This window comes from Salvia splendens, chromosome 15, assembly GCF_004379255.2.
Source record: "Salvia splendens isolate huo1 chromosome 15, SspV2, whole genome shotgun sequence".
NCBI classification, from domain to species: Eukaryota; Viridiplantae; Streptophyta; class Magnoliopsida; order Lamiales; family Lamiaceae; genus Salvia; species Salvia splendens.
The window spans coordinates 1,115,910-1,254,632 of record NC_056046.1 but is presented as its reverse complement, the minus strand read 5'-3'; the positions used below and the strand labels follow the sequence as shown (position 1 = coordinate 1,254,632).

At 37.1% G+C, this 138,723-nt stretch overlaps 17 protein-coding genes, 2 long non-coding RNA genes and 2 pseudogenes across 34 annotated transcripts; 12 read left to right on the top strand and 9 right to left on the bottom strand.

The window, feature by feature from the left end:
- The window catches only part of LOC121768342, a 36,579-nt pseudogene extending 7,239 nt beyond the window's left edge, over positions 1–29,340 (top strand).
- Positions 29,341–29,974: 634 nt separating this feature from the next.
- On the top strand, positions 29,975–31,728 carry LOC121766907 (solute carrier family 25 member 44-like). The gene has a single exon (XM_042163138.1). It carries the CDS (start codon positions 30,447–30,449, stop codon positions 31,461–31,463), a length of 1,017 nt encoding a protein of 338 aa, XP_042019072.1. The 5' UTR covers positions 29,975–30,446; the 3' UTR covers positions 31,464–31,728.
- A 1,658-nt stretch (positions 31,729–33,386) lies between these two features.
- Positions 33,387–37,493, top strand: LOC121767668 (phospholipid:diacylglycerol acyltransferase 1-like). Of its 2 annotated transcripts, XM_042164000.1 has the most exons (7): positions 33,387–33,556; positions 33,657–34,076; positions 34,577–34,799; positions 34,894–35,174; positions 35,293–35,620; positions 36,164–36,423; positions 36,539–37,493. In XM_042164000.1, the coding sequence occupies exons 2-7, from the start codon at positions 33,667–33,669 to the stop codon at positions 37,020–37,022; spliced, it is 1,986 nt and encodes a 661-aa protein (XP_042019934.1). In that variant the 5' UTR covers positions 33,387–33,556; positions 33,657–33,666; the 3' UTR covers positions 37,023–37,493. The 2 variants fall into 2 exon arrangements, with proteins under 2 accessions (XP_042019934.1, XP_042019933.1); XM_042163999.1 differs by having other exon boundaries at positions 33,387–34,076.
- Positions 37,494–37,845: 352 nt separating this feature from the next.
- LOC121767383 (polyadenylate-binding protein-interacting protein 3-like) lies at positions 37,846–43,241 on the top strand. 5 transcript variants are annotated; one of them, XM_042163641.1, is made up of 13 exons: positions 37,846–38,137; positions 39,031–39,166; positions 39,268–39,411; positions 39,496–39,626; positions 39,831–40,021; positions 40,268–40,445; positions 40,534–40,668; positions 40,764–40,794; positions 41,238–41,545; positions 41,651–41,791; positions 42,334–42,426; positions 42,517–42,567; positions 42,872–43,241. In XM_042163641.1, the coding sequence occupies exons 2-13, from the start codon at positions 39,076–39,078 to the stop codon at positions 42,872–42,874; spliced, it is 1,497 nt and encodes a 498-aa protein (XP_042019575.1). In that variant the 5' UTR covers positions 37,846–38,137; positions 39,031–39,075; the 3' UTR covers positions 42,875–43,241. The 5 variants fall into 5 exon arrangements, with proteins under 5 accessions (XP_042019575.1, XP_042019576.1, XP_042019574.1 ...); XM_042163642.1 differs by having other exon boundaries at positions 37,847–38,137; positions 39,343–39,411; positions 42,505–42,567; XM_042163640.1 differs by having other exon boundaries at positions 37,847–38,137; positions 39,277–39,411; positions 42,505–42,567.
- A 1,219-nt stretch (positions 43,242–44,460) lies between these two features.
- On the top strand, positions 44,461–45,215 carry LOC121768309. The gene is made up of 2 exons (XR_006043344.1): positions 44,461–44,602; positions 44,977–45,215. It is a non-coding gene; the product is annotated as an uncharacterized LOC121768309 (long non-coding RNA).
- A 610-nt stretch (positions 45,216–45,825) lies between these two features.
- LOC121767439 (PHD finger protein ALFIN-LIKE 3-like) lies at positions 45,826–49,339 on the top strand. 2 transcript variants are annotated; one of them, XM_042163702.1, is made up of 5 exons: positions 45,826–46,034; positions 46,194–46,226; positions 48,189–48,417; positions 48,614–48,743; positions 48,858–49,339. In XM_042163702.1, the coding sequence occupies exons 1-5, from the start codon at positions 45,944–45,946 to the stop codon at positions 49,137–49,139; spliced, it is 765 nt and encodes a 254-aa protein (XP_042019636.1). In that variant the 5' UTR covers positions 45,826–45,943; the 3' UTR covers positions 49,140–49,339. The 2 variants fall into 2 exon arrangements, with proteins under 2 accessions (XP_042019636.1, XP_042019637.1); XM_042163703.1 differs by lacking the exons at positions 45,826–46,034; positions 46,194–46,226 and adding an exon at positions 46,276–48,020.
- Positions 49,340–50,395: 1,056 nt separating this feature from the next.
- Positions 50,396–53,091, top strand: LOC121769024 (PHD finger protein ALFIN-LIKE 4-like). 2 transcript variants are annotated; one of them, XM_042165671.1, is made up of 5 exons: positions 50,396–50,656; positions 50,789–50,821; positions 51,735–51,963; positions 52,349–52,505; positions 52,609–53,091. In XM_042165671.1, exons 1-5 carry the CDS (start codon positions 50,563–50,565, stop codon positions 52,882–52,884), a joined length of 789 nt encoding a protein of 262 aa, XP_042021605.1. In that variant the 5' UTR covers positions 50,396–50,562; the 3' UTR covers positions 52,885–53,091. The 2 variants fall into 2 exon arrangements, with proteins under 2 accessions (XP_042021605.1, XP_042021606.1); XM_042165672.1 differs by having other exon boundaries at positions 50,397–50,656; positions 52,349–52,484.
- Positions 53,092–53,769: 678 nt separating this feature from the next.
- On the top strand, positions 53,770–59,302 carry LOC121769295 (GBF-interacting protein 1-like). 2 transcript variants are annotated; one of them, XM_042166054.1, is made up of 10 exons: positions 53,770–54,182; positions 54,945–54,988; positions 55,256–55,394; positions 55,757–55,883; positions 56,051–56,637; positions 56,762–57,065; positions 57,333–57,594; positions 57,681–57,773; positions 58,190–58,660; positions 58,827–59,302. In XM_042166054.1, the coding sequence occupies exons 1-10, from the start codon at positions 54,008–54,010 to the stop codon at positions 59,169–59,171; spliced, it is 2,547 nt and encodes an 848-aa protein (XP_042021988.1). In that variant the 5' UTR covers positions 53,770–54,007; the 3' UTR covers positions 59,172–59,302. The 2 variants fall into 2 exon arrangements, with proteins under 2 accessions (XP_042021988.1, XP_042021987.1); XM_042166053.1 differs by having other exon boundaries at positions 53,771–54,182; positions 56,051–56,646.
- A 3,588-nt stretch (positions 59,303–62,890) lies between these two features.
- Positions 62,891–64,611, top strand: LOC121768938 (protein BIG GRAIN 1-like B). The gene has a single exon (XM_042165553.1). The coding sequence runs from the start codon at positions 63,231–63,233 to the stop codon at positions 64,422–64,424; it is 1,194 nt and encodes a 397-aa protein (XP_042021487.1). The 5' UTR covers positions 62,891–63,230; the 3' UTR covers positions 64,425–64,611.
- A 9,614-nt stretch (positions 64,612–74,225) lies between these two features.
- LOC121769528 (omega-amidase, chloroplastic-like) lies at positions 74,226–76,630 on the bottom strand. 2 transcript variants are annotated; one of them, XM_042166363.1, is made up of 10 exons: positions 76,444–76,630; positions 76,230–76,346; positions 75,930–76,151; positions 75,363–75,456; positions 75,209–75,283; positions 75,015–75,093; positions 74,918–74,933; positions 74,716–74,796; positions 74,539–74,621; positions 74,226–74,448 (listed from the first exon to the last, which is right to left on the bottom strand). In XM_042166363.1, exons 1-10 carry the CDS (start codon positions 76,459–76,461, stop codon positions 74,382–74,384), a joined length of 852 nt encoding a protein of 283 aa, XP_042022297.1. In that variant the 5' UTR covers positions 76,462–76,630; the 3' UTR covers positions 74,226–74,381. The 2 variants fall into 2 exon arrangements, 1 of the variants encoding a protein (XP_042022297.1); XR_006043596.1 differs by lacking the exon at positions 74,918–74,933.
- A 473-nt stretch (positions 76,631–77,103) lies between these two features.
- Positions 77,104–79,481, bottom strand: LOC121769464 (mediator of RNA polymerase II transcription subunit 31-like). The gene is made up of 5 exons (XM_042166268.1): positions 79,174–79,481; positions 79,001–79,098; positions 77,866–77,962; positions 77,611–77,689; positions 77,104–77,532 (listed from the first exon to the last, which is right to left on the bottom strand). Exons 1-5 carry the CDS (start codon positions 79,212–79,214, stop codon positions 77,263–77,265), a joined length of 585 nt encoding a protein of 194 aa, XP_042022202.1. The 5' UTR covers positions 79,215–79,481; the 3' UTR covers positions 77,104–77,262.
- A 709-nt stretch (positions 79,482–80,190) lies between these two features.
- Positions 80,191–84,060, top strand: LOC121768758 (putative late blight resistance protein homolog R1B-8). The gene is made up of 2 exons (XM_042165299.1): positions 80,191–83,629; positions 83,711–84,060. The coding sequence occupies exon 1, from the start codon at positions 82,322–82,324 to the stop codon at positions 83,621–83,623; it is 1,302 nt and encodes a 433-aa protein (XP_042021233.1). The 5' UTR covers positions 80,191–82,321; the 3' UTR covers positions 83,624–83,629; positions 83,711–84,060.
- Positions 83,577–84,935, bottom strand: LOC121768759. The gene is made up of 2 exons (XR_006043411.1): positions 83,987–84,935; positions 83,577–83,901 (listed from the first exon to the last, which is right to left on the bottom strand). It is a non-coding gene; the product is annotated as an uncharacterized LOC121768759 (long non-coding RNA).
- A 4,641-nt stretch (positions 84,936–89,576) lies between these two features.
- Positions 89,577–92,150, top strand: LOC121768592 (putative late blight resistance protein homolog R1C-3). Its single transcript, XM_042165121.1, has one exon. It carries the CDS (start codon positions 89,577–89,579, stop codon positions 92,148–92,150), a length of 2,574 nt encoding a protein of 857 aa, XP_042021055.1.
- Positions 92,151–93,053: 903 nt separating this feature from the next.
- On the top strand, positions 93,054–96,545 carry LOC121768413 (protein NRT1/ PTR FAMILY 5.6-like). The gene is made up of 4 exons (XM_042164912.1): positions 93,054–93,139; positions 93,213–93,433; positions 94,028–94,536; positions 95,411–96,545. Exons 1-4 carry the CDS (start codon positions 93,064–93,066, stop codon positions 96,420–96,422), a joined length of 1,818 nt encoding a protein of 605 aa, XP_042020846.1. The 5' UTR covers positions 93,054–93,063; the 3' UTR covers positions 96,423–96,545.
- A 533-nt stretch (positions 96,546–97,078) lies between these two features.
- LOC121768591 lies at positions 97,079–99,166 on the bottom strand (annotated as a pseudogene).
- Positions 99,167–101,204: 2,038 nt separating this feature from the next.
- Positions 101,205–109,362, bottom strand: LOC121768414 (AP2-like ethylene-responsive transcription factor AIL1). Of its 4 annotated transcripts, none has more exons than XM_042164916.1 (13): positions 109,284–109,362; positions 109,105–109,163; positions 108,161–108,223; positions 105,753–107,788; positions 104,783–104,898; positions 103,928–104,384; positions 103,472–103,554; positions 103,306–103,314; positions 103,090–103,178; positions 102,940–103,013; positions 102,819–102,869; positions 102,496–102,572; positions 101,205–102,052 (listed from the first exon to the last, which is right to left on the bottom strand). In XM_042164916.1, coding segments are annotated over exons 4-13 (1,506 nt in total). In that variant the 5' UTR covers positions 105,755–107,788; positions 108,161–108,223; positions 109,105–109,163; positions 109,284–109,362; the 3' UTR covers positions 101,205–101,504. The 4 variants fall into 4 exon arrangements, with proteins under 4 accessions (XP_042020850.1, XP_042020847.1, XP_042020848.1 ...); XM_042164913.1 differs by having other exon boundaries at positions 107,698–107,788; XM_042164914.1 differs by lacking the exon at positions 108,161–108,223 and having other exon boundaries at positions 107,698–107,788.
- A 500-nt stretch (positions 109,363–109,862) lies between these two features.
- LOC121769002 (transcription initiation factor TFIID subunit 12b-like) lies at positions 109,863–116,206 on the bottom strand. The gene is made up of 10 exons (XM_042165638.1): positions 115,007–116,206; positions 114,196–114,414; positions 112,628–113,143; positions 112,293–112,367; positions 111,696–111,774; positions 111,309–111,373; positions 111,026–111,061; positions 110,764–110,945; positions 110,240–110,284; positions 109,863–110,107 (listed from the first exon to the last, which is right to left on the bottom strand). The coding sequence occupies exons 1-8, from the start codon at positions 116,066–116,068 to the stop codon at positions 110,766–110,768; spliced, it is 2,232 nt and encodes a 743-aa protein (XP_042021572.1). The 5' UTR covers positions 116,069–116,206; the 3' UTR covers positions 109,863–110,107; positions 110,240–110,284; positions 110,764–110,765.
- Positions 116,207–118,500: 2,294 nt separating this feature from the next.
- On the bottom strand, positions 118,501–128,487 carry LOC121768430. Of its 2 annotated transcripts, XM_042164937.1 has the most exons (17): positions 127,998–128,487; positions 127,445–127,814; positions 127,283–127,354; positions 127,081–127,143; positions 126,764–126,979; positions 125,698–126,306; positions 124,863–125,612; positions 124,007–124,288; positions 123,470–123,625; positions 122,697–123,115; positions 122,063–122,477; positions 121,533–121,805; positions 120,399–121,188; positions 120,232–120,290; positions 119,611–120,087; positions 119,409–119,447; positions 118,501–118,900 (listed from the first exon to the last, which is right to left on the bottom strand). In XM_042164937.1, exons 1-17 carry the CDS (start codon positions 128,384–128,386, stop codon positions 118,715–118,717), a joined length of 5,565 nt encoding a protein of 1,854 aa, XP_042020871.1. In that variant the 5' UTR covers positions 128,387–128,487; the 3' UTR covers positions 118,501–118,714. The 2 variants fall into 2 exon arrangements, with proteins under 2 accessions (XP_042020871.1, XP_042020872.1); XM_042164938.1 differs by lacking the exon at positions 127,998–128,487 and having other exon boundaries at positions 127,081–127,132; positions 127,445–127,584.
- Positions 128,488–129,147: 660 nt separating this feature from the next.
- Positions 129,148–130,944, bottom strand: LOC121769518 (protein ELF4-LIKE 4-like). 3 transcript variants are annotated; one of them, XM_042166349.1, is made up of 2 exons: positions 130,723–130,944; positions 129,148–129,764 (listed from the first exon to the last, which is right to left on the bottom strand). In XM_042166349.1, exon 2 carries the CDS (start codon positions 129,731–129,733, stop codon positions 129,386–129,388), a length of 348 nt encoding a protein of 115 aa, XP_042022283.1. In that variant the 5' UTR covers positions 129,734–129,764; positions 130,723–130,944; the 3' UTR covers positions 129,148–129,385. The 3 variants fall into 3 exon arrangements, with proteins under 3 accessions (XP_042022283.1, XP_042022284.1, XP_042022285.1); XM_042166350.1 differs by lacking the exon at positions 130,723–130,944 and adding an exon at positions 130,561–130,716; XM_042166351.1 differs by lacking the exon at positions 130,723–130,944 and adding an exon at positions 130,214–130,554.
- Positions 130,945–134,453: 3,509 nt separating this feature from the next.
- Positions 134,454–137,985, bottom strand: LOC121767936 (protein NRT1/ PTR FAMILY 5.7-like). The gene is made up of 5 exons (XM_042164264.1): positions 137,888–137,985; positions 137,505–137,788; positions 136,456–136,907; positions 135,325–135,829; positions 134,454–134,877 (listed from the first exon to the last, which is right to left on the bottom strand). The coding sequence occupies exons 1-5, from the start codon at positions 137,973–137,975 to the stop codon at positions 134,497–134,499; spliced, it is 1,710 nt and encodes a 569-aa protein (XP_042020198.1). The 5' UTR covers positions 137,976–137,985; the 3' UTR covers positions 134,454–134,496.
- Positions 137,986–138,723: the final 738 nt, after the last annotated feature.

Genomic DNA, 138,723 nt, shown 5'->3' with positions numbered 1-138,723 from the left:
GGTTACTACTTAATGGCAGAAAGGCTGCGTGATGATGCCGAAAAAAGAGTTGTTAAAGAAGTTTTGGAGAAGCTGTTAAAGGTCCAACTTTTTGATGGAAAGTTATACAAGCAGGTACTTATTTTCTCGATTCTGAACCTAATACCATAGTCCATGTTACCATGTGGCAAATCATTCATCATCAGCCTTAAAAGCACTTAAAACCAACTCTAACTCTTCTAAAGTGAGCATATTAGTGAAAAGGTGTTTGTTGCAGATCTACGGTTAGAGTGAACTCATCTATGTCATAGATATATTTGTTTTGATTAGGTTTACGTGCTTGGTTAGTACCTTTACATGGCATCCTGCTCATGGATTTTTTTAAATGTCTGTCTAGGACGATAGAGATCAAATTGGTGTTTTAGGTGGCATGCGAGTATCAGTTTACTTTAAATGTGCTTGTATAATATATGTGCCTTGTCAGATTCTATGATGGCTATCGTCTTTCTCTCCTTTTGTCTTTCCTCTCTTTATTTGTTTTTACTTTTCGGTGGGGTGGTTGTGGTTATGACATGTCATGGACCATTAGAAAATGATGTGCTCATATATATTTTTTTTTTCAGGAAGAAAAAGGCCGAGACTATTTTTTGCAGTCAAATGACTATAAAAATCCTGAAAGTATTGGGCAGTAAGTATCTATAAGGTTACAGAATGTGTGCTCTCTTTCTCAAATTAATTGAGGTCATAAGTTCTCTTATCCTTTTGCTTTACCAGAATCATTTGGACAAAGAGTCTATGGAGAATGTATTTTCTGGTCGAACGGTGTTATCAGATGCGCGAACCTGTCCTCCTTGTGGGTGAAACTGGGGGAGGGAAAACAACTGTATGTCAGCTGCTTAGTATCATGAAGAGGTCCAAGTTACATATACTGAATTGCCATCAATACACAGAGACATCTGATTTTCTTGGGGTATGTCCTTTTACTTCATTAGTTTTTCTATATGTTTGTTTTGTCACCCTTTCAGTTATGGCCTCATCTTTGTCACATTACAATCGTGAAGTCACAGTTGTTTACAATTTTGTCTTTTTTGGTTTAAATATCGACCAGGGATTTTATCCTGTGCGTGAGAGATCAAAAATTAGTTTGGACTATCAGAATCTTTGTGAGAAAGCTGCCCAGTCGAAGGCTTTTATACATTTTTCTGGAGATTCTGTATGTTGATCTCTTAGTTCCGAACACATTTTCCATCTTTGACATCATCATCTTTTTTAATAGATTTTTTTCCTGCAGAAAATTTCTCTGGACATCAACCAGGCTTCTCAGACTCTCAATGTGCTCTCTCTATTTATCAAAAGTTATAAAGAGCTTTCTGTGTTGAATCCTGAAGTCACCATGGATGAGCTTAAAGACATAGAAATTATTAAGGAGGAAATGTGCCAGCTTCTAGAGAAGTGGCGAACAATTTTCACGTGGCAAGATGGCCCACTTGTTGAAGCAATGAAGAGTGGCGACTTGTTTCTTCTTGATGAGATTTCGTTGGCTGATGATAGTGTTCTAGAAAGATTAAACAGCGTCCTGGAGCCAGAAAGGAAATTGGTGAGGAACTTATAGTATGTTGTTGTATTACTTTATCATTTTATTTTTTTGTTGCCAGTGATCTGTATTCCTTAAAACCATGAAGGTTCAGTCAAACTGGACATGCATCGTTATGAGTATCTTGTACTTTGACTTGAATGATCAGAGTGGTAATTGTCATATACAAATTAGAAGATCTGGGAAAAACAAGGCCTAAGTGTGTTTGTTGGGTCTGCCCAAGTGCCCATGACTAATACTCCCTTATTCATTTTCTTATGTCCTGAAATTATAGACTATTTTCTCCAATAGATGTGCATGTAATTTTTGTTTTCCTTAACGTGCTTCTACTTAAAGTTGTTTGCAATCAACAATATTTTATTTTGATAAAGTAAATAAGGATGTTTATTTTTTGTTATTCTACTTTGTTAAAGAAATTAAATGAATATTTTTAATATTTGTGAAAAGGCAAAGGTGGTTATAATAATAGGATGGAGGGGAGTCTTGTTAATGTTGTTTATTGACTCCGGGTAAATTTTACTGAATATATGCAGTACTTGGCTGAGAAAGGAGGCTCTGATCTTGAGAACATATTTGCTCATGAGAACTTCTTTCTTCTGGCTACAATGAATCCTGGTGGAGACTATGGAAAGAAAGAACTGTCACCTGCTCTTCGAAATCGATTCACGGAAATATGGGTTCCCTCTGTTACCGATATTGATGAACTTAAAAGTATTGCTACTGAGAGGTAAGCTTTTCTTTATAAGTAATACGTGATTAAATATAAATCGGGCAGTATATTATATTATGTCTTACGGGCTCGCTTTGAAATGCAGAATATTGGAGCCAAAACTTCCTCACATTGTGGATGCCATGCTAAGCTTTTGGGAGGTTTGTTGTTTCCGATTCATACGTATTGTTATTCATCCATTAGCGATCTTTGCAAATTTATTGGTGATCATGAAATTTTTTGCGATACCCATTTATTATACTTGTAGAAGGATATCTTATTCTCCACCTTGTGCTGTTCCTAAATTAGTTGTTTAATTATATTCCTTCCATATATATATTTCTATATTATCTAGTAAATCCCAAATCAAATATATTCTCCTTTTATCTATTTAAAACCTTGTTAAACTTCCGAAGCAGCTGTAAATCTTACATTTTTCAATTATTTGTGTTTGTTCCCTTTTCAAATGTTTTTAGGTTTGGAAATAAATTTCTTTGTGGTTCATACTGGTCTCTTGGTTTACTTCTTTTCTTATCTATCTCCTGCTTTGCAGTGGTTCAACCTTTTGCAGACAGGAAGAATTCTTACTGTGAGGGATCTGTTATCTTGGGTATCATTTATTAATGTGTCAGCAAGAAATTTAACAGCTGAGTCTGCATTGATACACGGGGCATTCCTCGTTTTACTGGATGGACTTAGCTTGGGTATGTTTGCTAATCTGTCCACCAGAATATTTTATTATTGATTGCAATCACTTTACTACATACATCTGGAAGAGCTTTGTTAAATGATGTTGATGGAAACATGTATTAGTTTGTGGACATGTGACTTGACAGGGTTTGGATGCTTCTTGAGCGTAATTCTTGACTGTAGTCTTGATATCTACAATTTCATTCTACTTAGTCTTGTTCTTGTACTTTTATTTCTATAGCTATTGTGAACCTAGCTCTTGACCTAGGTATATAGGGTGAGTTTCCTACACGTCGTGTAAAGCAAATGGGAACCTTATGTTCTTTTCTCTCCCAGTTACTGTGTTCTCTATAGGCACTGTTTAGAGACTAAGGATCATATCTATCTGTTCATAATTGTTTTTAAATCCTTGAATCAACTTTTTCTTACCTCTATTACTCTATATGTTATTCAGGTTCAAATATATCAAAAGTCGAAGCTGCAGAGTTGAGGGTGAGATGCCTTGCTTTCCTGCTGGAGAAACTCAAGGTGAAGTTTATTTATCTGACCTGAAATATTTTGGTGACGGGGTGTAAGAAATTACATACATGTGATATCCTGCTAGAGAAACTCAAATGCTGAGTAGTCTACTTTTAGATGGTATTAAGATGTATGCTATTAATTTGTTGACATTAATGTGTTATTTAGCCGTAGAATGTTAGGTATATCTGCATTACTTAATGACTTAAAAAAAATGAACGTGTTTCCCTGATACAGGAGAATGCAACAAGTTTTGATCCCTCAGGTCTTGATGGATTGGAGTCTTATGGTTGGGCCGATCCTAAAAGCTCAGATTTTCTTACTCCTGCTGATAACATGGAGTGTGACAATCTCTTTGGCATTCATCCTTTCTACATCGAGAAAGGTATAGGACTTGTGTAATTGCATACATATTTATTGTTATCTCCAAGATTGAATGAAAGTATGAGTCGTATGACAACCTTCAACATTAGTATGAGTCGTATCACAACCTTCAACATTTCTAGAATGGTTTCAAACAGATGGTAGTGCTAACTACGGGGCATCTTCCTCTGGAGTGGGACATTGGAGTTGTTGATCCAGTCATTTGCCTTGAATTTTTGTTGTCTATATATTGCAGGCAGCTTAGTGGTTAACTTGAAATGATGACATGTAAGATAGTGACATGATATATATCAAATGATTAACTTCAAATGTGTAAGAGATTGACTGTGGGCTCAAACCTGAACCTAGGATCTTTGGCCTCTGACATTAGTCACTAGACTAGACCAACAACAGCACTCTCACGCGTACTTTGTAGCTTTTATACTGCATGCTAGCCAGGTCATTTAAGTGTAACTCCTTGTTCATTCAATGATCTCCTGTGAAAGGAAAAGTGTAGTAATTACTACTCCGTATTAATTAACACATGTATCTTTAAAGAGGTAGGATTCAGATGTGTCACTACGTTTGATGTTGGACTGTTGTATTTTAGATAGTTTTAGTTATCTGTGGGTCATTCCTCACACCTTCTACTTGAGGGCTCAAGCTTGCTCATGAATCTTGTTCAGGTAGCGATTGCGTTACTGCAGAGGGTTTTCAATTTTTGGCCCCAACCACTCAGAAGAATACTATGAGAGTGCTGCGTGCTATGCAGCTTAACAAGCCTGGTAAGTTTCATTTTCACATGTTTTTGTGTCTGAGTTATGTGTTTACGTATATTCTGGTCGTATGTTTGTTTCTGATAAATACTGGTTTTTAATTTCATATTTGTGCACATATTCTAACAAACTTTAACAATTAATCAATGGATGGTGAGGTTTCTAATGTTTGATGTTTTCATGTTTGTTAGTCCTTTTGGAAGGAAGCCCAGGTGTTGGGAAAACAAGTTTAGTTGCTGCTCTCGGCAGGTTCTCTGGGCACACTGTTGTTCGAATTAATCTATCTGAGCAGGTCAGCAGAATTAACTTGTTTAAGAAATCAATTTCCACAGATCTATACGTTTTGTGTTTGTTATTTTCATTCTACGTGGAACTTTGAGGTTTGAGCTATGTTAACTGGATTATGTTGCTGCAGACTGACATCATGGATTTATTGGGGTCAGATTTGCCTATTGAAAGTGATGAAGGAATGCAGTTTGCCTGGTCTGATGGTATCCTGCTTCAGGTGGGATGACCTCTTTCTTCATTATTTTCTTTCATAGTAACATAGTGCTGAAAAGTCATGTGCTGATGTATTTTCTGTTTTTGTAGAACTTGTTTTCTTACTAAAAGTATTTGAATGTCACCAACTGTTATGTCAGGCTCTGAAGAATGGATCATGGGTCTGTCTGGATGAACTTAATCTCGCGCCACAGTCTGTTTTGGAGGTACTAAGTTGTTGTAATCAGTAATTGTGACGCCGCCCCCTCCTTTCTATTCTTTTCTTTCACGTGTTTTATCAAACCTTGCAATATTCTTCTTCTTTTTCATTGAATTTGGATCTATCCCCTGGTGCACGAACTCTGGATGTAACTATTATTCCAGTACTCTGGATAATGCTTTTTTCTGTAAGATCTTCACTATTACTGGATCTTGTTCGTGGAGTTAATTATTATTAGTGATGAACGTCAGGGTTTGAATGCAATTTTGGACCATCGGGCTGAAGTTTTTATTCCTGAGCTGGGTCGTTCTTTCAAGTGTCCGTCATCTTTCAGAGTTTTTGCATGTCAAAACCCTTCCTATCAAGGTGGTGGCCGGAAAGGACTTCCAAAGTCTTTCCTTAACAGGTTTACTAAGGTACAGCATGCACTCTTTCACTAAACCTCTCTTGATATATGTGAACCTTATACTTGTAGTGCATGTGGAAGGTTTTGTCTCATCCCATCTATTTTTTTTCAGTTTTATCATAGTACTATTATAAAATGGGGCATCATGTTTTATTCAGTTCTACACATGTTTCCTTCACAATCCTGTGATTTCATATTCCAATACTGTACTACTGCACTTAAAGAATGTATCACCTCTGATCACTGTTATTATCCAAACCCAAATAACAGCAGCACTACTAAATGAAACCACCCTGTACGACTCCCCATGTATTATCCAAGATATAATTTGTTTCTTCACTAATAAACACTACATCCTAAATTGATAAGCAGAAATTATGGAGACAAAACTTTGTAATATGAATTAAATGCCCCTCTACCCCCAAAATGCTGCATGCCAAGTTCATTTCCATGCTACGGCAGTGCCAAGTTTATGTTTCTCAGTTAGTGTCACTTTAACTTGGTGTTGATGCAGGTCTATGTTGATGAGCTGGTTGATGAAGATTATCTTTCAATATGTAGTACACTATTTCCATCTCTCGAAAGATCTCTTCTCTTGAAGTTGATTATGTTTAACAAAAAGTTATACCAAGAGACCATGATGGATCACAAATTTGGTCAAGATGGTTCACCATGGGAATTTAATCTCCGTGATGTGATTCGTTCTTGCCAAATTATTGAAGGTACTTCTTTTTTCTTTCTGTATATTTGGATTTATTATTTGCTCGGCTGCTTTTTAATATTACTGGAACATCTCAGATGCATCTGGGAAGTCGAAAGTTGATAGTTTCTTGAGCGCCATTTACCTACAAAGAATGCGTACATCAGCTGACCGGGTAGAGGTTATGAAATTGTACGAACAGACATTTGGATTGAAGCCATGCATTAATCTGCACCCTAAAGTTATGTTCAGTCCTGATTCTTTGATTGTCGGAGATGTATCCATTGAAAGGTACCAGCTTCAGTCATCTGGAAAATCCAATAGCAACCTTAAGATTTTGCCTGGTTTACGCCATTCCATAGAAGCTATTACCCGCTGTCTAAAGCATCAGTGGTTGTGCACTTTAGTTGGTCCTCCAGCATCTGGTAAAACTTCGCTGGTAAGACTACTTGCTGAGCTGACTGGAAATGTACTTAATGAACTGAATCTTTCTTCTGCAAGTGATATATCTGAGATACTTGGATCCTTTGAGCAATATAATGCCTCCCGTCACTATCATCTTGTTGTTGCTCGAGTGGAAAGGTATATGAATGAGTACTGCAACTTGCGACTGGAATCGTCCTCTGAAGCTTTCATTCAAAGGAAGGATATTAGCGCCCGGTGGCTTGCATTCTTATCTAAGACAAATAGTTTAGCAACCCTCACAGATAATCCAATAACAAGCGATTCTATGGTACCGTTGGTTGAAATTATTGAATGTCTGAAGCTTGATCACGACAAACAAGCATTACCTCTTTCTTGGTCTCAGGAGGATCTGGACAGCACTCTAGACATGATTAGAAAGTTGGAAGATCATCACAGAAGCCAAAAGTCTGTGAAGTTTGAATGGGTCACCGGATCACTGATCAAGGCTATAGAAAATGGGGAATGGATTGTTTTAGAAAATGCCAACCTCTGCAATCCGACGGTATGTAAACACTATTTACATGTTCTTGTGTTCTGAGAGGGGACAATGACCTTCTTATCCTTAGGTTTCAATTTTATGCTTGCTAAAGTTTGCTTTCTGCAGGTTCTTGATAGGATCAACTCATTGGTTGAACAATCTGGGTCTATTACCATTAATGAATGTGGCACTGTAGAAGGAAAGCCAGTAATTCTCCACCCCCATCCTAAATTCAGAATGTTTCTAACTGTTAATCCTAGCTATGGTGAGGTGTCACGAGCAATGAGAAATAGAGGGGTAGAAATATATATGATGCAGCCTGATTGGCTGCCAGACCATATATGTCCTAAAATACATAGTGAGATGGAGCTAAGAGAAATAAAGAGATTTATTGCCCTTTCTGGAATTCCCATGGGTAGGTTGGTTGATATGATGACCAAAGCTCATTTGTTTGCTAAGCATGAAGGGTCCCATTTTAATATAAGCATTACTTATCTGGAACTTTCGCGCTGGGTGCAGTTATTCCAGCGCCTTATTACAAATGGAAACCAGACTGTTTGGAGCATCCAGATTAGTTGGGAGCACACTTATCTTTCTTCTTTTGGTGAGGAAAAAGGAAGAAAAATTGTTTCTGAAGCAACTAGTTCTTATTTGTCCATGTCTGAACTTTACAAGGTCACTTCATCTGAAGATTACTTGCTATGCTTACCCGGAGGATGGCCAAACCCTTTGAAATTGAGTGATTTTGTCTATTACTCAAAATATGCTTGTGTTAGGCAGAATATCATGTATCTGGAATCATTAGGAAATGAAATTGCATCCTCCTCATGTATTGGTAACTTGAAAAGAGTTTCTAAGGTAAAAACTCCTCCTAAAGGAGGCTCAAAGATGATTCACCTGATGGATGCTATGTCATTGCATGGATTTATGTTTCCTAAGGAAACAAATTGCTTTATTGCAAATGATAATGCTGGAAATGAGTTGCAGTTGGTTTTATCACAAAAGAAGCAAAAGTTATACTTTGCTGCTGACTGGGTAATGGAACAGGTTACTGACAGTGACTATTGTGTCTACATTTGGTGGTTTGAGTGGTTTGGTTCTGCATTGCAGTCATCACTTCCATTTTTCAGTTGGTTTTCGGATTTGCTGAAAAAGGAACTTCAGCATTCTATTTGGACAAGAATATTTCAACTGCGTACTGAGCTTTTGTCTCGAAGTGAATTGAATGTCAATTCAATATCCAGCCCTATACTCTCCGTTAACTCTATTGATGTGTTTTCTTCTGGCGATGTGTTGAATCAGCACCATATCCTCCTAAGAAACTTGATAAAGTGTGTAAGATTATTGAGACATAGCCTTCAACAATGGAGCAAAGAGAATGAGTACAATCATGGTCACAAAACTAAGCAATTTGAGCCAATTCTTACTTCATTGCGGAGAATGGAGGAGAAAGTGCTTGATTTTTTTGTCGAGTCTCCCTCTTTTGATATGCTTTTTAGGTCATATACTAATCTCCTTGAACACCACATGCTCTTCTGGAATAGTATCAATCCACCTCAGATTGAGCGACGGGTGATCTCTTGGCAGTTGTTGCTAAAAGATGCAGTGAAACTGAAGGATATTTGTCCTGCAGAATCTGAACAGTTAAAGGATATTCTAATGGTAAAACTTTTTTTCCAGTGCCTCCTGCTATTTTTTTTCTTTGCATCTTTGTAAGCCGTCTTTCAACTTGTTTCATATAGATTGAGATCAGAAAACTTGAGAACAGCTCATCCTTATGCTTGAATTCAAGCAAATCCTTGCTTTGGAAGCATGGTGGACATCCAATTTTGCCTTCATCTGCCGACTTACACCAGAAACAGTGCCAATTTGCTGACCTTTGTGAAGAAATGTGGCCAAGAGTTAACAAGTTTATGGAACCAGGCATGATTATATACCATAGTATAAATTGAAGTCTTTAAAAACCACATATACTATTAACTTATTTTTATTTATTTTATTTGTTTATTCTTTTACTCCACAGTCTTGTTGCCTGACATCAACTCCATAGAAGGGAATCAATTCCATGAAGTTGCGGTAGATGGCATATTGTTTCCTGATGTCGAACTTCGCATTCTTGCAATGCAAGGTAGATTCTCTTATCTCCTCTGCATGATTGCATCTCGATTTCATAATATATTTATGGACGAATGTGTCAGCTCCAACATTGCATGCCTTTGACTTTATTTATTATTTACTTTAATTAAGGGACAAGGTTGAATAACCCTTCTAACTTGTCATAGACTATTGCAAACATTTATTTATTAGACCTTACTTTGATTGGGTTGATCTTCTTAAAGGAGTTTGCATGTCAACATATATTATCGACAAAGTCGATGATATTGGTCCTGAAACTACACAGCAGTTAGATGAAATGCATCAGGTGTGTTCAGATTTTAACTGTAGAACCTTAATGAGAACTTTTTATCGAACTGTTGTGATCTTTCTGGTCCTCAGATGCTTTCAGAAAGGTGGGATTTTGAAAAGCAGAAGTTGAAAGTGAAATTGGAGAGTACTAAACTTTTCCCCGCACTCTGCTCTGCTTGTTGTTCTGTTACACCTGATATATTGCATATAAGGTCCGGCTTGGATTGTTGGATAAGGACACAGCCTATTGTTGATGAGACAAGTCTTTGCCTTGACTTGGAACTACTGAAACACCTAACACAGAGTGTTGTGGTTGATCTAGAAGAACAACACAATGTACGGGGGCTTTAGTTTTAATGAAGTGTACCTGTGATTTCAAGTTCAATTTTGTAGTTGGTTTATCTTAATATGATTATTTCTTTTAACGTTTTTCACTTCGACATGTATGACAGGCTTTGTTAGATTTGTCTGAGCTATTAAAATCATCTTTGGGTTTCTCATTGAATTATTCTGCAAGGCCTCTGATAGACTTTTTGCCTCACCAAAAAATTTTATGGACCCTAGATGCCTGGGAATCAGTCAAAGGAGGTAGGAGTGATCTATAATTTAGTTATTGGGTTATTACTCTTAACTCAAGATTGATGTCTTCTCTTCTCTACTACAGCAAATGAAAAAATCTCTAGTTTCACTCTAGAGATGTGGTTTAGGTGGCATGCAACTCTCTGGGAAGTCAGCCCTATTCTTGCCAAGGTACATACACTTCTTAAATCTTTAATACATTTTCATACAATACATCTTGTTCAATTACTAAGATGACCTGTGGTGCACTCGTCATGCAGGCCCTTCCTCAGAATGAAGAGTGCAATATTGTAATGCCTCAGAAGCTCTTTTGGCCTCTTAAATTGACAATGGTTGACGAGATCCTGTGAGTTGCACTTAGATAGGAAATCACTTATTTTTTCAAGTTTCATTTTCAATCAAATGAATGGTCGACTTGCATCATAATTTGTCCATGAACCAGTTTCATTTACCGAAAAACCGGGAATGGCTATTAAACCCTAGAAGACTACACCAAAATAGGCATATCTATAAATTATATGCATGCAATAACACTCATGCTTAGATGTCATTTAGTTATTTTCATGTTTTTATGTACCTATTGAGTTTAGATTCCAATTTTACAACAATGTTACGTCTTCTCCATGGTAGTTGTTTTCAGTGGGAATGTGATATGTTAAGCAACTTTTTCATTGCAAGTTGTTTTCAGTGAGAAGTTCATATTTTAAGGGCTGCTTTCCTCATTTAAGGGTTATTTTGATCACCACCCTTCTGGGGTATCATGACAGTTCTTGAGGTTGTTATATATAAAACGAACTTATCTTAGAAATGTTGTTTGATCCTGGCTTTTCTGTTTAAACCAGGAAAAATGCAGACCCCATTAGAGATTACCACTTGCATAAGTTCAAGCTTAGAGCCACATGTCGCAGTATTTGGCAGAGTTCTGAAAATTTAATTAGTTCGGGTGGAATGTTTCTCTCTGCCGCGCGCTCTCTCTTCCAGCAGGTATTCACTTTTGGTTGGGGAAAAAAATTAATTATTAATCTAAACTGTTTCTAATTTAACATTTCTTTCTCTACTTGTGCTTGCAGATTATTTGCGCGCACAAAAAGTCATTTGAGGATTCAAGATATGTTAGCATAAAAACCGTTCTTTGTTCTATTCAGGAATTAAGTAACCCGGTACATACATTTACTTGTTCTCATATTTATCCATCATAATCTGGCAGTCTTTTTTTGTGGTATGTATTATCAATTATGTTGTGAATGTCTTAGATTGCTGACTTATATAACGTTCAGTTCTGGAGATTGTGCTTGATTCATGAAGTTTACTTATGGTCAAACATCTTGTACTTAGATTTGCTTACAAATGGCCGAGTTTTCTTCCCTCACACTTTCAATACTTGATTCACAATATTACAGATGGAAAATATAAAGGCCTTGATTTCTCTGTTGGCATCATCAAATCATCGTGTATTCACATCCTTGATCAATTCTTATATTGAGCCACTGCTTACTGAACTCTATGCTGTGAGCCCATCTGATGGTTAGTGCCTGCTGTACTTTTTTCTGGGTTTATGGTTAATTGTATGCTTTTATGCACAACTCTCTTTCTTGTCTGAATACTCAGTTTTTTTATCACTTATTCCCAATTAAATCTATGCAGATATCCTGAGTGCCGGGTTCTCTCTATTACGAATTGGGGGCCTAAGGTATAATCTCTTGGTCCGCTGTGATGACTTGGATCCTACTTTAAAGTACTCAATCAAGTATTCGGAACTAACAGCAAAGATAGCATCGCTTGAACTTGAGATTGAGGTATTTCTCTTGATTTCAAATTAAATATTTTTTTATCTCCAGCCAAGCTTACATATTCTTCCCTTGTCTTTAAGCCTTTTTCTCCTTTTGCTTAGATAATTTATTTACTGGGTTAATTTGTCAGTGTATATTGTGTAAAATAGTTTGTTTCCTTTGTATGATACCGTTTCTCAATATTCCCAAAACTGTGTGGGGTAGTCAGGTTTAACTACCATAGGTTATGCTTTGGTATACAAGACCTCATTGTAAGGCTAAAGCTCTCGTTTGCAATTGAAAGCCCTTTTCCTCCAAATTGGCATGCATAACTTCAACTGATTGCGTGTCTTATAATTATTTTTTCTGAATGCTGATTGACGGTTACTGTGTTCATTAGATAAAGATAATGTGGAATTTTGAATAATACAGTAACTTTTAATATGTGGTATACATCTGAGGGCACTTCTGTAGGAAGAGTTCTAACATCTTATAGAAATTACATAATGCTTAGCTTTTTTTTTATTTATTTTATTGATGCTTAGCAACTCTACTCCTCAGACTGATCGATTGTTTTGTCTTACAGGTTAGACAAGAATGTATCTATTTAGCTGGAAATTCACATCATCAGATGGAAGATGATAGTTACAAAATCAATATGCTAGATAAACTTAAAGCTGAAAGGAGGATGCTCCGGAGAAAGGTACCTGTGCATACTCTCTATAACATAAATTTGGTCTCTTCTTGATATTAATTTTCAGGGTAAAAGTTTTAACACTGTCAGAAGGGTTTTCTTACCCACTGATGGTACTTTCACAAATGAAAATCATCCTACAGATAGTATTGGAAAGAGAAAAAAGTACTAGGAACTCCAATAAATACCTTATGATATAACCTTGGATATCTAAGTCAAATTCAGAATGCTGATTATAGCTGGACAAAATATTTGCACACCAGCATATTGTATCTGTTGGAATTACCATGGCATCCACTGTGATTCCTCCTTTTTCTCTTCCCACCTTTGTTGAAATATACAGCTTGCTATCATGCTATGTGATATCTTACATAACATATGCAGAGGTATAGATGGTTTCTGAAATTGGAATATCTTTGCATCTTCTGTAAAAGTTTTTATCTATATGGACCTATATAAGTAAGTTCTCATCTCACCCAATAACATCTTTCCTGAATCAGATGGTCTTCCGCCCAAATCCTGGAAAATTTAAGGAGCTGAAGTATCTATGCAATGATTTTCTTAAGTCGGTTACAGCAATTGTTGAATGGATCAAGAATGTCAAAAGCTTGAAAGTGGAACAGGTCTCTAACCAAGTGCACAATTGGCAGGTATATTTTACGTTCAAATTCTATTTGTCATCTATACTTATGGATTACGACATGTCCATAATATGGCTTTACCCAATCTAACCTTCCATTGTTGTACTTCTCATTTTCAGGATATGACTTCACATTTCATTTACCAGTTGTCAAAATGCTCCGAATACGTTGATATTACTGAACCTGTCCAAGTTGCAATATATGAAATAAAATTAGGATTGTCATTAATTGTATCTGATGTACTCGGCAGAAGTTATTTGCCTAATGGCGAGCAGAGTATAGAATCTGTTTTGGTGGGTAGAAGATACTTGTTTCATCTAATTAAGTCTCTTTTTGTTTATGGTTTCCTCCTTTGACTTTTGGTGCTACATCAACAGAGCACACTTCACAAGTTTGTTAGGTTCCCCAGAGTGTGTGCATCTAAAAGAGTCTCCATCGATGTTGGAAGGAAAGCCCAACTCTCCATAAATGATATTGATTGGCCAACAATTGTTGAAGAAACAGATCTATATGTACTGCAGAACATGGTTGAGTTAACTGGTGATACTGTTTCAGCCAGAGAATCTCATGCAACGGTTTGTCATTCTTTCATATTCAGAGTTCTTTTTGTGCATCTTCTGAGAAATATCTTACTCCTCTTAACTACATTTCCTAATACTTTCCTCTCTTCTACTAATTATGTTTGCTACATGTCAAACCTTGCAGCCGGCATCGACCTTGCCCTTTAAGGTTTCTGTTTACCACAATATTCTGGATCGACTTAAAGAGTCTATTGCTGGTTCTGGATTTCTTAGCGCTTCTTCCTTTAAGGTAGAGTTGTTACTTTATATTGTCCTATTTTCAGAGTTTTATGAGTTGCACACTATGATTTTCCCACTCGGAAGTCAGAAATATGAATTTTTCCCTCTGATTTATCAGCTTTTGCATGAGATCTTCCATAAAATTGCAAGTCTTTGGATGAAGCATCGGGCAAAGTCAACTGATGATGGTCGATCTGAACTGTTCAAGTTCAGATCTAGAACATTTAAGATGGAGAGTATTCTCGAGATTGATGTTTCCAACTGCGCAATTTTGCTTGCGAATGATAGCTTCTCTGAGTGGCAGGAACTTCTCTCGGAAGAACTAGATGACAAGGTAATGATACTCCTTTTGAGATCCATCCTCTCCAGTCTGCATGCTGGTGGTCATCGAAAATGCCAGTTTGTCACTGAACATCAACTCACAAGTTTATCCCCTTGCAGATCAGAGTCAATGAGGAAGACGAAGGGTTGGAGCAAGAATGGAATGCTCAGGAATCTGATTTGGATGGCATTGTCAACATACACAACCAGTTATTTGGTTCAATTGGCCTTATTCAAAGAGTAAGTTCTCAACCATTTCTTCTATCCCTCATAATTGTAAGCATTTGTAATATAATTCTGTCATATGAGCTCAAAGGGTTTCAGATGGAATGCTTACTTACCAAATCACATCTTTTGGGACTGCTTCTGTAAATACTGGATGTTTTCATATTATATTTCTGTCACTGGCTGAGCTCATTCAGGAGATGATGTGATGTCCATGCAGTTACTGAACTTCTTACTTTGTTTTTTCAACTATGAAACAACAGAAGTGCTTGTAGTTTACAAATATTTTTTGATTTTCAGTACTCTTATAATAGCTAAAGAGTGATAGATATTTGGTGATACCTTATTTTCTGAGAGTGAAAGATAGAGCAATTAACATGCTTATATTTTTGTAATACTAATCATATATACTATCAACTCCACCAGCCTTGCAGTGCTGAAGTGTCGGATGTGGATAGGTTGTCTTCCTTTTGTAACTCTTACATGCTGGGGATGAAGTTGACGCGAGGTGATCAATTATTGCATAATCATACTATAAATAGTTCAAGTATCTCTCAGACTCATCTTTGCACCTACTTCTTGTCCAGATCTGAGAGGTTTATGTTCCTCAAGTTTTGATGCCAAGATTGCACCTGAACACTTGCTCCGCCTCTGTTTGGAGCACGATGACAAGTTCATTCTCCACAAATCAACTTGTGCATACAATTTCTACAAGGCACTTTCTGTTCTGTTGTCAGTAATTGCCTTCTTGTTTATCATGTTATCACTCTGCTCACTGGTGTGTATTCCATGTTTTGTTTCTAACAGGATTCAAATTCACCCATGCTGGCCAAATTGGTGGAACCAGTTACACATCTTAAACAGAGAATTATTTTCCTCCTAAAAGAATGGGATGACCATACTGTTCATCATCTTTCTCTCATGAAAATTGTTGAAGTTGTTGATATGATCCTTGCTCTGCCACTTGACACACCTCTCGCCAAGGTAGAGTATCTCACTTAGAGAGGTTACAATAACCTCTCTAAAGACATACCTTGAGATTTAATAGTATTATCTGGACTCTAAAGTGATATGTTAATTGCCCTTTTCTTTTTTGTTTGTGGCATTTAAGTGCCTGTTGCAATACATGAAACCCTTTATTCATGATTTTCAGGCTCTCTCGGCTTTGGAATTTCTGATTAACAGGATTCGAAATATCCAAGAAACTGTCGCCAAATTTCCAATATCTGGTTAGCCAAATTTTTGCGGTGTTTCTTTTCTCAATGTTCTACATTACTATCCCACAAACTCTTTTGAACATGGTTTACTTTCTGATGCAATATATAAACTTACCGCAATATGTTGTCCTTGTAGATCAATTGGAACCTATTTTTGCACTGGTTTCCGCATGGCATAGATTGGAGTTTGAAGCTTGGCCTTCATTGCTTGATGAAGTTAAGTCTCATTTTGTGAAGAATGCTGGAAAAGTAAGCTTTTAAGTTCCCTCTACAATCAGTCGCTTACAAAACAACCTGGTGGTAGTTAGTGATTGTTGGGATTCAATACGCACAAGACTTTCACACACTCAGGTGAATCACACACACTCACAGTTGTATGATAACTCACAATGCAGAAGAACACACACTCACACTTAGAGTATCGAAGATGGTAATCTTGGAGAGAAAACTTGAAAACTCTTTATTGATTTTCACTACTTACTACGTACATGGTTTTGAGCTATTTAAAGCTCTACAATCAAGTAGCAACTGCTACTAACTAACTACAAGAAGAATCAAGAAAGCAAGAAGAATAACTGCTACATCTCGGCTAACTAACTGCTGCACCAACGGCTAGTTTCTCTAGGCCGAACTTCCTTCTCGGTTTCAGACCGAACTGTAGCTTCTTCCTTTTCGGCTCAAGACGAACTCTATTCTTGACTCAAGACCGAACTTTCTTTTCGGCTCACAACCGAGCACTCTCTTCGGCTCACAACCGAGCTCCCTTCTCGGTTCACAAACCGAACTCCTTTCTCGGTACACAAACCGAACTCCTTTGCTTCTCGGCTCAAGACCAACTGTCTTCTCGGCTCAAAGCCGAACTCAAAGCCGCGCTCAAAGCCGAGCTTCCTTCTTCTTCTGCTAGTTCCAAGCTAGTTCCAGCTCGGTAAGCCGAGCTTACCGAACTCCTTTCTGGCCGAGCTTCTTCCAACTGAAATGAGCACTCCATTATTACAATTCTCCACCTGAGGGCTCATCTCAGTTCTTGCACAAACATTGATCAACTTCTTGCAATGATCAAACTTGTCTCTACTTAGAGATTTAGTTAGCATATCTGCCGGATTGTGCAAGGTGTTAATCTTAACCACCTTCACCCTTCCCCTTTCAATCTCATCTCTAATAAAGTGCAACTTTATGTCTATATGCTTGCTCCTTTCATGGAAACCCGGATGTTTGGCCAAGCATATAGCTGAGCTGCTGTCACAATGAATCACCATTGTTTCTTGGTCAAAACCAAAATCAGAAATTACTCCCTGGATCCAAAAGCTCTCCTGTACAGCTGCAGTGAGAGCTATATACTCTGATTCTGTAGTTGAGAGAGCAACTACACTCTGCAGACCTGATTTCCAACTGATCACAGTTCCAAACATGGTGAACACATAACCTGTTTGAGACTTTCTGGTGTCCAGATTTGCAGCATAGTCTGCATCACAATACCCCTGCACAACCTCCTCAGATCCACCTTCCCAGCCATTGAACACAATCCCCCAGTCCTTAGTTGACTTCATGTACCTCAATATCCATTTAAGAGCATTCCAATGCTCCTTCCCCGGGTCTGCCATGTATCTGCTAGTCACTGAGATAGCATGAGCCAGATCTGGTCTTGTACAAATCATAGTGTACATGATACTCCCAACAACACTAGCATAAGGGATAGCCTCCATCTCATCAGCCTCTTGCTTAGTTTTAGGAGCTTGTTCCTTTGATAATCTGAAACTCTGGGACAAGGGTGTTGAGGCAGGTTTAGCATTCTCCATTCTGAATCTCTGCATAACTTTGTCAATATAATCAGTTTGCAGCATCCACAGCTTCTTGCAGCCTCTATCTCTCTGAATATGTATGCCTAGGATCTTCCTTGACTCTCCTAGATCCTTCATTTCAAAGCTCGACTTCAGATCTTGTTTAACTTTCTGAATTTCTGTCATAGAAGGGCCTGCAAGTAGCATATCATCCACATAGAGTAATAGGTAGGCAATGGGAGTCCTGCCTGCCTTCTTGATGTAAATACAATCATCATATTCTGACTTGGAGAAGCCAATCTTCTTCATCTGTGCATCAAACTTCTTATTCCACTGTCTAGGACTTTGCTTAAGTCCATAAAGACTTTTCTGTAGCAGGCACACCTTACCTTCTTCTCCAGTCTTCACAAAGCCCTCTGGCTGTTCCATAAAGATAGTCTCCTCTAGATCCCCATTGAGGAAGGCTGTCTTCACATCAAGCTGTTGTAGCTCCCAGTCTAGCTGGTTCACAACTGCCAACAAGATCCTAATAGAAGTGTGCTTAACAACTGGAGCAAATACTTCATTGAAATCAATTCCTTCTTGCTGTGTGAAGCCCCTAGCCACCAGCCTTGCCTTGAATCTGATTCTATCTTTATCAGTGGTCTCAATCTTTTTCTTAAACAACCACTTACAACTGATCAGCCTCCTTTCTTTTCCATCTGTAGTCAGTCTGGATTTATCCACCAAGATCCATGTTTTGTTCTTGAGTAAAGATTCCATTTCCTCATTCATGGCTTCAATCCACCTTTCTCTGTCTTTACTCTTCATGGCTTCTTTATATGTGAGAGGATCTGCAATATCAATGCCCTCAGCAGCACAAAGTGCATAGTAGACCACATCAGAGAACCTTTCAGGTGGTCTTGTATTTCTTCTGCCTCTATCTCTTGCTATCTGGTACTCTCTGGCAGAGTCTGCTGTAGGCTCATCAATTTTTCTACCTCGAGCTAGAGCACCATCATCCTCTGGTTCAGACTCACTTTCTGAGTCAGAGGCTCCACCTGCTCCTTGGCAAAGTCCCACTGGCTCCACCTTGAGGAAATCACTCTCAATTTCATTGGAGTCCAGCTTCCTTTTTAAGTATGGCATCTGATCCTCCAAGAACACAACATCCCTACTCACCACCACCTTCTGCCTACCAGGCTCAATGCACCAGAGCCTATACCCCTTAACACCCCTCTGATACCCCAGCAATATGCATTTTAGAGCCCTAGCCTCAAGCTTACCTTGCCTAGCATGAGCATAGGCTGCACACCCAAACACCTTGTATTTTGAGTAGTCACTATGGGCTCCATACCACATGTAATCAGGAGTCTCAGACTTAAGGGCAGTAGATGGACACTTATTTATGAGATAGGCTGCTGTATACACAGCCTCTCCCCAAAATCTGTTGCTCAGACCAGAACTGAGTAACAAGCACCTTACTCTCTCTAGGATAGTCCTATTCATCCTCTCCACAACACCATTTTGCTGGGGGTTACCAGGAACAGTGCGGTGCCTCTTCATACCCTTCTCTTTGCAAAACAGATCAAACTCAGTAGACAAGAATTCCAAGCCATTGTCAGTTCTTAGGCATTTAACACTCCTTCCCTTCTCTAGCTCCACCTCTTTACACCATATCTTGAATTTTGTGAATGTCTCTGATTTTTCTTTCAGTATATACACCCACAGTTTCCTAGTGTAGTCATCAATAATAGCAAGGTAGTATTTCCCACCACCAATTGAGCTTACAGGTGAAGGGCCCCAAAGATCACTATGTATGTAGTCTAATGGGGCTGTAGAAGAGTGAATACCTGTAGGATAGGGTGCCTTCTTTGCTTTTCCAAGTATACACTGCTCACAGGGGTCCATCTTGTTGAAATCTCCAGAGATCAGGCCCTTCTTGATGAGTTCTTTCAAGCTTCCTTCTGCTGGATGGCCCAATCTCTTGTGCCATAGCATTATGGAATCATCTGACACTGCATTGCTTTCTCCATCAACAGCCTTAGCCTTCAGATAATAGAGAATGTGCTCTCTGTCAGCCTCCATCATTACTGCATTCCCAGATTTCACAAGCATCTTTCCCTGACTCATCAATATGGTGAACCCTTTCTCCTCCAGCATTCCCAATGAGATGAGATTTCTTTTCACTTCCGGAATATACCTCACCCCAGTTAGGATCTTTATAGAGCCATCTTGCAAACTTAGCTTCACTTTCCCTATCCCTTTGATCTGACACACATGGTTATTTCCAAGAACTACAGTCCCTGATGCTTCCTGAAGATCATGAAACCAAGATTTGTTGGGGCACATATGGAAGCTGCACCCTGAGTCCATTATCCACCTGTGACTGATCCCATTATCACTTACATTCATGAGTTGAGCAGGGGGATCAGTACTCTCTACACAATCAGAAGTGTTGTGGCCCTCAGAGGCTAGTTTTCTCTTCCAGGCATGGCAGTCCTTCTTCAAGTGCCCTGGTTTCTTGCACCAAAAACATGCTCTGGTTTCCTTCTGAGCATCAGAACTTGAGGGTTTAGAGCCCTCAAACTTTTTCTTGAAGTTCTGCTTTTTGAACTTCTTCACATTCAAGGCCTCTGCAGTTTGAACATTGGAGCTTGCAGAGCTTCTGCTGGTAGTCTTCTGGAGTTCCTTAGCCATCAAGGCCGAGTAGACTTCTGCATAGGTGATAGCCTTATCTCTGCCATAGATAATTGGATCACTCAACTGGTCATACGAGCTAGGCAAGGCATTCAATGTAAGAATGGCCTTGTCTTCATCTGAAATTTTAACATCCACAGAGCCCAGATCATCAATGATCTTATTGAACTCCTCCAACTGCTCTATGATAGATTTTTCACCAGAAAAACTATAGGCATAGAGCCTCTTCTTGAGATACAGCCGGTTAGCCAAAGATTTTGCCAGGTAAACTTCATCTAACCTGTTCAAGATCTCCACCGCAGTCTTGGCTTCTTGAACTTCCCTCAAGACCTTATCTCCAAGGCACAGAATCACTGCAGAATGTGCCTTGAGCTGCATCTCCTCCATCTTTGCCTGAGCTTTATCATCAAGCATTGGAGCCTTTCCTTTCTCTTCTGTATTTGCAAGAACTGCGGCCAAGCCTTGTTGAATCAAGACCGCCTTCATCTTCATCTTCCACAGGCTATAATCATTCTTGCCTGTGAACTTTTCTGCATCAAGCCTTGCTGCCATCTTCCCACAGACGGCGCCACTTGTTGGGATTCAATACGCACAAGACTTTCACACACTCAGGTGAATCACACACACTCACAGTTGTATGATAACTCACAATGCAGAAGAACACACACTCACACTTAGAGTATCGAAGATGGTAATCTTGGAGAGAAAACTTGAAAACTCTTTATTGATTTTCACTACTTACTACGTACATGGTTTTGAGCTATTTAAAGCTCTACAATCAAGTAGCAACTGCTACTAACTAACTACAAGAAGAATCAAGAAAGCAAGAAGAATAACTGCTACATCTCGGCTAACTAACTGCTGCACCAACGGCTAGTTTCTCTAGGCCGAACTTCCTTCTCGGTTTCAGACCGAACTGTAGCTTCTTCCTTTTCGGCTCAAGACGAACTCTATTCTTGACTCAAGACCGAACTTTCTTTTCGGCTCACAACCGAGCACTCTCTTCGGCTCACAACCGAGCTCCCTTCTCGGTTCACAAACCGAACTCCTTTCTCGGTACACAAACCGAACTCCTTTGCTTCTCGGCTCAAGACCAACTGTCTTCTCGGCTCAAAGCCGAACTCAAAGCCGCGCTCAAAGCCGAGCTTCCTTCTTCTTCTGCTAGTTCCAAGCTAGTTCCAGCTCGGTAAGCCGAGCTTACCGAACTCCTTTCTGGCCGAGCTTCTTCCAACTGAAATGAGCACTCCATTATTACAGTGATGATATGTTACGATAAAACTGGATTTGCATTTTACCCGTTTGTTTATAAGCGGTTCTGTGGCATATCATGATACTTCTATAATATAACTCAAGATGCATAGTTCCAGTGTTATTGTACAAGTAGTCGTTTTGCTTAATTATCCTACAATCACTAATTACATATTCTTATACTTATCTGCAGCTATGGTTTCCATTATATTCTGTTTTTCTACGAGGTCCTGATGACAATGTTGATCAATATACGAGCTCAATGATTGAAAGGCAAGCATCTCAAGATAATTGTCTTTCATTCTAACCTTTCTTTGTTTTTATCGGATCCATATCTGAAGCTAAATCACTACAGCCTGGAAGAATTCTTCAAGACATCCACCATTGGAGAATTTAGAAAGCAATTGCAGTTGCTTCTTTCGTTCCATGGACAGCTAAGCAACAATTTGAACTGTAGATCTTATATAAGGTATGTCTATAGTTTGGTTTAATATTTCCATATTGGAAAGTGCCTGAGCAATATTTTTGTATAGAGTGCTCTGTTAGGCTTTAACATAAATAGTCAGCTGCTTGAATAGTTCTTTAGATATCATTTTGATTTCCAAACAAACTTCAGACATGGAGATTCTAATGTATTGTAAACATTGCAGCCATTACCAAGAGGAGAATGTGAAAATACTCTACAATACTTTTGGATTTTATGTGCAATTACTGCCTCGGTAAGTTTATCTGCTTTGAATAATCCTGCCATTTTGATAATCTCATACTAAATGTTTTAAAATTTTATGTTTGTGCTATAAAGGGTTCAGGATCATATAGACGAAAATAGAAAGAGCATTGAGAAAGAGTTGAATGAGCTTTTAAAGTTATGTCGATGGGATCGGGCCGATAATCATTTGGCCATTGAGACCTTCAAAAGAACTAGGCTGAAACTCCGAAAGATAGTAAAGAAGTATATGGTAAGATTATACTCTCCTCTCATGGTCAAATGCAAGTGATTCATAAAACTTGGCCAAATACAGTGCATTACCTAATCTTATACTCCCTCCGTCCCAACTTAAGAGTCTTGTTTTGCCATTTCCGTCCGTCCCAACTCAAGAGTCCTACTTTACTTTTACCATAAATGGTAAGTAGGCCCCACATTCCACCAACTTATTCCACTCACATTTTATTATAAAAGTAATATATATAAGTGGGACCCATACTCCACTAACTTATTCAACCCACTTTTCTTTACATTTCTTAAAACCCGTGCCCTAACTAATTAGGACTCTTAAGTTGGGACGGAGGGAGTACTTTGCTTCCTCGTATGTACTGGATATTAGAAGGAAACTCATTACATAGTTAACATCATTCTTTTGTACATAGGATCTACTCCAACAACCTCTCATGGAATTTATTGGTCAAGAATCCTCTCGAAGTATGATCAGCAACCATCCTAGCCAAAAGTTCATGCTTGACCAATTTGATGTCATTAAGACTATCCTTGATACGGCTTGTAATGAGGCTGAATCTATAGCCAAGAACAGGTAACCTTTCTTTACCTCTTCAATCATCTTTTTTTGCGTTCTGCATTACATTAAAACGACTTCTTTCTTCAAACAGTTCTGCATGGTTTGCTGATTGGTGGAAGAGGCTGGCGAAAGTAGGGGGTTAGTTCACTGAGTTAGCCATAACCTCATATAGTTGGTCCTTCCAGTGTTTGATAATTTAACGGGATCCTAAATATTGCAGAGATATCAGGTAGCGTCAAGGATGATACACCTCCACAGTCTTCATGCTTTTACTCGGAAGCTAAAGAACAGTTGTGGTATACGATTGAAAAATTATGCGCCACTGTAGTACACTGCGGTGAATTTTGGGAAGATAAAGCAAAGAAGTCTGGAAAGAAGAGGGCATTCGCTGAACTTTTAAACCTCCTCGATAGTTGTGGCTTGTCCAAGCATAGAAAACCTATCGAGGTACACTTTTATGCTTTAATTTTATTAATTTATTTTGTTGTTCAAGTTTTCTAATTGCTCTTCTATCAGTAGATTTTATTTCTGCCCCCTCCATGCCCATTTTAATCGTTTCATATTTTTAAAACACAATTCTAGGTTTACTTTCCATTTTAGGTACATTCAAGTAATATTTTCTAAACCTTTAACTAGTCAATTTGAGATTCATGCTTAGTTGGAATGTGAGTACAGTAGGCATGGAGCTTGTCTAGTTTGTTAACAATGTGTACTGTGTTGCAGGGTCAATCCGACAGATCACATTCTTGGCTTCTCCAGCCGTCTTATGAACTGCAACATTTACTTCTGAGACAAAGTGAGGATATTCAAAGCAGCGTTGATATCTTTCACCCTTCTTTTGATACCATATGGCGAATGGTGAATAAGTTCTACTTTAAGAACGTTGCATCATTTAAGATTTTGGAGAAAATATGTTTGAATTTTCATAAAGATCTTCAACTAATTGAGGTATGTATGCCAGGAAAATCCATGCTGTCATTGTATGAAATACAATAATCATATTTATTACATGCAATTGATACAATAACATACTCTCTGCATTGTAGATTGAGAGGTCCAGTTCTTACGTTGATCATCTTATTGAGATACAACAAGAACAAAGAGTTGTAGCATATAAGTTCTCAGACAATCTCAAGAACTTGAGACAATGCATATGGCCTTTGACAAATTTATTCTCAAGCTCTGTCACCTCAGCTCCGGAGACAGTGACTTTAGCAAGAACCAGTGTGCTACTTTCAAATGCATGTGGTCACAAAAGGTACCTTAAAACACCCTACTACTCGATGTCAACCTTATTGAGTCCTCTCTGATGACCACTCTGCCGATTTTGCAGCAACTCATTGATGGTTTCTGCACTTTGCTATACGAGGAACATTTGTTGCTACAAAAAGTTGTAAACAATCACCTGGATACATGTTCTCTTGTGAAGCGCGAAGCAGAAAAGATTCGAGCATTTATTCAGAAAGTCCTTCCCGACTTTCAGAAATCTAAGGTACTCTAGGAAGCATACATTTTTTGTCTTGTACTTTGAATGCTATTTTAATCTTACATTGCTTGTGGTACCGACAGAATAAACTGGATCAACATCTTCTTGGAAGTTGCAAAGACATCACTGTAGGCGGTGTTGCATTGCATTGCTATGGTGTTACAGGAGAAATGGAAGAGCAGGTGAATGATAACTTCAAGTTGATTAACACATTCGAGAAGGATCTCTTGGTTTTCAGTGGGCACGGGGCTGTCAAAATCCTTCTTGGGCATTTTGAGGATCTATTTGCGAAGGTACTGAGATCTTCCATTCGTAGCATATCTTACCTGTTCAGTAAAACAGTATATGGATAATAAAGTCTCATATGGGCCGATGTAAAATGTAATGTTTTGCAGGCTCATGATGCTGAAGAGTTCCATTTATCTTCTCTAACAAGAAAATCATCAGAGAATGCTGATTTTAGTGGTGAAAAAGATATAAATGAACTTGAAACAGATTTCGAAACTTCCCTCAAGCAAACAAATAAGCGCATCCTCAGTATACTTCAGACCACTGGATCTCCTAACTGTGATTCTTCTTCAACTGAACAACCAGAAACAAAGATGATGGAGTGGAAGATTATGGTTGAGAAAGATATCGAACTTCTGCAGTTGGACCTGATATATGAGGATGTAACCAGAACAATTCAGTGTGCTGTAAGTTCATGGACCATCAATTTCCTTGCTTTGTTTTCCATTTAAAATTTTTTAATTGACCTTAATTTCTCTATATTTTTCATGTTTTTCCTTAGGGAGAACTTCTCAACTATTCTGGGGAAAGTGCAAATTTGATTTGCACAAAGTTGAGAAAACTGCATATCCTGTTGGATATGATACTTGCTTTTGGTGATAAAGTTCTGCAGGATTTTCTAGTCGCTCATAGAATGGTAAGCCTTACGTAACATTTATATCACCCGATTATGTTTACTTCTTACTCCATTAAATTGACAGTATTTAAGAAATGTTGTTGCTGTTCCTTGTAGGTATCCAAAGTGACGTATGGACTCACGAATGTACTTGCTTCGCTGTTCATGAAAGGTTTCGGTACCATTGAAGAGCAGGAAAACGACAACTCGAATGAGATGACTCAGGATGCAAGTGGAACTGGTATGAGTGAGGGTGCAGGAGTGAATGATGTCAGTGATCAAATCCAAGATGAAGACCAGCTCCTCGGAGCTTCTGATAAGGTATGCACTATGCAGATTCAGCGTTTGATCTTTCGATGGTATTGGTTTTCACAGTACGGTGTTAATATTAAATTTTGTTTTTTGAAGCCGAATGAGGAGCGTAAAGATGACATGCCCAGTAAAAACGAGAAAGGGATAGAGATGGAGCAGGAGTTCGATGGTGATATGTTCAGTGTGAGTGAGGATTCAGGAGATGACGAGAACAATGAGAATGAAGACGATGAGCAGATAGAATCTGCCATGGGAGAAGTAGGTGATAAGAGTGATGTAGTGGACGAGAAACTCGGTGATACGAACGAGGATGAGGACCGCAGCGCGAATGAGAAGTACGAACAGGGTGCATCTGTGAAAGATCAAGCTCAAGATGAAGAGCTTCGAGCCAAGGAAGATTCTGAAGCTATGAAAGAAGATGCCATTGATCTTGACGCAAAAGAAGCTGACAAACCTAATGAGGAAAACGGAGATGAAGAAGGTGCTGATGGTGAAGAAGATATGAAGGTAGACAAGGATGATGCATATGCAGATCCTACTGGGTTGAATCCCGATGTCGAAGACAAAACACCGGAGGAGGAAGAAGCGCCCGGGAATGAATTGGATGGTAGTGAACCGATGGAGGAGGGAGAAACAGAAGATGTGGATGATTCTGATGCACAAAATGAGGAAAAGGCCGATGAATTCATGGAAGAGGCAGACCCTGAGAACCCTGATGGGGATGGCCCTGGAAACGATAAAGAATCAGATGCTAAGATGCCGGAGCAAGATGTTTTGCAATCTGATCCTAATGATAATGCTGCTCAGTCTGCTGGGAAGTCGACGGATGACTTTGCAGCTATGGCTGAGCAAGGCGACTCAGCTCCAGACGACAAATATTCCGAGAGTGAACTCAAAGACAACCTCGCTCCGACAAATGGTCAGCCTAATGCCTCTGACCTTGAAGTTAGAGTTGCAGACTCTACAAACGGCCAGCAACTGAGCCACGAGCAATCGCAAACTTCCTTAACCCCTTCAGAGTCACGTATTCAGAAAGCTCAGCCGAACCCTTGTAGGAGCATTGGTGATGCTCTTGATAGGTGGAAAGAGCGAGTTAAAGTCTCGGTCGACCTTCCTGACCAAGTTGAGAAATCAGATGATATGGTGGAAGATGCTGATGAGTACGGCTACACTGCCGAGTTCAAGGAGGGAACAGCTCAGGCACTTGGACCTGCAACGGCAGAACAAGTCAAGGGTGATATTGCTCAGAACGAGACGGAAATTGACGTAGGAGGTACTGATGCAAAGGATCATGCCGCTGAAATTGAGATTGAAAAGAGCAACCCCGAGACCTATCCCATTGCAAATTCTGCTGTGTATTCTGCAAATTATGCCAGCAAGCAGCAAGGAACAGCGGATATGGAGCAGGATAGTGGAGATGCCATGGAAGTCGATGATGATTATAGTCAAGACGGGACTACCTTGTCGGACAGTCTTGTATCGGTAAAGAAGTCGTACATCAACGAAGAAATTCGTCATATTAGAACTTCAGCAGTGAGCGATGATGATGATGAGCTTGGTAAAGGTAGTAAGTTTGAGCCCTCCGTTGATACCAGGGATGAAGCTGCCATTCTTTGGCGAAGATATGAATCCCGTACGACGAGATTGTCTCAGGAACTGGCAGAACAGTTGCGTCTCGCGATGGAGCCTACTTTAGCTAGCAAGCTACAGGGTGATTACAGAACTGGTAAAAGGATAAACATCAAGAAGGTATGTTTTCACCATATTATTTTCATTTTTCGATCGATCCATCAAATTCCGATGCTCCAAAGAGTAGTCCGTTGATATCTCTTGGTCCCCAGGTGATTCAATATATCGCCAGCCACTACCGGAAAGACAGGATATGGCTGAGGCGAATGAAGCCGAGCAAGCGCGACTACCAAGTCATGATTGCAGTGGACGACTCTGCCAGTATGTCAGAAGGCAGTTGTGGAAGGTTCGCCATGGAAGCACTCGTGACAGTCTGCCGCGCAATGTCCCAGCTGGAAGTTGGAAATTTGGCTGTTGCTAGCTTCGGGAAGCAGGGAAACATTCGATTACTCCACGATTTCGACCAACCATTCACCCCCGAGGCCGGAATCAAGGTAGCATCTTCATATATGTTCCAAATCTTGTAATTTGAAAAGTCTTATTCATTAGCAAATGTTTAACATATAAATTCCTTGGTTTGGCATTTTACTTGGACCAGATGATGTCGAGCTTCACGTTTAAGCAAGAGAATACGATCGCAGATGAACCAATGGTAGATCTACTGAAGTATGTGAACAACATGCTCGATACCGCTGTGATGCAGGCGCGGTCGCCATCTGGCTGCAATCCTCTAGAGCAGCTTGTACTGATCATAGCCGATGGTCGTTTCAACGAGAAGGTACCATTTTCTCTTCTTCCACCACTCTCCCCTCCCCAAGTAAAACGAAAACACACAACACACAGATCACAATCCTTCTCCTTAACCCTCGATTTTCCTTAAATCAGGAAAAATTGAAACGGCGTGTGAGAGACATCCTGAGCACTAAACGGATGGTTGCATTCCTGCTACTAGACAGCCCTAATGAATCCATCATGGATTTACAGGTATAAATTCTACAACTTAAATCGATTCATTCGTCCGTTCTTAAGCTTTACGTTCATGGAAACATTAACACGATCACACCTTGCAGGAATTCACAGGTAAGGGGACAGAATTTAAGCTCTCCAGGTACATCGACTCTTTCCCATTCCCATACTACGTGGTCCTCAAGAACATTGAAGCACTTCCTCGGACACTCGCGGATCTTTTGAGACAAGTATGTGACGTCCTCGAGTGTGCTCACAGTTATTGCACCGTTCTAAGTTTTCGAAACTGACATTGATTTTTCAACATCTCTCCCTCTTGCAGTGGTTTGAGCTAATGCAGTACTCAAGGGACTAATCTGTCATACGCGAAGATTTCCAGTGTAAACCGGTCGAGAAAATGCTCAAATTCAGGAGCTAGCACGCAGAGTCCACCAAAAGCGGAAACCTCATTGTCAGCTCAGCTCAGCTCGAATCTCAACCATTACTTAAACGGGAATACGAACTCTTTCCCTCGAGCTGCACCATGCTCGAAAGCTATTGACGGGTACTCATTTTCCTCTTGTGGTGTTTTTCGCATTGGGTTTTCGCCATAGAGGTGTTAACGAGGCCCGGCCCAAGTTTGCACTTTTCAGTTCTCTAAGGATATAGGCTCTTGTAATCTTTTTCTTCCTTTGCATTTTATCATAATAGCCTCAATTTCCTTCTAAACAGATAAATGGTAGTATTATTCCAAGTGTATAGGCTCTTGTATTTTTTTGTGTTGACATAATTAATGCAATTATTTTTTTATCAAGAAGATATACTACAAATTTGTCGGCCCAAAAAACAAGGTACAACGGAATCTTTACTTTTACTGGTAGTCAGATTATCTTTTCTGTTTTTTAATGTTATAAAAAAAGGTACCATTGGACAAAGCGCACGTGAGTAGTATTTCCTAGGTGAATATCTGCGGTCTGGATATTGTTTGACATGTCATGATTCCGAATTTTTTAAATTTTCTTTAATTCGAAAATGTCTTATTTTTATTTGATAATAAATTTTAAGAAAAAATAAAAATTAATGGAAAAAGTTAGTCAATTAATTTAAAAAGTTCAGAAACTCGGACGGAGAATTGCACTTAGCAATAGCATTGATGTGTATATGTTACCAAATTTACATGTGAAAGAGACGTTTCGTATTAACTAATCTTTAGATTTTTGCAATTTGCAATTAATTAACCTGATGCTGAATATTCCCCACAATAATGTATAATTAAGGAAAATTTAGAATCTAAATGTAGATAAGATGAATCTACTATAAACATTTTACATTTGCAACATGGAATTAGTTAAAAGGAGTGGTGGGAGGTGGGCCCCATTGTGTGGATTTTTTTACCCATAAAATAACAAGTTCTGTTATTATTTTTCTATTGCATTTCTTGAGCTTGTCAGCATTTTCAATAGCATAAACAATTGCTAAATTTTTCCGGCAAGATCCGATCTTACCGGATTTGAAAGGAGAGGAAATGATCGGTAAGAATTCTTAAAAGATGAAGAGCACATTTATCTTGTTCATTTTCCCGTCCAAAACAATCTTCCACGAGCGCAAAAAGTCGATTTACGTATCAATATGAATCACTAGATTGGATATTGTTTGCTTTTTTCTCTCCTTATTGCGATAATCTGTGCACAAGGCTGCTGAAGATCGGATTTTTGTCGAAATTTCTTCGTTCGCGTGTATAGCCTTTGATTAATTGGATGTATGTATAGTTTGTTCTATGATATTGATATGAATTTGATTAATTGGAGAAAATTAGGGTTTGTATTTTGGTTTTAGGGCGCTTTATATTTTAGATTGAATAGAATTAGGGCTTTTGGATTTTGAGGATAGGGAAAGAATTAGTGAGTAAAACTGGGGAAAATGAGTTTGAGTGCTGCTGAGGAAGAATCAGCAGAGGAAGAAATCCACATTCCAGCAGATATAGAATGGAAAATGTTGGATAAATCCAAGTTCTTCTTTCTCGGGGCAGCCTTATTCTCCGGTGTCTCGGCTGCGTTGTACCCGATGGTGGTGCTGAAAACGCGGCAGCAGGTGTCTCAGTCGCGTGTTTCTTGTTTTAGGACCGGGGTTTGGATCATGAGGTATGAAGGGCTTCGCGGATTGTATAGGGGATTTGGGACTTCCCTGACCGGGACTATCCCTGCTCGAGCTGTATACATGACTGCACTTGAGGTTACTAAGAGTAATGTGGGAACCACCGCGACTAGGCTTGGATTGCCTGAGCCTAGTGTGGCTGCTGTGGCCAATGCGGCTGCTGGATTGAGCGCTGCCATGGCTGCACAGGTGGTGTGGACGCCCGTTGACGTCATCAGCCAGCGGCTGATGACACAGGGAAGCGGTGGTGGTTGTAAATACGCGAGTGGGGTGGATGCGTTTGGGAAGATTTTGAGGACAGATGGGGTCAGAGGGCTGTATAGAGGGTTTGGGATCTCGATCTTGACTTATGCACCGAGCAATGCTGTTTGGTGGGCGTCTTATTCGATGGCGCAGAGGGTGGTTTGGAACGGGGTGGGCTGTATGCTCTGCAGGAACGGGGAGGAGAGGGTCGAGAATGGTGGGCTGAGACCGGACGCCAAGGCTGTGATGGCGGTTCAAGGGGTGAGTGCTGCCATGGCTGGAGGGGTGTCGGCCTTGATCACAATGCCGTTGGACACAATCAAGACGCGCCTGCAGGTCTTGGATGGGGAGGAAAACGGGAGGAAGGGGCCGAGCTTTTGGCAGACGGTGAGGAGTCTGGTGAGGGAGGGTGGATGGACTGCTTGCTACAGAGGACTGGGGCCGAGGTGCGCCTCCATGTCCGTCTCTGCAACGACGATGATCACCACCTACGAGTTCTTGAAACGCCTGTCGGCTAAGAATCAAGGAGCTCTAACATGATGGGAGGAAACACACACACAAGAGAAAGAATAGGGATTCTCTGTTTTCTTTCTCATTCTGATTTTGGTTTTTCAGTTCTAACCTTTTTTTCTTGTTTTTGTCTTGATTTCTGTTGCTTTTTCTGTTTGTAAATATCTACGTCTGTCAGAGTCGTCCCCAAAGATGAGACGAGTAGTGTACGACCTTTTTTTCCTTTGTAAGATGTCACGAACTATAAAGTTCGATTCGTTATAAGTGAAATTCGAACTCATAACCTTTTTATTCACTGGTATATAAGCTTGATAAAGATGTCCCTTTACTCAATAATGTTTGCTTAGAGCATTAGCAATGGGGCGCCCTGAGGGACGCTCTAAAGCCCGCCCTATGCACCGCCACGTCAGCATTTTATCTTCCTACCCTTCCACCTGCCGTGGGCCGCCTTAAGCATTTTCTTTATTTGAATATTTAAATAACTATAAAAATTGGAAAAAAAACCTTCATTTCATTTAAAATGAATACATTACAATACGAATTAAAAAAAATACGCATTCTCAACGACGGTGGTTACGGGCCCAAACTTCTTCAACCATGTCGTTCATGAGCTGAGCATGATCTTGTGTGTATTTAATTCGCATAGCGTTTGTGTCAGAATAACTTGAAATTTGCACAGTGACTTCAAATTTGCACGGTACCATATTTATAAGGCTAAACCTTAATTAGAATGACTTGAAATCCACCGATCGGGAGTAATTTTTTTTATTTTTACAAATTAATAAAAATTAAGTTTAGAAGCCGTTGTTGAATTTGCAATTTCGATTTAATATTTCGATTTTTGGGTGCATCCACCTAATGAGTTTTAGATGTCGGAAGCCCATAATTGTGATTTTATCATAGATTTTTTTAAATTATAATACTCCCTCCGTCCCGGACTATTCGCACATTTCCTTTTCGGCACGGAGATTAAGGAATGAGTGTATAGCAAAGTCAACAATTGCGGCTGTAGATGATAATTTTTACTAAAAATGGAAAGAGTACAAATAACTTGGGACGTCCAAAAAGGAAATAAGTGCAAGTAGTTCGGGACGGAGGGAGTACAATTTATGGGTGCATCCACCTATACTAGCTTATTAGTAGTTGAATATACCAACTCACATGTCCAGCCTGGAATTTCTTCTCAAGTAATGACATAATTGCAATTTACAATGTTTCCAAAATAAATATTATTAATTTAATATGTTCTCTCTGTTTAAAAATATATCCATATATTTTTGTTAATATTATTCCATTATTTTATCACATCTCTTAGAGGGAATGGTCAGTGAACACAAATCCGAATTCAGGCCCACCTAAATTTCAAGCTATTGTATAATTTGGCCCAAATTGTTCAATTATAAATCGGCCTATTAAAATAAGGCCCAGAAAGTTTTAGTGTAAAAAACGTGACCAATCTAAATTAAAAATTAAATCCATTTATTAGATCCAATAATCACAATATGAATAATAATGAATATATAAATTCCATGAATCTCTATAAAGTTAAAGCTTAATGTGACCGTGACGATTTTAAGACTGTTGAACATATAATATTGATCTTTTCTAGTAATAAAATGAAAATAATTTCCAATAAGTTTCATAGGAGTATTTGAAAGAAAAAAAAACTCTGGTTTCTATTTCAAATTATGTGCCTTCCGTGCAATGGACAGAAAATTTGAGGTTGAACTATTAAAAATAATTTCCTAGCAAAATTTGGAAATATTCTACTCCCCATTAAAGTGGAGAGAAAATGACATTTGATTATTCTATATTTTAATGTAGGGAAAAGTAATTGGAAACATAATAAAGCATTAAAATGAATTAATGATAATTTCTTTTAAAATATTAAAATTAACCTCTTTAATAAAAATAGAAATAAAAGTAAGATATCTTTTGAAGAATGTAGGCAATAATTACAATTAATCTATTGTTCTTCGTTAGACCCGACCCGAATCGGCCGTTGTGATACTGAAACGAGATTGGATCATTCATTCAATCGTTAGAACTCAGCCTCGCGCCACCAAATCCTCCGCCGCCGCCGCCAGTTTCATTCTCAGAGCAGTCACACAAGCAGCAGCTAGGTACTAATCGTAGCCTCGATCATCAAAAATCCAAATTAATTCACAGAATTAATTATTAAAAAAAAATTCAATCCGGATCGGTCGATTTTCCCGCCAACAGTCATTCCGTGATGCCATCGCTGCGACGGAGGCGCGCCGCGGCGGAGGAGTCGGTCCGGGCTCCTCATCCGGAGGAGAAAAAGGCGGAGCTCCGGAAACCGAGGAGGCAGCGGAAATGGTCGTGCCTGGACAATTGCTGCTGGTTTATTGGGTGCGTTTGTGTGGCGTGGTGGGCGCTGCTGTTCCTGTTCAACATGATGCCTTCCTCGTTCCCGCAGTACGTGACGGAGGCGATAACGGGGCCAATGCCCGACCCGCCGGGGGTGAAGCTGAAGAAGGAGGGGCTGCAGGCGAAGCATCCGGTGGTGTTCGTGCCGGGAATCGTCACGGGAGGGCTGGAGCTGTGGGAGGGGCATAGCTGTGCTGAAGATTTGTTCAGGAAGAGGCTGTGGGGAGGCACTTTTGGTGATGTTTACAAGAGGTGAAGATATGACTTGACTGTCTCTTTTTGTTGTTGGGATAAGATTGTTTTTTTGTTCGAGTTTATTCCATGTTACACTATTCCTTGATTTTGAGGTAAAATTGGTTGTTTGGTTTATGAAAAGGTAGATAGAGTAGGAAAAATAAAGATAGGAATAATGTTTCAGCTTTTGTACAGTAATTGTGTATCTAAAAGGTTAGATCTCTATCTAGTTAGGAGTTAAGTTGGTATTTGCAGGACTAGTAAATGAACATTTTACTATGTAAAGTAATTAGTGGTGGTATCACACTATCACTCACCACTTATTAGTGGAAGCCTACTGCCTTGTTTGTGTCTGTGTGTGTTTAAGACTCTTGAGTTTCCTGTAAGATGTTTTCATGCTTCTGAGACACAATACATTAGATAAACTTATTGATCAGTTATTCCTCAAAAGTTTCGTATCTATCATTGACCTGCTTCTTATATAAGTTTTCAACCTGTATTTTTATTTTTACTGGTAGGCCACTATGTTGGGTGGAGCATATGTCATTGGATAATGAAACTGGCTTGGATCCTCTTGGTGTGAGAGTCAGGCCTGTCACTGGCCTTGTCGCGGCAGATTACTTTGCTCCAGGATATTTTGTTTGGGCAGTTCTAATAGCAAATCTTGCTCAGATTGGGTATGAAGAGAAATCCATGTACATGGCTGCATATGATTGGAGGCTTTCATTCCAGAACACAGAAGTACGTGTTAACATGTATCAATCCTCTGTTCTTGTTTAATCATGAGATAACTGGATTATTGACGCACTTTTATTATCAAATGCTTACTTTTAAGGTGCGTGATGGAGCACTGAGCAGAATAAAAAGTAATATAGAACTGATGGTTGCTACAAGTGGACACAGGGCAGTAATCATTCCACATTCCATGGGTGTTCTATACTTTCTCCATTTTATGAAATGGGTGGAGGCACCTGCTCCAGTGGGTGGAGGAGGTGGACCAGACTGGTGTGCTAAACATATAAAGGCTGTGATGAACATTGGGGGGCCACTTTTAGGTGTTCCGAAAGCTGTTTCTGGGCTTTTCTCTGCAGAAGCAAGAGATATTGCTGTGGCCAGGTACGAACTTCTTGTTTACTTTAGTGCAAATCTCAATGTTAAGATTGATAGCCAGCCACTTTTTGTATGGTTAGTTCCTGTGCTTACCGGTAGCTGATTTTCGGTCAATTGTATTCAGGACAATTGCTCCTGGTGTCCTGGATAAGGATCTGTTCCGAATCCAAACCTTGCAGCACGTAATGAGGATGACAAGGACATGGGATTCAACAATGTCAATGATACCAAAAGGTGGAGAAACCATTTGGGGTGGACTTGACTGGTCACCTGAGCAGGGTTATGCTGCTAGCAAAAGAAAGCAAAATACCAGACAACCTGATAACTCAACCGGTACTGAAGATGAAAATATTGAACCAAAAGTAAAACATGCCCATTATGGAAGAATAATATCCTTTGGGAAAGATGTAGCCGAGGCAGATTCTTCGGATATTCAGAGAGTTGATTTTAGGGTAACGTTTCTTATTTTCTTCTGTGATATCTATCGCATGTTAATTAGTCCCTACTTTGGGATGTCCCTAATTTAGTTCCACCAGTTTCATATTTGCCATTTCTCTGGTCTGTTTCTTGCGACCGGGGAAAAATAAAGACATCTGGCAAATTAATGATTTCATGATTAAAAAGAACAGTAAATAGCAGCATCAGATTAATATTAATATTAGAAGATTAGCTAAACTAAATTTTGATTTCACCAAAATGAATGTGCTTTACATCCCAAGCTAGAGTACTTTGATTTTAAGAGTTCAAAAAACAAACAAAAATGAAAGTGATTGTTCTCTGTCAGCCTAGTCATGAGAAATCCATGTCACAAGATAATATTGCTCCGATCTCAATCCCTTTCAACTTATTTTACCTGCCTTTGAAATATGTTTCAGTTGAAAACAACTCTAAGAAAAAACATGATGTGCCTGGATGGTGTATAAACATGATGTAGTTGAATGTGTCATGGACTGTTACTAAGCCTTTTATTGATACGATCAAGTTATTTTTTGCAGGATGCTATAAAGGGCAACAATTTTGCAAACGATACTTGTCAAGATGTGTGGACAGAGTATCATGACATGGGTATTAGTGGCATCACATCTGTTACTGAATATAAAGTTTATACTGCTGGAGATATACTGGATCTGCTAAACTACGTTGCCCCCAAAATGATGGAGCGTGGCGGTGCTCATTTTTCTTATGGTATTGCTGATAACTTGGACGACCCCAAGTATTCGCACTATAAATATTGGTCAAATCCATTAGAAACAAGGTTAGACAGTGAGCATCGTGTACTTAACTTTTGATCTCTGTTAACTAATTTTTTTCCGTGATTTTATTAGGTTTGCAGCATTTTGTAATATACATTAACAACACCATTTTTGCAGGTTACCAAATGCCCCAGAGATGGAGATCTTTTCTATGTATGGAATTGGCATTCCTACTGAAAGAGCTTATGTATACAAACAGGTCGCGGCTACAGATTGCTACATTCCTTTTCAAATTGATACATCTGCGGTTGAAGAAAATATACATAGATGCATAAAAGATGGTGTTCTTACCATTGATGGGGACGAAACTGTCCCTGTATTAAGTGCGGGCTACATGAGCGCAAAAGGGTGGCGTGGAAAAACTAGATTCAATCCTTCAGGAATGAAAACTTATATAAGGGAGTGTGATCATGCTCCCCCGTCTAATTTTCTTGAAGGCCGAGGCACGCAGAGTGGTGCTCATGTTGACATCATGGGAAACTTTGCCTTGATCGAGGACATTATGAGGGTTGCTGCCGGTGCTACAGGGGAGGAGCTGGGAGGTGATCGGGTGTACTCGGACATCTTCAACTGGTCTGAAAGGATCCAACTACCTCTATAAGGCAACCTCTATGATAGGCTTTCAAGGCTTCATTCTGTAAATTATACAAATTGTCTTCTTGAAGCAGGACGGTGCATCACAATTACTCTTGACTCGAACAGTGGCATTGGTGCACGATGGCTGAGGCAACGCACGAAGAGAGGCGTTTGCTTCAGCATGACCTAGCTTCTGAAGCGGGAATGTGCTGGTTAAGGTGTTATATCTTTCACCGGTGTGTGTGTCTTTGGGGATTGCTCTTTGAAGCTGACATTTGTATTATATGATCCTACTGTTGTTGTGTGGGATCAAGAAACATGGTAGAGAAAAAAGAAAAAATGTGTATCTATTCTTTGGTTTAGATTTTCATGCCGCAATAGAACTGTTTTCAGAAGTATTTTGAAAGATCAAACTGTATTCACATTCCAACTACTTTTCAGAAATATTCTTCTTTCATTCCATCTTTTTAAAAAATAAATAAATTATAGTAGTAAATTTTTTCTTTTGTCCATGTACATCATTTTTTTGCAATCTATTGGTTTTTGATTGACTTGATATCCCAGAGCCAATCTACAAAATTAAAAGAAACTTGAGTTGGAATCATTTTGAACTAGAAATTTTCTACTACAATCATAATTAAATGTTACTAGTAGTACTATTTTCTACCATTATTCTTTGAAAGTTTTTTTTTTCATTAAATTAAAATACGACTGAAAAGATGAAGCAAAGTACTGTAGAATATTTACTCTAAACAAAATGACGTGTTTGAAAAACAAAATCTTTCCATTAAAATTACAATTTACAAACCTCCTCGAAATTCAACCGTCAACGGCATATCTCATTCGGGTCGGGTCTCCGGGTACGGTATATCAGCAGACAGAGGAAGCCAAATTCAATTTCGCCGAATGCATTTCACAATCACAATTAGCCCCATTTCCTGATCCGGGTCCGGATTTTTCGCGGCTGTAGCCTTCAAAACTACGTCGTTTCATTGTTCGATCAAACCTTCTCCGAGATTGCCTCCCTTTCTCTCTCTACAATCTACATCTCCCATTCTATTTCCCGTGAGTAATTCCGGCATCCTTCATCGCAGGATTCATAGCTTAATGTGATTTGTTCCGTGGAATAAAAAACTCAAGGTTCAAGGAGGATTTTTTTTTCTATGGTGATATAGTTCCCAATTTAGTTGATTTTATCCATTGTAGTTATATTCGTTTGGATTTATTCGGAAAATGATATAGCTGAACACAAACAACGGAAAATAGCTGCAAATATAATTTGTAGTTACTCCATTTTGTTGCTTGGTGATTGCTATACGGGTGCGTTGTAAACAGTTATTATGTTTGTTGATTTTGGTGGTTATTTGTTAATGGTGATCGTTATCAGGAACCTTTATGTTTGTTTGAAGTTGTTGTTTTTTGATTTTGAATGCAATATTTTTCCTATTAGTAAATAAATCTGTTGATGCATGCTAGGCTTGGATTTCTAGCTTCTTGGAATCTTTAGAATTCAAGGTTCTTTCATTTTTTTTGAAGTATTAGTAAAGAACTTATTATGTGTGAACATTAAATAACAACCATTTTCACTACATTATCCTTTTTTGTGAATTTGTAATCTAGTTTTCTGACAACTTTGTTGTTTGGATCCTGCTTCTTAGTAACTTCCAATGGAGACATCTTCTGTTGGTTTAATTTATCCTTTTTTTTTCTTAAATATAAATTTCATGTATCCGGATGCCGTCTACACAATTAGAAGATATGCAACTTTCTATGCTGGTAAAAGAAAATTTCTGGCGAATAATGCGAACCTGTCTTAAACTGGAAATCATGTAATTTTGGCTTGTTCAATGAACATTGTTAATGGCTATGTATATCAACCAGCTATACTAGGCATTTGATCCATGGTCACACCTAAGTGATGGTGTTTTGTTGTTTCCTTTCATATTACCAAGAGAAGTTATCTAGTTCAAAGTCTTGAACTTTATCTTGTGTTTGGTGAAAGATTTTGACTGTACTGTTTGTTTCCTTTGCAGTACGTTTTTACCTGGGTCTAATTTATTTGCTTGCGTCGGTTGAAGATGAATATGCAGCAAGTACTCCCACCTAGATCCTCTTCTAACGGATATGGTCACCATAAAATCGAAGGAGATACCGCAACAAGATTTAACAGTAAGTTTCAGCTGATAGCAGGAGCAGTTTAGTTAAGAATCCATGATTGTGATCACATAGTTTGTGTGTACTCTGCCAAATCTAACTCTGAGTAACTTTAGGTGTAGCAGACTCACATGAATCAAATTCTTGTGATAGACTTATATATTTAACTACATGCCTCATTGGGCATAAAGTGGAAGTACAGGTGCAAGATGGATCACTATTTTCTGGAATTTTTCATGCAATCAGCGGGGAGGATTATGGTACGTTAAGAAAATATAGCTCAATAAGGCTAATGATAAAAGCTACAAAATCTCCCTGACATACTACTTATTTCGTTGGTATAGGAGTTATTCTGAAAATGGCATGTTCAGTTAAGAATGGTTCTCCAGGTCAGAAAAATGTTTCAGATTCTTCCGAGCCTCCTTCTAAGACTTTGATAATACCTGCTACGGATCTTGTGCAAATCATGGCAAAGGTACAACAGTATTCGTACTTGTAAAAATAAATTTCTGATGCCAAATTTGGACTGCTACATTGGCATTTGCATGATAAAGTTACCTGTAACTTATGTAAATTGTTTTATCTTGATTATGATGCAGAGCATTCTACTAACATGGATATTTTGTAATTGGATTTAAAATCCCAAATTAATCTTATTTGTAAATTGTAACCGGAACAGGACGTGCCTGTAATTAGGGATGGTTTCTTGAATGAGCTACAACGTGGAAAGCAGCAAGAGCTTATGACAGATTCCTGCATATCACAATCTCGGAATGTAGAGGCGGGGAGAGAATTGGAGCGATGGGTCCCTGATGAAGATGATCCTGGGTGTCCTGAACTGGAGAATATATTTGATGGTCCTTGGAACAGGTATTTTGCACGTATGAGTTTAGTTAACTCCGAAACCTCTATTCTACTTCAATTTGTGGTTAGATGTTTAAAAAGCTTTCAGCCATGGTTTCGGAGATAGCAACATATTACCTTTTGGAAATTATAGAGTAGGATTTGAATTGTTGAAGTTACTATTTATTCATGAAAAAGTTCCTGTAAATCTCCAATTATTTCAGTACATGTGATGCTATTTTGATTAGTCTGGTACCTTTATATGCACAACAGAGGCTGGGATCAGTTTGAGGTAAATAAAACTTTATTTGGAGTTAAGAGCACCTTTGATGAAGAGCTTTACACTACGAAGCTCGATAGAGGCCCTCAAATGAGAGAATTAGAAAGAGAAGCTCTAAAGATAGCTAGAGAGATTGAGGGGGAACAAACCCTTGATCTTCATCTCGCAGAGGTTGGACTGAGACTTGGCTTCATGTTTTTTTTGAATCTTTCCTTCAGTATGTGTTTTTTTGGTGTATCTCACTTATGTTATTGTGTAGGAAAGAGGTATTCAAATTGATGGGAACATTGAGATAGATGAAGAAACTCGCTTTTCTTCAGTCTACCGGGGAAATCATGAGAGATCATATGAAGATATTGTGAAGACAGTATTGGAGGATGAAGAAATGCAAGATGTGAGAGTCTATTGAGTGCTCTGGAGTTTGATGGCGTTTCTTTGAATTGATGTTGTTGGATCTGACTGTCACTTGTTTTTTCTTTTTATTTGCAGGTACATGATCGGAGAGCATCTAAAGCCGAGGGCGAGTGATCTCTCTTATTTTTCCAGCCACACATATATGTTTGGCTCTTCATTCTTTTTAATTAGACCTAAATTTCTTCTTATTGGATGAGTTTTTCAAAAAGCTTTAGGATTTCCTCCATCCCACTCAAGATGTCCACCTTTCCTTTAGTTTGTCTCACTCAAGATGTCCACTTTCTATATTTGGAAATAAACCTCTCTCCCCTCATTAAAAATATTCAACTACCTTTTTCTCTCTACTTTATCCACCTTTAAACTCCTAAAATCCCGTGCCACTCAAGAATGTGGACATCTTGAGTGGGACGGAGGGATTACAGGTTTTTCTTTAAATTAATTTTCTTTTGCTTTGGCGTATTATGTGTTTTATAGACTATTTCCCCTTGAGCCATGATATTCATCATTGTGTTCATTAAGGCTGATGTGATTACCTTAATACCTTCTCAGGTTCAAACTCATTGAATAAAGAAAGCTGTCTGAAGGTTGGATTATCTGCGAATGCTACTGCATTTGATCCATCACGTTTTTCATCCAAAGTTCAGGATAAGGAAAGCTTCTTCAACGAGTTACCAAAGGGTTCATCATGTCCTGACTCACAAGGGGTAGCAACCTCTCTTGCCCGGACCAGTAGCTCTGCATCGTCCGCATCTGATCGCGGAGGAGGTACCTCAACTTCTGCTGGCCGTGGATTGTCTCCTAGTTCATCTGTTGCTTCGCTGTCTTCAGAGAAGTCAACACTTAATCCACATGCCAAGGTGAACTACATGATTGGAAATTTTGATGCATGCTCATAATTTCTTGTCATTATGTCCCCTGTGCTTGATTTGTCTTTTGCTAACTCTCTTACTCGTCTTTTTTAGGAATTTAAATTTAATGCAAATGCTAAGAGCTTCGTCCCATTTCAGACACCTAGACCGATTTCTCCTATTGCAGATAATTCCTTCTACTATCCACCTATGGCTACTGCAACACATATGCATGGCATGCCATCTGGTGTTGGGGTGAGTGCACATATCTCTGTTGCTACTGCCTTTTAACTTGGTTTAGATGGTCTAGTATATTTCTACGAATCGGGCTTACTTTAGCTGTCAAATAACTAGTGGATGCAAGTTCTTTTCTTTCAATATTTCTCAGCCATTCAGTTGCATGTCACTCAACAGCAAGAATTTAGTACTATCCACAATAATGTCAAAATTAGAAGAATATCGCATAAACTAAAGAAATTCTGTACCTAAAGATTCAATAACTGCGAAATTTTTGAGATTGTAATTCACAAGGATGGCTTTTGAGTGCTTTAAGAGTGTTTTTTAGGAGAAGAAATAGAAAATGAGCTTATTGGACAATGTATGTTTATGTCTGTTTTCATTATTAAAAAGAGTGAAGAAATATCTGTGTGTACAGGAGTATCAATCATAGCCTTGGTATCTTCGGTTTACAGAGAAGGAAACTACTTTTTCCTTGTCATCTTGATCATCATATGCCTGCACTTTCTTAGTAAATTTAACTCACACCGGTCCATTTTGGGCTTATTATGATTGTGTAGGCTGGACCTTTGTTTACTGCACATCCGCCAGTTATGTATAATCCACCGGCTACACCAATGTCTCAACAATTTTACCATCCAAACGGACCTCAGGTTAGTCGTATTTTGCTCTACTCAGGATTCTGCCCACAATTTTGTGGCGCCGAGGAAAATTAATTAGTTTTCTTGCAGTATGGACAACAGATGACAGTAGGACAACACTGGCCAGTTTACTTCATGCCCACATATCCACATGTAAGCAACCATTCCCCCTCTTTTCTTTTCCCAGTTTTCACTTTTGTTGAAGAAGCTCGAGTAGAATTGTTTCGACCTTTAGCACGCGTTTCGACTATAACATGATTTTGCATGTGGACAATCTCCCAATCTTCATGGAGCCCGTCTAATGACACCTCATGTGGACAAACATGATTTTGAATGTTCCATTTATGCTGTCCCATGTCTCTGTCGAGCACCACCTACTTACAATCACAACGTATCTTGTGCTGAAAACTCGTTACTTTTATCGTCCCCATTCATTAAATCCAGTATTCTTATGCAGTAAATGCAGTACAAGTGAAGGGAGAGTTTTGCTAAATGATGGCAAACACCACCTACATGTTGTGTTTTTGGGGATTCGGATTTTTTCAAGGCTGTTTGGGATTTTTTGGTGTGAGGCAAGCAGCCGATGTGTTATTAAGTGGCGGTCGAGCTTGAGTCGACGAGAGTGATGAGACCATGTGACATTAGGGGATTTCCCCCCCTTCCTACTGGTTTTAACAATTTTTCTAAGGCAATGAGTGATTTTCACATCCTTAACTTTGGTGGTGGTCTAACATAGAGTTATGTATTCCTTTTGAATTTTTTGTCTGGGTTTGATATGAATCGATAATTAATATGTTGATTATTAGTTAGTTAAAATTTTTGCTAAATATCTTTGAATTTCCATAAAGAGTTTTCACCTATAAGCGTTAAATAGTTTTTAGACCTCTTGCCTTTTGACTTTGAAAAAAGAATGCAAATATATTTAACATATTCGATCAATTAAAATTTAAAACACACTATCTAACTTTATTGAAATCCATGTCATTACATTATTTTGATCGAAGGAGTATTTATTGCATGAGGATAGTTTATTTTTTATGGAAATTTTATTAAATGCAACTATATTGGCGGAAAATCAAGATTGGTATCTTACTCACTTTTTGAAATATGAGTGGTTGTTTAGTATACAGAGTATAAATATAATGATAAGTGATATGTACTACTATAATAAAAATTAAATAGAGTCACTAGTTTGATGTGATGGAATTCGTTATTCCAAGTCTACATATTCAAATTATAAAGTGAGTCCAACTTACTTATTCGAGCACCTACATAACTTTATAAGTTTTCAATTCGTCACTTTGCATAATTTCCTTCCCTTTTCTCCACCTAGTGATTCCTCAAATATACCTATGGTGGTATAGATAGTATAGATGTTACACTTCGTGGAATACACTACAATAGTGTAGGAAACTAAGTTCATGATTCTTGGAAAACAATTATATAGAGTTAAAAAATAATAAAAAAATTGGTTCAGCACCACTCGAATCTAAGCGTATTACTGATTCTAGAACCATTGTCTTCTGTTACGAATTGATGGTTATAATTCCAAAGGAAATGGAACCAACCGTACCGACGACATATTTGTCTATTTTTATTTTGGATTGGTAACTAGCAGTTCTGATTTTCGATCAAAATCGACATTTTTTTTTTAATTTATGAACCATTTCTTTTACAATTTTCAGTTGTTTCCTAGTTCAAAAAAAATGGTGGCTAAACGCCGATTCTCGGTTCAAAATATTGGAATGGAATCAATAGAACCAATAAACTGTGTAGTTAGGCAAAAGACCGATCACAGTTTGAAAATTAGAATAGCCAGTCCGTTTCTAGTTAAATCAACGGTGCATATTTAACCATTCATCCTTAAAATCCACAAAACCTTAAAATTGTCAAAATTTCAACTGAAATATTTATATGCACAACCAACTATGCTTTTTCCAAAGATGCTTTCTTTTCTTTTAAAAAAAATTCAAAACCGCAAACTTGATCTATCTATATAAATCGAGTGCTACTTGTTCATATTTAGCACAAAAACACAATGATCATCACAAACCCTCTATTTAGAATCTTAGTCCCTTTTGATATTCAAGAATTTGAGCCTATATTTGTCAACGCAAGGCAATATGAAGCGATCTTGCGACGTAGAAGACAAAGAGCAAAGATGCATAAACTCAAGAAGCCCAAAAAGGTTTGTTATTATATGATTATGAATGATTAGATGGTTTTGTTATGATTGAATTATCTTGAATTCGAATCCCATCTATATGTATTATGTGATTATTTGTTTGAAACTTCAGCCATGAGGCAACTCTAGCTCCTTGGGTGGATTTGGTTAACGGATAATGTCATAATGGTGTTGATCATTTGCTTATGTTTTTGTGGGTTGGTCCGCCGTTTTTTTTCTATAATTGTTTTTAATAAACTTTTTTTTCTTCTTGTTGTCTATAAGTTGATTTCATTGTATTGTCGTCTTTTTAATTTTGAGCATTTTAATTATAACACACAAAAAAACATGTACTAAATCGAGTTTAAATTTCTAAATACTGTATTGATTTTGGGCAGCCATATTTGCACGAATCAAGACATCTTCATGCAATGAGAAGAGCTAGAGGAAAGGGTGGAAGATTCCTTAAAATGAGGAAAGTTGGAGACAATCCATTACCTCAACTCAAGTGAAAATATGTACTTTCCTTTTGTCTTTGTATTGTCTACTCATGGTTGTCATGTTTGAGATTCTTGTGATGTCATTAACTAGATGACACGCAATGAAAAACATACAAGAACATGATCTAAATTTATAACTTATAAGCATGTTGAGCGTTTAATTTTACAACTGAAGAAATACTTGATTGTTGTGTAATATCTTTCCGATGTTTGATCGAATCCTATAAATGAATCCATCAAGATAGTATCATCAAGAGTGTCCTCTCTCGAAATCTCCCGTCAAGTGCATAGTAGGCTAAGATTACACGTTGCCAGTTGTCACCACCTTGCTCGCATTCACACCAACCTCCTAACCTACGCTCCGATTAACAACTACCGCAAAAAAACCCCAGAATCAATCTCGAAAAGAAATCTATCGATTCTCTCTCAATCGGTGGTACAGTAGGTGAGATAATTTATTTCAGTGACGATGATTATTATTGAAGCCAAACTGCAGTATTTATTACGAAACAACAAGAATCCTCAATTTATTCGAGAAGGATAAATCACTTTAGAAGAGGATCCGATCCACTCCTAAGTAGTTGGACGTGCAATGATTTACTTCACGAGCGACGTCCATAGTAACTTAAAATTGTATTTTCCAAAAAAATTGAAGAAAACTTAGTAAAATTTTTTATAGAAATAACGTTTAAGAAAAATAAAAAGTCCTAGTGGGCTTACCCATTTCTCAAAAACAGTTAAACCCATTCATTTTCATTAGATTCAAATCTGCTTCTTCTCTCTCTTCCTATTTATTATCCCCTAACCTTAAACCCACAGATAATTCCCGCTGCGTTTCCCCATTGCTTGAGCTCGAGAAACGGAGATGGAGCAGGGCTACAATCCTCGGACTGTTGAAGAAGTGTTTAGGGATTTCAAGGGCAGAAGAACTGGACTCATCAAAGCCCTCACCACAGGTTTCTGTTTTATTCCTCCAAACTTTTCCGAATTTCGAATTTTCATGGTAATATTTTTAAGTGGAGAATTAATTTGCTTTTCGGTGTGTGCATTTTTTAATTTGAATTTCGCTCTCATTGATTTACTTTGTGGTTGACGTTTTTTTATTCCGTTTGCAGATGTTGAAGAATTTTTCCAGCAGTGTGATCCTGGTAGGGTTTCGGTTTTGTATTTATGAATATATGTTTATTTTTCTGGCTTTTTTTTTCAATTGCTGGTTTCATTTCGTGTGTCATATGTTATCCGTAAATTGACTTCAATTTCGTAAAATTTGTGCTGAGAGAATAGTTTGCAAAGTTAACTTGACATAATGACATGAAATTAGTGTTAGCTTGGATTTTGATGCGTAAGGTTTAAGTCGGTCTGAGCATAAAATTTCCGGGGTGAAGATTAATGTATCTGTAAATGTGATTTTGAGCTGACAATTAGAGTGATTTAATTAGGTGGGGGGCCACCACTTGTGGAACCACTGTTTATGCCTCACTGCAAATGGAACCTGTTGGATTTATACTCTTGTTGAGATATGAATGTTGTTGCTACATGGTCATGTGTTTTAGTCTGTGATTTGGAAGTGGTGTGTATTTTTTTGTGTTTTAGATTTTTGGTAGTTTAGCAATTATGTTTCTGATATTCCTAAAAGAATTATTTTGATATGCTGGTTGTATTACATGGGTGTTTGCAGTTTATATGATGCACATCAGGGATGGTAGGGTAAGTGGGTATTTTCGGTCATGTACAGGCGTGGTAATAGGTAAAGATTCTGGATATGTGACATTTAGGGTAGTAGTGTATCACAATTTTGATAGAATCTGTGGAATTACTGCTCGTTCCTACCATTTCTTCCCGTGGAAGAATCGGCCTTGCCATCAAGGCTGAATGTAGGAAATTGGCTTTTGAGATATTCTTCTTCCAACGTTGCATCCTCACCTGGCACTCTGGCATTCCTTTTCCATTACACCCAATGTTGTCAAAAGCACGCCTGTGGCGCATGACTTGGAGGAGGAAGAGAGAAGAACATGGCCTTGAACAAACTGTCTGTTGATGTCGCAGCGGGAAGAGAAACGAGCAGCGACTAGGGTTGAATTTCTGTGATGTTGAATTTGCTAATGGGATATTTATTTCTTTGTAATAGATCTAGTTAAGAAATTGTGGTTTCCGCACACGATTTTCACATAAGGAAAAAATTAAAGGGATCTTCGATATCACGTGCTCTCTGTTGTTGATCACCGGCAATGGGACCCACTAAGCACGTGTATGTATGTAAATAGGCTTCAAATAAGTAATGGACCTGTGGTGTATTCCAATTCTAGAGCCCAATTATTAACCAATAGTTAAAATGAAGATCAATTTGTGGGGTTCGTAGCCTGTGCCCCAAATTTTTACCCAATTGCCCGGGTGCGCCTTCGCTCCGGATATCACTGATTGCACCAGAGCTACTCCACTGTTTTTACCTCTTTTGAGATCTCAAATTGTTAAGATTCTTGCATATCTTTGGGAAGCTCAGCTGTTTACAGTCCCTGCCAAAAGTTACTGATAGATAGATATTTATCACTGTTCCCGAGAAAGATTCTCAGTCAGTCTCCTATTAGTTCTTTAGTTAATCTGAGGGTTTCCTGGTTTGAGAAGAACCTAATTCCTTTAATAGAAGAGTTCTCTTCAACAATTTTTTAAAAATTTTTGTCTGCTTCCTGGAATGCTTTTATTTAGATTGTCAATCATCAAAGGGCTTGAAATTTTTGTCTTCTCGGCTTCTCCACACTTGAAAGAGCTTGAAAATTTTGTCTATCTTCAGGAATTGCCAAGAATTGCTTCATACTTTAACACGCACTGTAATTCTCCTTCTCCAAGCCTTCACTTTCAAAATATGTGACCTGGCAGAAGCATGTACACATGGCTATTGGTTCCCGTCGCTATTGACATTGGAAGTTGTATCGTTGCATTCACAAGTTAGTATCATTGAGTTAGATGCTACATGTGATGTAGTTGTATCATTACACTTGTTTCATATTTGTCATATTCTCAAGGTAGAAATTAATTGTGTGTATGCCATCTTTCGTGTCTTATTGCTTGGCTTATGCAGTTAGTTTTAAATATGTGATGTTTTCCTTTTCCAGAGAAAGAGAATTTGTGCTTGTACGGGTTTCCAAATGAGCAATGGGAGGTCAATTTACCTGCTGAAGAAGTACCTCCGGAACTCCCTGAGCCTGCATTGGGAATCAACTTTGCTAGGGATGGGATGCAAGAAAAGGACTGGCTTTCTCTAGTTGCAGTCCACAGTGACGCATGGCTACTTTCTGTTGCCTTCTACTTTGGTGCTAGATTTGGATTCGATAAAGCTGACAGGTACCCCAATTCTATATCTTCCTTTCTTGATTTTGGGTCGAAGGCAGTTTATCTTTTGCTTTGAGGCAGGGTCGTCTTTTTAATGTGCAGATTCCTTGGTCCATTAGAGGACCAGTGACATGATGTTCATAATTTGCATGATTCTTTTTATCCGAGATCGTACTTATGTGATGGAACTATCCCCTTTTCGTTGCAGGAAGCGGCTTTTTAACATGATCAATGATGTCCCTACTGTGTTCGAAGTTGTGACAGGTGCTGCCAAGAAACACCAGAAAGAAAAAACTCTAAACAATAGCAGCAACAAGTCGAAATCCAACTCCAAACCGGTAGGGAAAAATCTCTCAATCATCGAAGCATGAACTTTGTCTTGACATTGTTCACTTTAGTTTTTTTTTGAGACTTTGAGGGTGGTAATAACAACTTGGCTCTTTCGGTGACAGCGAATGATTGAAAGTACTCAGCCAAAGTTCTCACATCCACAGCCAAAGGACGAAGACCCAAAAGATGACGATGAGGTACTAGACGAGGAAGACGATGATGAGCATGGGGAGACACTATGCGGCGCCTGTGGAGATAACTATGCATCAGACGAATTCTGGATCTGCTGCGACATATGTGAGAAGTGGTTTCATGGCAAATGCGTGAAGATCACCCCTGCCAGAGCCGAGCACATCAAGCAGTACAAGTGTCCTTCGTGCAGCAACAAGAGAGCCCGTCAGTAGCCTTAGCGTAGACTGCGAACCCTTAGAGGTCTGTACCTCTTCCAAGACTAGTCGATTTATCCCATTCCTTGTTCTAAGTTATCAACCTGTGAATGTGCACTTTCTGATTGGGGGATTTTGTTTATTCGTATAATAATTATTTGTATTAGGATTAAGGCTTAACTTTATTTCTCTCTTATAGAATTTCAACTTTTTTCTCATCTCTGTTTCAAATACTGACATGGCTTAACCCATTTCTTTTAGTAAATTTAATGCTACTATTGAGAATATATGCAGATAAATATGCTGGTTTTTGTTGCAAAAGCATCACCAAATGTTAACTAGGAGTTCGGATTTGAAAATTAGGAGTACATTTTTTGTGAGAACGCTACAATAAAAATTAATGAATTCACTATAAAATTGGAGTATTACAATTGATACAAGAAATTACACTATTTTTAACATTTGCTGCTGCGGTTTCTATCCGACACAAACATGTGATTACAAATTTACAATGCAATATAACATACAAAGTCGAGCCAAGAGCACCACCTCATTTTTAGACAAATTGAAAATGATGGTTAAAAAAATTAACTTGTTAGTATTAAAAGAATGTAATTTTGAAAACCGATTCTTTATTTTTTGACCGCCTAAAAAGGAGAAAAGTAAAAGAAAAATCTGATTGTTTCTTCAACAATTTATGATCTCTAGTAGACCTCTATTATAGAAAAAAGAACGAAACGATCTTGTAGACCTAATAAATTTCTGAATTTTTTTCCGAAAACATATGATTAATCATCTACTTCTCATGTTTCATGAACAGTTACTACACAAATTTCACCATTAACAATCTAATGTCTTATTTTGTGGATTCACAAGACTTATGAAATCAATGTCTTAAAACGACAGATCTGATGGGATTCCTCGAGGCAACATATAATCATTGCTGAAAAGCTATTATCTAATTAAATTTGTGTTGAATTAGTACAAATAGTATTTATCCAAATCACTTTCAACTCTTCATAATATTAACTAAATAAGGAGTAATACGGTCAAAGCAAAAGACTACCGAATATATTCTTATTTAACTAAACATAACACTCCAAAAATGAACAATACTTCACTATTTCCAAATTGCGGAAAACCCTAATTATTAATATGGCTAATTATATTTAATGAAAACAAAATAAATCCGTAATAAAAAAAATAGAAAAAGAATCCTTTGTCGGACTCATCATCCAATATTCAAATATAGTTAAACCCGACGATGTTGATTAGATTCAAATCCGCTCCATCAATACAATACCATCTCACTCATTCATTCTTCTCTCTCTGAAATTCTCCTGCTATTTATTATCCCCTCTACCTATAAAACCCACGCAGACATTTTTTTTTGCTGCGTTTTCCATTTGATTTCCGTTGTAAATTTGAGCTCGAGAGATTAATGGATGCAGCAGGCTACAATCCCCGCACTGTTGAGGAAGTTTTTAGGGATTTCAAGGGCAGGAGAGCTGGACTCATCAAAGCTCTCACTACAGGTAGGTTTTCGTGTTGAATTCTTCTGTTTCGGTGCTGAATTGTTCCGTTCCGTAGCTGCATTTGTTGTTTCGTGGTGTTTTTTTGTCGATTTGTTTTCGCGGTGTGGTTAATTTTTTGTTTTTGTTTTGCAGATGTTGAAGAATTTTTCCAGCAGTGTGATCCTGGTATGGTTATTTTTGGTTTGCGTTTGTGTAATTTTTGGTTAGGTTTTCTCTGCTGTTTTATTCGCTGGTTTGATGTTACTGTGTTAGCCGTTTTTCGGGGAATGGCTTCGATTTTGTTGATTCTGTGCGGAGAGAGTGTGTTGTGGAGTGGATTTGAGGTTGATTTGTGTTCGTTAGGGTTTTGATTTGATTTTTGAATCAGTGGTTTTGGGTTTTTGAATGTGTGCTTTTGTTTAAAAGTTGTTAAGGGGTTCTGTTTCTATCAGCTCCTGGTGATTGTTGGTTTAATGTACTTTGGAAATGAGAGTGGATTTGTTTGGATATTTGAGAGTTGAGACGTGTTTTATATTATTGCAGTTTTGTGTGTCACTGCGAATGTAATTTGTGAGTTATATAGTTGTTCACATATAAATTCTCAAGTACCTGGTCTTGAATTGAGCAGCAGTGCACATTTTTCGTTGTTTTTTGTTTTTGTATTCAATAAAAGATTCTAATTTCGGTTTTCTTAAAGATCTATGTGTTCATTGTTATGTAACGGGCACGAGGGATAGTTTGTTAAGCGTGTGCATTGATGACTTCTATTCAGTGCGCTGTCGACATGTGTCGTATGTTTGTTGATATGTGGCATTGGGGTTTTTACGTCTTGCAGTTTTATTTGATCCTTTGACATTATGTTTATGTTCTGCAATAATGGTGCTTAGCGACTTCTTTTGTGTTTATTGTAAATGATAGTGGTACTGTCGCAGTGTCGCATATGGAAGCAGATTCCGTTCTGTGTTAGATTGTAGGTGGTGTTGATTGTCGTATTATTTGGTTCATTTCGTCTTAAGATTGTGGTATAAATGAAAAGTGCTTATGTCATGTTTCTTGTTTCTTGTCGGATGCAGTTAATATTATTTACATTTTCTTTCAGAAAAGGAGAATTTGTGCTTGTACGGGTTTCCTAGTGAGCAATGGGAGGTCAATTTACCTGCTGAAGAAGTTCCACCGGAACTCCCTGAGCCCGCTTTAGGTATCAACTTTGCTAGGGATGGGATGCAAGAAAAGGACTGGTTATCTCTCGTTGCTGTCCACAGCGACGCTTGGTTGCTTGCTGTTTCCTTCTACTTTGGTGCTAGGTTTGGATTCGATAAAGCAGACAGGTACCTCCTATACAGCTATTTTATCTGCGTGGCTCTATGGGCAACTGTATTTCTAACTAGTAATAGTGATTCTGATAGTTTCTTGAATTTCTTCAAGATTTCGTTTCAGATGCGACTCCATTTTTTTTTTGAATTAGGGTCTGCCTGGATGACCAGTTTCTAGGATTATCCATTTTATAGAAAACTTGGGAAAAAGTACTGATTATTGAGCATTTGTTTGTCTGTTTGCAAGCCTCTCCCAAATTCCCAATTAGTGCATGAAGCACTATTGTTTACTTATGATGGGCTCCATAGCATTAAGATATTGAGCATTTCTATCATTAAATGTGCTTAAAGTTTTGTTGGAGTTGATATTTATGTTCGTGGATTAATTTTTTGGGTACAGGAAGCGGCTCTTCAACATGATCAATGATCTACCGACTGTATTTGAAGTTGTGACTGGTGCTGCCAAAAAACAGCAGAAAGAGAAATCTTCAATCTCAAATCACAGTAGCAACAAGTTAAAGTCAAACCCCAAACCGGTAAGCAGTAATCTCAAAGAGGTTCGTGCATCTTCATTGATGTTTAACTGTTGTTCCAGTTGTTCCTCGTGCACTTTATTTATCAACTTCTTGATGGTAATACATTTCACTCTTTTGGTGACAGCGAGCTGAAACTCCTGGAAAGTTTTCAAGGCCACAGCCGCAGTCACAGCCAAAAGACGAAGACGATGGCATTCTAGACGAGGAAGATGAGGATGAGCACGGGGACACATTATGTGGTGCCTGTGGCGATAACTATGCATCCGATGAATTCTGGATTTGCTGCGACATATGCGAGAAGTGGTTTCATGGAAAATGCGTGAAGATCACTCCTGCCAGAGCCGAGCACATCAAGCAGTACAAGTGCCCCTCGTGCAGCAACAAGAGAGCTCGCCAGTAGCCGTAGCCTAGACTGCAAACCCTTAGAGGTCTGTACCTTTTGGAAGACTGGTCCATTTATCCCATTCCTTGTTCTAAATTATCAAGGATTAACCTGTGAATGTTAACTTTCTGATTGGGGATTTTGTTTATTCGTATAGTATTATTATTTGTTGTAGGATTAAGGCTTAACTTTATTTCTCTTTTATAGAATTCAGCTTCTTTCTCATCTCTGTTTCAAGTTGCTTCCATTTCTTTTAGTAAATTTAATGCTACTTTTGAGAATATGCTGATAAATATTCTGGTTTTTGTTGAACAAGCATTACCCAATGTACCCTGATCAACTACTCTATTAATAACACTAACGAATTTTTATTTATTTTTTTCAAAAATTAACTCCTATATAAAAGAGGAAATTACAAATAAACTCCTATACTATAGATAGGAGGAAATTACAACTGATGTCAAGAGGTGGGCTCGAATTCGGCACCTCATGCAATAATGTCTGAGCTCCTTGCCGCTAGGACAAAGGCTCTGGACTTATGAATGGTTATAATGTAAGATAACAAACAAAGTCGAGCCAAGAGCACATCAGACAAATTGGACATAATGGTTAAAATGTGTAATTTTTTAAATTGGTTCTTTATTTTTCGATCGCCAAGAAGCAATAAAGAAAGATCTAGTTGTTTCCTCAATAATTTTTTATCGAGAAAAGATAAATATACATAAATTGTATATAGGATTGTATTAAAATGACAATCTATAAGGGTGAGATAAATAGTCGTATGTGATAAACAATGAATAGCATGCAAATACATTTAATCCAAAATGGACATTTTGGTAATTTCAGGTTCTTAGTCCGCAACTAGTTTCACTTCCATTTCCACTTAAACCATTTCAAATTTCCCCCAAATTTTCACAATTATTGAAAACCTAATTTCCTAAAAACCCTCGCTCCCCTCCCAAACCCCCCACTCTCAGCCGTACTCTTCTTCCTTCAATACAAAACTGAAAACCCCATTCAATCCAAAACCATAGTCTCTTCAAATTAGGGTTCGTTATCGGATAATTTATTCCGATTTTTGTCTCGACGAAGTGACTCTCGCTTTCGGACTGCTGATCCTCTCTTGATTGCTGGACTGGAGATGGTTTCCGGTGCGAAAATCGACGGCGGGGCGCAAGTGTTATCGGCGGGAGTGCGGAGAACTATCCAATCGATTAAAGAGATTGTGGGAAACCATTCTGACGCTGATATTTACGTGGTGCTTAAAGAGACCAACATGGATCCTAACGAAACCACCCAGAAACTGCTCAATCAAGGTTTATTTCGTTTGAAGACTGGTTTTTTTTCCCTTTCATTTCTTGATGATGTATAGATTTTTATCTTTTTCAAATTCGGGTTGGATTCTTGTGTTTTGAATTTTTTTTGTATGGAAAGCTGAGAATTTCAATCAGGGTGAGGTTAACAAGCTAATGTTTGTTTCTAGCTAAGTGCATTTGTTTGTGCATGAAGATATTTGTGGTTTCTCTACAATGCATGTGGAATAAGAGAGGTAATTATGGAAATTGAAATGTTGGTCTCTGACTGGGTGGAGCTCATACGAATCATTTATCTTGACTCCGCAGCAGATATTAATTGTATCTTCGAAACAAGTTTGTAGTATACTGTGTATTTATTTTGAGTAGTTCTGAATTCTTTTCATGTGATTTGTGGTAGTGCATAGGTTGGTGCAAGAAATAGGTGTTGTATTAGGCACTTAAATAACCTTTTAAGGGAATCACTCATAATTCGTTGCTTGCAACAATGGCGAGGACAGAGAGAATATGAAAGCATATTCGTCCACCTAGGAACCAAAATTTCTTGCACTTAGCTAGAAGCCTATCCCTATATTGTTGTAGAAAACCTATCAATCCATTTATTTATTCCATTCATCTAATAGTTCTATAAAAAACCTCACCACTACAACTTCTTCTGGAGTGTTGATTCATTGTCTATTGTAGAGAAGCCAATTTTTTCTTTGCTCTATAGTCTATATTCTCTACTACCAAGTACTTTATGCTACATAGTTGTTTTTTATGCAGATCCATTCCATGAGGTGAAGAGAAGAAGAGATAGGAAGAAAGAGGTATAGATGGCTGTCTTATATTTTTGGATTTCATATTAATATTCATATTATGTTTAGTGGTAAGGTCGATATAAATTGTTAATTGTGTAGTTTTATTCTAAGAATTTCCCTCTGCTTTTATTTTATTTTTTGCATGATCTTAATATGTTAAAGTTGACATATTTCGCGATTTAAGAGGTTGTCATGGCTCAATTTTACTCTAGCTTATTGAAGTTATATACCTAACACGATGCATGAAGTATGAACTTACCAATGTTCTATCTGCAGACCCCGAATCCAGTGCAAAATAGTTACACTGCAGTGGAGCCCAAGAAAAACAATGATGTTGCACGTATGCCTGCCAAGTATAATACTTATCCTGACCATAGTTCTCGAAGAGGGGGAACCTCTCGAAATACTGCATCTGGTAATAAGATCTCCTGAAAAAGTTTTATGTGTTTACAACTTCTTGTGGAATTGGAATTCCTGTAGTAGGTGACATATTCTTGCGATTAAATGCCCTTCCTATGGAAAATGGATGATTCCATGACTGCTGGTATACCCAGGGCTGTTACTGAGCAGATCCATGCCAAGCTCGAGCTCGTTGAGCTGGAGCTTGACTAAATATCATTAAGGGTAAAAATCCTTGTGAAATATTTTTGACGAGTTTAAATGATTTTATTTCTTCAGTAGCCTTAAAAATCAGTAGCAAAAATGGTCTCCATCTTTCTCCATTTCAGTTTGCTGCCTATCTCATTTCAGTAATGGGTGTAGTTTAACTGGATGCAGGGGGCACTCGGGAGTTCCGTGTTGTTCGTGACAATAGAGTCAATCATACTAGCGTCGCAGATTCAAAGCCTGGCCTAAATTCAACTTCAAAAAGTCCAGGGGTGATCTCTAGTGGGTCATTGAAGAGGTACTAATAGTTGGATTGAATTTTACTTGATCTAGTTGTGCTTTCGTTGTCTGTGCCTTATTGAAGATGGTGGTACAGTTCCTTGTCACTTCCACTTTTGGAACTAAACCATTTTTTATGTAATTTGTGTCTTATATGAGTAGCTTTCTAAGATATTCCTTTCACAGTTCTCCCAGCGGTTCTGGACGTCAAGAACCTGCTGTATTTCAGCATTCATCTCAGTCTGTCAAGACCGCTGATTCACAAACAAGGCAAACTAAGGATGCTGCTTCAGTTGGTAATGACAGGAAAGAAATGGCTGTTGATAAGCGCTTTCCAATTCCGAGTGCTACTTCACATGTGCAAACAAAGGCAAATGCTTCCCAGCAACAATCTACAAATTTGTCCAGTAGCTCCGTCGTGGGTGTTTATTCTTCCTCCTCTGATCCTGTTCACGTACCATCACTTCATTCTAGGCCTGCTGCTAATGTTGGGGCCATCAGGCGGGAGGTTGGAGTAGTGGGACCTCGTCGCCAGTCATCTGAAAATTCTCCTAAACCATCATCTTTTCAAGGCACATCTTTGCCAAATGCGCAAAATAGACAAGATGGGCAATCGCAAAAGTCTGTGCAGTCATTTAATGCTAAATCAAAGAATGGCCACTCAAACCAAAATGTGGCATCTGACTCTGCTGTAGCTGGTCCACCTGCTGGGAGATCATTTTCCAGTAATTCCTATGGTAGCCGTTCTCATCAACTCATTGGACACCAAAAAGGCAAGATAGGTATTTTGCATTCCTCAGATTGTATATTAGTGACTAAAGTTGAATACTCCCTATAGTTATTTCCTTATACTACATTTATAGCATCTGGTGAGCTTACTGAATCTTTCTTCTGTAGCTCATCAGCCCAATAAGGAATGGAAGCCAAAAGCAAGTATAAAACCAAGTGCAAAGACAGTCTCTCCTCCCGCAGACAATCCAGAACACACGAAAAAAGAAGCAGCTGGTTTGCAAGATAACATTTCGCAATTGGATCTTTCTGAGAATCAAAATGTGATTATAGCTGCACATATCCGCGTCTCTGAGGCAGACAGATGCCGTCTGACCTTTGGCAGTATAGGCGCTGAATTTGAAATATCTGCTAATTCAGTTGGCATGGCTGCTAATGCCGTAGAAGAATTATCTGCCAATCCTTCTGGAAGGTTGTTTTCATTTAACTTTGTCAGATGCTTATTTATGAATTTCTTTCCCTTCTCTTATTTTGGTGTCTTTTTACCCTTTCTTACTAATTTAATTACTTGTTCTCTTCGTTGGGAAGTTTAGTCAGTTTCATGTTTGCCTTGACATGCATATGGATATTGTTACTTTTATACTTGTACTCTTATGTTTTGTATCTGTTTACCCTTTCCTACTAATTTTTTATTTCTTTACAGTTGTACTAAAAATGACTAAGCAATGTAAATTTGTAGTGTTTCAGTCTCTGCCACTGAAACCTCAGGAGATGAACCTGTTACTACCAAATCCTTAGAGATGATGGATGGCTCTGTCCGAAGTTCAGAATCCAATTCGCCTGCTTCAGATGATCTGTCTGATCGGACTGAGAAGAAAGACTCTTCAAGTTCACAGAACTTTAATGACTATGCTGATGTTGGCTTGATGCGTGGCAACAGCCCATCTTATACTCCCGAATCACTACAGCAGCATGATCTGACTGAACTGCCAAGCTTCTCGGTGAGTGAATACATAACTTTCTTTGAGCCAATTGATGTATTCATAAGAGAAGCTTCAACATGTTTAATTGTTTTTACTGCCCTCAGGGTTATGATCCCCAAATGGCTTATGATATTTCCTACTTCCGCCCGGTTGTTGATGAAAATGTTAGAGGGCCAAGCCTTGCGTCATCTCAAGAGGTTAGGATCGAACTATTGTATGCCATTAATTAAGCATGAATCCTTTTTAGTCGTATGCTGTGCCTGTCACACAGAACCAACCTATATACACTCTTATCTAGTTGTACTTATTACCGGACACATTGTGGTCATATTTATTACCGCTGGTTGCATGCATTCACAGCCACACTGATGCTAACAATACCCGTACTTAGATTTGTTTCATTAACCAAATAATTAAGGGGTCATATGCTCTGCGCTGCATATAAATAACATAGAAGTTGGTTTGGTAGATTTCTTATATATAATCATTTTAAAAACTAGAAATCCTTGGGAGTTTTTCAGTGCCACTAAATATACTACTTATTTCTCAACATAGACTCTTAGTTTTGAACTTTATATTCTGTCTGATGACGTTGAACTTCTTGTGCATACAGGTCCTTGGTTCACATGCAACAAATGTTGTTCCAGCTTCCACAATTGCAATGGTTCAGCAGCAACAGCAACAGCTGCAGCTGCAGCAGCAACAACAGCAGCAGTTCGCCCAGATGTATCCCCAACTTCACTTCTCCCATTTTGCTAACATGATGCCGTATCGTCAATTCTTGCCTCCTGGCTATGTTCCGCCAATGCCTGGTTACTCCAATAGTCCCACATATCCTCATCCTTCAAATGGTAGCAGCTACTTGCTGATGCCCGGAAATAGCTCCCATGGGACTCCAAGTGGTGTCAAGTATGGTATCCAACAGTTCAAGCCTGTGCCTACTGGTACTCCAACTGTTTTTGGAAACTTCACCAGTCCTGCTGGTTATGCCATTAATGCTCCTGGGGTTGTTGCCAGCACCGCAGGTCATGATGATTCATCTCGTATAAAGTATAAAGATAGTCTTTATGTTCCAAACCCTCAGGTAGCTAAAGCAACTCTATATCATGCTTGTTATATTTCAAAGAATTGATATTTGGCTATATGGCACGTTTGACGTTTCTCTTTAGAACAAGTCTTGGAAATCATTTGTCTTGAATTAATATCTACCAATTGTAATTCCCTCCTCTCTTACATGTTCTAAAATACAGGCGGAGACCTCTGAAATTTGGATGAGCGCAAGGGATGCTTCTGGTATGCAGTCGTCCTATTACAACATTCCCGCCCAATCGCCTCATCCTACTGCATATTTGACTTCACACAGCGGTCATGCCTCTTTCAATGCTGCTGCGGCTGCTGCACAGCCCTCCCATATGCAGTTCCAAGGCATGTACCATCCTTCCCTTCAGCCCCCTACTATTGCAAGTCCTCATCATATGGGCCCTGCCATGGGCGGTAACGTGGGAGTTGGTGTGGCTGCTCAGGCTCCCGGAGCACAAGTGGGTGCATACCAGCAACCTCAGTTGGGGCACTTGAATTGGAGTGGTAATTTCTGAATATATTTCACTGGAGCCCTTTCGCTTCCAGAAATTGACATTAGCTATAGTTATTTCCAATCTTGTGGTTAATGGTTATTAAATGTGAAGAATGCTATTATTTCAAATCAATGCAGTAAATTGTGTTGTCATTGTTCATTGTTCTACGGTAGTCGGGTATTTTGTTATATTTCGTTCTCCTAACACCTCATTGCACATGAGAATCATTCTTTAGTCTAGCAGTAGTGAACAAGATTGTGAGTCTTTAGCAGCAACTCTTGTCTCTTTCGTCTTTAAAGCGTGCGTTATAAGGCTAAAGCAGGACACATGGGATGAATAAGTTGGGAAATGCAAAGGTAGAGAGACATGGCTTTTGTCTTAGCTTTAGAAAAAGAAAACCTGCAAAGCACCCGAGCCTCGGATCACTCCCACCTCACCTGCTATATTTGTTTTAAAGTTTTGGTCTTTTGCATCATCATCTTTCATTGGCCTGTCTTTATTTTGCTGCTTCTACTAAAAAAGCTTGTGTTGTTGAACAATGGAATATTTGGCCTTTTGTCAGAGAAAGAAAAGGTAAAGAGGGTCGCTTTTGATTTGTTGTATGGATTTGGATCACTTGGAAGTTCATCAGCTCTTAGGGATTGTGTGTGTGTGTGTGTGTGTGTGAATATATTCTGTTATTGGGATTGGTGAAAAACATCTTTGTTTGATATTCCCATGTTCTTCCTATCCCCCACCTTCTTTATAGCTCTGAAACTAAAGCATTTCACTCTGTGCGTGCGTGTGAGAGGTCTGTCTCGATACTAAAGTAGTGCACTATGTGTGTGTGTGTGTGTGAGAGAGAGAGAGAGGCACAAAATTCTCAAACTTTCATACAGTATTTGGATTCATTGTAAATCTCAACATTGTTAATTTTTCAATAATGTCACGAGGCTTATATTTTGGTTGTTGATGACACAATGTAGTAGTAGTATATTTTATACATTGGGTATGTGTATAGTAGGTTGTATATATATACTCCAAGGCGTGTATAGGTCCAAAGTAGCTCTAGTATAATTGGAATTGGTGAAAATGGAATCTCTAGTGGCCAAGCATCCATATGACAAGAAAGGAATCTATAATAGCTAGTATTCTCAAAATATGATTTTTCCATGTGAATAAATATTGTTTGATGTAGATATAGATATAGATATTACCCACTCATCATGGTTTTATGTTGTCTCTATTATCCTTGGCATGATGCAATACCACTATATGAGTAATGTTCCCCTACACAAACATTTATTTCTATTTTGTTTATTAAATGGTAATTGTCTCATAATATATTTTTTGATGCAAAAGCAAATTTTTGAGGAAAAAATTACTAGCAAACAACATAGTAGTAGTAGTAAATAAACAATAAAATAAAAGCAACACATCCTGACATTATCTGTCAACTTCATTAACTAACGGAATCCGTAAACCAATAGGAAGACACTAAGTACCCGTAGTGGGCTTCTTGTATGATTTTTTTTGAGTAAAAATATGCTAGTTTAGACTCTAGACACATTGCCACGCAATTTGTTCACTCAGTCAAATATTAGTACTTGATTGTTATACACACTACACAGCCATGTATCTAAACCATAAAATGGAGTATGATCTTATCTCTTATATATCAATTGATTTTACACCCTTAACTTTTGGTTGCATTCTTTATTTCAATCAAATCAAATCTTGATTAAAATTCTTTCCGTATAATTTCTTCCAACTTTGCATCACATCCGAACCCCCCATGTTGAAAAAGTGATTTTTGAGAGTCCCACGAATAGGGCTGACAATTTTTGACACGACACGATAACACGACACGAACCGGCACGAAATTAATGGGTTTGGGTCAGAGCTTATTGGGTTTGTGTCCTTATGGGGTCGACCCATTAAGGACACGAAAATTTCGTGTCGTGTTCATGTCGTGTTCGTATCGGGTTCGTGTTATCCGTTAACAATACGTGTTCGTGTCGTGTTCGTGTCGGGTTCGTGTTATCCGTTAATAAATAATATTTTAATATTATTAATTCTTATTATTTTCATTTTTCAATATTTATTAAATTGACTCTCATAGTCTCATATGGTCATATCTCATTTAAATCATTTAAATATTTAATCACTTTCCAATAAGTGTTGTTATCGTGTCGTGTTGATCCGAAGTGGTTCGTGTCGTGTTCGTGTCTGAGGGTAGCGGGTCGTGTTCGTGTTCGTGTTTGGGGTTTTCTTAACAGGTCGTGTTCGTGTTTGTTGTTATCGTGTTCGTGTAGTTATCGTGTCGACACGATAATGACCCGACACACACGATTTGCCACCCCTACCCACGAATGCAATCACCCCAATATTAATTTTGAATAAAACCCTTATAAAATGGGATGATAGAGGGTCACGGGAAAATGATTCGGAAAAATAGAATTTAATAGAAATTCCTCGTTTTCATGGACAACCGATGGTTTGACCGACTCGTACGACACCTCGTCTTTGCTCATACACAAGTCGACCCTATACATTCACGTGCGCACACACATTTTTTATTTTAAGAATAAATGTATGGAAACTCTAAAAGAATTGATTGGTCATTCTTAATATTCTCAAAATTTATAGAACCCATTGAAATTTGCAATTTTAGGGGAAATTAAAGATTGGTTTTGTGCAACAATAGTTATATACACGGGCTATCGATATGATGCAATTTTTTATAACATGTTATGTTATAATTATATCTATGTATGTTAGTATAATGATTGTGCTATTTATATGATGAGCATTTTCACGAACACAAATTGATATAGATATCACACGATCCATTATTTTATGTATATGTTGAAATAATTCCAACAATTATAGCACGACTTGTATGTTTCTCACATGAACTAAGCTATAATTAAGTGGTAGCATGATACCAAATCTAAGGCCAAACTTCATTGCTTTCCCCATTTAAATGGTCACTTATTTAACTCAAATAGTTTGCACTATAAGCTCCATTAAAAAATGTTTACCATTTATCATTGTGTTTATTTTAATTATTTTAATTTAAATGTAATGATTTAGTAATGTAATTTGATTTCATATTGCCACGCGATATGTTAGACAATCACAATTACATAAATATTTTCTCTTCTTTTCTTTTTGATGTTGTGATTGGCTAGACATATACTCTATATATGCCAATGTGATCGTTAACTTGTACATTATTAATTTTTCCACTTACATAAATATGGCCCAATTAATTAGCATTTTCTTCGACTATTTATATCATAATCAACCTCTAATGTATATACGATACATGCAAAAACTAAGATAATTTGAATCACAGTAATATGAGTATTTTAAAAAATAAAAAAAGAAGCGGATCAAAACTAGAAGCATCATTCTCTCAATCTATTTAAATAATGAATAGACATATTACTCAACGTTAACTTGTCCCAGACGTTTCACGAAATTGGACTAACTCGATGACGATATTATTCGAGACTAATTTTATTTCAAGAAAAACTAAGATTCATAAGCCAAAACTAATCTTACATTATTAAATCATGGGATAAATATTAAGCCATATGACCTATTTATAATACTAAATGTTACTATCAAATTGAAACCAACATAACGATAGAATACACCAACTAGAAAAAAATTGAAATAAGAGATACACTTGCCATTCCCCCCCCCCCCCCCCCCCCCCCCTCTATATAAAGCTCTCCCCATAAGATGGAGAAAAAACTACACAAAACAGAACTCTCTCAAATTCTCTCTCTCGCTTCTCATAAGCGTGCTGGCAAGCTTTGAGTAGGCGATGCGCCACTCCATCTCCTTCCCCCACATCAAATGAATGCCATTGTTTCAACTGTTTTGGCTCACCAAAATATTCACTCCAACTGTGTGTTGTGTGTGTAACCATTTCTGTTCCTTCACATGATTGTGTTTCCCTTCTATCGCAGCTCTCTCTCTCTCTCTCTGCAGCTTTTGGCTCTCTCTAAGCAGACAATAAAGTTCTCCTTCCCTAATTTCTCCTTTTTTCTGATTTCTTCGCTTGATTTTGCGCATAATTAACCGATCATGGTGGAGAGGTGCGGTTACGGAAGGGAGAGCGAAATCTCGCATTTCACCTCCTCGAATTCGTCGTTTTCCTCGAGTTTGCTCGACGCGATCTACCGCTCGATCGATCAAGGAGACGAGCAGATGGCGATCTACGGCGGAGGAATGAGGAAGAAGAGCTTCGGCGGCGTAGAAGGCGCTAACGTGCGCCGCGGCGTGTTTGAGCGTGATGAGGAGATGGAGAGTTTCCAGCGCGCTTGCATGATTGAAAAATGGGTGGAGAAGAAGGTGATCGAGAAATCCGTCGGTCGGAGGAGATCCGTCGCCGATTTCCAGGTGAAGAAGCTGCGGAAGGATCGGGAGAGTTCCAGCTGGAGCTCCTCCGATTCGAGCTCGGGCGGCGCCGGTGTATTCTTCTCTTCGTCGGAGGCGGAGTCGTTTCAGGTGCAGCGGCCGAAGCCGATCAGAACGGGGCTCGAGAAGGAGAAAATCGCAGCTAATCGCCGCGAATCGGAGCAGAAACCTAAAATTGAAGGAGGATTCTCGAAGACGAAGCTGCGCGCGCTGAAAATCTACGGCGATTTGAAGAAGGTGAAGCAGCCGATATCCCCCGGCGGAAAACTCGCCGGATTCCTAAACTCGCTCTTCCCCGGAGGAAAAGGCAAAATCGGCGACGAATCGCCGATTTTAAAATCCACAACCGCCTCGACTTGCTCTTCCGCGTCGTCTCTCTCCCGATCCTGCCTCAGCAAAACGCCGTCGTCAAGAGGCAACCACTCCTCCGCCGGCGCGAAGAGATCCGTGAGATTCTCTCCGGTGAGCGTGATCGTCGACTCAGAAATCAACAACAAAAAGCAGACATCATCAAATCGCGACGCGGCAAGGAATCAGAATCAGAGCAGTAAAAACAGCATCAGAAGCGCGATCAACGAAGAGCTTATGGCGCACGTGATGGATCAGAACCGCCGAGTCGAGGATGTGGCGAGGGATTTGCTGAGGAATTACCAGAGGCAAAATCAACAACCACAAGCTAAACACGAGGTTTTCGATCGAGATTTCGACGACGACGAAGATGATGATGCAGCAAGTTGCGCGAGTTCAGATTTGTTCGAGCTCGATAATCTCTCGGCGATTGGGATGAAGATGTACAGAGAGGAACTGCCGGTTTACGAGACGACGCGGCTCGATTCCGCAGGCAACGGATTAATCTATTAAAATATTTAATAATGGTTTAAGTATTAGTAATTAAGAATATTAGTATGTAATTTTAGTTTTTTTTATTATTATTGGTTTGGGGGTTTACGAGTAGTATCTGACTGTAATCAATTTAATTTTGTGCATTGTTTTCTTGGTAGTGTGTGTCTTTGGTGGTGGTGAATAAAAGTATGTGAATTCAAATAAATTTGAAAATGTTGTTAGTAAATTAATAATTTGGGATTAAATGGAAATGTGAAGCATGCAGTGGAAAAGTAAAGGTGAAGGATCTGAGGTGGACAAGATTATGGAGAGAGGTTAAAGCAAATGCTCTGTTTTAGTGTGACTGTGAAATACCCATTCGGAACCTTTTACTTTTATTTTCTTGAATTTGGGGGTCTAAATTAATTTAGTTTTTTTAATAATTTAATTGAATAATATGTTTATGTTTTTGAATTCGAAATATTTGGGCAACAGCATATTTTTATTTAATTATGTTATTTATACATTGCAATGGTAATACCAGTATTTAATTTCTTGAAAGCTGACGACCAATATAGTTTATTAAATATTTCTATAGTTTATTAGTTGTTGTTTATCTTCGTGGTTTCTGGTTCTTGTCTTTGAGGTTATTTATTTATTTGTGTATTTTCGTTATTGTTTTTGTGTGTTTGTCTTTATAATTTTTTTTTCTTTTATTTCGTCTAACTTTCAGGTATTTTGTTATGTGTTGTGTGATTGTAGTTTGAAGCTTTTCCTTTAATTGATTTGGAGATGCTTATAAAGTTTGGCTTGAACATTTTATACCACTAGCTAGACAACTTATAAGAGATGGTTAGTTTTGAAAGCAAAGATGTAGCAAGTGATGAAGATAAAAAAAGATTGAAAATGAAAATTGGATGATGTATGTTTGTCGCCAAAAGATTGGGACATGAGATCTATGGTTAGATCTTTGTTGGTTAGGCAAATTAGTCAGAAATAGAAATGATAATGTTCTAAGATAAATGGAAACCAATTGTACAAATGCAATTGTTAATTTTATTTTTTACAGTTAGTAAGCACTAGCTAAATCATCTATCATTGATTGGGTTGTCACTTTTTTGCTTCATATTTCCACTACTTCACCACCAAACTCATTATATTTAATTGAGTAACAAATTAATACTGTACTTGGTAATTTGGTATACAATGTTGGGGTGAAATAGTGACAATTCATTTTTGGTGGACAAGGTTTACAGATAACTCTCTAATATGCGATTTTTTTTTGTTTTGGATCTGAATAAAATGTTTACTTGTGTTTATATGTTTAATTTATTATTCTTTATATTAATTTAAAATTTAACTGATTCTGTAGTACTCTACTACTCCCTCACCATTTAAAAAGTCATTTAAAATTCATACATGCGCATATGATATGAAACCGAAGCCCACTTCAAGCCCGACTACTCTATATGTGCGCGTGCGAGATCGATAAACAAGATTTTCACCATCATGGTCATTCTTGTTCTTACACAAAGTAACTTGCATTGTTTTCATATTTCACCAACAAAGTTAACCAAAAATGATTAATAATAATTGTAGAAGAAATTCTTGCTATCAGGACCACCTTGAAATCGTGGTCAAGTTATCATAATAAAGTAAGTATATTAATTAACAATACATAAACAAAAACAACATATTAATAACATATTAATGCCAACACCAAGATTCTTTAACTCTTGAACTAAAGAAAAAGAAAAGCCTAACCTACGAACAATTTCCTAATAAAAAGTGTGCTATATAGGCTTTAATTATAATTGTCTAAATTCAACCAACAAAGTTGGATGGATGTAGGTGGCAAAGTACGATGTTTACATTATTCAAGTTCTCATTCATTATTTATTCGCTTATTATTAAAAAAAATACAAAAAAATAGAACCTTTAAAACTAAAATTATGAGTCATTTTCAATCCCTAGATTGTGAAGCTCTATTCAATTCAATCTAATCCCACAAGAAATGAAAATTTTTATTTTTGAATTTGTATATATTCGCAATAAATTAACGCATTTTCTAAAGAGAATTCAGTGTTCGTAAATTCTATTTTAAATGGGATTCGTAGCTTAACTATTCTATGCATAAGTGTGGTATTTAAATTATTGAAATATTAATAAATGGTTGGGCTCTAGACTTTACGCATGCAGCTTCCTTTGGCTCAATTAATTGAGATTTTATGAGGAACCCTACACAAAGCTAATCATTTTTTGATTTTTTAAATTTTTAATCACCAAAAGTAAAAAAGGGTGGGCCAATTGCATGCTAAACTCATTTATGTTCACATTAGGAAGTGAATCATTCTTTTCTTTTCTTTTTTCTTTTTTCTTTTTTCTTTTTTCTAGTGCTATGAATTTAATTTTTAACAGTTGATCTTCGTAAGATTTGATTTTATGACTATAAAAGAAATTATAAAATATTATGCTTTTTTATTAAATTACATTGAAATATTATTGTGAGTAGGGATGTCAATCGGGCTGGCCCGTCGGGTTTCGGGCCAACCCTACTCGGGTTGCGGGTCAATCGGGTGCGGGCTAATCGGGTTGTGATTTATTTCGGGTTATAAAAGCTCAGCCCTAACCCTAAAAGCTCGGGTTTCGGGCTAGCCCAGCGGGTTAATCGGGTTGGTACCGATAATATTAACATGCGATCAATCCAATAAATAATGATTAAAATTACTAATATTCATACAATGTAAAATACTTAATTATGATATATTTGAGATATATGCTTAAACTCAATCATAAACATGATCAAATACTAATATTTGAGATATTTCGTAGAATTTTAATGCATGTTTTAGAAATTTAAATATTTTTTTGTGAATTTGAAGTTTTTAATTTATTTATCAATTATTATATTAATAAAAATTCAATATATAATTTGTATATTTAATGTAAAATTGAAAGTTATTTTTTTAGTTAATATTAATCAATGAAATGTCAAATTAGGAGTAAAAAAATAAAATAATAGAAATTTTATCGGGTTTTCGGGTCTGGCCCTAATGGGTTGCGGGTTAATCGGGTGCGGGCTAATAGGGTTTTGATTTTATCGGGCTAGAAATTTCCAACCCTAACCCTATAAATTTGGCGGGCTATTCGGGCCAGCCCACGGGTTACGGGCTACATTGACATCCCTAATTGTGAGAAAACATTATCCAAAATCTAAGGTACTATGAACTTACTTGAGTTGTATTCCTTTTTGGGTTGTCCCAAGTTACTTGAGTCATTTCTCTTTTTGGCTAAAAACAAAAAATCTAATCACACATACTTTATTCTTTCTTTTACTTTACTCTCTCTTCTTTCTCTTACTTTATTCCCCTCTACTTTATTTAACTCACTAAATACAACTTTCTTAAATCTCGTGTCGAAAAGAAACGTCTCAAGTGGGACGGAGAGAGTACTAAGTACCATTAAGTACCGGAGTACTATATTTTAGAATTATTCAATAGATTTAATTGGTTGAACTCAATATTGATTTTGCTGCAAAATCAATCGTTTTCTAACTATATTAAATCAATATATTTCATCCGAGCTTCACGTGGAAACATTGACCTTTTTTCCCTTTTGCGAAATAGGAGTAATAAATGCAGATTTTTCGAAAATAAAAATTGAATGAGGTGTGCAATTATAAGATGAATTTAAGATGCTATTATCTAATAGTACTAATATTTTGCCAAAATAGCATAATTAAAACACGAAAATAGGCCCAAATTAAGATGATGTGTGCAATTATAGTAGGAGCACATTTTAGGCGTCTTGCACGACTCGAAAAAGCACCCAATTAAATAATATTTGCCCACTAATTCCAAACTAGATTTAAAATTATGAAGAATATATTTCTAATGATTAGAGATAGATACAAGGCAACAATTTAGTCAACAACTAAAAGAGTTGTGGTCTTTTCATTAGTATATAACCTAAACTCCCTATGATCTCATGATCATAATTAAGTTCCCTAATTAGCCACACATACACATAATTAGACTAATGCTTATATAAATAACATACACTAATACAATAGTTCGCCAAAAAGTTTCACTCCATTTTATGTTTTTTTTTTTTTCTTATATAAACTCATTAAATATCTTTTTTACGTCCCCCCCATTCAACTTTTGTATGCCAATAACTCTGTTCTCTTAAATTCAGTGTAAAATTTAAAGTTATATAGTCTATTATCCAAGATAAAAATCACAAGAATTATATATATATACTATTTCGATTGAAATGATACCTAAGGTTTATTGATTTTACAACAAATTTTCCTTAAAAATATCCGAAAATTAATTGTACTTGCATGTCACAAATCCATCAAATTTAATCATGTCCCATAAATGTCGTAAATCAAATATATAAAGTAGCACAAATTTAAATTTATCAATCAGTCTATTTGTGTTTATAAATCAACTTATATCAATAGCTACAATCAAAATCAACTCCATATACATGTCCAATTTGGTTAGTCTATTTCTGAATTGCAGCTATCGTATTTTAATACATGTCTCATCATCCAGATTGAGTTGTTACAATCACTGTTCACAAATTTGAGGGCAAATTTTTCTTTACCAACCATGCATAATTAATGTCACAAAACTTATTAAACTTATTTGTTTAATTGTTCAATTTTGGTGGCTAGATCGTTTTCGATGTGTTACAAAATTCCAAATAACATTCGCAAAACACTTTGACAAAACAACTAGCTGCGAAACGAACTAAAAAGAAGAAAAAACCATGAAAATAAACACACCAAAACAAACAACAATAGTACATGGAAGATGAGAAAACCACAATAAACATAAACATAAAACTTACAAAGGTAAACCATAATACTAAACTATTTCAGTCGTCTGTTTTTTGTAAATATAAATGTGTCATCTGCTGCACTAGTCGGCAGTTTCAAGAATTTAAATGTGTCTTATGTTACACAATATTTCAATAATTTTTGTGGCTACCTTTGAGTTTAATTTCTTATCTCTCTTTATCATTGATATATTCTTCGTTCCTACAATAATTGGAATCGTAACCACTCTTAAAATTTTTGTGTATTCATAAGGGTGCATAAGGGGTCGATGACTACACAATAACCCATTGATACATAGTTTTCTTGTCTCATTTCTTGAATTGCATTTATATCTATATCTCCAATATTGGTCATATATTCCCCACACGTTTGCGTCATGCACGTGTAATTTGTATAATTGTGTAAATACTAGCAAATATTATGTAGATGTGGGATGTGTTTTGGATCGAAAAATATTTTTTAAACTTGCAAATATATTGTGTGTTTTGGATCGTATTTATGCCTTTGAACATTTATCCATGTATAGATGTGGGATGTGTTTCGTTTTGCATCAAATTAAAAACTTATATTTATATGATTAAGTATTAAAATGGGAATAATTTTTTGTGTATGGATGTTCATGGGAAAGCCAAAAAAAGAAAAGGATGGTTGAAGTAGACTATACTTATTCTTGGTTGATGATTTGCCTTCTCTTACAGGGAACTTGATAATGACATGTCTAATTCAATACTTGTTGGGATCTATTTTAAATGGATTCATTACTAAATGTTTCCTTTTTATTTTATATTATTGTAAACAAAAATCAGTTAATTCCAAAATGTGAGATTAGTGGTTTTAACTCAACTTTGGCCATGTTGATAAAGTCATGAATAGTATGATAGTGACTATGATTTATTTTTTATGATAATGGCTATGAATAATTGAATTCTTCGTTGCAATTTTGAATTAATAAATGGAATTCTTATGTGGTGTGAGTTACAAGAATTTGGATATTTAATAAACAAATAATTGTGAGTAGAGAAGCTTTTTATACTTCATCGCAAGAAAATTAAAAAAAAAGCAATTCAATGTGAGTTCCAAATTTAAATGGAAGTTTCCCATTGTTCGTTCACATAATTGAATATCCAAATTCTTGTGACTCACACCACATAACAATTACTCCATATTTATTGATTTTAAATAATGTAAACCTTGTCATGTAGCGTTTAGTGGTTCGTATATACTTCACACAACCACTTATAAAACTAAAACCTATAATATCATTTCTAATTAAAAAAACAAATTAAACTATTTTAGTTTCTTCATGATACTCCTGCCATGCATCCGATATATATTGGCCTATTTCTTTTGGAATTAAATGTTTAAAAGCAATGATATATGATCTATTAATGTTCGAGTAATCAAATAATATTTTAAATGTGTGTAAATAACAAAAAGTATTCCAATAAATAGACAACAATATATTGGGAATAGGGAGTATGACGAGATCTTTCTATTTTTGTTCTAGCCCATTAATGGAATTTCATTTTAATGGACAGTAGATTTATTCAGAATGGGGGAATGACGCACAAGGGTTATGCGTCGTTCAAAGACGCATACGCATTATGCGTCTTACCCTAATGACGCATAACCCTTATGCGTCACGCTGGTAAGTATTCCCGCCTATCACGCGGGTGACCCGGGTTCGATCCCTATAAGAGTAATATCTATTAAAATGGAATTCCATAATAGGCTAGAACAAAAATAGAAATAACTCGGAGTATCACACTAAATAAAACAACAAATAAATTAATTTAAATTTACTAATGTAAGTATTTAACTAATTATATTTGGTATGGGCCCACCTATGAACTGGCAGCCTCAACTGAAAAACTATTTGAAAGCCCACAAGGCTTTTGAGCGCACGTGGTGGGCTGGTCCATATGGGCCCAGACGTGTCGGGCGTGTACACGTGTGCTCGCCATACTAACGCCACGTGGGACCCTTCCGTTTAATTAATCCCAGCCAATGAGAGAGTGGCGCGTGTATCACTCGCACGTGTGTCTTTCTTGGTACCGTAATTATAGGGTGGATTTAATAAAAAAGTATACTCTCTATCACCAAATTTCACTTATATATTTAGCAATTCGATTTAGATCCAAACTAGTTTAGCTAGAAATTATGAATTATTTTATGTGGAGATGAGAGTGTCCTTATAATCACCCCTCCCTTGATAGATGCTTGTTGAGAGAGATTAAGAAATTATTGAACTATGGTCATTCCTTCGGCTTTATATAGACGTTGCTATTCCATTATCAGACATTGTTATTCCATTATCAAACCAATATAATTAAGTATTCATTATTTAGGGGTACAGTTTACCCTTAGTACTACATTGGATCCGCTACTAGATTCAACCGCCGTCATTGACGGACCGATGACATGCCAAAAAGAAAAGTGAAGTCCAAGCCTTCAAGGAGAGCTACCGCACCGGTCATTGGCCCACAACAACTCTAAAAATTGAATTTAATAGAATTTTGCTGCTAATTGGTGGGTCGTTTGACCCCTCTTAATCCGTATTTATATTAAGTCAAACTCATAAATTAGACCAAATACCTCATATGGTTTTCCTCCACTTTCCCTACCTGGATCCTTAGATAACCTCCTTGTAGCCATTGCAAAATTTTATTTTACAAATATGTCCACCCATGCAAAAATTATTTGACAATAATTGAAACTTGTGAGATATTGTAAAAGAGAGAAGAAAAAAGGGGCAGAGAAAGAAGAGACATCGCAGCTTTATGGAGAATTAAAAGTTATATTAGTAGCAAGATGTAAAGAAATTAAAACATTTATGGAGAATTTTCTTTTTTGTTGATCCCAAGAAGATTTTGTACAATTTGATTTGATTTATAACAAGACAAAAGACCTTTTCTTTTCATTGAAGCAAAAGACGATTCCGTCGCCTTGACGGCCCTCACACTCCAATCCGACATCATGTGAGGAGGTGAGAGGGTTAAATCAGGGTACGCAGTAGCCCGTTAAGGGGAGACCTTAATCCACTGACTGTCAGAAACCCATCTTCCAAGGCCTCACACTTGTGCTTGAGAGATGGAAGCAACTACACGACAGCAGTGGAATTTGAACCCAGGCTCATTGCAGCAAGATCTATCCATCTGTTGCCAATTGCGCTACGTCCCTGCGGGCACCTGTTCTTTTCATTGAAGGGGAAAAAGAAGAGTGGTTCTAATAAATCTAATGGCAATTTTGAATTCTTTAACACATGATATTTCCTTCTAATTGTGATTTATTAGTCATGTGAAACATGTTTTCATGCGTCATTAATATTTTTTGCGGGTAGGAATAGGACATTGTCCTTGTCAAGAAATATATAATGGAATTTTAATTAACTTCCCAAAAATAGTAATAATAGCCGACATATCTTTTTATTTTGCCTAAACTCAAATTACAACACACTAAATATATCATTGCACCATTTCTTTAGTATCAAAAAGTTGTCGAGAATAGTTACAACTTACAAGAGATAAATTTTGATAGAGACTTAATAAAATTAATAAAAATTACAACACACTATGCAAATATATCATTGATCGATTTTTCTAGTTTTTGAAAATTTGTCAAGAAAAGTAAGTGATAAATTTTGACAGGGACTTGAAAATTTAAGAAGAGTCGACTTCATGTAAGGCTATTTTCATGGTACCTTCAATTGCCACAATTTTCTTAGTTTTGGACTATTATATCTTTTTTGATCGTGAAAGTCATTTTATTTTATCCACCTATTACTTTCCCTTTTGTAACAAAGAAATATATCGATCCATTCGTTCTTTATTCATACATGTTTGTTGTGATGTGCGTGGAATTTGATTATATGGTAGATAATGAGAAAAAAAAATTGTGTATACTTTTCATGTTTGATTGAGCAAAATGTGGTACCACAAGAATTTGGTAACCATAGTGTGACAAAGCTTAGTGTCATTATCTAATCTTGCCTTTCATTATCTTTAAAATTTTCTTCTTGTAAGCATGCATGTATATGTAAGTGTTTGTAGACACACACCATGCACAAATACAACATATCTAATGCATTGCTTGCCACTAAGTAGTACTAATATACAATGCATAGTGAAATAATTTGCTATGCATTATTTGTGGGTATACCTAACAAGGAATTTTAAAGATTGTTTATTAGATATTTTACATTAAACTTTTAATAAACGGCATGCCTTGATGCTAAGTCCCTTTCATTGGGCATGAGGATTCCAATAATTTATATTATTGTTACAAGATACATGTGTTTAGGTATATATATTGATTAAGTTGGTGTTCAGCTACTCAAGATAAATTGACATGAGATCATTCGAGATTGAATTTATTGCGATTAATTTTATCATAGGATGTCAAGACTGATAAGCCATGACTAATTGTCCCTAGATTAAATATTGGGACGAATTCACACAATCGAAAAATATTTATTAGATTTATTTCTATGTAATCTATTAAACTGAACATTTCTTTCTCATATTACTCGATATATTGATAGTGTGATATTATTATTATTATTATTATTATTATTAAATTATTATTCTTATTATAATATGTTTGGGCATACAGTTAGGCCAAGCCCATTATATTGCTATAAAGCTCCTTTGCTATGATCATGGGCTGGACCATCCACCACAATAATTATATTTACTACTCTCCAAATATAATTATTATTTAAAAATATCTTTTTGTGAAATAAAATAATGTTCATAACACGCATAAGTCACTTTTCCTCATTAACAAACGCAAAAGTTGCATGCTATTTTTCATATCAATAAATTTTGAAATTTGAAGTTAAATGCATATAGCAGATTCTATTATCATTTTGTCATTTTAAGTTAAATGCATATAGAGAACGCTTGAAATTGAGTTGATTTGATATTCCAAGAGTAATTTTATGAAAGGAGAAGTTCAACATTAACCTGAGATTAAGTGGCATGCCCCATCTATACAATCAAACAAATTTCACAATATTCAATCCATAGATTAAGTATTGGACTCTCTTTACATATTTACACAGCCGAACAACACCCATAATACTAAATCTGATCTAATCCATCAAACCGAACATCTGCTAAATGTTACACATGGGAAGACCAAACACATTAGTCATTTATGCCAATGAACTGATAAACATCCTCACGCCTTTGCTTCAGAATAGGAAGGCTCTCCCTAGCAACGTAAAAACGACTTAGTAAATAAGTGTATAAAAGGGGGGAGAGAGAGAGAGAGGAAAAACTAGAATAGTATTCGACCCGTTACCTAGTGATCCGAACCACAGAATAATCAACTTCGGCAACAACAACCGACTCATCATGCCCTACGGTGGCGACAATCTCACCCAACTGATCAAAATTGAAAGCAAACAACAAAATTACTTCTTCTTTCAACAAGCTCTTGATCACTACACAGAAAATAGAGAGTTTTTTGATCTAGTACCGGATTAACAAGAGTAGAATGGCCCCATATCGGGTATGAACCAGCAGAATCACGGGAAGGTGAGCAAGTAGCAACAAAAAGCTGAGACGACACAATCATAGAGGGTTCATTTCAAGCATGAGCGGAAACAATTTTTTAAAACAAAACTGGGAATTCTTAGAAACAAGAATCGATTGGCTGATCAAGGGCTGATCAAGCATACCTGGTTATCTACTGTCCTGAAAGTTCCAAGAATCGATTGGTAAGTGCACGGAAATAAGAAGATGAAACATGATAAAAGAGAACACGGGAATACTTGCCTTGCTCGTTGCTCGAGTTCCCAAAGTGCTTCGCCAGTGCTAATGTTGAAAGCTCCAGGGTAGCAAATTAAATGAGCACCTAATCATATCACACAGATCAAGAATATGGAAACTAAACAAAAAATAGTTAAGAAACAGGTTTAATTTCAGTAATTAGAGAAAAATATATATTGGGAGGGAGATGGAAAACCAACCTCTGTCCCTGTACAGCATAGCAAGCTCAGGGAAACCAATGTCATGGCAAATGCCAATTCCAATACAACCAACATCTACAGAGAGAGAGGTATAGCATTAGTTTTGATTTCATCTAACTATTGTAGCAATATTGATTTGAAATTTCAATCAAACCAGTGTCAACTACTGTAGGATCAGATCCAGCTGCAAATGTATCCGACTCACGGAATGCAATATCCCCTTCGATGTTAATATCAAACAAATGTATCTGCAAGCAATTATCATGCTGCCATCTCAACACTGTGTTTCCAAAGAGTCCTATATTAGATCGTCTAACTGTTAAGGTACTTTTTTTGAGTTCGAGATTTTGATATGGTAGGAGAGGCTTATACACCAAACATACATGATCCTCTTACAAAATTCTAGTTTTGCACATAAACTATATAAAATCCAGTCTATAAATATACGAATTTTCAACTTTTCTCATTTTGCAAAATTTTTAGCAGGATCTTAGAAGAGGTAGTTTGACTAATAGTGACGCGTTTTCGTTTCATCATGTCGTTCTGGCCTCCACATTGGCTTAAATCTACGCGAAGAATGGAAACAATTGAAGCAGAATTTATAGTTTATATGCCAAATCGTGTGAAAGTTCGTGTATTTTGACGCAATTCCCTCTATCAATATAGTCTAAATATGCATCTCAAAGTGTATAATAAGGTTGAGAAATCAAGAGATTCTTACTTTTCTGTGCTTAGCTAACAATTCTCCGTTGCTTGAGAAGACACAACAAGTGTTGTACAACCGATCACCACTCCGTTCAGGAACCGAACCTCCAACAACAATTATCTTCTGTTCACGAGCAACTTGCGACATCGTTTTGAACGAAGAAGCACTTTCTTCGTCCTCAAAATCCTCAGCAAATAGCGCGATGAAATCACTCGAATTAGGGCAGTTCCACAGCTCCTTGAACACAATGGTGGGGATCAGTTTTGAAGGGGAACAAATTAGCATAAAACGAGATGAATCGAGTGTTGAAATTACAGGTAAAACCACTAATTTGGCGCCTTGTTTGGAAGCGTACTCGATCGAGCTTCGTGCTTTCTCGTTGTTGACTTTCTTCTCTGAGGTGACTGATAACTGACACAGCCCGATCTTCAGCTGTGGTTAATCACAGAAAATAAGAAGATCACAATTATGTTAATGGAAGGCGCAATTGCTATTTTTATTTTAACTAGCTACCAATTTTTATGTTTACCTTACTGGTTTCCTGCATCCTCAGTTGATGATGAATCGTGATCTTCGCTTGATGAAGTAACGATCGCCGTCGCTGAGTCGCCGCCGGTGAATACCGCCTGCGTCGTCAATTACAAGGAGGGCAAGCTGCAGAGAGGAAATGGGGATGGGGAAGGGGGGTAGGGCGGTTGACGGTGGGGAGTTTTAAAATTTTAAATTTATTTAGTTTGATGTTTATTTTTTCATTTTAAATATAAGTTATTTATAATAGTTTCTTTCAATTTTAATTTAATACTCCCTCCGTCCCACATAATTTGACCCAGTTTTCCATTTTAGGTCGTCCCACATAATTTGACTCATTTCACTTTTGCCATTTTTTGTAGTGGACCACACATTTCACTAACTCATTCCTACTCGTATTTAATTATAAAACTAATATATAAAAGTAGGACCCACATTCCACTAACTTTTTCAACTCACTTTTCATTACATTTCTTAAAACCCGTGCCCGGTCAAAGTGTCCCAAATTATGTGGGACAGAGGGAGTAATTGGCAGTATATTTTTTTTTATGTTTATTTTAAATCTAAGATGATGCACATAATGAATTTATTTTTATGAAAATACCATTTGCAATTGCAATGATATTGAAGGGAGAAACGAACATACTACTACTATACTATATAAACATAAAACGTGGATTGATAGATGAATAAGAATGTACAATCGCTAAAGTGACAACACGCTTTCTGGGTTCAACTTTAGATTCTCACATTACATTTTATTCTCTACGGAATATTCGCGGACAAAATCTAACTGTTGATATCCCCAAAACAGAGGAAGTTACTTCCTTTTCCTTTTCTCGACCCCGCTATTTCTCGGGTCGTTTCTAACGGAAGTAGATCCATACTGCATTGGCGATGGAGCCTGCGGAGGGGTAGGAGGTATGTTGGAAGCAGCAGCTGGGATGGTAGTTGGTGGCAATGCCGGAGGGGCTGCAGAAGCTGGGGTTGCACTAACGGAAGATTCTGGAAGTGGCTTCGGTAGAATGTGCTTCAACCGGTTGCTTCTGTAGTTTTTCCAGAAGTAAAACTGTTGTCTGTGCGCCAACTCCTACAACCAAGCACAGAACGCGTACAACTTGTTTGAAAAGGCAATATTTTAGCGAAACTAGAGTAAGAAATTCAATACCTTGTTTGCAGGATGCGCCATTGCGTTTCTGAAGTTGGTATTCTGCAGAAGCTCGAGAAAGAAGAGGCAATGAGGATACCTAAAAAAATCATCGAAAAATCATGAGTGCATCTGATATATAAACTGGAATATATAGCGCGAAACTGACAAGTATGTTATGTTTTCTTAGTGCTCATGAAGACAAATACAATGCATACGAAAGTTGAAACGGACATAATATAAGTGGCAACTTGAACTTGGAGAACATATACTTACATAATGAACTTTAAGTACTCGGGCCTTTGCCAATATTGAAGATATTTCAGGTATCCGATAAATGCCTCATCTTCAAAGTACCTGTTTTGAGCTAAATCTGCACTGGAACGAAGGCAGAAATCAAATAACCGAGCCCAGCTATAACTATAACACATAAATCAAACCTAGTGCAACCAACACAAAGAGATAGAGGGCCAGAAAACTCATAAAACGATATCAGATGTAGTGACAATAACTCATTTTTTTCTAAGATACACCAACATCTAAGCAACGAGATAATGGTTAATGCAAAGTAGCATACTACTAGTATGCAGTGTCACTGCCACCAATTAAAAGTTGTGACGGAGAGAGTGAACCAAGCTATGGCAAACTGCAGCATATATGGAAATACGTAGCATATCTAATCAGAGAGGCATATTACTAAGGGCAATGAAATCTTTTTTGCACCAACAACAAGTGAATAACAAAGTCAAATTCCTAGCATAATTTCCAACAAAATCTGAATTTGCACCCAGCAGATACCCTATTGTCAAAAAATTTCCAAGATATCTCTCCATAAATCTATTCAAACAGTGTAGAAAGACACAAAATACTACTAAGATTTTACAACCGCAGTCCAAAGCACTATGGGATCAAAACCATTTCACAATCACCTGACATACATTATCCGTCTATTACATATTCTTGCACACAGCCTCTGTGCAACGCCCCCTTCTGTTGCATTTCTTCGAGCACCTTGTTCGCTTGATAAAACTCTACATTTACTAAAGGCCTCTCAAACTAATCACACCAGTCAACCTAAACCCATCTAATCATCAAAAATCAAGCTTTCTATCAACTATATCTTAACTAACCACAATCAATTCACCCTCTTCCTCGGATATATTCGGTAATAGCTTCGAATATCATACAAAAAGAGCAAAATCAAATAATCACCATTACAGCTCCCAATCACTCCTCACACTACCCAAAATCATCTGCCCCCTCGTTTAATTTTTAGTTATAGCTTCGAATTTCATGTAGGTGGTGCATTCTGCTAACCTTTTCCACACAACAAGAGAATAGATCCAACAACTTCTCAAGCTACAAATTTAGTGCTCCAATAAGAAATGGCAAGCGCGAAGGAATCACGTACAATGTATATAGGTGGGATTAGCAAGGCACTGGACGAATTCGAGCTCAAGCAAGAAGCGCTGGCGGCCATCATCTGGATCCTTGTACACATTTTTGGGCCTGTAATCGAACAAATTTTCATCAAATATGCGCCGGCGGAAAATATTGGAGCAAAAATAAATTAGGGGGGCTTACGGCGACGGAGGATCTGTTGCTTCGATAGAATCGGACGCCATGGCTGAGCTTCTAGTGGATTGTGTTAGGGTTTATAATTCAGATAGCTAGTCTCGTCGATAGTAATTTCCCCCATTTTTTTCCGATTGTTTGTCCCCTTTCTAAGGATTTTCGCGAATAGATTTCTTTTAGAGCATCTAGCGGATTTCCCGGCGTTGGTCAGTCCGGGACGTCCACCATTGCGTCGACAGAGGCGGCAACGGACGTCGACGGCGGACAAGAGATCGTCAGCGGTTGAGCACTGATGTCCGTCGGGTCGTTCGTCGTGATGTCCCTAATATCGATATCTTTTTTTAAAAAAAACTCTATATATATGGCTCGTTGCAAACTTTATATATACAATTTTTTTAAAAACTCTAACGCATGTATTATCGTCGAAAATGAAGGCCTAAAACAAAAAACATATCATACCGTTGGGATGTACCCCGTTCGGCTACCGGCAAACTATACAGATTCAATGCATAACATATAACTTTGTTTGAATCGTTTTTTGGTTTGTGATGGGTTTTTTGGTGAACTATATATTTTTTAATTTAAATATGTATGTTTTTTTAAAAAATTAAATTGTTGCATTTTTTCTGTATTCGTGTCAAACTTTTAATTCTGTAATTGTTAATTAGTGAAATTTTATTATTTTTCTTGTTCACCGGGATGTCCTTGAGGATGTCCGCTATTGTGCAGTGGGATGTCCTTATGACGTGACATGAGGTGTTTTTGGGATGTCCGTGTGCTTGTCTGCCAGGACATCCGTCCCTACTGCGAATGCTCTTAGATATTTCGATTTCGATTTCGATTTCGATTTCGATTTCGATTTCGATTAATTTTTATAAAAACTGAAAAAATAAGAAAATTAAGAAATTACTTTTAGCGAGTTAATTGATATGTGCGCATATTTTTATGATCTGCATATATTTTTATCATTTTATGGGACAACCAGCTCCTATGCCAAATTTCATGTCCGGAAAATGTTTGATGAAATGCTTGGTCAAAGTTTTTTCCTAAATAGCAAAAGAAAATAAGAAAATCTACATGGACATTAAGATGAATCAATTGGAAGCCACGTCGACGTCGATATTAGATTGACTGTCACCAGTTACCATGTTTGTGGAATCAATTTCAGTATAAAAAAATCTGAGAGGCTTCATAAAATCTTCCAAGCAAAAAAATTCATGGTTCAAACTATGGATTTCATTTTGCATATTCTCGATGAGCTGATCCTGTGAAACTCATCATCAACAGCATGTAGAACTGTCCTAATATGCGTCTCTGAGCTGAGAATCAACCATTAGTGTTCTTGTAGTTGATGCTCAGAAGCTGTTCGATACAATGACTCAAAGACTGCATCTTTGTACACAAATTATTTTCCGCAATTGGTATGGTTTCCTCCTTTTTTAGCTTCCGGAATTATGATATGGCTTCCACTTAGATTCATTTCTAGCTCCGTGTAGAATTCCTTATGCTATTTCGTTATCTTTTCACTCAAAATTACTTTTATCAAGCATATCATCAAAACACTTTCTGTGCATAAATTGCAACATGTTTGCCCTTTGTCTTTTTTCCTTGTTGATTTTAAAGTATACCCTTTATCTTTTATACCAACAACTAGTCATGCTTTTTCTTATAAAAATTAATGAATGCCAGCTATGAAAGAAACAATACAGTTTCAATAATTGAGTTAAATTGATAAGAATAGGGAAAATAATTGATCTTTAACAGTTAGAGCACTTTTCTCTCATATTTTATGGCCAAATTTTGAGAATTCAGTAGCATTCTCATTCACACTCTTCTCTCATATTCCACTTTTCTCTGCAACTCCAAAGAAACACACCTACAACCATGGCAGCTTATGCAGCTCTGCTTAATCTGATGCATATCATAGATAACCTCCGTCTTCATCCTCGCCCTCCTCTTCATCTTCACCACAAACAAGCTCATCTCCTCACTGAAAAAGTCACACACCTCCAAGAATTTCTCAGACGCTACAACCCTCGTCTCGGCTACAGCACAGAAGCCGATCCCTTGGAGCTTCGCATTGCAGATGCAGCTTATGCAGCTGAAGACATAATCGAATCTCATATCGTGGATCAGATCACAGGTGATGGCGGAGAGATGAGCTTCGAGGCCTTGTATCAAGCTCTAGACAAGGTGATACAAGACATGAATCTGATCGAAAAAGAAGCCATGGAGATTGAAAGGGGACTCGGAGTTCTAGATCATGTTCAAGAAAACTCGATGTATTCGGATTCAAAGAGATCGTTTTCCATGGTGGGAGTTGAAGATGTCAAAATTCAACTGATGGATAAGCTCACTTCTGATTGCCGCGATCTACTGATCATTCCCATTGTAGGAATGGGCGGAACGGGTAAGACGACTCTTGCTCGAAATATTTATCAGGAGCGTCTTATTACAGAGCATTTTCATACTTGTGCTTGGGCTACCATCTCGCAAGAATATAAAGTTAGACATATTATTGACCAAATTCTTGGACCAAATAATGATAAAAGTTTAAGTGAGGCTAAATTAGGAGAAAAGTTGTATAAAGATCTATGTGGTAGAAAATACCTAATTGTAATGGATGATATGTGGGATATTCATGCATGGGATAGAGTTAGGAGGTGTTTTCCAGACAACAAAATGGTAGTAGAGTAGTCGTAACAACTAGGCTATCAAATTTGGCATCTGAATTTCGGAGAAGTAGTAGTCTTGAGATGGAGCTTTTGGACGAGGCTCATAGTTGGGACCTTCTCTCTAAAACTGTGTTCGCAGAGGAAAGTTGCCCTCTTCATCTCGAAGAAATCGGGAAAAGGATTGCGAAAAGTTGCAAAGGACTTCCTTTATCAATTGTTGTGATTGGAGGACTTCTTTCCAAGTCTGAACATACGAGCGAATTTTGGGAATACATAGAGAAAAACTTAAGTCCGATTGTGAACCTAGAGGATGACGAGCGTTGCTTGAAAATCTTACACTTGAGCTATAAGCAATTGCCGGTTCATTTGAAACCAATCTTCTCCGAAGACGAGGTGATTCATGCCTCTAGGGTTGTTAGGTTATGGATTGCGGAAGGATTTATAAAACCAGTAAGTGGGAAGAGCTCTAAAGAGGTGGGGAAATGTATGTGAAAGAGCTTGCAGATAGAAATCTTGTTTTAGTTCATGCGATAGGGAGTATTGGAGGCATCAAGGAGTGCAAAATGCATGATTTGTTGAGAGACTTCTGCTTGAGAGAAGCTCGGAAGGAGAGGTTTTATAGTATTGTGGATGGAGAGGGCGAAACAAATGCGCGACGCGGCATTGTTTTTCCGACCACATCAATGGAGGAAGTTGCGCATGCCCTGCAGTCCATGCCACAAACCCGTTCTCTGATTTGGGGCCAGAACGTAAAACCACCATCGCTAAGATTGAGATGGCTAAGGATCCTTCAATCTACGAAGCCTTTCGTTTATCAAGAAACGATGCTCCAGTTGGTTAATCTTCGGCACGTTGCTGACGTGTCTCTGAAGGAGGAGAGTGTATTTCCTTCAATGCAACGATTTTGGAATCTTGAGACCTTGATCGTTGTAGGAGGCTTCGACGGCTCAGAATTTTCCTTGCCAGCTGAGATTTGGTGCATACCTCGAATCAGGTATATTCAGGTCGAGTATGTCCATCTCCCCGATCCTCCTGTTGGCGACGCTGCTGCTGATGACAATGGCGACGATGGTGGTGGTGTCTTACGAAACTTGCACACGCTGAAGAAGATAAGAAACTTCAAGTGCTGCGAAGATGTGGTTAAGAGAATTCCCAATATCAAGAAATTGGGAGTGTACTACAAAGAATTCGACGAGACAATGCGTCTTGAGAATCTTTTCTCTTTACATAAACTCGAGTCGTTGGAATTCGGTATATCAATGGATGGACAGAGCCTTAACTTCCCTCATTCGCTCAAGAAGCTGCCTCTAAGATTGCTCAACTCCAAGTTTAGCCAAGAAGTGTTGGGAATGATAGGTGTTTTGCCCCATCTTGAGAAGCTCACACTCGATCGTGGCAGTTTCGAAGAATGGAAGTGGGAAACAGTTGCAGGGCAGTTCAGCCGCCTGAAGTTCTTGGAGATTTCACGGTCGACTATAGTAGAATGGAAGATGGAGAGATCCCACTTTCCGCGCCTTGAGAAGCTTGTTCTTAGAAGGTTATATTACATGGAGGAGATTCCTCTAGAAGTTGGAGAGATTCTGACTCTTGGATCGATTTACTTCGTGTTTGGCCACACTCATGCTCTCAATTCACTTTTAAGAATAGTAGAGACACAGGAACTCTACGGAGTCGTATCCATTCGAATTCTACTAAGGCTTAAATATATAGTGAAATATGCAGATGAATGGAGCGAAGTAATAAAGCAGTGTAGGAACAGTCCCTACATTCGATTTGAAGTTTGAACCATGGTACAAATGGATTTCACTTGATTCTGTTTTCAGTAATTGATTTATGCTACTTTTGGCTAATCTATGAAGCGTGTGAAACAGACAAGGTTGATACAGGCTTAAGAAGTGCAGGCCCACCAACACAAGCCCCGTTCGAGACAGCCGAGCCTTGAACCATTCAGAATTGATATGTGATGGGTGCATCACTCCTATATCTTCATCATCATCATCATCATCATCATCATCATCATCATCATCATCATCAAACTACTATATGAGTTGCGGTGGATGCACTTGCATAATAGTGCAACAATAATAATTTAGTAGGAGTATTGTATATAAAAGTAATGAGAATGTATGATGTAAAAAAAATCATACTCAGTGATGCGAGGAGGCGGCTTGTTGAAGGCACATTTGATGTGGACAATAAACCTACATATTTGACAATGATATATCCAATATTTGAGGGGCAAAATTTTGCTGCACACATCACATTTGTAGCCAAATTTGAAATATTAAAGTGGGATGTATGAAGAGAGAGACAGATAGTGATGATGGTCTTCCCTTTTGAGAGTTTGAGGCAAGGAAGCACATCTCTCATGGATCCAATATTGGCAATCACCCTTGATACATGTGTAGGAGCTTCCCCGGCTTGTGATGCCGCAAGCATCACACTTGAAGGAACATCTTCTCCTCCACAGCTTCAATTCATGCTCGGGGTGATTTGCATCGACCACGCCCTTGTCGTGCGCGCACATAAGGTGCACCTCGAAGCTACATCCCGAGCTTGTACATTTGTAACAAATGCTATAAATAAAATCTTCGCAGATAAGACACCTAAATAATTCTTGACTGTGGCGTTGGCTGAGTATGTGTTGAGTGTGCAATGGATGTCGTATCTCTCTCACCGTTGCTGAACATTCTTCGTGTAATAGGTTCGGATACTCGCATCCCGGGATGCTGCACCCATAAGCTTGCTCTCCGCTACTAAATGAACGTTGACAACCATAACATCTATCGCTTCCAATAGTATCCGCCAGAGTAAGTGGATGCTTGTGGCTCCAATGATCAATCATCTCCTCCTCCTCCTCCATCTCTATCTTTTTTTCTATCTCACTCATTAATTGTGTGTTTTGTTTGTCGTAGTAACTAGTTTTGGAAATAAAATGATATGCTATCCCATCTCTCAAAACATTTTATAACCAACATTTAGCTCAAACCGACAATAAAATCAAACAAAACTTCCAACCACAGCAAAGAATATCCAACCACAGCAAAGAATATCCAACCACTCAACTGTCACATCAGTCAAAGAACATCTCCCTCTTTCTTTGGCATCTTGTCTTTGTCTTTTTCATGTAATCACTCAATCTTCTTTTTTTTGTTGATAAAGAGGAAAAAGAGGAATACTATGACAGTAAGTAAGACTCGATGAATAAAGGTTTTAATGCATAAATTGTTAGTGGAAAATGAGCCATATTTTAAAATTTCATATTTTTCAGGGACGAACGGAAAAAACATAGTTCATGCTTTTCATGGATGTAGGGAGTATCAATTATATCAATCCAATTGTAAAGCGCGGCAGAGAATTTTGTGTTGATTAAGTAAAATTCTAATTTAGTGGATGGATTGAATAGAGTCATGGAGAGTAAAATTATACCCCCTCTGTCATGTCACATAGTAGTAGAGTCATTTTGCCATTTTGATACGTTTCATAGTAGTGGAGTCATTTCCTTTTTTTTAGTAAAAGTCAACACATATCTTCTCAGTTACTTTACTATTTCTTACTTTATTCTCTCTTCATCTCTCTACCTTTTTCCATTTCCTTATTTATTCTTCATTTACTTAACTCACTCAACACAATTTTTCTTAAACCGCGTACCGAAAAGAAATGCATCAACTACTATGGAACGAAGGGGGTACTAATTTTAAAGGCTATTAATTAGTTTAATATATTAAAAGACAATTAATTAGAGTTGTAAATAACATTAAATAGGGGTGCCTGAAAATGCTAATTTTTCTTAAATTGCTAACTTGTCAACTCATCAACGTAGTGTATTAAAAATGTCAACACGATCACATTAAAATGTCAACACATATTTGAATTGACATTTTAATAAACTTTGTTGACATTTAAATATCAATGTCAACATAATGTGTTAACATATCAACTTAAGTTTATATTGTCATTTCAGTATCATTGTATTGACATTTTTTATACATTGTATTAATGGGTTAACAATTTAGCAACTTAAGAAAAGTTAGCAACGGATCACACTCCACATTAAATACATACATTTAATATTTGCTAAATGGAATAGAAGAATCATAGTATTACAAAACTTCGCAACTAATTAATTCTATAACATAATCTCCTTTTATCTCTTGTCTTTTGCTTTTCTAAAAGTTTGTATTTGTCTTTTGTTTTCTCTCTCCTTTTTTTCTTTCCCTTTCTCTTTAATTTATCTTTTGCTTTTCTCACGATTTGAATTTCTCTTTTGCTTTTGCTTTTGCTTTTGGATTCAGCTCAATAATCTTTTGCATATCTTAATGCTATTGAAAGTCATTTTTGCTCATATTTTACAGTACTAATAAATTATGTTACACGGAGTACTACTAATTTAGGCAAAAATTAATCATGTTAAAATATTAGTATAACTTTATAATACTGCTAGTCACTTATTATATCATAACTTTCATAATTTTCTCAATTGTCTCATAATCAAAAAGAATTTGGTGTCCTTTGTCTCTTTATTTTTAGTATATAGTCATATTTGGACATTTTTTGTCTGAGTGTCCAAATATAGACTTACAAGACAAAAAAATTGCTAAAGAAATACTATTAGTGGCCACCCCTCCATTGCAAATGCCCTTATATTTAATCTGCATGAAAAATATTTAATCACTATAAAACTTTTGTAATATTGTCCTACACACCTACAATGAATACTGTATTTGTGGAAAGGAGGTACACCACCATGGGCCCAAATCCAAGCTGGTGATAGTATTGGATGCATGTACGTATTAAAAATGAATCGTTTTTTTTATGAAAGTCTCAATCAAACCCAAACAGGTTGGAGTATCTATATTTAAAAATCAACACCCAATACTTTCATAGCATAAAGTATTATAACCAAATACTATAATTAGGGACGTCAATGTAGCCCGTAACCCGTGGGCTGGCCAGAATAGCCCGCCAAATTTATAGGGTTAGGGTTGGAAATTTCTAGCCCGATAAAATCAAAACCCGATTAGCCCGCACCCGATTAACCCGCAACCCATTAGGGCCAGACCCGAAAACCCGATGGGCTGGCCCGAAAACCCGATAAAATTTCTATTATTCTATTTTTTTTACTCCTAATTCGATATTTCATTGATTAATTTTAACTAAAAAAATAACTTTCAATTTTATATTAGATATACAAATTAAATATTGAATTTTTATTAATATAATAATTGATAAATAAATTAAAAACTTCAAATTCACAAAAAAAATATTTAAATTTCTAAAACATGCATTAAAATTCTACGAAATATCTCAAATATTAGTATTTGATCATGTTTATGATTGAGTTTACGCTTATATCTCAAATATATCATAATTAAATGTTTTACATTGTATGAATATTAGTAATTTTAATCATTATTTATTGGATTGATCGCATGTTAATATTATCGGTAGCAACCCAATTAACCCGCTGGGCTAGCCCGAAACCCGAGCTTTTAGGGTTAGGGCTGAGCTTTTATAACCCGAAAGAAATCACAACCCGATTAGCCCGCACCCGATTGACCCGCAACCCGAGTAGGGTTGGCCCGAAACCCGACGGGCCTGCCCGATTGACATTCCTAACTATAATAAGTTGATCCTCTCAATACAAAGTACTACTTGGTACTCCCACTATATAAGAGATTGTGGGCTTGTATCCATCTTCTTCTCCTAGGCCCAACAAAGCCCACTCCGGTCCATTAGTTCCATAACTTTTTTTTCTGTTTTTACTTAACTTCTTTTTAAATAAATGTTGAGTACTTGGCTTCCAGATTGTTTATTTATTTATTGGAATATTTTCCATGTGACTTTTTCATTTCTTTTGTGGAGAAATTAATCGAAATGTATTTCCCAGTGTTGGAAAATGTTTTTTTAAAGAAATTGATAGTGTGGAAATTGCAGAAAAAGCCAAAAATATTAAATTAGGCACTGTGGAGCATCGGATCAAAGATGATGTGTTGTGAGCGGGAAGTTAAACTAGCAGTGCGTCATGATAGAATAATAAGAGGATGATTAGTGATATAAATTAGAGATAAATACGATTGTTATTGTTAAAAAGTAACATGGTGTTGGAAAAACGCTAGTGGTGTCGTCATAATTACTATCTCCGTCTCAACTAAGTTGAGTCGCATTCTTTTTTGGGACGTCACAAATAAGTTGACCATTTCCTTTTTTAACAAAAACAAAACATTCAATCACTCTTACTTTATTTCATCACTACTTTACTCTCGCTCATCTCTCCTACTTTTTCATTTCTCCAAATCTTTTTTGATTTATATTTAATTTATTCAACATAATTTCTTAAGTACCGTGTCCAAAAATTTTGTACAACTTAGTTGGAATGAACGAGTTATAACACTCGTTGTCCATTACTATTAATGATTTACTCCATAATGTGGACTTTTGATGCTCGTGATCAACAATTTGTCGGCACACTAATCATCCAATTGGGTGATATAATATCATTCATGGCCTCCTCCCTTCCACATAAAGTCAAATTGATTGCTTAGCGATTTTGATTGGTCCAATATATATTTGATTACTCTAGCTAGCCATGAGGGGCCTACTTTAGTTTTTAGTTAGAATAAAAAAATAAATATTACTCCCTCGTTTTAATCGTTTTAAGGAAGATGATCATCTCTTGGACAATACGAGAATTTATATAATTTTTTTTATGTGAATTGAAAAAAGTAAAATAAAAGAAATGAGATAAAATAAATATAAAATATTTCTATTTTTAGTAATATGTCATTTTGACTGGAACAATTCAAAAGGAGAGAGTATTTGCATTTAAAGTCAAATTGATTGGTTAGAGATTTTGATTGGCCCAACATTTGATTACTATAGGCTATAGCTAGTCGTTGAGGGGTCAACTTTCGTTTATAGTCAGAGTAAAATAATTGAATTTGGATTTGAAATCTTATTTTTTATTCAAAAATAGTACTCCCACAACTTTTCTTTTTAGTTTATCCCACAAAGATGTCAAATTTTCTTTTTTGGATAAAGCTACCTCTCATATTCATATAAATATACTATTTTTTCTCTCTACATAACATACAAAACAACATCACCTAAAATCTCGTGTCAATCTTCAATTGTGTCATCATTATGGAACGGAGGGAGTACTACTTAGTAAAATTTAGAGAATAGAGTGAGTCCGAGAGAAGGCAAAGACTGGCGGAGCATGAATTATTTCCATGAAATTTATTATTGTACTAAAAAAAAGTAAACACGAGTTTTAATACATAATTAATAAAGTAAAAAAATAAAGAGAAAGATGGATAAAGAATAAAAATTTGAGAAAAAAAAAGAAAATAATGCAAATAGCATAGTACGATCTGAACTGAAATAGGAGGCAGTTAACTTGGGACAGAATATAAAATATTAGGTTAAATTGAAAAATATATACAAAAAAATGAAATAATGATAATAATTTTTTTTAATCTAAAATAATCAAATAAAAAATTATACCATAATAAAATAATAATGAAACCTTTTATATCTTGATTATCAATATATTGAGAAAAGGTTATGGGCTTCATTCGTGAATTGAAGATGTTACGGGCCTTATGGCTGCTAAGATAGTTGGGCCCCACGCGTGAATTGTATATCACAATATGATATTGATCTTCTTTTATTTTTTTTGTATTTTTTTTTATCATTTTCATTCACACTGACACTGTATTCAGTTTCTGAGCATTCATGGCGGCTTATGCAGCTGTGGTTTCTCTTATGAAAATCATTAACGATATTGAAACTCATCCATCCCCTCCTATTTCTCTTGATAAACAACAAGTTGAATCTCTCACCGAAAAACTTGTGTTTTTGCAGGAATTTCTCGAGAGCTATAACTCTCCTTTTGCATGCAGCAACGAAGCAGATCCACTGGAAATGCGTATTGTAGATGCAGCTCATGCGGCCGAAGATGTGATCGAGTCCTATATTGTTGACACAATCGGTGATGAACAAATCAGTTGCTTCCACTTCTATCAAAATATGCATAGAGTGATAGAAGAAATGGAATTGATCAAGAAAGAGGTTACTGTGATAACGAAGGACAAGGAAGTAAAGGAGGGAGTGGCTCCGGATGGTGTTGGTTTAAGATCCGATCCCACTGAGAAGAACCATGCCATGGTAGGGTTTGACGACGTGTTGGTTGAGCTCCTGGATAGGCTCGAGGGAGGACGCGCTGGTCGCCAAATCATCCCTATCGTAGGGATGGGTGGCATCGGTAAAACCACTCTTGCCAAAGGTGCGTTTGAACACCCGCTTATTAAGGAGCGTTTTGATATTTGCGTGTGGGCTACCATTTCGCAAGATTATAATATAGTAGAAACTCTTAGGCAAGTTCTCTCGAAAGCAAGAGGGGAGTTGAGCAGTGCGAGTGAAGATGACTTGGGGGAAATACTACATAAATATTTAGCTGGTAGGAGATATTTCGTTGTAATGGATGATATGTGGAGTGTAGAGGTATGGGACAAGATGAAGTTTTTCTTTCCTGAAAATAAAAATGGGAGTCGGATAATAATAACAACTAGGATGTCAAACTTGGCTTCATGCTTGACTGATTCCAATAACCTAGTTAAGATGAGATTTCTAGACGAGGTTAGTAGTTGGACTTTGTTCTCCAAAACTGTGTTTGGGGGACAAAGTTTTCCTACTCAACTCGAGAGTATTGGAAAGAAAATTCTGGAAAAGTGTAATGGACTTCCTTTGGCGATTGTTGTGGTAGGGGGTCTAATGGCAAAATCCGAACTTACACTAGGATACTGGGACCACATTGAGAAAAACTTAAGCTCAATAGTGAATTCGGAGAATGGTGATTATTGCTTGAGAATATTGAAATTGAGTTATAATCATATGCCTGTCTATCTAAAGCCTTGTTTTCTGTATATGGGAGTGTTTGAGGAAGACCGTGCAATTAGAGCTTCAACAATCGTTAAGCTATGGATTTCTGAAGGATTTCTTAAACCAGTAGACAATAAAAGCTTGACAACTATTGCCAAAGAGTACTTAAAGGAGCTAGTTGATAGAAATCTTATTATGGTAGTTCATAACTTGGGGATACTTGGGAATGTAAAATACTGCAAAATTCATGATTTACTAAGAGATCTATCTTTGAAAGAAGCTCGAGAACAGAGGTTTTTTTATGACTTGAAGGAACATAGTCCTCCACGAGAAAATAGCCAACAACGCTTTGTTATTCAGAGAAGCACTTCAAAGGAAAATATCCTTGAAGCCTTTGAATCTATGTCACGTGTTCGTTCTTATGTATGTGTTGACAATGAAGTCTCAGAATTGCCAAATTCAAGATTGTTGAGGACACTATATGCATATGATCGAACAGATGGACAGAGAGGCTGCGCTTATTCCCCGGAAAATGTGTTTCATTGCGTGAATTCACGATACCTTGCTTTTAGAGCTAATTGGGAGTGCGTGATTCCTTCAATCAATCTGCTTTGGAATCTACATACACTAATCATAAATTGTAGTAAGAATTTTTTTGCACCAGCTGAAATTTGGAAGATGCATAACCTTAGACATGTCGACTTCTTACAAGGGAAATTGCATCTCCCAGATCCTTCGAGCATCGACAAAGATGTTACTATCATGGAGAATCTAGAGGCGATCAAGGGAGTGAATAATTTCAGTTTAAGTGAAGATGTTGTTAAAAGAATTCGCAATATCAAGAAATTGGATATGAAATATGATGTGAAACTAGTTGAGAGAGTGAACTATCTCAGCTATCTTCAATGTCTTAGTGAACTGGAATCCTTGACGCTGTGGATCCTCTCGTTCGACGATGGGAAGTGTCTGTTGAAGAAGATGAGCTTCCCTCGCTCCCTTAAGAAGTTGACTCTCTTTCTACCAAGTGATTTTGAGTTGGAAGACATACTGCAAATGATAGGTTCGTTACCACTTCTTCACCAGCTCTCGTTGTATGGGGGTCGCTTTGGAACACGCGAGTGGGAAACAATTGAAGGCCAATTCCCGAGTCTCAAGTCACTAACGTTGTATGGATGCCGTGACCTAGAAAACTGGACAGTGTTAGAGAGCTCCCACTTTCCACTTCTTCGGGATCTCTGTCTTTCTTGTTTAAGAGAATTGGAAGAGATCCCTTTAGAAATTGGAGAAATACCAACGCTCAGATTGATTGAATTGAAGCGTTGCAATGAATCAGTGGTGTTGTCAGCTAAACAGATATTAGAGGAGCAAAAGGATTTACATGGAGACCTACTTGACCTTCTTGTTCGTTCCAACTCTCAAGTTTTATGAGTATGAATTTTAGGCTTAGTTTTTAGTAGTAGTAACTCTTTTTTCCTGTGTTTTCCTTGTAAACTTAATCAACTCAACTTACAACTTTTCATTTGATACCATGAAATTTAAAATGTTTAGAATTTGAATTACTACATAAAATTAAATTTTTTGTTATAAAATTCTAACTTAATATTCCGTAAAATATTTTATTTGGTAAAAATTAAATAATTGATAGGAGTATATATTTTAATTTTATTTTTTGGTTTGATATGTAAAAAATCAAAACAAAATTTGATGAATTAATTGTAGACTGGTACAATCTTCTGAACCACTTGTCTGCTGGAGCTCGTGATTTGATTCGAAGGATCCTGTTGGTCGACCCTGCAAGGAGGATTACCATTCATGGCATACGGCAACATTTTTGGTTCCAACCTCGATTAAGCTCTCAATGCAATCCAACATCTAAATATGGTAACAAATTAACCTTTTTGTTTACCATATAAGTTTCCGAAAAATTCATATGCAGCCATCATTGCAGGGTTTTATGATTTGAGAGGGGCCACCTTATTCAATCAGTGCAACCACTAAGAAGAAAATTATGTGCTACGCAAACGTGGCCTCCTTCCTTTCTACATAGTCATTCAAATTGATTGTTTAGTGATTTTGATTGGTCCTAGAATTTGATTACTTGTCAAAATCAAAAACCTAAATATTTGGATTTGAAATAGTACTATCAAGTTTAGAAAATGAAGTGAAGTCTTAAAATGTGAAAACATAAAGTTGGAGAAAACGTTAGTTATTCAACACACAAGTTTGTTGACTTGAACAAGTCAAGATAAAATCCCTCATGAAGTAAAAAAGGATTAAACCACATATGTACCGGCAGTGGTGTATCCAGAATTTTTTTACAATGGATTCTCAGAGTCCAGCAATGAAGCTCGTCCAACTCTTCCGCGAATGGCGTCGCGACTACGTTGTCTTCACCAAGTCCATCGTTTTCATCTTAGGTGAGATTAATCGTCGCAAAATTTATCGACGGAATCTTCTAGAACTAATGTTGATTGTGCTAAACAAGCGCAGGCCTCATATTTAGCTACAAGTTGGTGGAGAAGACGTTTCTGAACATCTTGATCACGCGCCTCACCAACGCGTGGGTGAATTACGACTTCCGGCGAGCTGTTGTGGTCGTGAATTTGCAGGAAGGATCAGCCGCGCTTCTGGTGGTGTTCTTCGCTTGTGTCGCCGACGTTCGCTCCGGCCGCTTCAAAATGGCGGTTTTCTCCACCGCAGTTTGCATCATCGTGAGTATTCTTTTCCATATACCAAAATGAAATTCTAGATGAAATTGGAGGAGGTAGGTTGTAGACAAATAAAAAAAATTGGTAGATGCTTTATTGAGCTCAATTTTCTTATACTCAAATAGATACCAATAATTTTATACTCCTACTGTTTTAAATTAGTAGGCTACGTTAACTTATTTTAGCCTTATACATACATATTTTGACCTTTCTCAATTACTTTTGCTACTCATTTTATATAACATCAATTGTTTGCAATTATTTTTTCATTTTTTTTCTAACCTAATCCTCCATTATTTGACAATTAGTCTTGTCTGCGTCAATTTAGTGAGGGCTAAATATGATTTTGGATGATTTCGACAAAATTAAGAAGAGTTTGCAATATGTCTCATTTAAGTTCGATATGCATTTAAAGAAATGCAAAGGAAAATTGGTGAAAAAGTTAGTAAAACATAGACTCGTTTTAAATAGGTATATTAGTTTTATAATTAAAAGTTAATTGAACGTGTAATATATTTACTAAATATAATAAAAGTGAAATGAGATACGGTGAAAATAGAATGAGAGTTTTAATGACATATGGAGAGAATATTTCAGGGATTGTCGCTCAACGCTCTGGCAGTTGGAAACAACGAGCAACGCCTCAATTTCCGTTTATTCTACCCTGCATTGGGCCTCATGACTCTGGCACAAGCAGCGCAAACTTTCACGCTGCGTGCGTTTCTTGACGATCAGCTGCGGCCGAGGGATGTCATTGTAGCCCCCACAGCCACCCACCTCGCAGATGGGAGACGCAGCATGTTCTGGTGGTACTCTGTCGCGTTCGTTGCTGCCATTTTCGCGCAGTTTGGGCCTTTAGCGGATTACAAGTTTAGGAAACTCGCAATAGTGTTAGCGGCCATGATGGGATCTTGCTTCTTATTGTTCTTGCTGGGTGCCAAATACTATGTCTTCGCCTCCACAGTTCCGAACCCTTTCAGAGGCGTTGGGTTCGTCCTTGTCAAGGCGGTCGCCAAGAGAAAAGTCGAGTACCCGCTAACTCCAGAGGGGTTGTTCCACAACTTTAACAGCGATCTTCATATCCCGCCTCGTGTTCCGTGGTTGAGGTGGGTAAAGAAGTTTTTTGTTGAGATATTCACACGTAAGTTATCTAGTAACGAAAATGTTAATTAATTAAAAAGTTGATTGACTTAAATATCTGTTGAATTACTCGTCCTATCACCAGTTGATTTTAAAATCGACATTCATTAGGGTTTAATGTGAATATGTGATCATACCTACCCCCTAAAAGATTAGGCCGGTTTAGTTGTGTTCATATTTAGTTGTTCATTACAATCTCTCATTCATGTATTTTATGAATTTGTAGCTTGGATTGAAACTTCTCTAGTTACATTCATAGAAAAGGCTAAATTTCTACTTCATTCTTTAATAATTTACCATCTTTCCTTAATTTGGTTAAATTGATTTTCTCTTTAGATTTCTCTCTTCATTTGACACTAATCCACTATTAGAGCATCAGAGGCTGTCCCCGCGGACGTCGGACCGGCATGGCAGACGTCCCGCGCGAGCGCGAGGCGGACGCGGACGCGGACGTCGCTTGCGGGACACTGCAGATCCGCGGCTTTCTGACGACGTCCGTCGGGACATCCGTCGTGATGTGGGATGTCCTTATGACGTGGCAGTGTAGTGTGAGATCCTTATGACGTGGCAGGAGGTGTTTTTGAGAAGTCCGCCGGGACATCCGTCCCGCTGTGGATGCTCTTAGGCTCAGATATAATCTACATCATCACATGATTCACATTCATCACCCTTATAGGGTAATCTAAGTATTGAAATATGAAATATTTTCTAAGTGTGTGAGAGTTGGCCAAGTGATAGAGAGGTTATGTCTGAGGTCTCACGCGGCCTTTAAATTTAAATTCATTATCCATCCAAAAAATGAAAGATTTTCTAACTTGTGCTTCTTTCCAAAATGCCTAGGTGGGTAGACAGAGCGGCGATCGTGCAAGGCGCAATCCAGCCGGGCGAGGCCGTCCCTTCCACCGTCGAACAAGTGAGGAGAGTAAAGCTTCTGTTGAAGATGCTTCCATTATGGTCATGTTTCCTCACCTTGAGCCTGGTTGCCGCTTCTGGCAGCACATTCTTCTTAGAAGAAGCCTTCAGCCTCGGCGGAAACATACGCCACGTCATCTTCTTCGCCAATCTGCAGAAGTTCACAGAGGTCGTAGTCTCGGTAATATCCTACTACACAATCGAGCGCCTAAAGAGCTACAGTGAGCAGAAAATGGAACTCGTGAGAATCGGAATTGGGATGTCGTGCTGCGCCCTATGCTGCATGGCTGCCTGGGCGACGTCGCCCAGGCTGCATGGGACTGGCATGAGCGTATACTGGCTAACTCTGCGCTACTTGTTGTTGGGGATAACGCAGGGACTCGCCGGGGATGGGCTGGAATTGTTCTACAAATCTCAGGTTTTGGAGAGTTTGTTCCGATTCGGGCCGCCGTTTGTCGAGATCATGATGGGTGTTGGCAGATATCTGAGCATCGTTTGTGTCTTTGTGTTCAGCGGAAAATGGTTTCAAAAGGATCTAGAAGATAGTCGCGTCGACAAGTATTATATTTTTTTGGGGTGTTTGAGTGTTGGGAATTTTGTGGCCTACTGTTTGGCAGTGCGGTGGTATGGAGACGACGACTTCCTGGTGGACGAAGACATGGGGATTGTAGAGCAAATGTTGGCCGAGATAGAGGGGCGCCAGCGGGCTCTGTCAGAGCCCGGAGAGAGAAGAATGCGTGGAGAAGACAATAGAGGGGAAAGCTCCGCCTCTGTCTCTGGCTTCAGACAAGAGGCGGAGGTATATGAAGACCCGCTTTTGGGATCTTCGGAATCCAACAAAAATATATCTACATATAATTATGTGTTGATGCGAGCAGTGACGGTGTTTTCGCGTCTGAACTCAAGGGCAGCGCGCAGGCGGCAGTTGAAGGATCAATAGAGTATATATATAGTATTTCATCCGTCCACCCGTAAGAGTCTCACTTTGACTTACCATAAATTTTAAAAAATGTAATGTGATAATATTAGTGGAATATGATGTACATTACCAAAAATAGTGAAATGGGCAACTATACGTAAATAGACTATTCCGAATGCATATATTGATTTTTTTTTTCTACAAAAAATTGTAAATTTTGTATATTTCTATAAGAAAAGGCGTGAAATTGATAAACTTTGGGGAGTGTGAATTTTATAATTATTCTTAATTATAATGAATCTTTTATAGGAATACAAAATATGAACTAATGAATCTTTTATATCACCAAAAGTATAGATTAGAGTTGATAACATCTCAATATTGCCGGAATGTAGAAATAAAACTTCATAAATATTTATTCAAAATGTTTATACCATCGTTAAACAAACATTGAGATTATAGAGAAATTAAAAACGTGGGCATTAAAATACAATCATGTGTTAATAGATAATGATTTTTGGTATTTCCAGCACAAAATAAAATCCTAACAAGTGGTCTACTATAATATCCTTGCCGATAGCAATATCTATCTAAATGGATGTTAGAAGCTATTTGCGACAAAAGTAAATAAACATAGTGATGAACCGAAGCCGCGTCAAGAAGAGGAAGTGGTTGCATTAGGCTCGGGGCCGGTTGTCCAATAGTATATAGTACGCGACGGTAGCCTGCACCATAATTAAGGCCATCATTAATAGTATTATAAGAAATTTTCATTAAAACTGAAATAATTCAGATTAGAGAGTTGTTAGTTTACATACTTTATTTTGTAGGTTGGCATGCAGTGAAAGAATAAGGTAGCCCCTCACAAACCCTAACCTCAACAACTTGCTCAATGATTTCATTATCAAGCTGCAACAATAATCAAACTGCATATGAATTTTTTGGAAACTTGTGGTAAACAAAAGGGTTAATTAATTTGTTACCATAGCTTGGGTTGCATTGAAAGGTAAAAAGGGAGGAAGAATTGGTTAGAACCAAGGATGGTGTCGTATACCATCAATGGTTATCCTCCTCGCAGGGTCCACCACCAGGATCCTTTCAATCAAATCACGAGCTCCTATAGACACGTGGCTCGGACGAGCGTATGTTGCAGTCTAAAATTGATCATAAGTTAGCTAGGTATATAATGATGCATCTCAATTGAAAGCATAGTTTAGTACATAAATATGTATACCGTTATTTTGTTGCATAGTGTGGAAATATTTTGATCATCAAAAAGCAAGAGTCCCACAAGGAAGATAATACAAAATAGCACCACAACTCCAAATATGCCATTTAACATATCTTAATTAGTCCTAACCCTAACCCTAACCCTAACCCTAACCCTAAATAAATACAATTATATTTAAAAGAATTAGTAAAAGCAACCTCAGGTGCAATATAGTTTGTGCTTCCACAAGCGGTTCTTAGTAAATTGTCATCCCTCATAATGTTGCTTAATCCAAAATCAGCAATCTTCACGTTGCCTTGTCCATCTAAAAGCAAATTCTCCGGCTTAAGGTCGCGATGAACGACATTTTTACTATGGCAATGCTCCACTCCTGCAATAATCTGCTGGAAATATTGTCTAGCCTCATCTTCTGGCAGGGACGGGTCAGCATGTATCAAGAAGGGGCAAATGCCCCTCCTCCATTTTCTTCACATATATATAATTTATATAATATAAAATTTATTTAGTTTAATTTCTCATTAATTGCCCCATCTAAAATACTTGAATTTTGCCTATGTATATTTTTGCCCCTCCCAGTATAAATTCCTGGCTCCGTCCCTGTCTTCTGGCAACCTCCCTTTTCGAATATGTGATCGAAGAGCTCACCTTGCACCAAGTACTCCATGATCATATATATAACTGTTGGTGTGTCTATAACCTCATAGATGCGCACCACAGGTGGATGCACACACAATCTCGCTAATTGTATTTCTTGTCTCACTGCATATAACTCACTCACTCTTAGAAACAAAAAAGAAACATTTTTTTTCTACTGTTAGCAATCTAAAAAACAAAGGGTATGCATGTTAGTGGCGAAGTCAGAATTTTTATACTGGCAGGCCCAAATTATTAATAACAGTTGTGGGTATTTTCGGTTTCCAATAGTAGCTCCGATCTAAGGAGCAATGAGAAAAAGATAGATAATGAGAAAGAAATATTTATGTCTTTTTTCCACTTACTAAATCATAAATATTATACTTAATTTCACTTGTTATTTCTCATCATAGATAAAATTCAATACATAATAGTAATAAACAAATGTAATAAATATATAATAAAAGTATAAAAAAAATAGAGATTTCTATGAAACAAAAATGAACATTAAATATAAACAAACTAAACTATCAAATTCATGGGGGTCCCGCCCATACATATGTGGCTTCGCCACTGATACATATGTTATAAATTCATAATTTTTGAAATTCGAATTATCATGTAGATAAACTGAGAAATCATTATTAACAATCTAAATAAAACACATGTGTTATTAATTCATAATCTTTGAGAGTGCAATCTAAATGATTTTACCCCATTCTTCAGCTTATTGGCGATTGATGAATTCGCCATTTTCTTGCATCTCCTGAAGATTAATTATTTTAACAGCTACATAATTTCTCGTCAAAACATGTTGCGCAATTTTGACCTTTGCAAAGGTGTCACGCCCAAGCACCTTCCCGACTCTGTAGTTCCTCCCAAGTGGATTGAAAACCTCCATATATTGATAGAAACACAAAATTCGCGAGTTTGATTTGAAAGTAGAGAGTGAGTTTTAGCAAATTAATAATCATGTCACATACATATTTGTAATGAGTGACATACTATAGCCAAGGAAATAAAATAATATGAAATCAAATTAAATCATAATAAAAGAAATAAATTGTAATAATGGAAATATGGTTCAAAAGGAATTTAAATTCATAAGCTATAGCGTTTCACTCGTCAACCTAAAATCTTATTTTTTGAGCTTGATTAATTTCGACATTTGTTAATTATGGTTGATTGTACCGACGATGATCTTGTCTAATATTTTTTGATTTCTTATTTCCTACTTTAGTTAATAATATAGGTATTAGTTATTACACAAGATTCCAATTTTAATAAAAAAAATATATCATTCCTTATTTATATTATAATTCGTATATAAATTAATACACATAGAACATGAGCTACATATTGTCAGCCCATTTATTTAAAATTTTATTTTGGCATTTGAGGTTTTGAAATTGGTCTTCACAATATAAAAGAAGATTGTGGGCTCGGATCCATCTTTTCTCTCAAGCCCAACAAATCCCATTCCCATCCATTTCTCTCCATTCGATAATAAAAGTTTCGTTTTTCATTTCGGTTGCATGCTCTCGTTTATTTTTACTATAAACGATAAATAGGCTTCACATTCACTTATATATTATATTATAAAATTAATACTCCTATTAAATCTTTTCCTGCTTTGAACTCCTCTTGAAATAAATGTTTTGTATTTGGTTTTCAGTTTGTTTATTTATTGGTACATTATCATTGGAAAAAAAATTCAATTCTTACTGTATGCATGGAGAAACTAGTTGAAATATACATTGTTGGAAAATGGGGGAAAATAAAAAATATAAAATTAATGTAGGAATTGCAGAAATGGAAGTCAAAGCAACACCAAAATAACAAATTAGGCACTGTGGAGCAAAAAATCAAAGATGATTGGTTGGGAGCAGAAATTGCAATATTTTGGTTGGACACCAGAAAAAGAGATGGAAAAAAGCATGTTGAAATTGCAGAGTAGAGGAGGAAAGTTAATGTAGGGGATGGGCCATGGAAATGTACTAGTCTCGTCGCTATTTATTTTTCTTATTTTTTCTTTTCTTTGTCACTGTTATAAATTTAGAATCTCTTCGTATTTTGCCGTTTTTAAAATTTTCACTGTATAATTTTATTTTCATTAGATTATGTATATTCAACATAATTAATAGTAGTACTTCATATAATGTTGTGTTATTTTGTAAACAGAAGATACTGTTAGACAAGGAAACAAAAGGATCCCAAATTGTTAGATAGTATTATTTACCTTGTAGGAATTGCGCTATTTTAATGTGTATATTAGTATTTCCTAACTTAATGTCTTATTTTATAATTTTACTTAAAAATAATGCCGAACTATCAAATTTATACTACAATAATATTACACCTCTTAACATTGATATTCCTCATACTAATTTTGTATTTTTGGAAAAGCTTTAGTAGTACTTTTTTTTTTGTAATTACTAAGGTATTTATCGGCGAGCTAAGCAACTATTTCCAAGCTGATTTGTAAGTATCTTAATGGATGTTAAACATAAAAATTTAAAAGGGTTTCATACCCAAAACAAACATCAGAGAAACTTCATTAATAGTACTTCTATTTCATAAACGAAAAACAATTATTGTGAGAGCTAACCAATCGTCTAGTGTTCATTAAATATTGTCAAAGTCGACAAAAAAAATGATGGCCTTCTGTTGGAATGAGGTTGGGGTTTATGACCAGTCGGCACACATTTTAAGACGGCCCTCTTTTTATCTCTCTTTCACACACACACACACACACACACACTCACACACATTTGATTATATAGATACAATTATTCACAACACAAAAAATTTCATATTCTTAGTAGTAAATTTAGAACTATTAAATTCAAATTCCATATGATTATGAAACTCGATAAAAAAAGATAAAGAAGAAAATTGATTTTTAAAAAAATTAAAAATTGAACATACTAATTAAATCGTAGATACAATTTTCAAATCTTAGTATGATTGAATGTGTGAACATTACCAAGAAAAGGTAGCAATTTCAATTTAAATATACACCAAGTGACAAAGTCCTACTATTGGCCTCTCAATAACCAACAAAAACTTGGTTTCATTTCTCAACTTACACAAAAAACACATCATCCATTGCAATATCTTCTTCCCTTTTGTCCCATCTATATCACTTGAGCCACAATAAGTTTGTATTTCCTACAAAAGTGGACAAAATCCTAACACCAACCCTATCATGCATGATCTAAGTCTTGTCTGAATACCATTCACTCACTCCACAAAGCAAATGTAGGAGCCTCTTGCACCAATCCCACATCAGGCCCGGCCCGGCCCGAACCACCGAGATCGCACCCCACATCCACGTACTTCTGTCCCTCCAAGAAATATCCCCGCGAATATCCACCCCCATCTCCGATCACCTGGTCCATCCGGGGCGGGCTCATGTGTGGGCCCGGCGATTCCCCACTCCCCTGTCCCTGGCCCGGTTGTGTGTCATCCTTGGTGGCCCGATTGTCGTCTGGGTGGGCATTCCACATCATGTCAGCAAGCTCCTCAGCTTCGCCTCTCTCCTCGCCATTGGTTATCAGCAATGGAGCCTGAGGCGAAGCCGACGAAGCACAAGAGTTGTAGTCTTCAACGCCCGCAAGCCCCGGGTGTTTCGGGGAACGCTTGGCTAGGTCGCCCGCAATCAGGGTCGAGCTCGAGCAGATCCTCTTCACGTCGTACCTACTTATGTCAAAATTTGTGACCGCGCTCGTCCCTCTAAACTTGATCGCGGCAATGTCATAGGCTTCCGCGGCTTCCTCCTGCGTGCCTAAGTAGGATTCAAAATTTAGTTCTTTTTCGACGACCATAAGCTAAACACGAGATGTAATATCATACTATTAGTCGGTTCTAAAGTTCGAATTCAAGCCCTACACAACCTGAAGTGAAACACACGAGATGTAATATCATATTAGACGATTCTTGAGGCCGAATTCAAGCCCTACGCAACCATAAGTGACACACGGGGTGTATTATCGTTGTTAGACAATCGAAGATCGTAACAAATAGGCATCAATTTTGACCTCGGGATGCAAATTAAGGAGCATTGTTCAAAGATTCTAGCATTTATGAGACAGGTCGTATATAAAGCAAGTGTATGACTTATGAGAGGAGAGAGCATTTATTTTTCAATGTGGACTTGTGACTTGTGAGGTACAAGCACTGGAAGCTACAGAATGTGAAAATTGAATTAGAAAATAACAGCACACTTACTAAAAGTACCAAGGTACAAGTCCTTATTGCCTGCAACTCTTCCAATTCTGGCTTGCCATCTCCCATGTTGATGATGCCTGCAAACCATAACAAGATTAGACCACACCAAATTGATGTATGCAAGAAACAGACAAAGACCAATCTGGTGGGTGTCTTAAATTCCATACTACTAAATTTATTGAATTTTGAATTATTCAATTATAGTACAATTGTCAATTGTAACTCAACAATGCACATGAATGATTGTTGTTGTTCTTGTTTTTATTCTTGATTGTTACATATGAGCATTGCAACAAAAAATATCAGAAATTCTTGCAAACCACCTTGTTACTCCCCTGTACATCGATGCCCCTCTCGAGAATCCACTGCTTTTCCTGCGAAATCAACGTTAAATCAAAATCGAACCCAAAAACGCAAAAACCATGTCATGGAAATGCATCAAACCTTCTCAAATGGGCTACAAATTCTTGCCGAGTCATGCTCTTCATGTCCTCGAGCTCCCTCTCGTAGTCACTTAGCTGATTCGCGAACAAATTTTGTTACACGATCAATCATAAACACAAACAAAATGTAAGGAGAAAAAACTACACATACTGGGAAATTTATGTGAGTAGTTGGTCCCCAATATTTCAAGGCGGCAAGATCATAAGCCCGAGCAGCTTTCTCCTCTTTATCATATCCCCCTACACAAAAACACGAAAACGAACACGAACACGAACACAAACAAGAACATGAACATCTCCACAAGCACACATTCAACAAAAAGATACTCTAATGCTAAACCAAATTGCAGAGACAGCGTGATCTTACCAAGATACACTGTTTATTTCGCGGAAAGGAAGCCGGAAACAGAACAAAACCCAGAGTTAGTCCAAATCAAAACAAGAAAGCTACAAACATTGTGAAAGTGAACTAGAAATCCATACACACATACATACACACAAAAAAATAAAAAAAATATATCAAAATTTATCACCTTGCCTTCCTTTTCTTGTCTGCCCTTCCTTTCTACAACTATTGTCCCACAAATGAGCTTCATATCTACCTGTCCATCTATGCCTACAACACATTTTTTCCTCCATAAATAACTAAATAAACAATACTCTTAACACCAAAATTTATTAAATTGAGTAAAGATCAAATCTTTCTTTGAACTTAGTTAAAAAATTCTACTCACACACATAAAAATGATTAAAGAATCAATTTGTTTTCTAATTTTTGTTCTGCCAGTCCATCTCCTACAACATATTTTTTCACCATAAATAACAATAAACAATAATTAACCCAAAAAAGTACTAATAAATTGATTAAAGCTCAAATCTTTGTTTTAAATTAGCTAAAAAGCTCAAATAATTAACTAAAAAAACTTAAAATTGATTAAAGATCAAATTATTATTTCTAAATTTTGAATAAAATTAGATAAAACCTCTACCTAGTAACGCCGCGATACTGAGAAGTTCTCTGCCCAAAAGTATCAATCGATTTTCTCGGCACGGCTTCCTTCGCCGCCCCGGACTTCGCCACCGCCCGTTTCTTCCCCTCCGCCACCGCTTGCAGCGGCGCCACCACCTGAGAGCTCGGATGCACGGTCAGAGAAAGAGCCTGACGATCGCCGCCCTCCGCCGCCGGCTTCTCCAGCCATGTCTTGAGCCCTTCACCGCCGCCGAAGTAAGCTCCGGCGGAGGCGTACTGATACGGCGGGTAAAACAGAGGCGGATTGTTGAAGCCTTCTTCCCTCTTTTGATCATCGAAATTTGGCGGCATGTTCATGTTGATCTCTCCCGGTTCATTTTGAGGTGAATTTGAGTAGCAACAGCCCAAGAAATCTTCGAATTTTGGGACTTCTTCATTTGGGTTTGATCCATTCATTTCATTGTCATATCTCCAATCTAAAAATAGCCAAAAAAAATTTTAAAAAGATTAAAAAAAATCATAATATATGTAGCATAAAAATGCAATCTTGAAGTTTCAGAGCAAGGTAACATACAATCTCCAACCTACAAATATCCCAATAATTAATGTACTAGAAAAAGTAAGAACTTCAAAAATCAAGAAATACAATATGAAAGCTTAAAAATGTAGTCTTGAAATTTGAGAAATGTGAAATAAAATCCAATTTCCAATATACAAAAACCAAATTTTAAATAAAGAAGCTTAAAAATGCAATCTTGGAATCAGAGAAAGGTGACATACAATCTCTCCAACATACAAATAGCCCAAGAATGATTTGTTCATAAAAATGCAATCTTGAAATTCAAAATTGAAGAGAAAGGTGACAAATGCATACAATTCTCAGAGCGCAGAGGCACAGATGGAATATGAAGAGGCAAGCAACCGCTTCCACCGCCGCCGCCATTGTTGTCTTCCGCCGCCGCTTCGGCGCCGCCATCTCCGCCGCCGACCCTGAGGTGGGGCGTGAGGGAAAACCCCAACCAATTACTCATACTATTTGAATAAAAAGTTTTTGTTTTTCTCTCAAATCCTCTCTTTCGCAAACTATGTTTGTATGTTTGTGGGGTTTGGAGAAAAGCTCAAACTTCAAAGCTGAAGGAGAGAGAAGATATTTACACACACTAGACATATAGGGATGATTTGTGAATATGTCATCAAGAACAACCCATACACCTCATGCAAAAAAGAAGAGTTTTTTTATTAATTCTTTATTCATTTGTTTATGTAATTAGAATCTATTGAATAATATCATCGGCTATATCTCTCTCTCCTGTTCTGAGCAATTCTGAAACATGAAACCTCGTTTTTCGTTCCTCTCTCTGAGGTTTTTGCAGGTTTTTGTGGTTAAGAGGCGGGACACGATCAGATGGGTCGCGGGTGCATGTGCCTTTTCTTGGACCCGAGTTGTTTTGATTCCAATCACATTCTATTGGTCCGAATTTGCAGCTATATTTACGTTGATATTTTAATGATATTTTTAATGCAATGCACCGATTGGAATAATTAGACTGACTTGTGTTGTCAATTATCCATCAACTTTTTATTTTTATATTTTTAGCATTATTTAGTTTTTTATTTTTTCCCAGAATTTTAGTACAATTTCGGAGACTATATATCACCGTTACACCACACCGTCTCACAATTTATTATAAATTCAATTCAATATATTTTCATAATTAGAGATGTTGGCGTGATTCAGGATTCGGAAACAAAGGGATAGAATATATAGTACTGGCTTAATTTAGGACGGAAATGACTATTTTTTAAAATTCTTTACGATATCAACACAGACAGTAAAGACATACATGACAATTTTACGTTCGGATAGGCCCCCTCCCTCTCCCGATCCGCCACCGATAAGAGGCACATCTCATTAGTGACATAGGTTTAGTAGTTTCAGTTCAAATTGTATTGTGCTCAACATGTAATTTTGAACAACAATATATTATTGATGTTGTGCAATAAAAAGTTAAAGGACTTAGGAGCTTTGAAATCCAAAAATTAAAGGACATAGGAGCTTTGAAATCCAAATAGTCGACAAAAAAGTTAGTAGCTAAACTGTATGAGCTAGTATGTTATATCTATTAGTTTATATCTCATTTTTCCAATTTTTTATATGGATAACAGACTGTTAAGCTTTCAAAGCTCAAATGACAATAATACTTGAAAATAAATTACTAAAATTGGACTTTTTAATTTGATTGAAGCATAATTATAGTATAACACTCCGTTCATTTCTTATTAATTGAATCGTTTGTTTTTGACATAGAGTTTAAGAATAGTGTGAAGTGGCTTGTGAATAAAGTATAGAGAATAAAATAAGAGATTATTACTTTTTGTTGAAAATATAATAACTCAATTAACTTGAAACTTTCCAAAATAGTAAAATAACTCTATTAATATGGAATGGGAAAGACAACAATATTAAGATAGAACTTCTAAAATAATGTTAAATTATAGAATATACTTAAGAAGGAAAATGATCATACAACAAATCTCAATACAAAATCCAGACAGATTTGGCAATCTAAAGGTCAATAATTAAACAAAAACACGAAGGATTATTATAAAGCAGTTTTATGTTATATTATAAAATTTGGGTTTGAGGTCATGTTAAGATCATTTTATGTCATCCTTACTATAATGACATAAAAATAAGCTTGTGATGAACTAAAAGTGACCTCCGTACACTTGGTTCTACATTTTTGTATTAAGAATAAGGTTTACATAGATCAAAATCATTAAGAAATTTTATAAATTAGTTAACAATAATGTCTCATTATTTGATCCACGTGAATATGCAATTGTACTTGACTTGCATAAAATGTCTTTTACTACACAAAAAATATGAAAAGTAATAAAATAGGTCGACAATAGTATGTTTCATTTATTTGTAGATGGTATGTGTGTTTATTATAGCAAAAGAATATGGGTGTGACACGTGGGATCTTATTACTGGTGGCTGGAATAGGCGTTGATTGGGTGTATTCTAGCTTAAATTTTCCATGTTGTGTGAAGACTCTATTGCCCTTGTATTTTTCTACTTGCAACAAAGTTCAAGAACCGAACATACATTTGTCAAATCATAGAGATAGAGTTCTAAATGTAGAATGGTGGAAGCAGCTTTCTCTCACACACACATACAATCTCCACAAAAGAAATGGTTGACTAAAACTAGTATACATTTAACAAAAAAAAATTGCACAATGGGTCGACTGTGAAAGAAAATGTGGAGGTAGAAATTGGCATCATATTTTTATGAGGGAGGGAGTACCATACTATATATCATATTTTTAATGGATATATGCATTTGCTTGAGTTATTTTATTTTTTTGAAAAAAAAAGTCATGTAGATGAAAAGAATCTGAAACTATATTACTCCCTACGTCTCACTCTATGCATGAAACAAACCAGTCATATATTGCACGGTGCGCTCACCTAAACTAGAGCCCACCGATTTCAATTTGGGTTATTAAAGAAAATGGTGTTTAGGGATAGTTTTAAATATTACAATTTTGTAAACTATGATACGCTCAATGCTTTAAGATAGTTTTGAACTCAATTTTGTAGAACCATCTGCAGCTAATACTAATAGAGAAGATGCAAAGAAGCCAAAAGAAAGAGATTCAAAATCCCCATTGCAAGTCCTACACAATCGGTTTCGCCAGCTGAATGCAACACGAACTACAGCGAAACCTTGCACCAATGGGAATTGAATAGCAATCTCCTGGTCCTAAACAGGACACATACCTTATATACAGTAATGTGATCTTGGTCGTAGTCATCCCCATGCCATGGAACACGCATAATTCACCACCAATTTACCATCAAAACCGAAGTTCTGTGATGCAAAAACGCAAAGAAACTCAAACATCTGATGACTTTATGGATAAAATAACTCAGCCTCAATGAGTATAAAGCAAATAGTTTAACAGAGGTTATAAAATGATTTCTCAAGCAAACATGTGCTACAGCCATCAATATAGACTATAGAGAGCTTATATGGTTAGATCAATTCTTCCTAGCATACCTCTAGTTAGAGAAAAACGTTGCGTTTAATGGCTTAAAAGACTGAATATGAGCAACAACACAAGAGTAAGCAAAATCTTTGATAGAAAAATAGAGCTATCAGATATTTCTGTAGTTAATGAAAAGTTCATCAGCCTAAACACAGGAAAAACAAACATCAAAGCACACAGCAACTGCAACTTACGTTATATAGGTCCGTGACTAGTTCATCAGGATTTGATGAGAAGGCGCTGTTGAGATAGACGAACTAAGAGAAAAATATGAAACTTAGTGACATTATGAAAAGGGGAAAATATAAAATGACTAACACAAATACAGTGATTATTGATAACACAAACGTTATTTCAGCCTGGCTTACAAAACGCCCATTACTAAAAGAAAGCCGAACTCCCTCACTTGGATAAGCCATTGAAAAGATTACTTCAATCGAATGATTGTATCGTGTCATGTAATCAGGTTGTTACTTGACTGTGTTATCCATTAACATGATGAATGAGTGATATTAGCAGCTAAGCACGCAACAATACGAACCAGTTTTTGTAAAGCACACAAATATGTTAAGGAAGAAAATAAACGAATAACAGTGACTCAAACCATAAAAATCCAAAAAAAAATTCTTATCCAAATGGCTAAAAAACAACATTTACACCTATTAAGTAACTCACTAATGTCACCCTGTGAAGTTGACGGCGAAGAAATTCGATCACTTTTATGAACTTCTCATCTCCACCAATTTGGATTGGAAAATTCATAACAAAGCAATCAATATCCAAAATTAACAAAATTCAAACAGTTTCCCCTAAGAAGCCCTATCACAAGCATAATCAACATTTAGAGTTTCATTCACATTACATCAATTTAAAGGTATCAGATATTGGGGTATTCAATTTCAGCGACCCCTTTGATGCTTCTAATCACCTCATTGTCAAACAATTGTTAATTAATCAGGAATCCAAATTGAATCGCATATCAACAATGATCCATGATTAGACTAGGTGAACTCTAAAGTCCACTAAAATACTCATCTCTAACAACTTAAAGCAGCTGAATATGCAATTCAGAAACAAATAGATTCAACATATAGGTAAATTTATTAGTGTTATATCACGAAATTAAGAGGTAAATTACCTTGAATTTGGATTGCTTGAGAATCGGTGCGTCGCCGGTGGCTCTTAGATGAACTACTACTGCAAAATATCGAAATTTTAGTATCGATAGATATCTGAAGAGAATATGATCATGATTGGCGGCTTGCACCATCGATTGATTGATTGAATTTCAAGGAAAAAAGGAAAAGGAATACAAACCTTTTTGAGTCTCCGAAGCCATAACCCGTTTACGAAGTAAAGCTTCAAATATTGTTTGAACTTTTAATTTCACTTTTACTCGACGGTGCGTTTGCTGCAGTTTTATGCGGTTTGACTGCGTCTTTATAAAATTCTGTCTTTATAAAGTTCTATCTTAATTAAATTGAACATATAGTATAGTTACTAGAAATAAAACGTATAAACTGATTAAAATAGTAAAATGAATCACTACTTTGAAATAGCCGAGTCTTTTTTTTCTTATTCTTCTCGTCTTTTTCTTTTTCACAAAATATTTAATATGACGAATTTTGTTTTACAAAGGAAGGAATGAGGTTTTTTTAATGAAAGATAATCAAGAACGATTCTCCATCCATCTCTTGGAAGATGAAATTTACCATGGATGTGGACAATTATAAGTTAATTATCCCTAATTAACAAATTGGAAACAGAAAAGGTATAGCATCAGAAACTAAGAAATTTTGACAACAATGGAAGAAATAACTTTAAAGACGATTGGAGTAACGATTTCGATGCACTCTAGTGAACCACAAGAAGGTGATCACAAAATGGCCCAAAAAATTGCACTTGTTAACTGAAATCAATCATATAACTATAGAAACATATGTACATAACAGAATCCTGCAAATACACTACAAGTGTCCAAAGCAAACTTGAATCATGGCAACATTCACCATTTTATTTAAGTTCCAAATAAGATTGTAATTACTTAAATTACTATAATATGCTATATAGATAGATAGATAGATCATCCAAGAAGCTATTTGTTGATTTGGTTATGCTACCAGCACAAGGCAAGCCCACCGCTGCAACAAGATAATGCAGTGTTATAAGATATAGCACATCCACAGAAGTATTTACTTATGTATAGCTTTTTCATGAACATTATCTCATAGGCGTCGCAGCAATTTAAGACTCTTGCAGAGAAATAAACTTACCGAGCCATGAGATTGCAAAGGTGCTGGTGGTGAAGCGAGAGAGCACTGCAGAAAAACGTATCGTTAACAAGAGATGATCAAAAAAATCAAAGACGAAAAAGAACTTTTCCATTTTTCCTTGTATGAACAGCTAGACATGTTGGAAGGACAGGAGAGAAGAGGAAAAGAGAGAGGATGAGAAATATAAAAAAGCTGTAGAGCAAACCAAAAACAATATATGCTACCAAAGAGTCAAGACATAAGTTTTGCGTTCAACTTGTTACAAAATACTCAATCTATCCCACTCAAAGGGACACATTTCTTGTTCCGCATAAGATTTTATGCAGGGTAGTTAAGTGTGTTAAGTGAAGAGAGACTAAGTAGGAGAGAGACTGATGTTTTCTTTTTTTGAAATATGTAACTTCGAGTGGGGCGGGGAAGTATAAAACAGCAATAATTATCAGTAAACATAAAAGGTCACGTATTCAACTTGTAATCAAATATACAATAGAACATCATGCATCTATATATCTGAGAGGAGATACCTTCAGAATCTAGTACTCTGCTGCAGCATTTGGGGCACAGCAGACTGTGAAACTAACTGCTCGGAGCTTGGAGAAGGTTTTATCATATGGTTTTGACCAACTTGATTTCCTGATCCCTGCCTGATCATCTGCTTAGCTCCAATATTTGTCTCAGATTGTACAGGTTCCGTCAAGGTACGAATCTAATGATAAATTTATTGATCAGCTCGACTCGTTGAGGGAGGAAAGGGGAGAAAGTAGATGCATAATAGAGAGAGCTTACCACATCCATACGCTTTTTGTGGGCATCAGTAGGGGGCTGCATGTAATTTCAAGTCGGTTTCAGTATAAAGGATATGAATTTTTCTAATGTACAGTTCATCAAATAACCAGAAAACATTTCTTGGTAACTAATAGATTGTTGCTATTTCCATTATGGCATAGCTTTAAATATTAAACAACAACTAAATTAAAGAATTTTATATACTATTGAATTAAAATAACTAACAATGCATACAAAATTAGAAAATAGTACTACTACTTTATAAAGTCAGAACCAATCTTACATTTTCAGTACTTTGTTTTTTCTCCTCGCTCGAATACCCAGGAATGGTCAGTTTCCAGTTTTTCTCTGCAAATAATTCATTCAGTCAGTACAATATTACTACACAACACAAAATGAGAAAAGTGTGGTCATTCTGTGCTGATAGACATTTTATGGGGTATTTGGTTTATAGACAGTGAATCCTGGATAAGTTTCCTTACTTGCATTTTAATTGGAATGATATTTGGTACCACTCTTGGTTGTAAATATGCAAAAGTCAAAAGGACAGCTCCATCCAACCTTTTACTCGTGTGAGGATAATGTAAAAGTTGGACCAAAAATAGTTGATTTTTTTTTAAATGGAGAAAATTTTATGTTCTGCCTGAAGAAGAGAAATAACAGCACCAACCTAAATGCAGCAAGACATCCTTGGCCTCCAACGTTGAAGATTTGCGATGCTTTGCCAAGGTGCATGCAAATGTAGTAACCTGCTTGTATAAGACATGTTAGACATCAAAAAGGAGAGTGCACATTTACTGGTCAAGAGAAGAAATCATCCATCAGGTATTGCTAAAATATAATCAATAGTCATATACACATTTGGAGTTTCAAGAAATCGGCAACTGGCATAATAATTAGCTTGAAAAGATGATAACAATGTATATCCTCAAGTCGCATCTGCTTAAAGAAATAGCGAGATACAGAGCTGACAATTCCAAATAACCTCTGCCTAACATGGTATAACCTCCTACTACTTAAATTCACATTAGATGTGCAACCAAGATTCAAGATAATCTCGAGGTATCTGCCCAATAGTGCAAAAAAAAGAAAATAAGGAAAGAAATTCAAGTTGGGCACAATACCAAAAAAAACAAACAACGTGGAAACAACTGTACTAAGCACACAATTAAAGCAAAATGCAATATCATCAAAGATTGAGACACACAAAGACGAAGCATAACCGCAAAAATTCACTCATACAGATTGCAGGTTATGGTGAGCCTACCGAATCAATAAAGTTATCAGCAATCTCTAACAGAAGCTCTTCAACTTCAGGGTCCAGTTTCCCATTGAAATCCAACTGCAACAAGTGAACAAACAAAAGTACTATAATCAATCCACACATATTCGTTACCTATTTCTCTTTATAAAGTAAAAAAAGTCAGCAGAAACTGTCTGATATGTATCAAATCCTGCCCTAATCTAATCATAAATCACTAGCAAACAGATTGAAGAAATTTCAAATCATCAAAATAATCTAACACCAAACTGATTCTTGTGATCAGAAAAATCATAATTTGCGAGGGACAGAAGGAGTACTAAAAGAGAAAACTCACAAACCTGTGACACTAAATCTTGTATCTTTCTCTTCCCAAGAAGTTGATTACCAGCTTCTGTGCCATGGCTTGAACTTCCACCTGGTGTAGTTGCTCCTAATCCAGTGGCATCAGGCTGTGATCCAGTCAAACTCACCGATTTCTGCCCTCCTGGTCCAGCGATTCTTGGTGACTGCTGCTGATGGAAAAGCTGCTGTTGTGGAGGCTGCTGCGGCTGCTGCATTGGCGGCTGCAGCTGTTGCTGTTGTTTCTGCTGATGCATCTGTGACTGGGCCTGTGTTTGCTGCTGTACTATTTGAGACAACTGCGGTTGTTGCTGCAACTGGGAAGAAGCTAGTTGTTGTTGCATGAGCACCTGTTGTTGAAGACGATATGAAGAAGTGTTGGGGGAGGATATTGCTGGCATTTGCTTTAACCACTGCTGTTGAGATATAGCATTCTGCATCATACCCGGTTGTCCATTCTGAGCCAGCCCAGCAATTTGCGCGTTCATAAATGACGTCCTTGCAATATTCTGCCCCTGCAATTTATTAGAAATCCTATCATTAAATTCCAACCATAAAAGAAAAGTATAACGACATAAAAGAGAGCAAGCGAAATTCAACTTGTAATTTACTTATTTCAACGGACTGACATCATCAATTTAGGACAACCCCTTAAATTCCTCGGAAAAAGTTCATAAAAAGAAAATAGGCTTGGTAGCAACGCTTATTTAGAGCATATATCATTTATTGCAGGCGCTCATTTATAGAAAGTAGATCAAATTTTCCGTTGACATTAATATTTTATTTCATGAAGAACTAATTGAAATGTATAAATGTGTCTTGAAAGAAGATTTGAGGAGAAGAAATTAAAAGAGTATTGAAAATCTGATGTATTTGGAAAAACGTATATTTATGCTCATCCACTCCTAATCTTTGAGCAATTATTTATGAACCATTTGGTGATAGATTCAAAAAATGTTTCTAATTATGCTCATCTATGTGACCAAATAAGACAATCTTCATATTTGCTTTTAGAGGTGAATATTTTAATGTATTCAATTAGTCAAGCAGGCAAACTAAAATAAATCTTGAGTATTTCTTCACAAGAAAGTAGCAAAATATTTCTAGTTAAGTTAATCTAGTAAGGAATAGAGGTGAATCATACTTTGCAAAATAAGTGAACCGGGAAAACACAATCAGGCACAAAATAAAAGACAATTATAAACACATCAGAGGCGATAAACTTAACCACTCGAGATTCACATAACCAATATTTAATTGTATGCCATAGATCAAAATTTCCGATTACCATCAAGATTATCAAGTACACCAATACCAATTCAACCACATCAATAAGAATACAGACACATTTTTCCCTTTAAAGGAAGTGTTAAGGGCTACCAGTGAAAATTCCATAAAAGTAATCATTATAATTTAGAATGTGTACATTCAGGAAAATTTACATGTCAATTCAAGGTTACATATTACATAATCAATTTTGCCTCAATAGTCGATCAAACTCTTACACACGAGACAGGCACACACATTAAACCTCGAGGATAGATAAGATTGACTTAGTAACTTATACCTGACCAGTAGTAAGTGCATTTTGCTGAGAAAGATGCTGCCTTAGTTGGCTTGCCGTCATTCTCTGCTGGGCGTAAGCAAGTGTGCTATTTGGTCTTAGTTGAGAAGCCAGATTAATTGACCCCATCATTCCCATTGCTTGCATTCCAGGCAATGACTGCCCAGGAGAATTACCCTGGTGGAACTGAGACCCTTGCATGAACCCCGCCTTCTGACGTGGCTGCACTCAAAACACCAGGTTGCTCAAAAACTCATAATAAAATCCCATAAAAGAAAATCGAAAAGGTACTCAAATGGGTTAAATCTCTATGTTAACAAATAAGCTCTTACATAAATAATGCTGATACCAATAAAATATGGTTGGTGGGCACAAACCAAGTTCAGTTATCCACAAGCAATGCGTGAAACAGTATAACTAGAATAAGCCTAAATTGTAAATCGGCAATCATAAAACAAATATCAAAGCCCCTCTAGAAACTTGTAAGTTGATAAAAATCAACAATTCCATTTCTTGTCAAAAGAAAAAAAAAATCCAAAGCACAGATAAAAAAATGTAATTGAGCAATGATTCATATATCCAAGAGATAAATGTACATACATGACTAGATCAAATCCTGATCACATAAATGGTCCCACATCACAGTCAAAAGAAATGGGAGAGCTACATGCACAGATCACCTTTTGAACATGCTAACACATAATCATGCAATCATAAACCTTCAGACAATCAAGAGATCAAAGTTCACAACATACACACAAATATATCATTTCTTTACAGAAAATCATAAATCACTATCTATCTTACTCCGTACCGAATTCAAAAACTGATTTTGCAAATTAAACTGGGCTGCTTGACCAGATAACATTGGCAAATGCCCAGTCTGCCCCATCAGAGCAGACCTCGACAAATTCCCACCAGCCATCTGCCCCATTTGTGATTGCTGCAATTGGCCCTGCCCCATTTGCTGCTGCTGCATCGAGCCCTGTCCTCCTAGTTGCTGCTGCAACTGACTCTGTTGCCCGACTTGCTGCTGCAGTTGACTTTGCTGGCCGATCTGCTGCAACTGATTCTGTTGCCCAATTTGCTGCTGCTGCTGCTGCAACTGGTTTTGCTGCCCCAGCTGCTGTTGCAACTGATTTTGCTGCCCTAACTGCTGCTGCAACTGGTTTTGCCCCATTTGCTGTTGCAATTGGCTCTGTTGCCCCATTTGCTGCTGCAATTGGCTCTGTTGCCCCATTTGCTGCTGCAATTGGCTTTGCTGCCCGATTTGTTGCTGCAATTGGCTTTGTTGCCCCATCTGCTGTTGCTGCTGCTGGCTGCTATTGCCTCCATTGATACCAACACTACTGCTCTGCTGCTGTTGCTGCGTCACGCTCATTCCACCAAAATTCATCTGACCGTAAATTGCCGACGAATTCTGCTGTTGTTGGTGCTGTTGTCTCATCATTCCTAACTGACTATTAATACTACCACTTTGCTGCATCTGATTAAGCCTAGATATCGAAGGATTCCTTTGCATACCCTGAAAATTAGAAACTCCTATCAAATTGCTACCGCCATTGACGCTGCTGTTGTTGCCCTGCTGCTGCATTATCTGCTGCTGTAGCTGCTGCAATTGCTGCTGCTGCGGCTGCTGTTGTACCAACTGCTGCTGCGATTGTACCAATTGCTGCTGCTGCGATTGTACCAATTGCTGCTGCTGCGATTGCATCAATTGCTGCTGCTGCTGCTGCTGTTGATGATCGAGCGACGGAGATGGGGATTGAAGCGGCTGTAATTGTTGCGAATTAGAAGGAGGTTCAATCATGGCGGAGCTCTGCTGCACTGGTAAGGGTTTCGGTGGGGAAGACGATGAAGGCGAATTTTCCGCCATCTTCGCGAAGAATCAATCTGAATTGCTTCTCTGGATTGATCGTAATCAAATTGAACTTTAATTCATGAATTTCGTTGAAGGCATTTTCTTCGCTTTGTTCAATTCGATCAGACGATTAAAAGGAAACATACACTCTACTGTGTGTCTTTTATACATACAGATATTGTAAGTACTAGTAGTATTTGTTAATTTTCTAAAGAGGAAAGGATTTTGGATCCCAAATATTAACTCGCATCATAATTGGAACAAAGTTAACTTTTTTGTTAAATTTTAATGGTCTAACAACTTAATCCCTATTTTAACCAAATTAAGTTGTTAAATATGATTACTAATTCCTTAATTATTTTGTTTTAAATTTCTCATTTTCTTTTTTAATATTTGTTTTGTATTTTAAATGATAACTTATTAAAATAATTAAGGATATAATTAGAGAGTTAGTAATCCTATTTAACAGCTTCATTTGGTCAAAATTGGGATTAAAAAAGTTGACCGTTAAAACTTATCGAAAAAGTTAACTTTGGACCGATTGTGATCCGGGTTGAAATGTTTGAGATCCAAAAATTCAAAAGATAATGTGTATGACCAAAATCGTAAAATATGGCATATGTTCAGTACTAGTTTTGGCATTTACTCTTTTCTAAAATTATTAAATTAGGGATGATAATTTAAATTCTAAAAAGAAACACAAATTTACACAACCGAGTTCATCGAAAAAAGGTGTCATGAATTGACGTAATAGATCGAATAATTTTATCAATTTGTATCTCAATCTTTAAATTTATTTAATTAATGGTACCTATTATTTCGAATTTAACTCCAATAGTAGAATCATAGCATAACATAATGTTTGAAATTTTATCTGAAGCTTTCAAATCTAATTACACTTCATTCATTTTCTAAAAAACTCATTTTTTAATGAATGAAGTGTAATTTAATTTTGATGTATGTGATTCAACACTAAAGTCTATCATTAAACGCTATTAAGGATGTAAGTGATATTTAACTAATATTACTTCAATCATTATCTATTATTCTATTTTAGAGGACAAAATGATTGTACTGATATTTTATACTAGTATTATTAATGATTTGAACAAGTATTTTCTTTTAATTATTGTTTAAATTGTAAAAACGAAAAAATGAAGTGACATTCGAAAAAGTCCAAATATTTCTTTCAAACGTGTCAATAAAATGAGTTGAATTTGTCATTAAACAATAGCTATATGTGTAACTCGTTGTATTAAACAAATACACTCCCCATCCAAATTGAAATCTTTAAATTAATATTTGTTCACAAATTTCTAGAATATTCCACCGCCCGGCCATCCGCAACGCTGTCTATTATCCGTCTCATCTCTTCACTATTCATGGTCCCACTGTACTTTTCACCACATCTCTTAACTAAGAGACAGTACATGCATCCCTTCATCTCTTAACCATCTTATCCCTTAACTATTCATTCAATTTCATTTTTTATTTTTATTTCCAACAAATTCAATTAATAAAAACACACTTCATTAAATAAAATAAAATTACAACTTAAAATTCTAAAAAAATAAAAAACCACATTAATAAAATCCTAAAAAAATAAAAAATACATAATTTAAAATCTTCCGCTCACTCTCTCTAAATTCAAAATCTCAAAACTCAAAGAAGCAGAAGAAGATATCATCAATTGCGACGTCTTATTCCGTGGGATCAAAGCTCGAGGCAACAAAAATTTGCAGCGATAGACTTGGGGAGGTGAAGGATTTTATTTCGAATTTAGGAGAGAGCTCCGGCGAACTTTTAGTCTGTGGATTCCTACGATACTTGAAAATTCAGGGTGTTTGATTTTTTTATTCAACGCATTTGCTCAAATGGATCCATGAATGGATTAAATTTGGGAGAAGAATAATATTTTGAGATGAAGAATGTAGAGTGTTTGAGTGAGAATAGAGAGTTTTTTTATGATGGATTAATTTGTGGGAATGATTTGATATTTATAGAAGTAATAGGGGGCTAAAAAAATAAATAAAAATTTGCAAAAAACGGCTATAAACGGCTAGTATATTTTTTGGGATTTTTTAAAATTTTTTATTTTTTCCTGATTTTTTTTTAAAAAAAATATTTTTTCGGATAAAAACGACGCCCACTCGCGGGCCGGCGAGTGGGCGTCACGGACGAACCAGAGCTCGCCACGTCGCCAACGCGCGTGATGAGTTGTCTCACGAGACTTCCCTCCGCGGCGTGACAAGGGACGGGATGGGGACAGGCTGGGGACGAGACAGAGCCTGTAACGTTGTCTCGATGCGGTCTCGTCTCTCCGGGACAAGATAGAGCCCGCAACGAGACGTGTTGCGAGTGCCCTGGCCAAACTACATGATCACTTTTCGACCAAAATCTAAAGTATTATCCGAAATTTAGGTCTAATAATTATCTGAAATGATTGATTGGATTGAAAATATTATGATGGAATTAGTAAACTGAAAATAACAAGAGTCTACAATTCTACATGGTATATCATTCCTAACTATACAAGAAAACTGTTCAGGATTTTTCTAACTATACAACATGAGGGTTCAAGATTCTCATTGTTTCGACCTTCCATGGCTACAATGCCTCCATCCGGTTCATGTGCTATGCAAATCAGTCACCCCGATCGCTCTAGAGCAAGGTTGTGGTCGAGGGATTTGCATAGAAATGGACTCGACATATCAACTTCGGTTTTTTGCACTTACCACCAAGAAGATTGGCCAGAATGGAGGGAGGCTGAGACGATGTCATCTGCTGCATTTTTCGCGGAGTTATGTGGTTATCCAGAATCATCATCTGTAACAGCTGTCTGCAGCTCTGCAAGGCGTTGAATTATGCCATTAGCAATAAATTACGGAGAAATGAAGTGAATTAATGAAAGTCGACAGTGATTAGAGCAAGCTGCATTCTATAGGAAAGGCAGTTTAGGAATCTGAGCAACTTGATCTTAAACTATTGGTGATTGAAGGCATTAAATTACGAGAAATGCAGCGAATTGAGGAAGTCGAGAATAAATATATGGAAGTTCAGGAATCTGTATCTTGATCGTAGACTATGGGTGACTGGTAAAACCAACATCACATCATGAGGTGAATAGAGTTAGAATTTCCAGCAGGGCTTTTATTTCTCGAAAGCCTTTCAACCGCAGACAAAAACGATCTAGTGCTGTGAAATATGGTGATTGAGATGAAAACTGTATTTTGTAGATGCTAGAGTTGAGAACAAGAATGAATAGTTGAAAGTTCTAGTTTATAAAGCTTTCAAAATCTATTTTCTTGATGTAATGTGCTTTCTTCTTATGCTGAGAGAGAAGAAAGTTGCATACCTGAGGATTTAGACCTTGCATCTGATTTATGATTTCATCCTGTACATAAAGACAGGAAGAATATATAAAATTGCATCTCAAATTACTTCCCAAGGGAACAGAAAAAAAAATCATAAAAAGCTGGTTGATTTGAATGCAACAGATGATTATGAAGCATTGAGAAGATTTAACATAATAAGCTTCAACGAAAAAGATAGCAGACCTCTAATATCCCTGGATTTAGCATGACAATACCAAGAACACGGCGAAGAAGCCTGTGGTATATACGCTCATTTATAGTACCATCTCCATTCACCCATGGCAACAGGGGTCTACTTATGAGATTTGAACGAATACGAAAGCATTCAAGATTTTCTACTCTAGTCACTTTGGTTGAAGCAACTTCAGAATGTTGATGGCCTGTAATCTTAGTCCCTGCTAATATTTCTGAAGGACGATTTGTGAGATCATGAGGACGATTTAAAATTGTGACCCTATGTCCTTCATTGCCATTTGTGTTGATCGTGCCCTCTGAAGGGCCCAAATCTTCCATGGGATCATCAAGATTAAGAGGCGTAGGCCCATCCTTGGTTTTCCTTTCTGATTTGAGATGATGAGCAACGCGATCATCTATATTGGTCAAGAAATATTTGGATCGATATAGAGAATCAACCACGTGAACTGAATTGTAAGCATTGACCTGCATTTGAGATGCAATGCGATTAAGTGTCAAAATCAAGAGTGATGCCCTTCCACTCTCAGATGAATATGAGACAGAAAACCTGCAGAAAGGAGCTTCGAAAGCAAAATCTTTTAGGATAATGAATGGGCAAGAAAAGCAAACCTTTAACGCTCGCCCAAATGCTTCAAGCACCTCAATTGTAACTTCCAATATTTTGTTGTCTGGAAAGGATAATGATGGTTTCAGTTTAATGGAAATTTTACAATAAAGGGTAAAAATGTAAATGAAATACCAATCTCTGGAAAGTATCCAAGAGTAAAAGTACATACCCTTGATGTTCAGAAGTTTGTGGATCTCTTTCATGCTCAAACCATTGTCACCAGACTTCTGAATGGCTGAATAGAGTGTTCTGAATAAGTCGGATTGAAGCAACGAACCATTTACTTCATAAGAACATGAAGAAAGTAGATGCTTCGCATAGCCTGCCATAGCTTCCCATGGAGACTCACTGAGCTGGAACGTGTGATGATTTATCTTCCCGGGATCAATAATATCACTTGCATGATCAGCAATGTCAGAAGGAAACAAACTTGTGGTAACATCCAAACCAGATGAAGTATTGCTTTGATCTTTTCCACCAAGAAATGGGGTGGGATGCATGTTAACCTTTCTGAACGAGTCGATAGTCATTAATCTTGGAACTGTTTCTCGGTGAAAGCACAACTTTAGTCTGGGAAAACCTTTTTCTCTCCGAGAAGTTAACTCACTATCCCCGGGAAACATTTTTCTTAATTTTTTTGGTGATTCGCCATCAGGCTCGGCACTATCGCTTTTATGTTTAGAAGCTCTAATATCTTCTGCCTCTCCAACCCCTTCATTGGGTAGCATTGGAGTAATTGACAGTTCACCTGAAGATAGTAAAGCGCATAAAGAGAAAACTTCACCACACTGGAGATCAGATGGAACTTCAATACCCTCTTCAACTAAATCATTCTCTCTCTCATGAAGCCAGATAGCAAGTTTGGCAGCTCTGCTTCCAGTATCAGTGGGAAATTCAGATGACGTGATACTATGCAGGAAGTTCTGTGATAATTCAAATTGACCATTGCCACCACCAACCTGCATAAGGGAGATAAAAGACCGCTTTATTTCGTAGCCAAATACAGATCAGGATGAAACAGACCAGTGACAGCTAGAGAACCGCTATATAGTTCATTATCAGAGAGCAAACAAGTATTGAGTATTAAAGCCAATGAATATGTCCACAATATAATAGCTTAATGAGCTAGCATAACTAAATATGGGACCCTCTCTCACTCACATTATTGAATTATAGTCACTGAACTTATTCCCACCATTGCCTTCTATGACAATAGAGGCATCACAACTCTAAATCATAACTCATAACATTCATCCATATGGTGCCGGGTAACTACTATGAGAATTACATAAACTCTACTTACCATAATTTTTTTCTCTCTCAAGTAATTAAAAGCAGCACAGAGGTCGTGCTCAGAATAGCGACGTAGTGTTTTGGCCAGCAAAGCTGCTGCTTCTGGAGCTTTCGATTTGCTTAGAAATATCAGCTTAAATAGCTCCACAGCATTTGCAACTGCAACGGATTCATGCATCTGCCTCAAAATTTTTGCACCTTTAATTATATGCAAATGTTTTCTAAGACGTTGGCTGCTTGATAATTGGCCAGAAGCATTACTCTGGCTACAATCCTCAATGTCCTAACCATGAGAAGCAGATCAAAATCAAACAGCAACACAATATTGCACAGGCCAGTAAGGAAAAGTTATGCAAAAGTCAAAACCAGACAATGCTTCCACAACTAAGCTGGACATACAGTGATACAGACAAAGGTTTATCTGCATAATTGTAATATGTAGGACATATGCATCAATTATGTCCACTTGAGTAAATTATTTAGTGTGAAAGCGTATTTTCCAAAAACTATTTCTTAAAGCATGAGAGATATAAAACTTACATCATCCTCGCTCATTTCCTGTTCTGGGAATGTTTCTCGAGAAGCATTCAGCTTAACCAATCTTTTGCATCTTAAGACATCATCCAATGCAACCTTAATAATATCCTCATCAAAATTAGCCCATTTCTCAAGCATGGCAGCTTCTTTGGATGAAGGACCCCGAATCATCTCTTTAGAATCTGAATGTATCAACAACTTGTCCTGGAACTTCTCAAGGTATTTTGCATATTGTTCTGAAAGAGTAGTGCATAGTTTCATAACTGCCTCTCTGAAAGGGATAAAACTATTTAGCAATGCCATTCTTCTTTTGCACGCATCAGGAGGTGCTGGAAGATTTATAATTGACACCCAATCTGTACGGTGAAAATTTGCTCCCCGAGCAGCTCGGTGTGTAGCATATTCAATCACTAATTGCCTGTGAGAAAAATGTCAACAGGCTCCAGACTTAAGAAATTATATTGGATAGGGTGAAGCATGAATCAGCATACTGATAAGCAATTCACATATGGTAGTCACATCTTAATAATTAAATAGAAATTAAACAAAACAGAAATTGAGATACTAACTATCGCTTATTAGTAGCTGCTAGCTGCTATTGATATATAAACTTTACGAACATATATGATAGTATTACCTCTCAGCCTCTTCTGACCAAAAAAACTTTTTATGGCGTGTTGGGTTCAACCTTGATAGTGCTTGCTTGAAAGAATAGATCTCCTTATCTTCTTCACTCAACCCTTCCACCCCCAAACGCTCTCTATCATCACCTTCAGAACTTCTCTTAGACGGGCAATCATCATCTTCAGCAGCAATTGTCGAAGAACATTGTTCTATGGTAGGCTGGTTATTTAGATCTAATAACGAATTAGATGCCTTCAGTCCAGAATGAACATTTGCAAGCTTTAATGAAATTCTATCTGATATACGTCTCCTCTTCCGTGGAGATATTATATGTTTTCCTTTGACTTTCTGAAGCTCTTCACCTTCAGCATCCACAGTACTCGTAGATCTAGTAGCAGACCGCTGCCTCTTGCCCTCATACACACGGAGCACCTGCAATTACATAAGCTGATTATATGTATGTCATAACTAACAAGTGTTACCCGGAGCTGCAGTATTACAGATCTATAAGTTATTATTTTATTCTGAAAATCAGCTTGTGTAAATACCCTGCAATTAGTTCGTGGAGACGCTCAGTTTAATTTGTTTGTGTAAATAATAACCTAAACTTTATCAGAGAGTAATTCCAGTCGAAATAAAAGTGAGCTTAAGAAATTATGGTAGTACTGAACATGAATCTTTTTAAGTCTTCAACTCAGCATACTTACTTTGCTTGGGAACTATCTTTTATATCGCATCAAGTCAAGGAAAAAATCAGAACACTAATGACTTCCCAAATGAACCAACCTGATCCAGTGTCAAATTGAAATCTTCAGCAATCTTCTCACAGTCCTTGAATGAAAGCTTCTTCTTGGCGCTATCTTGAGCTACGCGCTTCAGAAGTTCTGCTCGCTGGGCAGCTGTTATGATCCGGGAAGATGCCCATGATTTCGGATGAAATATCTGAACAAGTTATATAAATATGAAACACAGACGAACTCAGTTAACATGCCCAATATCAAACCACTCAATATCCATGTATTTTGTTCATGTTGAGATAATGGCTCCAGCCATGCCCGTGAAAACTTCAAACAAGGGAATTCATCTTCCGAGGATGAATATGATTCATATTCAACCAATCAAGATGAGAATGAAACTAGTGAAACCTATAGACATCAACATTAACTCCGAAAAGGTAAAGTTATACAAGTTACTGAAGCTTATTTTATACCGTAAGTTGTTTTAAGGAGGTTATAAGCTCAGCCTAACACCCTCTTAAACTGATCATAATTGAAATTGATGAAAAGAAATAATCAAGTAAAATAATTGTTATTGAGAGGACACCTGGCTAACTGCAGATCCTGGAAATGCGAGTAATGCAGCCTTCGATTTAGCTGCAGCATAACAATACTCCAGAGTACCCCAGTACTCATCAACTGCTTTTTTGCTCGAAAGGATAAAATCATGTCTGATTTGAGGGCGCAGATCAGCAAAAGCAAGATCAGATGATGCAACAGTTGATGTTGGCTCTTCAAGGTAAGGCTTAAATTCCAATGCATAAGTAAGAGTAGTTTGCAGTCTGCTGGATCCATCCTCTGCATGTCCCTTACTCATTAGACGAATCAACTGCCCAAAAGTCCCAATTCACACTTCCAATTAATAACTTATATCACAAATGAAGCCATAAAAGATTCCAAGAAAGTTTGTTCCTAATTCCAATGAGTTAGGAAAAGAAACAATAAGTAATAGGATTGTCTAAAAGAATAGAGCACTGAAGATAGGAATTACAAAATTTCTCTGAACTCTTTAGTCTCTTCTTTTTAGCTAGAGATATAAAATCCATGTACAAAAGTATTTAACTGAACAGAGGCAAGAGTTTGGGAAGGCGTTAAATAAACAAAGACACATTCCATCTGCATGAGCTCAAAGCTGACTCGGGGTTCTCCCCTGCTCAATCATTAACTAGAATACACCACGTCCTTATTAAAACTTCATTAATTTTCTTAAAAAGATGAAAAACTGAATAATAAACTGGGACAGATGAACACGCCCCACATATCGATCTATCATTTATTTTAAAAAACTATCTCTATTCTCAGGAAACCCATCACTTACAAAGGTTAATATAAAGGTACACAAACATAAGAATCGGATGATTGACATCTAACAAACATTGTTTGAAAGAGATAGTGCATCCTACCTTCAAACGCCGCAATATTTCAACTAGATACGACAAGCGATTAGATGCTCGAGTATCCATCAGGCAATTTTGCTTTCCAATAGGAAGATCACAAAGTAGCAAGCCGCTTTTGCACTCCTCGAGCACATCCTCTAGCTTTTCAGCAGATCCAACTACTTGGAAGAACAGTTCAAGTGGCATTGACCTAATTGATAGATTTAAATCGAATAACTTACAAGATCTGTGTGGAATTTCTAAGTCATGAGAATGGTCACTAAAGAATAAAGCTTGATCCCAACCAGGGGAGCTACAGACCGAACTCCAAAGAAAGGTGTGAAGAAGCCTTGTCCTAACCATTTTTGCCAGAACAAATCCATTAGCACGCATCAGCCCTGCATTCTCTGATTGACCCTGCATGCTACAGGGGATTCTCTGCACATTGTCCAATATGGGAACTGATTGGAATTTCTTCTGCCGTATATTTGCTTGCTTACGCACTTGGAGTTCGAAACGCCTCATCTTATCATGAATTTGAGTCAATAACTCAGATGTGACATTAAACACTGATGGATGGAGGACAACTTCTGTTGTCCTGCTACGACCACAGTTTGTCACGCCAGGGACGCTCACATGGATGCATTTACAATTACCTTCTCGCTGAATTTTGTTAAGAATACGTTGTAAGGTCTTCCTATCCATCATTGTGTTCTTTTCTGTCTCAAGACTCTCAAGATGCCTGTGGAGCTCAGGTTTTAATAGGAACTTTTCCTCCTTCACACATAAAAGTTTCAAAGATTAGGCAATTAAAACAACTACTCATAACAGGAATGTAAGTTTGACAGATTAGGGAATAGACCTCCAAAATCTTGAGTATATGCTGCTCCCTCCCTGAGCCGGATGCACGAAATGCAGGACTGGAAGACCTTGGATGTGATCGACGCCTTGGAGACTTTACAAGAGCAAGATGGTCTGTTTCTGGCATATTGTAGTTACTAGGTACCGATATAATTCCCTGCAATGGTTCCTCGGCAAGGACCCCAGTGCATTGATCCACCTCAGAACTCTGTGTGTTGCATAGAACAAGCAGACCAGTGGAACATTCATCTACAGTCGTACAGTTGGAAGCTTCTGTTTTGCGAGCTGCATCATTCCCACTTTCATTATTTCCACTATTATTCCCCACAGAGATAGAAGTATCTAGCATCTGCACAGGCTGAGATGAGTCCTTAAGAATGTCCTGGTCCACGACAAGTGATTTAGATTCATTAACCCGCTGACGAACTGTTTCTCCTTCAATGGGGGTCATGTTCGATGCTTCTGGTTTGAAGTTACCAGCTGTCCAAAGTCGGTAGACCTCGCTTTTTTTGTGGCTTTCCTTTAAGGAATGTACGCCAAACATAGAAATCAATGGTTTAAAATATCGCTTGTGGTACTCCTTACAGCATAGTCCAAGCCTTCCACATACCTGTCACATAATTTGTTGTGAAGTGAACACTTGAACAATTCTATTGATGTTACAAACTATTCTCAAGTTTAGTTACACCTTCTACGCAGTGTTCAGTGAATTTTAAGTACACCCAGAATATGAAGGATAGCAGCACATGACAATCCCTGTCTGTGTCAATAGTCTAGATATTATGTGTGATCTAAATAAGATGCGGAAGAAACTCTGCATATTGAAGTCATCTCAACCATGTAAATTATGTTTTATTGAATACAATAGTTAAATTAGTAGAGTGAACAATTAAGCTGTGGGAAGTAGAAAGTTAAACCACAGGATGAATAAAGGCATACTAAGTCAAGCAAATATGGAAATAAGATCAAGGAAATTTAAGAAAGAACCTGATTAAGATGTAAAAACAAAGTTTGTAAACGAAAGGTAAATTGCATTGTTTATGTTTCACTACGATAGTTGCACTTACTTCTGTAGTGGTCAATCCTTTTAATCCTGCAGCATCAATCATGTCATAGATCTGACGCAAGATGGGAAGCTCTACAAGTTCTTCAGTAACTAGTCCTCTTTTTGCCAAATTTTGTGATTGTTGTTCTGTGTCCGTATTTTTAGGTCCGTGTCCATGGGACTTTGGCTCAAAAAGTGATGTTGAGAAACTTCGAAGTAGACGTAAACAATCCACCTCCTAAATGAATATTATAAGTAGTTAAATGGATGTAAAAATTAGAAGCCAGCAGTCCTTCACTTATTCAGAATGTGCACACATCAAAAGTCCATGTCACGCACCTTATTATTGATTAGTGTGCAACACTCTTCTACAACTCGAGCATCTTTCAACCTGTGACATATCTAACCATAAATTGTAGATAAATCAAGTCTGACAGTAAGATATAGGAGCACTCAAAATGATATGATCATAAGATTTATTACTAAAAAAAATAAAATAAATAAAGACACAAATGAAAAGTGAAAACAGTTTACAACTTACATTTCTCCAGCTTCTGTGACCATGAATACCCCGATAACCAAGGCCTTTTTTTATATCTGAGACTACCAGGACCTGCCAGCAGCACAACAGTAATAAAATGTAATAAGCATGAGATTATGCAGAGAAGTAGGTTTGTGCATTTAGACGCTATATATTGCAGACCTTGCCCTCAGCTTTCTCAAGTTTATCGCAGATGGTTTTCAATGCTGGTATAAAATCTTTGACAGATACATCCTCGGCCACAATTCCGTTAACCACTCCATCATTAGTTCCAGTATGGCCATCTGCACCCTCCCCATCCATAAACATCCGATCTGTCCTAGTGATTTCAAGCCTCTGCTGAGAACCGAAATGCCTAGCATAACGGGCAAGATAGAGCATATTCGTGGACGCAATATTACCATTCTTCCTAATAACAGACGGCTGCTTTGCCATCAATCCTCTGGTTTCAAGTGTCTTAAATTGGTAGGATAAGTTGTTAGCAGCAATATTTAATTCCTTGGTGAGATCATTCTGAGCAATCCCATTGTTCCTGTGCATAATAATAATGGATATTAACATCTTTAGCTATTTCAAACTAATCAAAAAACACAAAACTAAAATATAGTAGAATTCAATATCTCCGACTCATAGTTATGCTGCTCAGCAAACCAGCAAAATCAAAACAAACTACATGATCAAAAGCATTATCCAATTTCGATAAACTGAAGCTCACCGAGCTACAGCAAGGCGTTCGAGAATTAAGCGTTGAATATCAGCCGATGACGACGATGAAGATTCCGGCATCCCAACGTCGTATAGTCCGAGAAAGCTTCGCCTCATAGCTTCAGGCGCCACGATTTTGACATCCATCGCCTCACACTCTTCAACCGTGTATTGAATTAAGGCCTCCGCAAGCATGGACGAAGCGCCGTCGCGCGCCACAAGCTTCAGCTCCGGTATCTCCGCCAGATTCTCCAACACTACCCGCTTCACTTTCGGGCAGATTGGGAGACCCCGGGCAGCGAGAGTTGGGCCGATTTCTGCCCACAGGTCGCTGAGATGGAGCCCCTCCGCCGCTCCGCAGCATATCTCTTCTAGTGCTGAGTTGACGACGGCGTCCATGCGGCGGCTGTTGATCAGTCACATTCACCTTTTAAATTTTACTGCTTGTATTTACTTTTCTCTTTTGGCGGGGAATTGGGATTTTGCCGGCGTTCATTTCTGTGTTAATCAATCAGGATTAGGGTTCGATTCTATTTGGGGGAAAATAATGGATTATTTGAATCCGGATCGGGTCGGGCGGGTCGGTTCGAAGCCTAACCCGAAGCGTTGTTAAATTTGCTAGAACTTTTTGTAAGATGAAAAGTAATTAGTTCATTATTTTATTATTATTTTATTCAATTAATGCCAAAAAAATATATATTCACGATACAATATAAATAATCTACTGTATGATTCTGCTTTTCTAATTCCAGAAAATTACAGGTGGAGCTCGTTTGGCACGAGGTATTAGGGTAATGCTATATCTATGACACTCGAATATCTTATTTGGCGGAAAATATATGATCTTTTATAAATTGAAATCCTACAAATATATATATATATATATATATCAATTTGCTCTTATTAATTATTTTTTCGCTCTAATTCTGCTGCATCAACTCTTGACTCAGTTATTCGATTGTCAACCCTTATCTAAACATATACGTACTAGTATAGTTTGGTACGTTTGAATGGAGATGCTACTAATATATTCTTGCTTTCTTTTGGTAATAGAAAAATATCAAAATTTCATTTCATTTGGTTATAATGTGTGTGTTTCATTGTGTGTAGATGAACAACATTTCCACCAAATAGCAAAAAGTTCCAAAGATGGAAAAAGATTGTGAAAGATTTTTGCTTTGGAAATGTATAATCTGCTAATGTTCATGATGATATTACAATTGCAAGATTTACACCAACTACCATGATAGATAGGTAGCTATATGTATCCAGTCCTTTTATCCCAAGAAAAATGCCCATTCTAGCTAAAGATCAAGAATTCCCAAGAAATAAAGTTACACTAACCAGATTATATTCGTATCACCTCAAGAATTAGATATAAAAAAATCCCAGACATTCTCAATTACCAGACCTTACTCTCTTCTGCCCACCTCTTCCATCAGATTTCGTCACCCCGGCCGACTCGCTCTCCGAGGAGGCCTCCGTGGATTTGGCGAAGGAATTGGACAGATCGTTGTACAGATCGACCACCCTCCTGATGTTGTTGTTGAGCTCCCGGATCAGCCCCACGTTCCGCGACAGGTTATCCGGGATCTTCGACTCGTGATTCTGGTTGATCTCACTGATCAACACCCTGTTCTGGTCCAGAATGTTCTGCACTTGCACAAAACCTTTCTGGAACGTTTGAACGACCTTGCTCTCGATCTGTTGGCCGTTGGCAAGGCCAGAAAATACGTCGTCTTCCATAGCCCTTCGCCCTCGAAACGTATAACAGCCACTGCAATTTTTCCAAGATCATATCAATGCTACATTAGAAGGGAAATTCTTGAACTTTGCATTACCACACTAATTGTTCAACGTCTTCACTTATTCCTTTTTTTTTCAAACACACAAATCCAAAGTAAGAGGAGAATCTATAGATCAAACATAGAGCAATAGTAGCTTCGATTTTCAGAAAAATCGTCTCTTTTCCTTCACTCAAGTTTCATCCGAGCATACAAATTCGACACAAAAGGAAACTATAGATCAAATACAGAGCAAGAATCCTAATAAACAGTAGCTTCAATCACCATAAAATTCATCTTTCCTTTAACACAAGTTCTACCAAAAGCTCATATATCAAGTACTGCTACAAAATTCCTTGTCTTCACAAATCCATGTACAAAAAGGTGAATTCAACAAGAACAAAAAGAGAAACTGAGGAAAGAGAATAAAAAGAAAGCTGACTTCTTTCTCTTGATGAAATGAACTTTTCACAAAGTGCTTCTCTTCCACAAACAAAGCATTGACTCCTACAAGTCCTAAAACTCATAAATTCTACTCATCTAAAATTCTGGTATTAATAGCATTAAATGTGTACCAGTTGATGAACAATGAAAGGTCTCTCTCAATATTAATTCGCCACTTTGGGTTTAAAAGGGACCATTTGCAGAAAGTGCAAAAATATGTGAATTCAGCATTAAATATGGTGCAAAATTCCCTTACTGAGGTTGCTAACACAATAAATAGAATTCAAAACCACAAAGAGATCCAAAATTCCTCAACAATCAAAGAGAAAAACCATACAATTTTACCTTAATTGCAGTGAATTGCATCCAAACGGTCAAACAGAGATACACAGCAAAAGCTTAAAACCACAGAAATGAGAAACCCCACATTTGATTAAATTAAGGGCAGAAAAAATTAAACAGAAGAAACAAAATTTCGCAGCAATTTCCAGCTGGTTTTACTTTTACCTAGAAATTGTGGACCATTATTGGAGAAGGAGGAGAATCAAGAGCAGCAAAAGGCACAGGGATTGGGAAAAGACCCTGAAATCATGAAGCGGATTGAAAAGAGGAAAGAGAGTAGTATTATTCAGTTACTTTGAGATTTGACAATTCACACACAGAAACACAAAGGGCCCCTCTTTGGTAGTTTTGTGGGGTTTGAGTTTGAGCTTTTTTATTCAAGGATTCATGGCAGATTAGTAAGGTTTTATTGTGTAATAATTAGCGATCTAATTATTTCATTGTTTCCTTTATAATTGGTGATTGATGAAAATAGTATATTTTTTTATTATAAGATGTTTGGTAGACTAGATAAATTAATCCTTATTATTATTATTATTATTATGAATTTACAGCACAAATATTTCTGGCAAACTTTTCTTTGAATAGTTCATCCCATTTAAATTAGTATATTCGAATTAGCAACTTCTTAAACTGATGTGAGCCGAATTGACTAGGGTTTAATATTCTTCTTTGCTTTTGAGTGGATAACGTCCAAATCAATAATGACAATGAGAAAACTATGAAATCAATTAGTCTCTAATTAATTTCGGTGATCTTAGTCCTAACATTTTTGAATTCCGATATACTAATTTTTTGGCTGACCAATAATAATTTTATAATTGTAGTATCTCAAATTTATAAACTCTACTAACTATATTACACAATCTCCCAATAGGACACTGGCCAATCTGTGTGGGGTTGGTTAGGTTGTCTGATAACTCTATTCCAACTCAAATGATTGAGGTTTAGTTATATTCTTTGTTTAAATGGACTATCATAGACTTTTAACGGTAGTAACAATTTATGTTAATGTATCCAATCTCTACAAGTTTTGTTTCTTTAGTCATGTGCCCAAATTACTATTCTTTTTAATTCACACTTTACTAATCTATTTATTTTACAAGTACAAGGAATAGTCAAATAGAAAGTGGAATTATTAAAACCAAACAAGTGACATGTGACATCCACATATTTAAATGGATGCTTTGCTATACGCCATTGCATTGCAAAGTCTTAGATTATCATGCCAAAAATAAAATATTTATTTGATTTCTATTTTTGTCCCGAATTGTAGTGGTATTACATTTGTCCTTTCAAAGACAACATTATAATGTTTTATAAAAGCTTCAATGTCGGATAAACATCATAATTATGAATCCAAGTTCATTCACACTACTATTCTTCTTTTCCCAACTTTCGACCACTCACAAAAGTAACCATGCTCCACACAAAGAAATAAATATAACATTAAAATTCAATATAATAACAATCTCTCTTAAAGTTTCGAAATCCAATTATAAAGCTGCGAATAGTATATGAAACATCAGTTTCCTTTCTTCTCGTATTTTTCTTTATTTTTCTATCATCTCAATTATCACCTCTCTCTTTCTATTTCTTCAAATACATACGAAGTAAAAATGAGGTTTCTTTATTATTTTAGGACTACACAATTAACCATATAATAAACCAAATTAACTGACTTGTAGTTATTTTTCCATAAAATGAAAAGAGCTAAGCATTGGGCCTGTTTACTATGTAAGTTAGCATATCTATGCCTAAAGCTCCATTTAAATGGGCCTAATTCAAGCCCAATAAAGCGGGCCTGTTTTTGCAGAAGTTGAATAAAAGATTGAGATTTTGCATGCACTTACTATGACTGCGGTAGAGAAATGATCAGAAATGGATATATGAAGGCCATCGGTGGAGAGAAATTATCTGTTTACCTCTTAAACATTCCTCTTGCTGATGCATGTGATAGTGGACGGCTTGTGCTTTTCTGGTTAAACATTAGTTGAAATGAATATTTATTTTATCAAATCCAGGAGTATTAATATACATTATATAGCAAGTACTCCATAATACAAGCTATTCATATGATTGTTTGCCTAAAAAATACTCCCTCCGTCCCACATAGTTTGTCCCATTTTTCCATTTCGGTCATTCACACATAGTTTGTCCCATTTCACTTTTTTACCATTTTTTGTAGTGGACCTCATATTCCACTAACTCATTTTTACTCAAATTTTATTATAAAATTAATATATAAAAGTAGGATCCACATTTCACTAACTTTTTCAACTCTTTTCCATTACATTTCTTAAAATCCGTGCCCGGTCAATCTGGGACGGAGGGAGTATACCACAATTTATTCCTCCCTCCATTTTCAAAAAATAGAAATTCTTTCTTTTTTAATCTGTTACCTAAAAATAGAAACTCCATATTTTAGGAAATGGACCTCACAATCCAGTAAAATCTAACACTAATTCACTATTTTTTCTCTTCATCTCTCTTGCTTTACTAATTTTTTCACTTCCTTTCTTTTACTTTACCAATTTTATATTAAAATCCAAAATTCCTATTTTTAGGAAATGGAGGGAGTGTAAAAAATATGAGCAATGATGCCTTATCCAACACCTAGGACTTTTCATTGAAGTAAGAAATGCCAAACAATCTTTGAGCCGAATCCAAAGAGAAGAGCAAAAGACAATACAGACTGTGAGAATAACTAATTAAAGAGAGAAACAAAAGACAAAGATGTTAGAAAAGCAAAAGGCAAAACAAAGTTATAGAGAAAAACAAAAGACAAAGATGCTAGAAAAGCAAAGTGATTGTTTGATTACGTTGTGATTGTTTTACATTCTTTTTCCATACTGTATTAGATATAACAGCTATATACTCAAAAATAATATGTTAATTGAGAATATAATTAGACTCATCACTAAAAGATAATTACATGAAAAAGAGAGAGACAGTAGCAAAGAAAAAGAAGATTCTTTGAGTGAAATGCTTTGTGTGTTATAAAATGTTTGAAAGATGGGATAGTTTGTCAGTAAAAATTTTCCGGAGTTAGTTAATACTAACATATAATGAGTGAGAGAGAGAAAAATATAGAGATGGAAGAGGACGAGAGAGATATGATTGATCATTGGAGCCACGAGCATCCACTTACTTTGGTGTGATCGATGCAGCAACCCGTGACGTTGATGAGCAAAGGCGTGCCATCATACGCCATCGAAGTCACCCCAGCCATGACAAGTACCTCATTCATCCCATTACACTTGATCTTTACCCATGAGATGTCCTAATCCATAAAACATTAGTATAAAAATTGCCCTAGTAAAGTAAAAGAAGACTATTGCACTGTCAAAGTGATTCAATTCCATAAAAAATTAAAGGGTAAATAGCCGATTAAGTCATCAAGCTTGGTCAAAATCTGGTTTATCTCATAGGTTGAATTTTAGGTGGATTTTTTTGCATCTCTACATTGATATCCATCTTGAAATCCTAATCCAACTTTAAGATCAAACTCCTTGTGATTACACTTTGGATTATACACGCATCTTTTCGTGATTTAAATCTCAATCCACGTCAATAAAAATTCCACCTAAAATTCGACTCGTGGATAAACTAGAAAAATTAAAACTTCATGATTTAATTAGCAGATTTCAAACTTTGTGGGATAGACCAGATTTTGACCAAACTTAGTGATTTAAATGACTATTTACCCTAAATTAAAAGAGGACAAAATATGTAAAAGTTGTGTAAGAAGGTGGTACATTTATAACATGCAACTCATAAGATAGTACTACAACATGTCTATTTTACATCATTTTACACTATATTAATATCCATCAACTACATATCTTTAGTACTAAGTAGTAGTACTACAATCTTATGCTTTAAATAAATGCCCCCTCAAATTTTCCACACACATATAACTTATAAAATTTATTTCTTTTAATTTGCTATTCCTTCCTTCAAAATCTCTGCCCAAGTTTTCATATGATCTCCATATGCTCCGCCCCCCTCGATATTTCCTGGCTCTGCCTCCTCTGGGTGAGTCCGAGTATCCGCGGGCTGCCCCTTACTAACCTGATCCGCCTTTTCGTCTCCGACTCCGTACGAATATGCAACCCAGCAGTACACCATAAGGTTCACAACACTCAAAACTGCTAAGAAGATATAATACCTATTGAGGTTACTGTAATATAGCCCTTTGTGGAACCATTCGAAAGGCGGACTTCTGAAGACGAGAATGCAAAGTACGCTCACAAATATGCCAACTCCATTCGCAAGTTCCACGAACGCCACTCCATATTTCGACAAGTTTTCAGAAACCTGAGACGATGAAGTGAGAACCATTATTGATCATCTTTTTAAAGAAAAAATTATTAAAGAATACTACAATTTTAACTTTAGTTGACTTCTGGTCAACTTTACTACCGTCCACAAATGTCCCACGAAACTAATTTTTTGGGGAAATCGACGGTACATTGAAGCAAATTGGGGTCTAGTTTAAGTTGTCGTCTCATTAAATAAGCACCACACAAACGCTAAAAAATTAGTCTCATGCAATAGTTGTTATACGAGTTTTGACGCATAATTGGTAAATTGTAAGAAATAGATAAAGTGGTGACAAAGTTTTCATGGATAAAAATAGACTAATTTTGTTAACAGGCTAAAATGGAATGGAATGGAATGGAATGTTGAGACTATTTTTTATGGACGTAAATTAAAGCATATGATTTAAATGACAATTTTGTAAAAGCAAAAGCTTTCACAAACCTGAGATTGGTAGAACGATTCGAACCCGTCTTCGGAGAGCCCCCACATAAGTCCTAGTAAAAAGAACTGCGGAGTTAGCCAGTATGGGCTCATGGCGTTGTCGCTGTAGTCGTCCTCACCGATGTCCTGCCTGCGTTTCGCAGTGGCAGAAGCGGTGACACAGCACAGCACACAACAGGTCATCCCAATGCCGATTCGCACCAGCTCCATCTTCCGACGGTTGCATTTTTTCCTCTCCCCGATTTTCCCAATTAAGAAGCTGGACGCGTAAGAGACCACGTACTGCGTGAGCCTCGACAGGTTGGAGAATAGGAGAATGACATTTATGTAATTGTGGTCGTTAGTAACTTCTATGGCCTCCATGAAGAAGAAGGTGCTTCCAGAAGCGGAAACAAGGCTGAAAGTGAGGAAACAACACCACAATGGAATCATCTTGAGAAGAAGCTTCACTCCTCTCACTTGTTCACCACTGCAACTGCCTTCTGCCGTTGCTTTGTCTAACCACCTGTGTCATGTGAAATTTATAGAATCAATCCGATTAATCCGCAACCAGAGAAGATCTAACATTGTCCCAACATAGTTATAATAAGCGTTTCTTCGGTGTTTAATGAGTTAAGTAGAAAGACATAAATAAAAGGAGAGATCAGATTGAATATGTTGATTTAAGCCATAGAGAAAAATAACTCAACTACACTGGAACGACTAAAAATGAAATACGATTCAAGTAAACAGTTGTAATTTTTCTCATTCAGCATTGAAGAGATCATGCATTTCCTTTGGACTTTTTTAAAAAAATATTTTGGTCATTGAATTTTATGACTCGGTGTAAGTTACAAAAGTAATTTTTTTGAATGTTATAAATATATAGGGACATTACAAATGAAGAATACAAATGTCAATTTTTATCATTAGTTTTTAGCCCTGATTAGCACAAAATCTGAACATTTTGAATCAGGGTAAAAAAGTTTTAACGTGACAAAATTCCAACCCGATTAGTCCACAATATGAATATGGCTGACACAAAATTCGATAATCGGCCCAACTAACGCCCCTAAATTTGTAACACCACATGATTGTACATTGTTATTGTTTTTCATTTCAATTGATTAATTGAAAATGTGAAATTAGTACCTTAAGCATGGAACGTGAGGCTCTTGAGTTTGCGGACACTCGACATTTCTATTAGAGATGGCTCTGCGGAGGACGATCCCGACATCCTTAAACGGGTTTTCGATTTCGGGGACGAAGTTGTAGCGTTTGAAACCCAACAAGAATACAAAGAAGCAAAACCCCATCACAGAGATTAATACCAATGCAAGTTTCTCGAAGTCGTGGAGCCGCGGTAAAGGTCCGAACCCGGCAAAGATGGCCACCGCGAAGGAGACCATAGTCCACCAGAGTTTGCTTCGTCTTTTTCTCTGATCGTTATCAAGATCCATCGGCCTGAGTTGATCGTCGAGAAACCCTTCCAGGTTGACTCTCTGTGCCGCCTGTGCCAGAGCCATTAGCCCCAGTGCTAGGTAGAATAACCGTATGTTGAGCGTGTCATCATCACGGGCCGCCCGTTTGTTGAGCATCAGCCCCTGCCAAAATTGCACGATAATCCCTCTGTCCCATTCTAAACGATATATTTTCTTTTTTGGTTATTAATATAACTACCTTTTCTGACTGTGCTCACTTAACTCAGAAAATAACACTATACGTGTGTTGAATAAGAAATACTTCATTTAAAATGAGATGGATGAAGTAATAAAGAAAATAACTCACCCCAAAAGTTTAGCTAATAAAAAGAGAGAGCCTGCCTGATCAGTATCAATATCGACTTTTTGTAGGAGTATAATATAAAAAAATTCCAATCAAAATATTTTCCATATATTGAATATGAGCATGTCCTTTGTGATTTGGAATAACAATGTTTTCTAAGACCTTTTTATAACTACATAATAAATCATGCTTCTTATTTCCTTGAACGAGAGATTCAGAAAAAAAACATTCCTTTTTATTTTCATAATTAATAAATTTATAGTAGTATGACAAAAGATTATCTATAATATTTTTAAAATTCCCTTTTAATAAGTAAATAAATTTAAAACATATTTTTATTTGTTTTAAGATTTTCATATCAGTTGCCTTAATATGGGACACTGAAGTCTGTAACAATTATAATTTCGGCTACTCACAGCGATGCACACTGTGGCCGAGAAAGCCACCATCTTGAAGCGGCCGATATGAATAACGTCGGCTGCATAAACGAACAACGGTACGAGAATTGCGGCCGTTCCTTCATGCAAATTGACGATTATGACAACTGTTCGGAGATCATAGTTGTAGCCATAGCCATAGTCATAGTCATAGTCATAGTGATCCTCTCCGTTTTTATCCTTCATGCCCCACGCGGCGGCAACACGTGTCAACAGGATGTCGAGAAATGTCTTCTCCACTAGCTTGTAGCTAAATACGAGTCCTGCATCGTTTGTGTAGCACAACACAGTAAATATGCATGACAAAAATAAAAAAAAAAATGAGTCGATTAATTTTGCAAGGTCGTTTTGTAATAGTATACCTAAGATGAAGAAGATGGAGGTGGTGAAAACGACGTAGTATTGGAACTTCTCTCGACACCAGCGTAGGACTTGAATGGCCTTCATCATGTCTGCACAATACCAGATTTTTGGCTGTTTACATATATATAGAGTTAGACAATTAGTAATTGGCTCATCTTCTTCCCAAGTTGGCCATGTAGTGGTATTAAATATCGAAAAATGACATAATTTAAATTTCTAAATTATTACTATGTGATCGATAATCAATTGTCTAATTCATGGATTTTGAAGTTGTTGATTACATGATAATAAAATATTATTGCATGATAACAAAATAGTATTAAAATATGATAACCTATTAGTATGTGAAATGTACTTTGGTTTCAATTAAAAATTAAATTTTTTTACCTACGAGTGTGATAAGATCATGATCATCCCACAACGCTAAAGCTTTATAAGTCACGCTGTGTAGAATGTAGCTATAAGAAAAATAATTTATGCCAAAAAATAAAAAAAAGAAAGTTCATTCTTTCACCAATTAGTTGGGGTTCAAGTGAAATTTATTACTCTTAATTTTACAAAAAAAAAACGATTTTTAATTATATAAATGACTTTTTTTTTAAAGTCTGCTGCCGTTGATCCGAAAATGAGGCTGAATTCACTGCGGCGCCACTCTGGATGGCCTTATGGTGGTTTGATGATCAAATAAAACAAACCTATATCTAAATAGAAAGTCAACTGTTATATAGTAGTAGTAGTAGTAAATCATAAATTATGTAACTAGTTAATATTGTAAACAGTTAGTAAGTTGTTTAATTTATAACCAGAGTCAAACTTGAAGACAGCTAAGTACTAT

What these genes read in the sequence shown, in the direction of transcription:
- LOC121766907 (XM_042163138.1), top strand. Translation starts at nt 30,447, where the DNA reads ATGAGTTTGAGTGCTGCTGAGGAAGAATCAGCAGAGGAAGAAATCCAC.
- LOC121767668 (XM_042164000.1), top strand. Translation starts at nt 33,667, where the DNA reads ATGCCATCGCTGCGACGGAGGCGCGCCGCGGCGGAGGAGTCGGTCCGG. An exon ending in TTTCATTCCAGAACACAGAA is followed by an intron (nt 34,800 to 34,893) that starts GTACGTGTTAAC and finishes CTTACTTTTAAG; the next exon opens with GTGCGTGATGGAGCACTGAG. An exon ending in AGAGATATTGCTGTGGCCAG is followed by an intron (nt 35,175 to 35,292) that starts GTACGAACTTCT and finishes AATTGTATTCAG; the next exon opens with GACAATTGCTCCTGGTGTCC.
- LOC121767383 (XM_042163639.1), top strand. Translation starts at nt 39,076, where the DNA reads ATGAATATGCAGCAAGTACTCCCACCTAGATCCTCTTCTAACGGATAT. An exon ending in TTTGATGGTCCTTGGAACAG is followed by an intron (nt 40,022 to 40,267) that starts GTATTTTGCACG and finishes TATGCACAACAG; the next exon opens with AGGCTGGGATCAGTTTGAGG. An exon ending in AGGATGAAGAAATGCAAGAT is followed by an intron (nt 40,669 to 40,763) that starts GTGAGAGTCTAT and finishes TTTTATTTGCAG; the next exon opens with GTACATGATCGGAGAGCATC.
- LOC121767439 (XM_042163702.1), top strand. Translation starts at nt 45,944, where the DNA reads ATGGAGCAGGGCTACAATCCTCGGACTGTTGAAGAAGTGTTTAGGGAT. An exon ending in TTTCCAGCAGTGTGATCCTG is followed by an intron (nt 46,227 to 48,188) that starts GTAGGGTTTCGG and finishes TTCCTTTTCCAG; the next exon opens with AGAAAGAGAATTTGTGCTTG. An exon ending in GGATTCGATAAAGCTGACAG is followed by an intron (nt 48,418 to 48,613) that starts GTACCCCAATTC and finishes TTTTCGTTGCAG; the next exon opens with GAAGCGGCTTTTTAACATGA.
- LOC121769024 (XM_042165671.1), top strand. Translation starts at nt 50,563, where the DNA reads ATGGATGCAGCAGGCTACAATCCCCGCACTGTTGAGGAAGTTTTTAGG. An exon ending in CATCAAAGCTCTCACTACAG is followed by an intron (nt 50,657 to 50,788) that starts GTAGGTTTTCGT and finishes TTTGTTTTGCAG; the next exon opens with ATGTTGAAGAATTTTTCCAG. An exon ending in GGATTCGATAAAGCAGACAG is followed by an intron (nt 51,964 to 52,348) that starts GTACCTCCTATA and finishes TTTTGGGTACAG; the next exon opens with GAAGCGGCTCTTCAACATGA.
- LOC121769295 (XM_042166053.1), top strand. Translation starts at nt 54,008, where the DNA reads ATGGTTTCCGGTGCGAAAATCGACGGCGGGGCGCAAGTGTTATCGGCG. An exon ending in GAAGAGATAGGAAGAAAGAG is followed by an intron (nt 54,989 to 55,255) that starts GTATAGATGGCT and finishes TTCTATCTGCAG; the next exon opens with ACCCCGAATCCAGTGCAAAA. An exon ending in CTCTCGAAATACTGCATCTG is followed by an intron (nt 55,395 to 55,756) that starts GTAATAAGATCT and finishes AACTGGATGCAG; the next exon opens with GGGGCACTCGGGAGTTCCGT.
- LOC121768938 (XM_042165553.1), top strand. Translation starts at nt 63,231, where the DNA reads ATGGTGGAGAGGTGCGGTTACGGAAGGGAGAGCGAAATCTCGCATTTC.
- LOC121769528 (XM_042166363.1), bottom strand. An exon ending in CCAAATTAGTGGTTTTACCT is followed by an intron (nt 76,152 to 76,229) that starts GTAATTTCAACA and finishes ATTGTGTTCAAG; the next exon opens with GAGCTGTGGAACTGCCCTAA. An exon ending in ATTCTACTCTTGTTAATCCG is followed by an intron (nt 74,622 to 74,715) that starts GTACTAGATCAA and finishes AATTTTGATCAG; the next exon opens with TTGGGTGAGATTGTCGCCAC.
- LOC121769464 (XM_042166268.1), bottom strand. Translation starts at nt 79,214, where the DNA reads ATGGCGTCCGATTCTATCGAAGCAACAGATCCTCCGTCGCC. An exon ending in GCAACAGATCCTCCGTCGCC is followed by an intron (nt 79,099 to 79,173) that starts GTAAGCCCCCCT and finishes GTTCGATTACAG; the next exon opens with GCCCAAAAATGTGTACAAGG. An exon ending in TGGCGCATCCTGCAAACAAG is followed by an intron (nt 77,533 to 77,610) that starts GTATTGAATTTC and finishes GCTTGGTTGTAG; the next exon opens with GAGTTGGCGCACAGACAACA.
- LOC121768758 (XM_042165299.1), top strand. Translation starts at nt 82,322, where the DNA reads ATGTATGTGAAAGAGCTTGCAGATAGAAATCTTGTTTTAGTTCATGCG.
- LOC121768592 (XM_042165121.1), top strand. Translation starts at nt 89,577, where the DNA reads ATGGCGGCTTATGCAGCTGTGGTTTCTCTTATGAAAATCATTAACGAT.
- LOC121768413 (XM_042164912.1), top strand. Translation starts at nt 93,064, where the DNA reads ATGAAGCTCGTCCAACTCTTCCGCGAATGGCGTCGCGACTACGTTGTC. An exon ending in GTCCATCGTTTTCATCTTAG is followed by an intron (nt 93,140 to 93,212) that starts GTGAGATTAATC and finishes AAACAAGCGCAG; the next exon opens with GCCTCATATTTAGCTACAAG. An exon ending in CCACCGCAGTTTGCATCATC is followed by an intron (nt 93,434 to 94,027) that starts GTGAGTATTCTT and finishes AGAATATTTCAG; the next exon opens with GGATTGTCGCTCAACGCTCT.
- LOC121768414 (XM_042164913.1), bottom strand. Translation starts at nt 107,738, where the DNA reads ATGGGGATGACTACGACCAAGATCACATTACTGTATATAAG. An exon ending in ATCACATTACTGTATATAAG is followed by an intron (nt 104,899 to 107,697) that starts GTATGTGTCCTG and finishes GCCCCACCTCAG; the next exon opens with GGTCGGCGGCGGAGATGGCG. An exon ending in CAGTATCGCGGCGTTACTAG is followed by an intron (nt 103,555 to 103,927) that starts GTAGAGGTTTTA and finishes AATGTGTTGTAG; the next exon opens with GCATAGATGGACAGGTAGAT.
- LOC121769002 (XM_042165638.1), bottom strand. Translation starts at nt 116,068, where the DNA reads ATGGCGGAAAATTCGCCTTCATCGTCTTCCCCACCGAAACCCTTACCA. An exon ending in TACAAGATTTAGTGTCACAG is followed by an intron (nt 112,368 to 112,627) that starts GTTTGTGAGTTT and finishes CACTTGTTGCAG; the next exon opens with TTGGATTTCAATGGGAAACT. An exon ending in GGATGTCTTGCTGCATTTAG is followed by an intron (nt 111,374 to 111,695) that starts GTTGGTGCTGTT and finishes AATTATTTGCAG; the next exon opens with AGAAAAACTGGAAACTGACC.
- LOC121768430 (XM_042164937.1), bottom strand. Translation starts at nt 128,386, where the DNA reads ATGGACGCCGTCGTCAACTCAGCACTAGAAGAGATATGCTGCGGAGCG. An exon ending in ATATACTCAAGATTTTGGAG is followed by an intron (nt 125,613 to 125,697) that starts GTCTATTCCCTA and finishes TTATGTGTGAAG; the next exon opens with GAGGAAAAGTTCCTATTAAA. An exon ending in TCAATTTGACACTGGATCAG is followed by an intron (nt 123,116 to 123,469) that starts GTTGGTTCATTT and finishes ATGTAATTGCAG; the next exon opens with GTGCTCCGTGTGTATGAGGG.
- LOC121769518 (XM_042166349.1), bottom strand. Translation starts at nt 129,733, where the DNA reads ATGGAAGACGACGTATTTTCTGGCCTTGCCAACGGCCAACAGATCGAG.
- LOC121767936 (XM_042164264.1), bottom strand. Translation starts at nt 137,975, where the DNA reads ATGATGAAGGCCATTCAAGTCCTACGCTGGTGTCGAGAGAAGTTCCAA. An exon ending in CGGCCACAGTGTGCATCGCT is followed by an intron (nt 136,908 to 137,504) that starts GTGAGTAGCCGA and finishes CAATTTTGGCAG; the next exon opens with GGGCTGATGCTCAACAAACG. An exon ending in CCTCACGTTCCATGCTTAAG is followed by an intron (nt 135,830 to 136,455) that starts GTACTAATTTCA and finishes CACATGACACAG; the next exon opens with GTGGTTAGACAAAGCAACGG.